Source organism: Lepisma saccharinum, chromosome 6 (genome assembly GCF_977018435.1).
Source record: "Lepisma saccharinum chromosome 6, izLepSacc3.1, whole genome shotgun sequence".
Taxonomy (NCBI): Eukaryota; Metazoa; Arthropoda; class Insecta; order Zygentoma; family Lepismatidae; genus Lepisma; species Lepisma saccharinum.
Genome location: NC_139234.1, coordinates 44296230 through 44432898, shown reverse-complemented (window position 1 = coordinate 44432898; position 136669 = coordinate 44296230). Strand labels below are relative to the sequence as shown.

The following is a 136669-nucleotide window of genomic DNA, read 5'->3' as shown; positions in this document are numbered from 1 at the left end:
CAGGATGTCACATTTTCAAAATTTAATATTGATGAAAGTCATGTCTTCCCTATTTGTATCGATATTCATTCCAACATACAAACTAACAACCTGACCACGCCCAACGAAATGTTTTGATTTTAGTCCCTCGCCTTGTTTTACGATTGCCATAATAGCAAACGCAGGAGTTTTGTTTACAGCCACGCCCAAAAGATGGAGACACGTATTCGCATAATAATGGTGCAATTGTTGTTGACAGCACAATTCTCCCGTGTATTCTGTGCAGGCCTTCGTCAATAAATTCCGAACGATTAGGAATTCACTGCTTCCTTCTTCATCATTATCACCTACTGAATATTTGCTTTGAAATTTTTACGACGGAAACAGAATTTTATTATTATTTCATCAAGGACAGATACACAGAAGCGTACACATGTGTATATCTACTTATGAAATATTGTTTTAAAAAAATGTATAGGATCGGGTCAAAAATCAAAGAATGTAAATATTTCCTACAGTTTCATTCAAATTTAAAATAATCGTGAATATGTTAATAAAGCTATACTTTAACTATAATTTCCAGTAATTAATAATTTGTTAACTTCTCTTATTCTTTTACCCGTAGCATTTAGACTTCAACTCTCCATGACCCTATTCACCCTTAAGAGTTGGAGTGAATCGTGACATGTAAGGGTGAATCGGGTCAGTTACCTAATGTTGAATTATGTATTATTATCTATAATTTCCATTACAAACCTTATGTTCAAAGTGTAGGACCTTATATTTTGCTCGAACATTTTCCACAAATAAACTTTATTCTCCCTTGTGCAGTCACACATTTCCCGTGATCAGGGCCGGATTAAGACGAAATTGGGCCTGATGCTGTCACGTCAAAACCTAACAATGAAATACCATCGTTTTTTTCTGTACAACTAACTTTCAAGGTGAAAAATTTTCTACGTCCAACTTACCGAAAAATAATAAAGTGGCAACAATAGCCAACATATCTTGGAAAAAACGCAGCTAAATTACTAAGTAAACTGTTTAACGTAAGATTGATAGCATTAACTTGAAATCTTCGGTGAACAATAAACACAACGACGTTATAGTTACGTCACAGAATAATAGTAACTGTATAATAAGTAACGCTGTGTCCAGGCGGCCGTAATTGGGACTCCAAATTTCATTCTAAGATTTATTTTCAGGTTAATATAGCAAAAGAAAACTGTTGAGCTTTCGAAAAATTCTCGTGTGTTCTCATCTAGGCCTATTTCAGGAATGGGTCTAATGCTGCAGCATCAATAGCACCCACCTTAATCCGTCACTGCCCATGATAACCAAAATAATTTATATCGAACTGCGTTTCACATGTCACTGGATGCCGTGACAACAAGTTGTTCGATATGTTTTGCTGAAGAGTAAACACATTAACAGAGACACAGTCAACACTGTACTAAGTGAGCTGATGCGAAATCTATGGCCGAAGGTCGCAAAAGTAAACTAAACGATAAAAGAAAGGAGAAGTTAAAATAGCGAAAACGATACCCAATTTCCTGAATTGCAAATAACAAGCCTCGTGTCAAGTTCTGCATGAATTTCGTGCAAGACGTCTCGTTCTACATTTGCAACAAAGAACGGTTCTTTAACAGGCCTTTGTGCGTGGTATATAGTTATCTTTTCGTCCACAGATGTCGTTGCGAATTAATGTGACACGATTGGTGGAACCCTATTGCAATGTGTCTCGACTTGATTGTTTCTACGGTCGGAAACGAAACTGACATTACAATATACGAAGGAACACAAGAGATTAAAATAAAGAAAGAAAGAAAAGGAGAGAGAGAGAGAGGGGGAATGGATTGAAAGTAAAACAGTAAGAGAGAAAGAAGTTATAAAGATAGATAAAGAGTAAGAGAGAAAAAGAGATAGAAGAATGCAACGAATGAAAGTAAGAGGGAGATGGGGGGAGAAGAGAAGGAAAAATAGTAAAAGAGATATAAACAGAAACAAGGAAAATAGAAAGAGGGAAAGAAAGGTTCAAAGAAGAAGAGAGAAAGACATTCTAGTCATGACCACCTAAGCAGAGCCCATCAGAAAATATTTTTTCCGCCCTTGAGCTCACCCAAAGAACTTTCTCTGTCGACGCCACTAGATCAATTTAAGGACGGTCAATTGATAATAACGGCAGAAATCGTTGACACTTTTAGAGAATATACTTGACACAGTTGATGTATTTCAATTACAACCATTTTTAACGATTATGGAAAGGAGAAAAGCCTTGCTGATATTCATCAGTGGACTCACAGTGTTCGCCTAGGTGTATAATGCTAACATTGAAAAATAAATAGTTTGTAGGGATACAAATGTAAAATTTCTAAACATGGGCTCCCGCAGAAAATTATTCAAAATCGATAAGTTGTGCCATTGTGCGGGATGTATTGACGTCATGTTTTACGTGCCATCAGAAGAAAATATATTATATTAAAGGAAAGAGAGAGAAGATACGAAGGGTAGAGAATAAGAGAAACAAAATGGAATACAAGACGCGAGACAAGCAGAGAGGAGACAGAGAACAACGGCACGAAACGGAGAGAGAAAGAAGGGAATAAGAAGAGAAATAAAGAAGAAGTAGATGGAAGAAGGAAAACAGAAAGATAATGAGGTAAGGTAAAGTTTCCTGTGGTCAATGATTGTGGGCACATGGCTAAGGTCTCATTTTTTTTGTACGTAATGTGATCAGCACCACGCTCTGATCCCAGAACCAGGGATACAGTTGGAGAAATTTCTATCACACCCCGGATATCGAACCCGGGTTTTCGAGTTGCAGACAGACGCCCTACGGAATATTTAAAAATTAATAAACTCGTTTCGTATCGTTTCATCTTCTTGTTTTCTTGCATTCCTACTTACTATATTAGTTTTCGTACACAAACAGGATTAACCAGGATTCAAATTCGGGACCCTCGCCTCGTAGCGCTGACCACGGAGGTCGCCACTGGAACACAGCGGCTCCAAGGAAGAAGAGAAATATAAAAAAGAGAAAGTAGAAAATATGGTGTAGATACGAAAAGAAAATTATAGAAAAAGGAAATATCACACAGGGGAATCTGATTTATTGGAATTTAAAAAGAACACACTTGTTCAATTCTTTTGGTAACCTAGGGTGACCAGATATTTGTTGACCAAAAATAGTATAGTCTATAGGTTGAAGAGGCGCATGCACAAAACATAAAAAGAAAACGAAAATAAGGGTGGCTATTTGTTATTACTTCAATTATAAATTGAGTAAATACCTCAGTTTTTTGACATCTTCAAAAAAAACCTAAGTGACCATGTTTCTAAGTATTTTACCACTTCACAATAAAACCTATTTGAAACAGAGTATGCATATTCCTCCTTCATACTCCCTTCTTTTACAAGTTTCATAAGTAAACTTTTTGCTGAGTATGGGAAAAAGTTCTGTTCTACGCGTATTCTGGAGTTGAAAATATTAAACAGAAACTACAATTACTGTTATATCACACCTTTCAAATTTTAAAATAGTATCATTAAACAGGAGTAGCTGCGCATGCAGAAAATATAGCCTTAGTTCACTTGTATCATCTTGAAAAAAATTGACAATAGCAATTGGGGCATTTTCCTCACTCAAAAAATAGACCTTTATCGCTTCATACTGACGTATAATTAAAGTAAAAAATTAAACTCTCATAATGGCACCCAATAAATTCACAGAATCTTTTCAAATTTTCTGTTCTCACAGTAAAAATACTAAAATGATTGTATATTTTGAAAACCAAGTTCTCAACATCTATGGGTATTATTTTCGCACAAAGTACACAAATTTCATTACGTAGAATATGAGCCCCACAACCAATAGGCAAAATATGTTTTTCTAATCTGCACTCCAACTCTCTGTGCACATTTTTATTTCCTGATGTTGTCTTGTTTATGCTACCAAAATTTAATGGTGCATTATCGGCTACAAATCCAACAACCTTAGTTTCCAAACCATATTGACTTACTGTATCCATCAATACACTTGAAGAAACTATCCAACTTACGTGTCTCAGAAACCGATGAACATTCTGTGTGTGACTTCGATTTGATATGTTGTTCAATATCATATTTACCTTTGTTTTTATGGAAAAGAGTATATTTGGGGATTTTTGCAAATTGAAAAGAGTATAGAGTATATGAACCTCTAAAAGAGTATAATACTCTTAAAAAGAGTATGTCTGGTCACCCTAGGTAACCGTAAACAACAAAATCGATATTCTTTACTACAATTGGTAATATTTGATCAAATTTCTTTTGCAACTCTGAAGAAAACTAACATTTATTTGTTGCCTTTGTCTAAACAAATATTTGGTTAGCAGAAACTATTATTTGGTTATTCAAAACCTTTTCCGTCTGTGCAAGAAGAGAGGACCGAGAAAAGACGAAATGACAGGAGAGAAGGGAAGAATGATTGATTGATTGACTCGGTTTATTTTATTTCGCTTTTCTGCCAATTTTGTCTAGTCGCGAAGAGGAGGATGGAGTGATGGCGATGAAATTGATGAAGGGACATCCACAAAGAACACCCAGAGAAAAGGGAAGAATAAGAGGATCTTGCAATCATGTGGTCCCGGGTTCGATACCCGGTGGAGGTACATGGCACAGTGGTTCGGATCTCTCTCTCTCTCTCGTTAAACTGTAGGTCTAGTCCCGATTAGCCTTTTGTGCATAAAGTACATAGACGTAGTTAGATAGGGGCTGGGGCTAAGCCCCCCAGACCCAGCCATTAGCCCCCCCCCTCCCAAACGCATGTGACATATGCATAAAATAATTAAGGAAAGAGAAACTGCACACAGAAATTAGAAAATTCTCATGAAACTTTTATGTACGAGTACTCTTGTGGTGTGGCAGTTACAGATAAGGAAAGAATTTCAAATTATGTCTTCATGTAGAATACAATGAAAGTTGAAGTGTATGTGTCTCTTTACATATGTTCCGAAACAAGATTTCAAAGAAAAGATATCATCGTTATTTCTTTTGATCTTCCACCTTGGAGCGCTAGGTAAACATTGTTACACTCAAACAATAGTGGCGTTGCAACCAGTGTTGTTTACATAAATGTAGCATTTCAGCAATGAGTTCATACAATTTTATTTTTTCTCACATGAAGAAGAAAAGCCATCATTGTAGAGACAAACAGAATAGCAGTTTTTATAGGGAAAAAGCATCAGTTCAAAGAAGTTGAGTTAGTTGTGGATTTGTATTGCGTGGGTGACATTTAAAGATGTACGCCTAAATGTCGTGTGAACGTGTCACGATCCTGTAGAAGTGATTCAATCGTGCATAATTGTTTTATTAAGTGGTGACCACTACAGTTCATTGACGAAATCACCCTTTTGCAAGTATTTTGTGTGCATTGCACCGCGTCACCAATATGTGTGCAGATGTGCCAGGTTTATTTTCATTTTTCATTGCAAGAAGGCGGTGCAGTTGAAGGCTGTTATTCAACTCTCCTGGTGACGGGTGAATCTTGTGGATCACTTCTAAGGATGCTGCTCTAGGAATCTCAGGTATCTCTTGGTGTCTCGGGATAGATTCATTCTTCCGGAGGTAAGAAGAAGCTTATTTGTTGTTTCAAGTAACCCACAGGAAGATTATCGTGGAAGGACGCGTGCTTATGCTGGTTGAATAACAGCAAGAAATCTTAATCATCTTTTTCAGATTGGAAATTATCGGAAATTCATTCTTTGATGTTGTGCATATGCTCTTTGTGAAATTAAAGCACAGATGACAGAATAATCACTCCTTTTAATAGAGAGTTTATTAGTAGTAAAAGTCAGCCGTCGAGCAAACAAGACTATTGAATTTCAGAAATAGGGTGACCAGACATACTCTTTTTAAGAGTATTATACTCTTTTAGAGGTTCATATACTCTATACTCTTTTCAATTTGCAAAAATTCCGAAATATACTCTTTTCCTTGATATTTAATTTCAATCATTATTTTACGCGTAAAAATGCCTTAAAATCCACAGAACGGAAAACGTCAAGATGTCAACAAACTGAAGTATTTACTCCTTGACTCAAGAATTTCCTATGAACAATTTCAAGTGTCATTTTCATATTCCATCAACAAGCAAAACATATTTCAAATTCATTGGAATTTAATGATAATGATTAGGGCTGAGCCGGTACCACTTCGAACCGATACCGATATTCTTACCGATTCCCACCGATACCGATACTTGAAAATTGCAATAATTAAAATTTGTTCAAAATATTGATCAATATTGGTGTGTAAATATTCTCCTCCAATTATATGCATCAACATACCAAGAAATTTGCTTTAGAATATTCAAGAATTGCATCAGAATATTAAAATAGATATTATGTAGTCACAAAATATAGTTTTTTGTGCAAAATTAGTGTAAAATAAAAAGGAAGTTTTAATTTTGCATAATTTCCAGGATAATTATATTGTCAAGAAGTCGCGCGGGAATTTTGCGGACCCCGTGAAAGAGCAAAATGCATGCGCACCTTCAACCTATAGACTATACTCTTTTTGGTCAACAAATATCTGGTCACCCTATTCAGAAAGTGATCATATAAAACCTGCTTGGAATGTCATAAACGGTTTTCTTTTGAAGTCACCTGGCTAGGGTTATATTAAAGTTATTTGGTCGACGATCCTCATTTAAAAGCCTAGTTTTCAGAATAATATATTTCGTTCGGCTATAGATACATCCGTCATGCCATCATTTATTAGTGCATGTTTTTCTTTATATATTTTCTTTCATTCAGACCTTGTTTTCAAGCACAAATGGTAATTATTTTAACAAAAAAAATGAATTTATCCTTAAACCTACATAGAGACCAAAAATAGCGCACCTTTAGCGATAATTCAGTAAATTGCGAGGTTCTCAATTTCGTAATAGTCCTTAATTCTTAGTTTCTTTAATCCACTTCTTCAATAGACATTTCTTAAGATCCGAAAACGTCATAATAGTTATAGTGTTCCTGTTTAGTGCACTTAATTTCAGAGTCCCCAGTGGCGGCGATTAGGGGGGGGCGAGGGGGGCAGTTGACCCTAGTTTTCGCCTCTTTTGCCCCCGCACTATGCTAAATCTTATCTACGAAGGGAAATGCACTATCTTTGTCCCCCAGTTTTTGCACCTTGCCCCCCCCCACCCCGGTTTTGGGACCCACTGGCCGCCACTAGCCTACATATAAAAATACACATTATTTTGTTAAGCATTTTTTTTAATACGTCGCTGCTCATTAAATGTTGGCAAAACTTATACGTTGCTGTTCATTCTCATTTGGTTTCTGTTTTGCCAATAGGCGGCACTGGACTATAATCTGAATTGACGAAACTTAGAATGGCATTGGTTTCTGTTCGATTACATATTAAGCACAAAGTCACCCGCAGAGGAAGTGGAGATATCTGGAAAGACTTCATGCAATTCAAATTTGGAAAACATGGACGAGGGGTGCGGTGAAAGACAGCAGATTAAGCCTATGCAAGTTATCCTGCTATATGAGAATTCTCTAAACTGGGGAAAAGCATCACCCCACCTTTCCTCCACTTTAATTACTGCTGCCTCCCCCCCTGCTGTGAAAAAATCTTGCGGGTGGCCTTGATTAAGCAAATAACGTCCAATTGTAAGCATGCATTGTATATTGGTAAAAAAGATGATCTGCATGTGAAGTTTAAATGAATGGAAACTAATTACAGCCTACTAGTAAACAGTATTCTGGGGCGCTCTTTGCAAACATTTATGATTATTATAAGATGGCACCAACTGAGTTGACGAGCTGTATCTCTGCGGGTGACCTTGACCAATTGGCGCAGATACATGTCCGTAGATGCTACCTACTCGCCGTTGAGTGGTCGACAGCTCTTACAAAGTTAGAGGAGAATGACACCCATTGGCTAAGGCAGCCGGTAGCTCCTCCCTTTGCTACTGCGCAGCCAGTCTTGGTCAAGGTTCACCCGCAAAGATACAACTCGTTCACTCTAAGTTCATCTTAAAGTTTTCTTTACGAATCTAGTCGCAAGTCGTTCTCAGTTGTAGTAAAATTAGGAAAATGCGAAGTTTCGTTGTATAGAAATGAAGGAAATTTAAATTTTTACTATGCATTACCTATGTAGATTGTGCTTTTAAATGACTTGCAGCATTATAATTAGCTCAGTATACCATGAACACAGGATTACCCATTAATATTACCACATATTAAAATTATACCTTCTTTATTCTAAAGAAGAAATGTGTTCTTTAATAAATTTACAGTCATCTATAATAGCGTATATATTCCGTTGAACAATTCCATTTCTTTTGGATAAGATGATATGGGGATCACCTGTCTCCCAAAGAGAATACCTGTCATGATTATTGTAATGGATAAGCATGAATAACATTAGCCCCAGCTAGCCCACCCTCCCCCCGCCCAAGCGGATGGGCAAACCTACGCCTATGATAAAGTAGATTAAAAGCAAAAATTCAATCAATAAGGGGATCAAATGACCCCCCTCCTTTCGACCCTCTCACCCATGATCATCACTGTTGACACTGCAATAGTTTCCGAACCAAACAATATCACAGATTTTTTGGAGCTGTTTTAATTTTCAGTTCCAAGTTGGTCACATGCTTTGTTTCTAGCTTATGTAATTTCCCCAAGTGATTTCTCCCTTCCTCAATATTGCATAACCTCAACAATAACATCACGTAACCATGATTCGTGCACATACCTCTATTGTTGCATCGATTTGAGGCCAACGGAAATATTTTTTTTCCTTATAAGACCAGATACAAGATTCTTTTTATTCCAAATGACAGCATGAGATTATTTCCTTATAGGAAGAAGCACTTCGTCCGTCCAAATTATTTTCTTATCATTTCCGCCCTTCTCAAACGTCATGCCAGTTTTTCATTCGTCATCTCACTCCATTGCCCGGAAAGGTAGAAGATATTGCAGCATGTAGGCCGTACAGGATATTAGTAGAGGAAACGAACGGGAAAAAATGGACTAAGCCAGAAATAATTGCAACACAAATGTTTTTTTTATGCCAGATTGTGCGGAATGTTATAGTGAATAACATATTAAAAATCCGCCATCCAAATGTTTGGGGAAAATCCGCCATCTTGGAAAATGGCGGCAAAAATTCAACTTAAAAATTAAAAAGAATTAATATCTCAAAAACGGTGCATTGTACACAAAAAGTGAAGATAACCATAATGAAAGAATAAATAAATTGTTGGCCTGCTCAATTCAGAAATAGACTCTAATGTAAGTTCAAGCTCTAAGGTGCTGAAAAATCTCCATCTACATTTGGTTCAACTCTGAAAGATAACAGGATACTGCTGTAATGTGGCTGCAATACATTAGGATGCTCGATATTCGTCGGAATTTCATTAAAGCCGAGCGTATTGGGAAGTGGGGTTTAAATCTTCAATCAGTTACGCAAATGTTCTCCTTTTGCTGCAACAGGGGCAACACCTGTGCTACAAGTGCACGTCTGTAATGGACTCTAAGGCAAAGTGACCGTTTAGAGCCGTATTTTACTATATCATATTAGTTCAATGTATTGACAGTGGCTGCGATTATGGATGGGTAGCAGTCCCCCCCCACACACACACACCTATACACACTTTTTGTCCCCGTACTATGGTCTCTTAATGATAAGCCTTGTCTACCAGTGGATTTGACCGAAAATCATCTGCCCGAATTCGATTTTCAATACGCTTCTCTCTAGCTGCAGTCAATAGAAAGTAAACTATCCTCACCCCCTCCCCCCCTGCACAGTTAAGACACCTAATCGCCGCCACTGTGTGCCTACATTCTTAAACAACAAAAACAACATGTAAGTAACAAACGCCACGTAAACGAAACACTGCATAAAACAATGTATTACGTTCCCACCAATATCATAATCGCGCTACGACGCCAGGGGTCTCTGATTCGAATCCCGGCCTGGACATGGATGTTTGTGACTGTCCATTCATCAATTTCATCTATCATCACTCATTCCCATTTTCGCAAATTAGCCAAAAGTGGCACAAAAGTGAAATAAAAGAAATCAAATCAATCAATCAATCAACCAATGTCATAGGAAATGGAACACGTAAATTTAGGGAAACGCATGACTGCATTTAACTACATATCTCCTCAACCCCTGACTCTAAAGGCACGAAACAAAAACCAATCTTTAGAGGAAATTATAAGCTATGAATTTGGTTCAGTGACTTTAGGACGTAAATTACATAGTTTCTTACATATTTACTGTTTTTTGTGTCAGAAACCAACTTTATGAAATATTATTAACAACAAACCATTAAATTTAAAAGAACAAGTATTATCGGTATCCGCTAATTTTAAAAATTAAGGAAAATATTTGAATCCTTCTAATTCAATTAAGATTTATGGTAGCTCTATCAAACAAAAATCATAATTTATGAATTTTTTTGTTCTTTCATTTTGGTTAGTTTCACTTTTTGTGTACAATGCACCGTTTTCGAGATATTAATCCTTTTTAGTTTTCAAGTTGAATTTTTGCCGCCATTTTCCAAGATGGCGGATTTTCCCCAAACATTTGGATGGCGGATTTTTAATATGTTATTCACTATAACATTCCGCACAATCTGGTACAAAGAAACATATGTGTTGCAATTATTTCCGGGTGAAACCGTATATTTTCTATACTATATTGTAACGTCTGATTCATTATATTTTTGCGGAATCGGAAACGCAGTTTCTTAAGAAGTAGCTATAGTTTTTATGTGGTAAAATGCAGAAAATATTTTGGTAACTGATATGCTGAAATTATTATAGATATTTTTCTCAACTGCAGGCCCACGGCCCGTTACCGGGTCCTGAGACATGACCACATGATATATACCGTGCTACGAGAGTTCCAATAGATCCAGTGGGTGACAACTAATTTAAGCCTAATTTTATGAATTTCGAGGGTACGTGTTAATTAATGTAAATTTTTTTAAAAAAAAAATATTTACGAGTAAACTTGTTGGAATCAGGGGATCGAAGAAAAATAAAAAAACGGCCCGCGGTCTCATGAAAGTCTATAGCAGGGGTGGAATTCAACCTCGAGAGAAAGCTAGATCATCCTATGTTTGCGATACCGCGTTAAAGGTTGAGGGAGGGGGGGGGGGGGCATTTTGAGAACGAACAATTATGGATAGTTGAACTTCTCCTTTAAAAGAAAATGAGTTAACCGTGTAGAAAATGTATTCAAAATTGTAGTTAGTGACTCCAGTTAAGATATATCTTAGAAGACAGGTTAATCAATTCAAAATGAAGAGCCACAGTTTATTTAAGAAATGCATGTGCCTTCGAGTACAAAGGTAAAAATGTTACATAAAGTACCAAGAATGGGTCATTTCATTTTGACCCAGGCACTATTTTTTAAAAAAATACATTTAGTTGGATGCAGTGAGTTATAATTGGGATGTACAGTGGGATCCATGAGTATTACCCTGCAAATTGTCCATCACCATGTTCGTGCATTTTATTTGACCCAATAAGAGCTTCAAAAATTAAAAGAAAACTCAAAACAAGCTGCAGGCAACTTTTGCACCAGCATACATAAAAATCTATCGCTTAGAAACGCATAGGATGCAAGATAAAAATTAATAAAAATTGTCGTGGACAATTTGCACAGTAATACTCATGGATGCCACTGTACAATAAACAGGACAATGTACATGATTGTATCATGTATTACAATACATGTTATACGTACATATAATACAATAATATGTATTGTATATATGAAAGTAAATAAGCACGTGACACAAGAGATGCAATTTTTAATGTACTCTATTAATAGCAGTTTTCATTCAAACAATACTTGAAATATAATCATTCAAAGTTAAAAGTATAAACATGCAAATAAGATGTCTCTTTTAGAAGAAACTGGCATCACATATTCGATTCTGATTACAGTTGACAGTCCTTGCAGAGCGGTTCGCTGATATAGTGTGCTTTGCATACAAACTTATTTATTGGTATTTTATATACCAACTTTAGTGAAAAGATGTACAAAAGTAAAAACGCATGTTGAATGAGGAATACCTATAATATTATGCCACTATGGCTCTTACAAAATGTCATCTGGGTCAAATTAACCCAGCCTTTGTACTCGAAGGATTAAGCCGCCAACCCAGAGTTATTGTTACTTATTGAGAAGAAGGAACAGGGGCAAGAAATTTTGAAACATATGTCCTGGAATTGGGCTAAAATGTACAATCTCAGCATTTGCGATCTCTCACTGGACTGTAACGAAGAGAGTGGAATGCAGAGCATGGTGTGGATTGATTCGTTGGTTACTACTGTGCGGTAAGTTGATCTAAGTAAAGCGTTTGATAGGGTGAACTTTGTTCTTACCAGAAATGTAGGCCAACCACTCCAGAAGAGAAGGACGAGGTGGTTATCGGTTAAAGGGGAGCTGTTGTGTATTGTGAAGGGAATGGACCAGCTTTCCACAGTTGCGTGTCCAGGAGGGAAAGGGTGATGGGGGATTGTGTCCCCCAAGTTATTTGAAATTAAAAAAGAAATAATCTTCAACTGCGCTGAAAGGATGCATAAATAAGCACGGAGACAGACAGACACATACCTTTTCTTCCCAGGAAGCCTCTTTGCAGATGTAAGGCTGGGCATGAATCTCCTACCTTTAAATCTTAGCCTACCGGGGCGAGAAAGAGACGGGCCATTAGGTTTAGAAAGGAGAACGAGAACGAGAACGAGAACGAGAACGAGAACGAGAACGAGAAGCATTTGAAAATCGAGAGGAGATCGAGGAACAGGACACCCTTCCTCACATTCAATAGATGAAAGTTTACAAAGTTTTATCTCGTTTTGTCTTCTTTCCTACCGCTAGAGTACACAGAATATTTTTCGGAGGGGGTGAAATTACATAACTACGTGTTAAAATACAGCGTGCCCACCGTGAGAGTCCAACATTTTGAAAGTTTATTTATTTTTTAATTCAGATCATACTGTTGCGATTCCAATAGGTGCAGAAGCAGAAACTCAAAAGCATTAGCCTACGCGGTGATGATGTAGTTCGCGCTAGGACCACAATGGCGCTAAAACATTAAATTGTTTCTAAAATGGCGATTCCAAACGAGTGTGCACAGGTTATGTAGTGGTATGCAGAAATAAAATCCATTACTGAAGTGCAACGAAACTTTTGTCGTTGTGTACAATAAGGACACCCTCCGACATTCAAGATTATAAAGTGGTGGGAACAGTTTATGGCAACCGGCAGTGTTGTGAAAGGACACGGTGGCGGAAATTATCATTTTGTGGAGTCTGCGAAAGACCAAAATAACACCAAAAGCGCCCATGTGCAAGTGCACTGAACTGATTTTTGTGAGTCTTGTGAGTTACACTGAGAACTTTGTGAGTTACATTATCATTTCCATGTATAGTAATGATGGTATACAAATTTTCATTTCCACTATATTTGTTTAAAATGTTGGAGTCTCACGGTGGATACCCTATATTTCGTAATTATTATTTTAACCTTCGTTTTAAAAGTTGTTCAAAAACGAAGATGGAAATCGGGGGTCATTTTAAGCGGGGTTTGCATTTACAACTTTTCTCTTTCCCGAGTTTTTAACTTCTTTAATTTGAAAAAAAATATTTTCTAAAAATTTCGGAAGGGATGCAGCCCCATCAGCTCACCCTAAGTAAGCCAATGCCTTCCACTCAAATTTTGGGCTCCAGCGCAATGGAGGCTCCAGTCTTTCTGGTGTGGAATGATTGCAAAAGAATTTAATAGGCACAAATCTTCAAGTCAAAATATTTAGAGAGTGGCCCATCCTGGCACCCCCTTGGTGTCGCTTCTGCTCCAGCTGACCCACTACACTTGTGCAACACGGACAATTCAGTCTCGACCAAGGATCAAACCTGAGAAACATGAAGACTCAAATTACTCGAACTCTTGAAGAAAGTGTAAATTAGTCATTCTCGCCTACCATGAACATTTTGCCTCTGAATTCCCAGCAAAAGACGCAGTACTGTGTGGCCTTGATGGTGATATATGGACCGAAACGTCATATCGGGGCAACATTTGGGTCAATTGGATACTCAGCGACGATGTAAATAATTCTCATGGAAGGTAACGGGAGGAACATAAATTATTCCTCAGGGTTTGTCATTCAAACCTCAGTAACCGGAGGCGAGGGAATCAATCACCAGATTAGCAACCTCTCACCAGAAGATATGAAAGTGATCACAGAGCCTTCTCTTTATTAATTCGTTTGGGATTATTGATAAAAAATGGGGCCTACAGATTGAAAAAAATGAATGTCAAAGTGACATGTCATCAGGGTGCGAAATCCTGGGGGGACGGGGGAATTTCCCCCACCAACAATCTTGCCCTCAAAAATCCCTCCACCAAAAATTCCCGGGGGGGAGAGATTTTTTTGTTATAACAAACAAAAGATAAGCAATTACTTTTAATTTCAAATATACTTTACTAACAATAATACACAAATTAGTGTAGTTGTGAGTATTGGATGCTTTCTCTCTCAAGAGATTATTAACAAATCTACATCAATACGCACAATAAAAGTAAAACAATAATAACTATGAAATCTATTTGATTTATATCCACCAACCCGCCACTTGGGCACGCCACTGAGCTAGGGTCTGACTGAGTCTAGAAATAAAATAACGTGTGTCGGATCAATGTATGACAAACTTCCTTCTTTCTGTTTGGATTTTGCAATTAAATTTTCTTTGGAACAGGAAAGATATAGTGTAAGGAAGACAGCATCGGAAGTAACACGTTCGCGCCTACGCAAGGAAGCTCCTTCAAGGTCATATCGCAACCTCTTTTCTTTTTCTTTCCTTCGAGTTGGAAATGAAGACGGGAAAGAGAGAGAGGGCGCACTGCGCATCTTCAGCGACGCACGGTCCCCTCCCGAAGACGCGAGCCTTTGCCGCGTTTGTCGATCATGACGCCGTGTTCCGCTGTTGGGGATGTCTAGTGGTCAGTTTACTCGCCACGATCACCGTAGTATCGCGGACTGATTCGCGGGAGCTTCGCTACTTGGCACTCGGAGGACGCAACAGGTTGCGATGGGGTAGCTTTGGTGCATACGTGTTGTTCCAGTGTTAAAGTGCTATCACGAACTTTAAACCTGTTGATATTTGAGATCTAGATAAGATGTGCGCTATATCGGCCGTCACTGTGTACTGACATCGACTGTCAATACAGGACATTTCGGTGTTGTGGACAAGACAGCAATGAGGTGTCCAAAAGCTTCCAAAGATAGTGACCGGTAAAACTTAGTGTTCGCGTTCCGGAAAACCCGCACCAAAAAATGTTCTCCAACGAGAGCCTTTTCCTGAACGAAACTCCAGGAGGTAACATATCGAGCGTGCCGGTTCCTGGTGCGTACCACAGACAGTCCGCGCTCTACGGTGTCCTGTACGTGACCTACCTGGTGGGCGTCGTCGGAAATATCGTGGCGCTGTACATACTAGCGCAGAACGAGACGCTCAGGAACAAAAAACAGACTTTGATGTTGAAATGCCTCATGTGGAACGATCTCATAGCCCTCCTGGGTATGTTTGTCCAGATGATGGTCCGCCTTCATCTCCCGCCGGCCCTCATGAGTGCCCAGTGGTCCTGCGTTTTCCGGGTTCTCTGGAGGATCTTTGGACTCGGGTCGGGTGTCGTGGCCATAGTCATGGCAGTGGAAAGATGGTTGGCACTTACACATCCATTCGTTTACCAAAAGGTAGGATAACAAATTCAGTTTTATATAATATAAAGGTGTATCTTGACCAACTCTTATGTCAAAGCTATTTTCTTTTTTTCAAGTCCACCTCATGCTCAGACATGGTATTCGCAGTGATGTGACCGGGGGGGGGGGGGGGGTTGGTGAGGGTCATAACCCAGTATTCCTTAAAAAAATAACGTCAAAGATGGCAAAATGAGGGCTGACTACTGAAAAAAAATACACTAATCCTTCCCTTTGGAAAGTCCTTGGCACGCCACTGGGTACTCGGGACCCTATATTATTTAGGGATTGTAACGAGATGAGACAAATCACAGTCTTGTCGATAAGTTGTGACAATCAAGATAAGAAAGAGACCAGATCTTTCTTGACTTGCCGACACGAGAAATAAGATAAACCTCCGTACAAGCGAGACGAGACTGACTTTTTGCCACATATTTTGTTTATAGTAATTGCTAAGTCAACCCATTATCGGCAATTGTGAGACTGTGCTGCGTGGTTGCATACCTTCAGGTATAAAATTCCCGTTTTTCTCGAGGGTTGGTTTCGTGGAGACGAGCTGTCAAACACGAAACTTCATTTAAGAAAAGTTATTTACCTTAATGACCTTCACGCGCCGTGAAAGTGTGTGCTGTAGCACGCATACATTACGATATCGAGACCTGAGACAAGCCCGAAAACTTGTCCTTGGAGAACAAGACGGATGTTTATAAGTTTATAAATCGAGATGAGACCGAGACATTGCCAAATCTCAACTTATCTCGATATAATTACCAAGACAAGACGAGACGCATCTCATTGTCGGTCAGACTATCAGAATAAGCCAGGAACTCGATTGTTTGTTTCCGAGATATTGTTTGTTGACACGAACAGACTGACAGATAGCCGGACGAACACGATCGATCGTTTCGTAAGGGTACCTTTTCTGCTCTTTCTGATTAGTGCCCTAAAATGGATCGTGGTTTCAACAAATACAGTGGAACCCCGATTTTACGTTCCCGGATTTTACATTTTCCCGCATGTTTTCTCACCTTAGTTCCCTGAAGAATTTAAAATTGAGGTTCCACTGTATACGTACACTGAATAGTTTTGTTACTATTGTCACTTTAAGGGTTTATCGAGCATTTTCCATCTGGGGGTGAAAGTTCGTATTTAGGGGATGTAAGAGAAAATTTAGAGACACATATTACTATAAGTTTTTGTAAAATATTTTAGGGGGTGTTGAGGAAATTTTGGAGATGAAGGTATTATGGAGTGTAGGTGAATGTGTTGAAAATATTTATGAAGTTCCTTTTATTCAATTCGCAAATTGGCTGAAGAAGTAAACAATGGAAGAACGACAGGCACGTATAGAGAAAAATATTTCGTGAGGGTTCCGAACCACATGTCTCACATATAATAATAATAATAATAATAATAATAATAATAATAATAATAATAATAATAATAATAATAATAATAATAATAATAATAATAATAATAATGTTTGTAATTTTTACCACGTCAATATAATTAACAGCCTATTCAGAATAATAATTAATAACTATTTAAATAATTGATTTAATTGTTATTGTTATTATTACATAAATAGATAAAAAGACCATGTAAGGATAGAGATATAACAGCACGTATTCATTATATACCTTATATGGATTTAAGATGGCAAACATTTGTATAAAAGCAATTGTCTTGGCAAGAAAATTAATGTAAAAAACTGAAAGGCTAATATTTATTGAATAAAGAAAGGATGTTAAGTCCATTTGATGAAAATTAAAGTTCCTGTTTATTATTTACGCGTATCAGTGTCAATCAAAGCTGTATGATCCCAACCTAATCCGTGCCTTCGTGCAAGTTCAGCGGAAATTAATAACCCTCGAGTAGATTCACAACAGATGCTAAACATGCATATTTTCATGATTTCATTATAGTAATTACTTGTAAAGCCTTTAGTGGGTGGAGGGAGGTCCTCCCCCTCTCAATACGTCCTTGAATAACGATGCCATACTTAGGATCCGAATCTCCTACGCAAATACCCCATCTGGTTGGTTCCTACTGCTCAGAAGATGTGCTTTCGAAAAACAACGCACTTAAACCAATGTAATTCTGAAAGCCACAACAACATTCCCTCAGGGAGGAAGTCCGAAGAAGTCAATTAGTAACCTTGCGTCTTAAGATTCCTTTCTCACGCACCATCCTCGTGCGTAATTGCGTTATTAAAAGTCGGCCGTTCAAAGGGACGAATGGAAAGAACATGTTTCACGTCATGTTAAGATTTCTGTTCCAGAAGGTTTCTCTGAAATATATTTTCGTGGGCCCAAAACACGGTTAGGATTCCTTTCAGATCCTTAAACAGGTTTTGTTTTGATAGGCTGTTTTTTTTTAAGAAACAGAATTCTCAGGCCTGTTTTTTGTTTTGTTTACGTGTTTCTTGGTTACCTACAACTGGCTGACAGTGTAGAAGAAACGCCAATAAACAGAAGCTGAAGTTTATCTTGCTTTGCGGTTCATATGATTCATGGAAGCTAAACCATATGTTTCGAATGAGCTTTAAATGCATTACCATAAATATGAGCCATAAATCACTGCTGTCTGATGTAGCGATCGATCATGTAATATCAGTTTCCCTTTCACATGGAGCAGATGAGGTAATTTTATATCCACAGACTAGTAATTGTTAGGTCTTTTGGTCCTAAACTACCCGCTTAAAACTAAACTGTGGAATATATCGATTCATAATTTCGTAAATATCATAAATACGTATATCATTAGGCCTATGTTGATATCGAAGATGTCATTGTTGTCGATATCTGCAATACCAATAAACATCAATGTCGATATTTCTTATACTACAAGACTTGATATCGAATCCAACGTTATGGAACTTTAATATGGAGAATCGATTTCACACCAGCTCAAGGCTGGTCAAACTATTTCAGGTGTGCTTTTGCATACTAAGATTCTATCTCGTCCTCTTTCTTTTCAATTTCCTTTCTTTCTCTCCCGTCCTATTTTTCTATTTTCTTTCTTTCTCTCTCCATTCCATACTTCTTCTGTTTACTTTTGCCTTCTCATGCTTTTTATTTCTCTAGCTGCCTCCTTCCATCTTTCTTCCTCACTCTTTCTGTTCCATTATCTATTTCACACAAAGAGTGTGTCTCCTTCTTTCTACTTTCTAGAAACAAAGAGAGAGAGACGAGAAACATAAAAAACAGAAGAAAGAAAGTGAGAAAGGAAGTAGAAAGAGTTAAGTGGGTAGAGAGACACAAATAGGAAAGAAAAGAGACAAAGGAACAGAAGAACAAAGAAAGAGTGGAAGGAAGTAGAAAGATTGAAGTGGATAGAGAGAAAAAGAGAAAGGAAAAGACACAAAGAAGCAGGAGAAAGAAAGAGAGATTGGAAGTAGAAAGAGTCAAGAGAATAGAGAGAAACAGAGAGAGGAGGAAAGACATAAAGGAAAGGGAGAAGAAAGGAAGACGAGAAGGAAATGGGAAGAGTTAAGTGAGTAGACAAAAAGACATGTAATAAGCGATTTGCGAGACAAATCTCTCTTAAAGTTCCCTTGAGGCATGGAATCATTCAAAACAGCAAGCGCAGAAAGTACGAATAAAATAACGGTCTTGTCTAGAAACACGCCCAATATCAGCCACAAGTTGGCCAGCCTCGCCAAAAGAAACATTTTCGCGATCAGCAAGATAACGAAAACAAAGAAAGTTTATTAACTCACAAGGAGTAACTTAGTACCAGGTAGCAGGTCCCTTATCGCTGGCAGCCAACAGCTGTGTTTCCAAACGCGCTTGATTTGTTAGTTTCCAGTATCTCAAAGTTCGCTGAAGTGAGACGAAATATTCAGCTGATGTTTTACTTGGAAAAGCACTTGTGAAAAACTTCCTCAGAATTCCAGAAATTTCTTGAGCATATAAAATATGTATCAAAGAACCGAATTCCGAAAAGAATATCAAGAAAAAAGGAGACAGAGATGATTGGATAGTGTTCAGATTTGGAAGATAATGCAGATAAGAAACTGGAGATAAGAAGGAAAATATATAAACTGGAGTCTGTGGAGGAGACCAATGTACAGTGCGTCCATCGGAAATCGAACCCGAGACATCTTGCTTACAAGACGAGGTTACAAGGTTACTCTACGCTTCGGCGAGGGCATGTATGCTAGAGGGAAAGAGGGTGTGTACGGTAAGGTAAAGTTTCCCGTGCATATGACACCGTGCTATCAGGAGCGTATATTCAAGGCTAGCTAGGCTATCTGCGAAGCCTGAAATCTATAAAATAAAATACAGGAGAGATGTGAGATATCAGTGAGATGATGACGCTGATTCTGGAGTTGGCAACCTGATTTCTTAAGAGTTGGCAACCTGATTTCTTAAGAGTTGGCAACCTGATTTCCTATGAGTTGGCAACCTGATTTCCTATGAGTTGGCAACCTGATTTCTTATGAGTTGGCAACCTGATTTCTTAGGAGTTGGTAAATTTATTTCTATTCATAGCCTAGGACCACGTGACATAGTGAGATGGCCCAGATCTTGGACTCAGTATACGCCACAGCGTGCCATGAAGGCACATTTAGGGGATGTGGGGGGGGGGGGGTAGGGCCTCATGTATCAGGACCACGATCCTGCCGCCTTCACCCCCCCCCCCCCAGGTATCCCATTGATTTGTGGCTGGGTAAGTTCCAGAGCCGCTTTAGGCGGGGACAAGGCCGGGAATCGAACTCAGGTCTCACAACTTTTCAGTTGTCACTGTTACTACCGTGTTCACTGAATGATGTCTGTTAGGCATCAATTGCATTTGATTTTGACACTTAATGTTAGGCACCGAGAATCGGCAAAGCGTAACCACTTTTTGGACATAGGGAATTGAAATTCAATAGAAGGCAATCTGAAACAGTTATTTACTTCTCCAATATTTCGCTGTGAATGTGCAAGAAATTGTTTGGTCGTCTTATAACTAAATTTGAATAAAATTATGCGCAGTAGCACAAACTTCACACAAACATTAAAGGGAAGCAAGATTATCAGAGAATTTCGAGGCAAAATCGAGACTTGTCTCGTCACAGTACTATCCCCAATCAATGCCTTAATGTGCCTTATCATTTGGATAGGGATTAGCCTATGTGAATAAAGTGGACTTAAAGCAAAAACTCAATTTGTGTTTACTAAAATTAGATTCCTTGAACGGTAGTCTCATGCTCAACTTGGACGAAACGATCGGCTATAATTAGGCTGAGGACCGACAGGCACTAAACATTCTTAAAATAGACAGGCAAAAGAACACTCTAAATGATAAAATAGGTACTAAAAATGTATGTGCATCAATAGATTTCATCATTTTCCCCGTTCGAGACACTCCAAGGTAGTAATCTGCCTATGAAACAAAGAAACAAACAAAAAGGCATTTCAGTGGACTTCACTAAATACAGCCAGTAACACTTTTCAATCATTTCTCTGATCAATGAAGGGACAGAGCGGAGCTCTTTCCGTCAGTGAATATATAGACATGTGCGCATTCTGACTGGTTGTGACAGATGCATTTTTCTTCACCGTGGTGCATTCTGATTCCAGATACTTCATCACCTTCGAAATAGGCACTTATAAGCACTATGAGACTCGTATTTTGATTTTAGAAGGCTTGAAACGGATTTTAAACTTAAAGAAAGAAAATGAAATTTTAGGGCAAGTCCTCAACCTTGATGCGCCACAGGTTGACACACGTTGACCACTTATTAGAGCGCCCCTTTAAAGGCCAGAAGAAGAGTAACAGGAAGGCTGCTCAAGTGGGGGGTGCCTCAACGCAACACAAGCCATTTTCGCAACTTGCTTTCGAAGCACCGCGACGCTGCGAACTGCTTTTGTTTTCATTCGAACCTAGGAGAGGGGCTTAGGGTTTGGAAACCGCTGTTGATGAATAGAGCAACTTGAAAACGCCAGACGCGGAGCACCCGGAGATGTCGACGCCCTCTGAGAGGATGTTGGAGAAGTGAGGTGATTTACCTCAAGAAAAATCCCTGAATGCAATCGCGAGAGGATGTAGGTCAATGGGAACGGAAGGAAAAGTAGATCATGTGAACAAAGCTCCCGGAAAATTTTCAAACATTTTCTTTAGACAAACAACACATTTGCATGGAACGTCGAACCACACATGTAGGTCAATCCAAATGAATGAGAAATCTTCAAAGAAAATTTTAAAAAATTGACAGGACTATTACGTAGTCCTTTATGATAGACCTGGAGGCACGCCAGAGAACCCACCGTGCATTGAAAAAGAAAGAGATAATGCTCTAGAAAGACAAACATTTAGAAAATTGAGATAAAGGTAGGAAAAAGGAGAGAGATAGATAGAAGCAAATAGATAGAGAAAGAGAGAGAGAAGAAAGAAAAAGAGAACAAGATAGACAAAAACATAAAAAAGGGAGAGAAATAGACGGAGAAAGGGAAAAGAAGTAGAACGAAAAAGAATGAGAGACAGAGAGATATAGATAGACAGTGTTTGTGTGTGTGTGTCTGTGTTTGTGTGAGAGAGAGAGAGAGAGGGAGGAAAGAGAACAAGAAAGACAAACATATTTGAAGGAAGAGAAAGAGAGAGAAAGGTATAAGGAATAGAAGAACGAGAAAAAGAAGGAGAGGGAGAGGAAACGGCGATCGAGAGAGATAGAAAGAAACAGAGGGAACGAGAAATACATTGAGGGAAAGAAAGAAAATAGAGATAGCGAGAGCAGAATACCAGATCATTACAAGCAAAAACATATTTTCCAAAATGATAGAAGAAATATTGTTAGGCTGTGAAATTTTCTCAAATCATTAGAATAATAACAGAATGACAAGGAAAGTATAAGTAAAAATTAGAGAACGTAATTCTTTTGGAAAAATATATAAATATATTATGCGTCTAAAGAAAATTATTAAAAGACAGCACATATTTAGATGTGTAAAAGCATAACAATTACAATGGACAAATCATGTAAAGAATGTTGTAGAGGACCTGATGGCCAATAGAATATGAAGATAAATCCTAGCCGAAAGAATAAATAATTCAAGACCGAGATTTTCGACCTCACGAAAATAATGACCATAATTCACACTTAGTTCATGTTGGGGTCATATCCAACCCCAATTATGTTTTCATTGGAAATACCTTTAATGATTGAATTTTCTTCATACCACCAGACCACTTTGTTGAACTCAACATTATTGGAGAAAATTCACACAATTTTTGTTTACAATTCACTAGCATATATTAAATTCACGGGACAGAAAACTGCCCGTATATAAGACTGCTGCCTGGATTCAGATCTGACCCCACTAACGAACAAAATGCAGGTCCTGATTCAGTTTAGATTAAAATTAGAGACCAATATACAAATCTCATTTAGCATTTTAATGTCAGCGATGAAGAGAAATGAACTTTGAAGGCGAGGCACTCGTCGTAGAAACCAAGTGCTAAAATCGCAAAAACATTCTGGTATGACTGAATCTTTAATCGTAATTAGCCTCTCTTCATGGAGAATTAACAGAATTATAGACACTGCGTTCTCCGATCGTTTATCCCTTTGCCAAGCTTTGGAGTTATATACTAGATCTTACGAAGGAAATTTCGCTGCGTTTGTTCTTCGTTCTGGGGTTGGGAACTGTTATCTCGAACCATGTTTTTTTTTCTTTTTCTAGCAGGTCTGTAGTTTCAACAATTGCTTAGACGAAATTGAGTAATATTTACAGAGCAGTGTTGGAGACACAGCGAAATTTCCTTCTAGATCATAACCGCTGTGTAGTATATCTTAAACTGGGTCATGCCTTTAATTCTCCTGCAGTTGATAATTCAGCAGATTTTGTCCATCTACAGTTCAATATTCTTCATTTATGCCAGTCAAGTTCAGAACATTGATAAAATCGAATCTTCAAACGTTACAAAAAAGCTACTTCGAATTTTAAAGCCACTTATCTAGTGTTGCCCACGAGACGAGACTTTGGCCTGTCTCGTCTCGTGGAAATGCTGTGAAATGCTGTCTCGTCTTGAAAATATTCGTTTGTCTCGAGACACATGATCAATCTCGTCTCGTCTCGAATTTTTAAAAGCCTGTCCCGTCTCGTCCCGTGGGCAACACTACACTTATCCTCTTATTGGGTCAATCAGTCAGCTGCGCACAGTGGCGTACCCAGAATTTGGATTTGGGAGAGGCTGAACATGGAGACATCTTCGCCCTCCTAGGTGTTGATTAAAAAAAATCCGTTGTCTAATTTTCTCATCAATTTTTGAATAGCCTACGGGATTTTGACGACACACTTCCTTCTCCACATGTATTCCGAAATGACCTTTGATTGTTTAAATGCACCTAGAAGGGGCTATAGCCCCGCCAGCTCTTCCCCTTCAACGTCCTTGGTTGAGCATAATATTATGCATATTCATACTGAAACAGCTTCTGTCACACAGATAGAACTCGTTGTAAAATTATGAAATTTGCGCCTCAGCCATGGGTTGATTTTCCATGCCAATGTTCTACCAACCGAGAAATTTATTTTTCTCCTCGGTTTAATCGTGACGCTGAAGACAAGAACGAGATGATGGGACAACACTATCCATGCCCTTCTCCTGAATTAGATCCTAGAACCCCTGACTCGTAGCACAGTACAGCAACAGGCGCAAACATTTAAAACCTGACCTACCAGATTGGAGTTTTCAGTAGTTCATTGACGAAGAGGGTGTGTATTTCAAAGAAGCATGATCTTCCACAACAAAAGCCAAATTGCCCTCAACTCTGCCTACACACGAGCTCGTGCATAGGCGCGGAAAATCTCCAACCAGTATATATAGTTATAAATATAGATTCTTTCAGTTGGACTTAATGGAAACCAAATGGCGTGGAAAACTACCACGTCCTTCAGACAACCTCCTTGCTTCATTTTGCATCTTAATGGTGGTCCTTTCCTTAACCTCAATGCAATTTGGTGCAAGAGGGAGCCTAATGCATGCAACAAATCTCTCTTCCACAGACTGTTTCTTCGGATCTGATGTTATCTTCTTTAAAGCCTTCTTTCCCTCTCAAGATTGATTTCGTGGGGTGCCCGCCATGTAATCCTGTTATTCTTGTCCTTTACGCTGAACTCTGACCGTGGGTCGTGGACCTTTGCACGTGTTTATCCGTACCCTAAGCCTTCAGACAAAAAAGCATCGGCAGAGAAAGAAACGATGCAGATGTAACTATCTTATTGACTGTTAATGAAGTTGTGCTTAATGTAATTTCGATTATCTTTATATTACGTTCATTTTGTAGTTCGTTTCGCGTCTAGGTTAATCAGAATGATGGTAAGATGGGATTCGATCTCGGAACCCTACCTTACAGAAACCAATTATTTTGATTTCATCGCACTTACGTTTTAATTATTTCCTTTTACAAGTGTGTAATGTTATATACATTTTGAGTTCATTTTTTTATTATCCTTATCTTTCCTTTTCTATCTTTTAGGATAATCTCAACGATGAGTATTAGTGATGAATGATGTGATTATGGGAAAACACACAATGCCTTACCCAAGATACGTATCTGAATCTCCAACTTCATAATGTGTTACACTGATCATTGCATCAAGGAGTCTGGCATTTATGTTCATGCTGTTACTTTCCAATTGCGCCGGCCTCCGTGGCACAGCACGCTACGACGTCAGGGGTGCCGGATTCGAATCCCGGCCTGGGCATGGGTGTTCTTTGTGAGTATCCCCTCATCATATCATCACTCATCCTCATCTTCGCGATTAGACAAAAGTTGCAGAAATGCGGAGTAAAATTAAATCAAATCAATCAATCACTTTCCTATTGCCGCTCTCTCATATATTTGTTGTGTTATACATTTTTCAAATTGTATGATATCAATTTTCTGTATTTAACTTTATATTATTTTAGTTTTCGTAAACGTCCAATTATTCATTTTAATAAATAAAATAAATAAATGCGGTAAATAAATAAATATTCATTTTTGAATTGCGTTACCGAAGGTTACATCATCTAAGAGTCACTGTTAATTTATCGGTACACATGAGCTACGTTTATTTATACATACAGCCCTATCTATTTGTTTACTTGTCTTCAACAGAGAAATATGTCCACTAACAGAGGCAAGAAGCACAACATAAAGTAAACATTAAGCACAGTAATTGCCGACCTCCGTGGCGGAGTGGTTAGCATAGTGCGCTACGACGCCAGGGGTCCCGGGTAGGAACCCCGTCCAGAGCATTGAGTGTCCCTTCAGCAATTTAATTGAATCATCACTCATCATCATCTTCGCGATTAGGCAAAAGTGGCAGAAAAGCGAAGTAAAATAAACCAAGTCAAACCAAACCAAGTACAGTAGGCACACATGTACGTTACTACATAGTTGTTACATACCTAAACATAGACAAGTAAATAGGACCTCCCGGATGCTGTAATGGTAAATATGTCACCTTTTAAGTCAAGAGGTCCCAGGCTTGGTTCTCGTCCTGTCCCAATTAGCCTATATATAAGCATAAAATAGACTTAAAATCTCTGATTTTGACGAGAATGAATGATGATTAGACGAAATTGACGAAGGAACAGTCATGCCCAGAATGCGAGTCGAACCCAGAACGTGGGCTTCCGCCATGGTGTAGTGTTAACACTATCGCTTTATAATAGATGGGGTTCCAGGTTCGATACTCGGTGGAAACACAGAGTGGTTTAAACTGTAGCTCCAGTCCTAATTAGCCTATCTGTGCATAAAGTGGTCTTAAAAACAAAATCAATCAATATTAAATGTGAAACACCTGCATTCAAATGAATTGGTTCAAGTAAAATTAACCAAAGCAGCAATGTAATACAACGAGAAGAATTAATATAAAATAGACGTCTGAACAAACACAAATAAATATTTGCCCATGATTTGAGCCCAGGACCTTTGTTCTTTATTTTAATTAAAGGGGATAGTCCTATACGTAACAAGTGTCTACAGCTTTAATGAAGCTTGTGCAACGAAGTGATTCACCCTCGCGGCAGCTTTTTAGCGGCGACCAGAACGTTTCTGTCCTCTCATCAATCCGTTAAAGTGCAACCGACAGGCTATAAATCCTACAATGTGAATGGTCGGTCACATAACCAACGGCACGCGCTACTTTCATTTGGCGAGTGTGCTAGAGGTTATTTACAATGTGAGGTTATGAGCTGTGGAATGTCTTGAAAATGTAGTTCAGCCATGCGATTGGATTCTGTGCTAAGGGGTGTCTGTGCAGACATGTTTAGGCCAATGTTAAGCCAGTGTTGCCACCCTTATGTGGGTGCAAAGTTTCTAGGAATAGTATCGGAACCGAGACGGCATTGGAAAAATCGAGACAAGAACGAGAATGTTGATGCCGACACGTTTAGGCCAATGTTTTGACAGTGTTGTCACCCTTATATAGGTGCAAGATTTCTAGAAATGTTACCGGGGCGGTGGCGGCCTTGTATAAATCGAGACTAGAACGAGACTTAGTGTTCGAGACTCTCTCGTCTTTTTCGAGACTTTGATACGATATGGAAAAAATTACCTAAATTAAATTTACTTTATTATGTGAGTGCGCCATTCATACCAAGTGGATATCTACCTCATTTGTAGATAAGACATATATTCTTTAAACGGATTAAAAAGTCAACCCATTATTGACAATTCTGAACCTTTGCTGTAGGATCGCATACGCATATATAGGATTATTCAGGACATAGGTGTACGCATTGGAGGCCAAGAGGTGGCTGTTGTTCCCTAATATTTTCACTAAATATCTTAGTGTAGAGTGATCGTATAGCTGTTAATCTAATGAGACACTATCACGCTGATGAAAGTTCCAAGCGATTCCAAGTTATTGAACTCATAGGCGTGCGCGGACTAATTTATTTGGGGGTGCCTTGAGGGAGTTTCAAATGGCCTATTGGGACAATGTTAGCTTAATTATTGTAACTTCATGTTACTTTTTCACAGACAGTATTAGGCACATGAAGACGAAATTTTAACATTACAGTCTCTGAGCATTCGTTGTCACTTTAGCACAGGTTTTCATATCATTGTGACGACATTTATATTATTTTAAATAATGACAGTAAACAATTGAAAATCAAAATAACCAAATCTAACCAAAGGAAAAAAATACAAGGCATTATCTCCACAGATAATATCAGCTGAATCCTTCTCATCAAATCTCATAAATCTGTAGGTTCAGTCTTTCTACGTTTTCTAATGTGCATTATTTCATAAAATATAATGTTGTATCTTTTGTAATTGATAGTTAATACCATGTGTTATACGTACATTATTGTAAACGGTAGAGTTCCAGCTTTCAGATGCCACCAATATCTAAAAATTGACATTTTTAAAATATATTTTTGCACACACACACACACACACACACACACACACACACACACACACACACACATATATTATATCATCTACGTATCGGCATGGAGATTCCGATGCGAAAAAAATAGCTCCATCACGACAATCAGTTCGAGCGGAGACCTCTAGGATACGAGTCCATTATCGTGACAAGTTGTTTTGTGCAAATTTGAAGTGCGTTGCAGGGGAATTTGTAAACCAGAACTTCCACCATAACAGCTCTAACTTTAAATAAACAAAAATTCAGGGCTAGCTTCAAAACAGTCTTTCACAAAGCACTGTTTTATTTGATGTTGTCTAAAGGTCATATCGACAATTGTTTGGGGTATGATAAACAGTTATCTCATCCACAGCATTCTAGTAGCTTTGAGGATACTGTTCTGATTCGAGATTTCTTAAGAAGATCATGAGTAGAGGGTAGACCTATTAAACAGTAGTGAGTGCACTGTAAAAAAGACCTTAATTTTACTGTGAAGTCACTGTAAAAAACACTCACTGAAGAAACAACAAACGACACCATAAGCACAGGGAAACAATACCTCAGCGCTTTTCGCCTTTCATTTGTTTGACATGTGGTGCCCTTTAGTGGTAGTAGTGTAAACCCGTTGTTACTCGAATGTCAACTTTAATGTACTCTTGCCTAAATAATTTAACATTTTAGTATCAATCTGCACTCCTCACGATAACAATAAAAGTTTTACAAGAGTTGAACAATGTAATGTTAAAGAAACAGTGGCGCAATAGCCCGTGAGGGCCAGGGCATAACTACCGCTGCCTTGCTAAGGTGGGAGGTCATCCAACCAGTTACGGGGTGACGTGTGGTCAGCACGACAAACCCTAGTCGAGTTTAAAAATATATTTTAAATTACTTATTGTTAAATACGGTATTCTAGATAAGCTATTACTCGTAGAATGGGTTACACGTCCATCACTGTTTTTAAGTTTGTCATATTTACAGTGACAATACTGAGAAATAAACTTACGGTGAACCATCAGTAGAGTTGACGTTGTCCACCAAAAAGTAACGGAGAGTTTTCACTGTGTAGCGGTGGTCAATAGTATTTTTGCCCCCTCGGTCGCGTGCTAAAAATGAGACTATATTTTTTTCCAACTTGTGTTTAGTTTGGAAAAAATTGGAAAAATAATTTTGCACTAGTTAAATGAACATGGACTCAAGTTTCGATACCAGCAAGAAGTACGTGGCAGAAAGATCCATGTGCAGATAAGAATGGCAGCCACGTCTCCGCAAATCAACTGTTGAAACAATAAACCCCGCGTACCCCGATGGGAAGGGGGCAGAGAGCAGCCTAATTTTAAATCTCTTCTTTTCCATCTGCAACTACATTCCATGGATGCAAGGGCTCCGATCCAGGGGGGGGGGGGGGCAGGTGGAGCTTGAGCCTCCTAGGTAAAAAGGTGGAGGTGGGGAAAAAATTCGAGACAACGCGGTGGTCTAGTGGGTAGGGCGTCTGAATGTCACGCGGAGACTCGGGTTCGATTTCCGTGGTTGGTGACCTAAGGTCGGAATTTTTCCCGGCCTTATCCCCGCAAAAAGCGACTCCCGGGCTCACCCAGCCTAAAATGAATGAGTACCTGGGGGCAACCCTGCGGGGGAGGGTAAATGCGGGCGGAGCATGGTGCTGATCACATCACCTCCAAAATGTCCGAGATCAAAAATGGTTGGGCCCTACCCCCACATCCCTTAAATTTGCCTACATGGCACGGGTTAAAAAACAATCACATGTGAACATAAGAATGAATGGTGTTCAGGGACGTCGGAAGAGGGGGGCGGGCGACTCATCATCGAGGGGGAGCAATATAGTCTTTTTGCCCCCGCCCCCACGGTCGCATGCTAAAAATGAGACTATACTTTTTCGAACTTATCTCTGGTTTTGAAAAAAAAATGGAAAAAATATTTTGCGCTAGTTGGATCACGTAGCCTCAAGTATTCGCTACCAGCAAGATTTACGTGACACAAAGATTGACGGGTAGATTAGAATTGCAGCCACGTCTCCAGGTTTCCATTGGATCTACCAGGTTTTTTACGTACAGGCAGGTCGGTGTGAAACCAAAAACCCAATGTATCCCGGTGGGAAAGGAGTGGGAGACGAGGGGTCAGAGGACAGCTTAATTTTAAGTCTCTTCTTTTCCATCTACGATAAGACGAGACTAGATCCTCCAAGACTTGTCGAAACTAGACCAAGAACGAGACAAACCTCTGTAAAAATCTAGAAGGAGAAGCGAACAGAACGGGTATTTCACTTCAAGATGAGACCCAGTACAAGTACAAGGCATTTATTTACAAGTGGACGCAAGACCGAGAACATGAACCTCTCCTTCCTTTATAATGCAATTCATAATCGGTCCAGTGTTCACACTATTTACATGGATTTCTCCAAAGCTTTTGATAAATTAAATCACGATGTATTACTACGTAAACTTGCAAACTTTGGTTTAACGAGTGACATGTTATCTCTTATTATTTCGTATCTTCACAATAGGAAACAATATGTGACTTACAAACAGTCAGATTCGCATCAATATATTGTAAATTCTGGAGTCCCCCAAGGTTCGAACCTTGGACCACTTCTGTTTATTATATTTATAAACGATTTGCCACATAAACTTCAGCACTCCAAACTTCTAATGTGCGCAGACGACGTTAAACTGTATAAAGAAATTAATTGTACTCAAGATATGTTAGATCTTCAGAATGATATAAATGTACTCTATGATTGGAGTATGGATAACGATCTAAGGTTCAATATTAATAAAATATAGCTTTATGGTATTTTCGATGAATAAACATCCATATGAGTATTCATACAGAATTAGTAATGAAAAGCTGGAAAAAGTGTACTGTGTCAAAGATCTTGGTGGTGTTGTTGATTGTAATTTATCCTTTGAGGAACATATTTGGAATATTGTTAAGGATGCATATAGACGACTAGGATTTCTCATAAGAAGCTCAAAGAGTCTAAATAATTTAAATGTCATTATGCTCTTGTATAACAGTATGATAAGAAGTAAACTCGAATATGCGTCGGTTGTATGGTCTCCTGGGTAAATATCTTATAAAAATAGAATAGAGCAGATTCAAAAAAGATTTCTACGGTACTTATACTACAAGAAGAATCAAGTATCTGCTTACGAAATGAAATTATCTTATAAGTATTTATTGAAAGAGTTTTGTTATGTAAGCCTTAGTAGTAGGAGAGAATTAACACAACAAATATTTCTTTACAAAACAGTAAATGGAATTCTGGGTAATAGTAACTCTCTTCATCAGTTTAAATTTAATTCTAGAAAATCTAATCTTCGGATGGGAAAACTTTTCCTCTGTGATATCCCGAGAACAGGAAAATACAAATCATCACCTATATTCAGACTCTGTTCTGCATATAATAATATTTCTACAACGCATGAAAAAGACTATATGTGAATCCATTCTACTGTGCATTATTTTCTATTTTCTACTGTACTGTGCATTATTTTCCTTTATTCTGAAAGTATTTTACCTTCTATGCTATTTTTTCATTTTTTTTATTATTTTTTGCCGTTCAATACTATATAAAGGCTATGTTTTGAACTATGAATATATGTGTATATGGTTGGATATATGTCTTGTAGTACTTCACTTATTATCTTATGTGTTTAAATGCGTTTGTGTGTGTATGTGTTTATATGTAATCTACACTTTTATATGTTTATTATTTGAATTTATGTAAGCTTTCCTGTAATTGGAGATTCTCTCTGTAGGAAGCAAACTAATAAATAAATAAATAAAGACGAGAGACTGACAAGTACCGTCTCGATCACATCGGTGCTGTTCCCTCAGTGGCGGAATAACAACTTTACGGCGCCCCCTTCCCAACATAACAGAAAAATATATTTCTGCTGTCCTCAATTATCTCTACCATTTGCCTAAAGTTCTTTCCAGTGTTTAGATCTTTCGCCCTCCAATTGCTATTCACAAAATTCAGCAACTATGCCCCTTAACTACAGACCTGCCATGCTTGTCGTAAAATGTCACAGTATTTTCTATTATTCAATCTACTAGCTGTGCAAATTATTTATCAATATCAGAAAAATTTGAATTAGCCGCCCCCTGTGAATGAGATCCACGCAAGCACACACATACACAAGATCCTCAGATGAAAGTTGACACCCCACAGCCTGCCCCAATCTGCGCTCTTGCAGCAATTTTGGCAATAACTTCTCTCGAAATTTCTTATCTTTCAGCGCTCGGGGCCACAGTCGTAGTCAAGCGAGGGTTCCCTGGAACAAAGCTTTTTTCAAAGTTATTGTTATTGAAATTGTGATCGATGCATTGAGGATATTTTTAATGCGTCCTTGTATGTGTCTTAAAAGGTTATAACGTTGCATTTCATTCCCCGTGCGTATAGACGTGCCATGTAGGCACATTTAGGGGATCCCTGCCATTTTGGAGTTGCTGTAATCAGCACCACGTTCCGGTCGGCTTTACCCCCCCCCCTCCCGCAGGGTTGTCCCTAGGTACACATTGATTTGAGGTTGGGCGAGCCCCGGAGCAGCTTTTTGCGGAAACAAGGCCACCATAGGAATCGAACTCGGGTCTCCTGCGCGGCAGTCAGACTAGACCACCGCGGCTCCGGGAAGTTGGCATTTCATTCCAACTGTGCAAATTATTTTTCAAAATATGAGAAAAATGAAATTAGGCTCTCGGCGGGAGATGCTCACGACGCCGCCTCAACTAGCTTCAGAGGGAAGGGGTTCGTCTATTTTGAAGCATGCAGCAATGAGAAAGTAAATATCGCAACTTTTTTTTTTTTAATCGTGTTCAGTTTCTTGACATAAACCAACATTCCAAGCTGAAGCAAGAGACGACGTAGGTCACTTTGCCAACACAGTAGCCAAGGACTCGTTCAGGAGCAGAGCGGTTTTGGATCAAGATCCATTTGCAAATATCCTGACCGCTACTTTGGTCTTTGTGGAAATAATTCCTCGTTAGGAACCCCCGCAGTCAAGAAGGTCATCGGCAGTGCGAGAAAAAGTACCCGCCTCAGACATAGTACATTGCATATTCTTGAGAATTCCAGTCCCTTCCCCCCTTCCTTTTTGGTCAGGTGGTACACTTATTGTCCAGAAAACAGGTTCATTTTGAATGGCCGAAAGTACAGGAAAAGTCACGTCGGAAGATCACTGTACTGAAGTCAGTCCCCTGTTATAGAAGCAATAGAGTGGTAAGTTGTACTTCTCTCCTTGAATTTTATTGACTAATTTGTTTACTGTGTTGAAGGACAGATAAGGACGAGACGAAGTACCGTCTCAATATATCATCCCTTCTTCGCGCTCTCGGTTTTTAGTGCTGCTAACTTTGAAGGGTATACTTTGTTGTTTTTATTCCAACCTATAGTAATGAGAATAGAAAATTGATATATGAAAACATCTTGTCATTCATTTTTATTTTACTAAAGACAACATACCAAGCACTTGTGACGTGGGAAGGAAAGAGCGGATGACCTTTTATTTATTTTTTAGTTCTGTTAGTTTTGAACGTCGTGTCTAAACGTGGCTGACTGATCGCTTAGTTTTAGAAGTATCGTAATTTATTCTTAAGTTCACGGGTTATTTCATTTTACTTCGAGAGAGTGATTTTGTTTTAGATGTCGACAAAGCATGATCTCCTTCATTAACATCTCAGTTGGGGGGGGGGGGGGGATCGCTCCCTCCGCCTTCCATATAATTCTCATGAAAAATTTATTTCAAATCTGAAACATCTGACTGAAGAGTTATTGATTTGTGAAGGCTTGTGAGGTTGAGACGGATGAAAAACAACACCTTCCGGTGCAATTTATTTTTTCTCACTAAACAATGTGTTTGATAGCTAAAATATTAACAATATTATATATTATTTTGTGTGGATAAATTGGAGATGACCTATGAAAGCGAAATGTGACTGGGAATAGTGCATACTACAGAGGAAGTTCTACCAGAGATAGTTCAAAATACACGGAGTTTGATAGCGATTAATTTCATACATTTAGATCGTTATCATGGCAGATTCACGACGACGACGACCGATTTTTGAGTGCATATATTTTCATATTTACGCGTATAGTATTAAAATCTTTATATGCTCAGCATTTTCATTTGTGGAGAAACACGACTGTCACTCCGTAACTGTTCGTTATGAAAATCTACCCCATAGATTGACCCCCTGTGTAAAATGTTGACTTCGAATGAAATTTGAGCCACTTATTAATTTTTTATAACACTACCACACACAATATTTGCCTACGTTTTTTGGTTTTCTTTAATAGGACAGTTGAGATCTTCACACACTTAGTGATAAAAAGAATTGATTCATTGATTAATTTAGTTTATTTTACTTCGCTTTTTTGCCACTTTTGGCTAATCGCGAAGATGAGAGTGAGTGATGGCACGATGAAATTGATGAAAGGACATTCAAAAATAACACCCATACCTAGGCCGGGATTCGAACCCGGGACCCCAGGCTTTTTTTTTTTTTAAAGGAAATACCCCTACACGGAGGTATCCCCCACCATTCACTCTTTTACTCACTTTTACACTTTTCAATTTTTACATTTTCTTTCTTTCTTATCAACTGGACGAACACAAATACCCATGCCTTACCCGGGACTCGAACCCAGAACCCCTGGCGTTGTAGCGCGCTCTGCTAACCACTCCGCCACGGAGGTCGGCATGACGAAAAGAAGTAAGATGTCTTAGCGGCGGATGAAATTTCTTCCTCTACAGTCTACCCCTTGCTACGAAAATGTATAATCAACATGGACACTTTCTTGACACAGTTATAGTACCTGCGCAAGGAGAGATTTATTTATCCTCCCCTCTTCTCCCCGTTTATCTAAAATGAACGACATTAAAAAAATCAACAGAGCATTGAATAGTGGGTTAATTTATTTATCGTGGTTTTTCAGAAACGCATACCTAATAAATAGCTAATAAAAATAAATGACAATATAATATGTAATAATTATATATATATATATATATATATATATATATATATATATATATATATATATATATATATATGGGGAAAAGAGATTGTAAAAATCTGTTGGTAAATTGAAAAACCTCCCCCCCCCACTCTTGAATAAGTTCCGACGTCCTTGTGGTCAATTGAGCATACATGGTTATGAAAAGTGAAGTATTTAATAATTGGGGGGGGGGGATTGTTACAACAACAAAATATATCCAATTAGTTTTAACTTAAAATATAGATTGAGGATAATATTAAAAACACACACAATGTAGCGTGATTGTGAGTGTTGAATGATTTCTTCCTCTCTCTTTCAAAAGATAATAAATTAACAGATCAACGCCATTAACAATATACGCAGCACAATAAAAGTAAAACAAGAATACAAGACAAATATAACAATGAAATTTAATTGATTTATATTAATAGAAAGCAAAAACTGAACAAAAACTTAAACATGATAAAACTATTTTAACTATTTCATTCTTTTTAAACATCTTTAAACAGTTAGTAAAAGAATTTAGTTTGCTACTTATAAATATCTGATATGTTAAAAGTAACAAATTAATTCCTTTATATATATTTAATAATAATGTATTTTTAAATATTTAGTAATTTTTCTTTTACATTGAATTGTTGGTTTTCAAGTCCACTTTATGCATAGAAAGGCTAATCGGTACTGGACCTACAATCCAAAGTGGAATCCGAACCACTATGTGCCTCCACCGGGTATCGAACCTTGGACCCCTTGATTACAAAGCGGCGACGCTACCACTCCGCCATCGGGGAGGCCCACATGTCAATACGTAGATGATATAATATGTGTGTGTGTGTATTAAGATCCCCCTCCCCAGTCTTCAATGATTTCGCACCCTGAACATATTGCTCTGAAATGAACTATACCACTTTCCAGTGTGGGTGGAGGTGGGCGTACCGGTTCGACCAACTTTCCGACGCTCATCTTTTTGTGAGAGATGTTTTTATGGCAACATTGTATAGCAAAAGAACCAATCAGATTAAAAAAACACCATCGAGTCACACGGTATACCTACACATAGAAACAATCGCACACCGGACAGTCGGAGCATCAACCAATAAGCATCAGGAATTGTCCTTGTAGCTCCCGTATATGGTTCACCTCGTGTGAAACAAATTAAGGAAGAGACGAGTCTTGCACAATGATGCCGACGATCATTATCCACTGTCGGGGCCATTAATTGGACTTGCCACTTAATATCTTACTGTTTATTTACGAGCTCGTGCCACGATGGCGTTCCGCTTCGTCGATGCTCGGCGTCCATTGTGATTGGTTCATCAGCTATTCGAGGACACGTGCTTGTTTTACGATTTGCTTCTTCGAACAAAGCTCGCCAATACTTTTCTGTGCACGTCCCGATGGAAGAAGTACCGATTCCAAACTGTCTTTGTACGGGACAGTGCCCTCCGCCATGGACATGTTGCATACTTTGATAGGGTGCCATTTAATGGGGAGGGCACAATCCTGCCAGGTAGCCGCGTAACTTGAGGCCTAACCTTTAGGAGGACCAGAACATGAATCTCAGGGCCAAGCACCTCAACAAAAATACTCTTAACTTGTAAATTTTAATAAACCTTAGAATTTGGAGAGGGTGAGTGACCCCTTGCCGCATCAAATTACGCCTATGTTACTAGGGACGGATGATATTATTCCTCCCCTTAAATAATACTCACATATGCAACAAATATAGCGACAGCTAGTAGATGGCACCACAGTTGTGAAACTGACAGTATCTACGTAGATCATTATCAAGAAATGCTTAGCAAAAAATAATTTAGTAGCCTAACATATTAACAAACGTAATGTGAAATTTACAAGACAGGAAAAACTACACTATTCCGCCATTTCAACATCACATTCTCTGCAATAAGGAAAGAGTTTAAAAACATTTGAATAAAGCAAAAATACACAATATAATACAGAGGTTCTCTACTACAATGCATAACTCAGTACACCGACTTATATTTGTTCTAATACTCCAAAGCTGTGTGGTAGAACCGAAATTAATGTGCGCCTTGTGCGGAATAGTACCTCATCTCCTTACTAATACTAAAGATTTTGTTAACTTCAGTTTAAAGCATATCCCCAGTTCACACTTTGCATCTCGAAATATGTTACCCGAAAAGATCTTCTGGGGGATTCTTTGTGCACTGTTCTGAGTCTTACAAGAAAGTACATTCAAGGAACAAAGCCATCATTACTATTCAATGCACATATGAAATACCATTTGTGCTTGTCACGTGTTCGGCGTTCCATAACATGCCAGGCTAGCTGAATTTTCTTAAGAACAAATGTAAATATTGACCAGAATGTCCTTCGGTTAAGTCATCTCAAATTTCTCTTCGGAGATACTTCCTTGAGCAGACCAATAGGACATCACACAAAATCTATGGTGGTGAACATGATGGAGGAATTGGTCAGAAAAGTACAACTGCAGTACTGTTTCCGCCTTTTGCTAGTGGATTCGTAGGGATGTGAATGAAAATCATGAATACATAAACAATGAATAATATAACTTAAAACTAAACTTTCTCATATAAAAAATACATTGTGTTTAGGATATTATTTCCAGGCCGAAATTTGTGTTCACGCACAGAGAAAATTTTTTATTTGGATTAACCAAAAAAATGGTAGTGCTGAACAAATCATTTGTTTAAATAGGCATCAACCAAACAATTGTTTACCAGTACCAAAAGATTTGGTGAAGTTCTATTTGTTTGTTGTTAACAATTTTTTGGTTACCAAAACCAAATATTATTTTGGTAAATCTAACAAAATGTAGCCCATTTGTTTAGGAAAAGCAAATAATTTAGTCAAAATTACCCAACGCCAACGAACGATTTGTTAAATTATTTATAATCAGGCTAATTTTAGCTAGGGTGGATAGTTTGTACAAACTAACTGATCTCAAAATACACATTCAGAATAGAAAGTTCACATGAACTAACCGTCTTTGGAGCGTGTTTGCTTTTCCTCGCCACACTTAGCTCCTAGTTATATAGTCTGGAATCAAAAAGATTGCTCATGGGAGATTCACTTTTATTTAGTGCAGTACATTTTCTTCTTTAATTTGTAGCTTTAATGTTCACACATCTTTCGAAGAGTGTTAAAGCAAAATTTTTCACTATGATAACTAGAGCCCGGAAGTTCAGGCATTTATTTTCGTTAAAATAGGCAGGCAAAAAGGCATTTATAATGTGGAAAATAGGCACTAAAAATGAAAAAAAAAAGGCAAAATAAACAAAAAAAGGCACATTTGGAAGTCGCTTACTTTTATCTATAATTTCTGGCAAAATGTTAAAATCTACATTGCGAAGAGCATTTCAATTTTCACCAAATTCACGCACGTAACCATGTAACTTACTACTTAATGGCACACTAAATTTCGGCATGATGACAAATACACGATCGTTTCCCTCCAAAATGCAGAACTAAACTAAAGATAGAGCTTGATTTTGGAATCCAGGCAAAGGCCCTTGGGCATTAGTGCTGTTTCTTGTCAATAACGTCCTGACACGGACGCTGGACGTGATGACGTAATTGTGCAGATGTTCTCCAACAGGTTTTCAGTAGTCAATCATGCACAAGGAAATGTTAACCGAAAGCCAATATCCTAACTCAGCATGAAATACTTTTCTCTCACACTTTTCTCCTTCAGCAATGTTGAAACATGCGTGAGTTCAATATTACTTAAATAAAGCGAAAATTATTCACATAATAAACGGAAGAAAAATAAATGCCAACAACGGTTTTTGGGAGAAAAATAATTTATATATACACTTTTTTTTAAAAAATTGTCCAATTTCATTGAAAAAGGCAAAAAAAGGCATTATAATTAAAATAGGCAGTGGGGTCCCAAATAGGCAAAATAGGCAAAATGAAAAGGCTTCTAAAACATTCGAAACAACATAAAAAACGTATATCCGGAAAAATTGGATTGATTTGTTGTTTTAAGTCCACTTTATGCACAGTAAGGCTAATCGGGACTGGACCTACAGTTTAAAGTGGGATCCGAACCACTTGTGCCTCCACCGGGTATCGAACCCGGGACCCCTAGATTACAAGGCGATGACGCTACCACGGAAAAATTTTATCAATATATCCAGTAGATAAAAAGAGGCATTTTGCCAAACTTCCGGGCTCTAATGATAACAATGAAACGTACCATTATTTGTTGTACAAAAACGTATGTTTCTTCTACACATTTTAGCAGAATCATCTAGCGGCCGGTGTAGGAAGCTCAGTATAAAGTATATATATTCTGAGCATTTTTTTCAGAATATTAGGTTACACAACAACAATAAGACTCGCTTCGAGTAATTATCTATCTACATGAGTTTCAATTTTCGACAAAGGACTTTCATACTACACTCGACGAAACTAGACAATCGTTATTTCAAATTCGAAAGCACGCTCACGCACATATAGTAAATTTAACCAAACGTTTTGTTTCTCATTACTTACATATGTATTATTTTGTTTATAAGTACCATATTTCGTCTGACCAATTTTTTTGGTATTCTTAAACAAAATGCTTTAGTAATTACAAGCAACATTTGGTTATCGGAAACAAAAAGCATAACCAAACAGCTCGACCAAACATTTTTGGTAATTCCAAACAAACCAGTTTTTTCTGTGCGTGCGTGCTTATTTTTGTGCTTGTTAGCCTAGAGGTAGAGAAATGCCATAAAATAACTACGATAAATACTATTACTCTGCACACCAAGTTAAGACCCTCCTACTAGTATTTGGATACGAATATTCAGTTTATAAAATGCATAATTACTATTAGTCTATCGATATCCTTAATTTCCTTAAAATACCAACAGGGACACCGTTAGGAAACTCTATACCTTAAACAAACTGTACCAGAGAGGCCCTTATAGTTTGAAAAGTATTAAATACACTTTGATTTCTCGTAAAAATTTACACCAACATAGTCACTAGAATTGTTTCTATTATTTAAAAAATTAGTAGCTAAGAGTAATTAAAAGTGATTTCTTACGTCTTCATTCACATTCATTTTTTCACTTCTACTTTGCAATCAATCTATGTGAGAAATACACCACAAAATGTAACAATAGAAAAGAAACTGAACATTAAAGACACAGTTAAAACAAAATAGATGCATATATTTAATTGCAAAATACAGGAGTAGGTAAGTAACACTTTTTTCACCATAATTTTCATTTTCTTTTTTTCCTGTTTCCAGTATTTCCATGTCATAGACCATCACTAAACACACCTTTCGTTGCCTTCAAACATCAACAGTGTTGCCACTGTACCTCATAATTATTTTAAAACACCCATATGACCGGTACGCCTTTACGAGGCATTTCAGGATTGGCTATACGCGAAAACGATCGGTTTTCTTCTCTGAACTATAGATGGCGAAATAGTCCACCTACCCAAGGTGGAAATTGACGTCCAAATTTCCGTACGAATGTTTGACATGCAATTTTCCATGCTTTGTGGAAAAATAAATTTACACTTTCACTTACATTTGGCAACACTGCACCCCGTTTGTTGTTTCTATGTTTAAAAATATCTACTTGGACAGGGCTAACATTTGGTGTATGATGTATGTATGTACAGGTTTCGGTTACAAAGTAACGCCACTCTTAATTCCCAGTTGCGCCGTTCGTGGGACACCCTGTAGTTCGCTTGATTCAAGGTTGCTGCAAGCGTACAGAATGCAGAATGCAAGCTATTGACAAAGATGGACACTCACTTATCCGTAACAAGAAATTCAACTGTGTTACGCCAAAAATGTTATTTTCAGGACATTACATAGTATTTTTAGTGATAATGTGCATTTGGTTGTTGCCATGCCTTGCGGCTACCGTTTGAAAAATCGGTTTTCTTCATAGTACTGTGCTCATTTCAAATGCAGCTGTATTGGATTATTTTCTATTCTTCCCATACATTATATATATATCATTATATATATATATATATATATATATATATATATATATATATATATGTGTGTGTGTGTGTGTGTGGGGGGGGGGGGGTGTAAAGAATAAAGTATCATATTTCGCAAATATAATAAGCCTGTGCTGGCAAGAGAGCTGGGATTGAGATTATGAAGGTGTTTAGGTGCCCTGGATTTATTTGTTTCTGGTATTAAATATTTGTTGTTCCTAGTACACCCAACGGCGAAAGAAACAGTAGGCGAATTGTCCACCACCATTTTCATTCGGTCTGAATTTCACAATGGATTGAAATAAGGACGTCAATAAGCAGAGAACAACGCCTGCCTCGAACCAAAATGGTTTCATTGCTTAAAACAACACAGGATGTAGAATTAAAAAAGTAATGAAAATAGCGGTGGACAATTTGCTTACCGTTATCTTTGCCGTTGACTGTACAATAAGGATCTTATTACTAATTATTTGGTGAAATTAACCTAAGTGTGGGATACTCTGCCGAAGGTAAAAGACCTTTAAAGAACCTTCATTTCGGTGGAATCGGAAAACCCCAAACATAACTCTTCATTAAGTCATCCTGAGTTCGATTCATGGTGAAAGTACATTTCTGTATTTCGAATCCGAGGCTGCTATATCTTCAAATAATAGACCTTATGGACCAATAGGTCAGTGAACTTCACAGCATTCATACACGTTGTAAATTTAATAGTAGCCTTGCAGTAACCAAACTCTAAAGATGTCTGACAGTTCAATGACTGCTGTAAAACAAGATCAAATTCCACCCTCTATATTTGTCACTTTTTTGTGTACCTGAAATGTTCATGCACTTCTCCACCATCGTTTGTCGTTCGTCACTACTACATTCGCGTTCTATAAACACAGTCAGCAGAGTGGTCTTCGAAAATGTAAAACGGATGAGAAGGAAGAAACTTGACACACTTCCACCCTCGTCTTCCACTCAGAATGTTTTCTGAAATAGAAGCGTTATGATATGTTGTGTCAAGTTCGAGTCCTGTTATGCCCTAATTCCATAGAAATGCGGAAAAGGGAGGATTCGAAAGGAACGCGGCTTTCTGGAGTTCATGTACGATGCAGCACATCTCCGATTCTCTCATATCTCCCTTTCTCTTTACTTCCCTCTATTTCTAGCGATTTTTCTGTTTTCCTGTCTCCTTCTTTCGCTTCTCTCCTCTCTCTCTCTCTCTCTCTCTCTCTCTCTCTCTCTCTGTGTGTGTTTCCGTTAGTCTCACTTTCTTCTTCCTCCCTCTTCGTTTCTTTATTCTTTCACTCTCCTTACATATTATGTGTGTGTGTCTCTCTATGTCCTTATCTCCTTATGTTTCTGTTTTATTTCTCTCTCTCTTTCTGGCTGGTTCTATTTCTCTCTGCCGCTTTCTGTCTGGTTCTTTTCTCTCTTACCTTGTCTCTCTTTCTTGCCCCATTTCGCTATCTTTGTGTATCTTTGTATCTCTGTTCCCTTCACTTCTCATCCTCTCAGTGTAGCCTCCACGATAGCGTGGAGGAAATGTCTTCATCTTGTACTCAAGGGGTCCTGGGATCGACACCCGATGGAGAGACATAGTAGTTCAGATCCCATTTTAAACTGTAAGTCCGGTCGCAATTAGCCTTCTGTGCATAAAGTGGACTTATAAACGAGAACCTAGACTCTGTCGCTCTACAGTTGTGTGTGTGTGTGTGTGTGAGAGAGAGAGAGAGAGAGAGAGAGAGAGAGAGAGAGAATGTAGGAGAGAGGAAAACATTGTTTGCTCAGAGATCCACTTCCCATTTCGCATCAATTTAATCTTAATGCAATTTTGATAAAAATTACAAGGAACAACGTTTCTTCTGGAACTAAATAGACATACAATGCGGTCAATGAAGGCGTCCGTTTTTCTCAACACCTCCCATGTGATTAGCTGCACTATATACTAGCTTCACATAAGAAACGGGCTTGGTCAATAACAATCAAAATATTACGAACTCAACGACCGATTCTTGCCCAGATCTGTTCTATTCACTGTGTTTAATTTTCGTCAACCAATGTCAATATCGTTAGATCCATCCGTGCAGAAAACTCATCCCTGATCTCCAAATATTATCCTCGTTGTCTACAAAATGATCCAACAAAGATACTTCTCAGGTTATTGACCTGGGTTTCTTTCCTGTTTCTTGTTCGGACGAAAAATAAACGAGGGGAACATTAAAGAAGGCTGAACTTTTGTGGGTGGGGATGGGGGGTTAAGAAAACAAGTATAAAAATGTTGAAAAAGAAGTTCAGTTTACAAACTTTAACTTGGTTTTTATGAGAAACAAATAAAATTGGCTAAAACAGCGCACTCTGTTTTCATTTGCTATGTGAGGTATGTGAACGTTATGCCCATGTCAAAAACTGGCAAATTACGTGTATTTTTTTTTCTCGTTAAAGTTGTGTCCTATTTATATACAGATCGGAGCTAAACCTAAGATTTAAATTGGAATCCGAACCACTATGTGCCTCCACTGGGTATCGAATGGTTTAGAGGGGGTACCGTACCAAAATTTGGGAGGTACACTGTCTGTACGCCATTGTTGTTGCACCACCGATTCAGCAGGGAACGAATTTATATGTAAATACATATCTTCACATGATACTAAAATCAAATATTTTGTGAATTGTGGTATGTACACTCGAGAAGAACTGTTTTTATTTCTATAATTTTACGTATATTAGCTTTTAGCACATATTGGAAATATATTTACATATAATATCCAGATTTTCAAACACTGTCTGACATAAATTTCATATTCATGCTATTGCTATGATACATTTTCCCTTCTTGTGTTACATGCCGCGCCCAATATCGGAAGGACCAGCAATGGATTTCACAGCGAAAGCTTGAGCTTGAATTCTTTGTTGTTGAGAATACTAGAATATCAGATGGATTGTTCATTGCCAATATTTAAAATAAACAGAGAGTTCAAAACTAATAGAATACTGATGCCTCCACCGGGTATAATGGGGTATGGCCTACATTATGGTGCTGGACAACTTAGTTGTATCGTGCTCTTGTAAAACCTTTAGAGGCGGCAAAACATAATTGAAATTGAGTGCAAGATGATAAAACATGCTGAAGTTTAAGGTCGGGAAAGACATTTCGAAACTTTCATTTGTAACTTTGAACATTTTTTTTAAGTGTAGGTTCAAAGGTTATATTAAAAAACAGGATGTTACGAGTAATGGTTTATCTACATGTAGAATTTCCCATGTGGGGGTGTAAGTTCGTATTTAGAGTGGTTTTAAAGGTAAACTTAGAGCCAAAATGACCATAAATTGGGCCTTTGTGAAAAATGTATGGGGTTGTTATGTCACTGGTTACGGGGAGCAACCATGTGTTGTTGGGCAAACTCGAATTGCGCACAAAACCTGACTCGAGATGGATGTTGATAAGGGTTCTCTAATCTCCGAGCACGAATTGCGCACAGAGCGTCACATGATGGGAGCAGGCCCAGGTGCGCTGGCAGGTGGATGTGAATTACGAATTGCGAACAGAGCAGTGAAGTGAAAGTGCTCGTGATAGATTTCAGCCAATAACGTTCGACCTAATGTGAAATCTGTTAAATTGTGAAGCCATTCTTTCATTTGCAATTGTGACATTAATTTGAACTCGTTGGAGTGAGAGAGGAAACGCACTTCTCGTTTACTTAAAACATACGTTTCGAGAAGGGAAGATATTGAAACCTACGGGTGAAGAACGCTGGAGGTGTACCAGTAAATCATGTAAGGCCATACTTTACACACTCGGGGATGGAACTACATTCTCACAGATGGAAAAAGAGCACAATCATGATGCCCTCCAAGAACAGGTTTTTAGGAGAAAATCCCTGAGCAACATCATCAAGAGAAAAGGAGATGAGATTGAGGAAAGACTTTCTAAGTTAATACACATAGTGTTACAGGAGCAGCGGAACATTGTGGAAACCTTAACCCGAAAGGACATGAAGCTCGTCAGGAACAACAACAATTATGCTCGGTTGAAAGTACATCCTAAATTACCCAAAACTTCGGATGAAGTTCAGTTGACGCTGGATGAAATAGAAGTGAAGACCATTCGTGATGAGAACTTTTTGTTAAAAAATGACAAAGAAAAATAAATCGTGATTTTTTCTTGCGGCTCAAATCTTAGTACTTGTGCGAGAATCAAGTAATTCTAAAGGACGGGACATTTGAGTATGCAGCGTGTCACTTCCTAGAGTTGTTCAGCATACACGTGTATTCGAACGGATCGTACTATCGACTGGTATTCTGCCTACTTAAAGACAAGAAGCAGACGTACACCGATGTTTTGAGGATCTTGAAAGACGAATGTAAGAAGAGGCAACTTCGATTGCAACCGAAGAACGTTGTGGTCAATTTAAAAGCAATCTATTCATGAGAGCATCATATCTGTTTTTCCACGCACCAATCTAGTGGGCTGTCGATTTTATTTGGCGCAGGCATGGTAAGTGGAAACAAACTAATTTTCTATTTGATTACGATAATTGCATTGATATTTTTCAATATGTATTCATATTCTAATCATAACAAAAATCACAAATGTAGCTATATAATGTTTAGTGTATTAATGTATATAATTATAAATATATTATTTTTTGTATGTGGAGGAAACTTCAGAGGCTCGGTTTGTCTGCAACATAAAAGGACAAGGACTCCGAGAAAGGGCAGTGGCTCCACTACTGCTTCGGTCTAACGTTCTTAAAACCCGAAGATGTTGAGGGCGCATTCCGCGATTTAATTGGGATACAACCACCGGATGGTTTTGCGGACTATCTTGTAGAAAATTATATTGACCAAGACGAGCACGCTACTTTCCCACCACGCATTTGGGCAGCCGATTCAGCAGCTTTGTGGAGGACCCATAGGCGGAGTTCTGGAGGAGCCAGGGAGGGCCTGCCCCCCCCCCCCCCCCAACTTGAAAAAGACTTAAAAAATAACACATGATTAAGTTCAGTTACTACATTTTTGTTATGAAGCCATACCGCAAAATTGACGTTCTAAAAAGCCTGAAGCCAAAGTCCTGATTTCAGCTATAAAATCGTTGGATTTCATTGTATGTTTATCAGTATTTTCTGAATATCTCCCCCTCATAAATGTTTTATCCCAGTCCCTTCAGAAAACTGATACCTCAATAGCTCAAAGTTCTAGTGTAGCCAACGGAGTGATTAAGGAGCTTGAGTCCCAGCTAAAAGAAAAAGAAATTGGGACAGAAAATGGAATGGAATAAAGGGTGTTGACGAAGAATTAGGTCTAAACATTTTTGAAGGAGGAGGTGAGATGAAAGAAGGCACAAACCCAGAATGGCCTAGACTGATATCAAACAAATTAGATGTTTATCTGGTTTGTTCTTCAGTTGGCCAGAGAACCAGAGAAGAGTCATCTGCTGGAACACTTTCTACATTTCAAAGTGAAGAAAACTGGAAGTGTGATTTTTTTATCCATTGCTGGATATTTTGATTGGCTAACTGAAAAGAAGATTTAGTGGTGAAACTTTGGAAGTTGCTGAACCCAGTGAACGATTTATTCGTCTGGATGAAGAAGAAGCTGCATTGAGATTTACTCCATTCCTGGTATTGACACAACAATGTTGATGGCAGAAATGACCATTTTAAGAAATGCAATGGAAATTTCAGGTTTGAGTTTGATAAGTGCGCCTTTGAAGAATGTTGTTCTAAAGAAAGTGGACACAGTTTTGAGCAAACATACAGAAACACACACGAATTTTAGTATTCTTCTGAAAATTGCTCGTACCCTGCCATCAAATAGTGCCACTTGTGAGAGGACATTTTCTGCTATGAGGTGAATCCACAACTGATTGCGTTGCACAATGGGTCAAGAGAGACTGAAGAATTTAATGATCTTATACTCTGAATCAGATGTTGTAAAAAATTAACTTAGACGATTTGATTGATGTGTACAGTTTGAAGAAAGAAAAACGTGGAATGAGTTTGTGTTGAATCAACAGTTATTGTTGAGGCATCAAAAGAACTTTTCAATTTAATTTTTCTAAAATTTCTGAAGCTTACTATTGTACCATAACTTTTTAAAAGTAATTCGAGTATTGTATCAATAAAAAATTAATGAAATATAAATTGCAGTAATCGTACTGTTTTGCTTCTTTTAAAACTGACAACCAATGTACTAATTAATATTTGTTTACTTAAGCGAGGAAATTTAACATTTTCAAATCTAAAAGGCATAAAAATCAGTGCTTTTAAGTTGCTTTTTTTTTTAAAAAAAAATAATTCCGTGGGAAGGCCTCCGGACCCCTTATCAACTAGGGGATATTCAATAACCCTCCGGTACATCATATGTTTCTCCCAGAGTCTGCCCCCCTCAAAGCAAAAGCTCAAACTCCGTCCATGAGGACGACAAATGCATGCGAGAGCTCTCACTCCAGATTCAATGCTTCGTGCAATTCTCCGCACTTCTTGAGGAGCTAGAAGTCAGCCCAAACAGACACTTACGTCCTTGTTAATATTGTGCGAGAAGAAAATGTTCCACAGACTGACAAAAAACAAAGCAAAAGCAGGCATTCATCGAAAATAAATTAGCACAGCTTAGAAATAATAATATTGACCGTTTGAGTTTTGTGAAATGTGTATCTTACAAGGTATCTTGTTAACTAGAAGTGAGAGGTTTAATCATAATAAATTTGTTAATGTCTATATTAAAATGTAATTTGGTATATGATTACTGACAATTTTGCACAAATCTGAAATAAAATTCTTATTCTTATTCTTAGTTTCATTAATTGTTACATGCTTTGAATTTCTGTATGTATTTCCAAAAACTTCCGCTTGGTGCGCAGTTCGTGCTCTGTGGAAGGGGGCGATCTTCGGTCCGGTGCGCAATTCGGGTTCGGTGAGACACCTGCACCACAGTACATGCGCAATTCGTGCAAGCCCGTGTTGTTCAGCCACAGAATGACTCATGAGTCATGAAGTACAACCGCCCCCCCCCCACACACAAATATATGTGTACACAGAAAAAATGTTTCTTGGGAATAACTAAAAACTAGTGTCTGGTCATCGAAACCAAATATATTTTTTTAAAAAAATAGGTAGGGGACAAACAAATGATTGTTCAGTAGAACCAAATTCTTTAGTAATCGTGAATATTTGCTTAGAGTTACCAAAAATCTACTCAAAATTACCAAATGTAGTAAAAGCTATCAAACTTTTTGTTTGCGGTTACCATGAAGCTTAACGAAACACATTTTGTTAATTGTAACAAGTACGTTTTTTCTGTGTTGTGTGTGTGTGTGAAAGGTGAAATTTCACCCTCAAATCAGACGTTTCTTGCACCACTGCTGATTAGTGTCCTAGTACGACTTAAAAGGGTTACTTCTTTTGGCAGCTTGCGATAAGCGTACTATAAATAGCCATTCTTGCCGGGAGAGAAAGAGATAGGGTGTGACAATTGATTAACTTTTCCTTGAAGGAAACAACTTTGCATTCCTTTTGCAAACTCCCGGAAAAATATTTACGCATGTCACTTCCAAGTTCTACATCCACACCCGTTTCCTGGAGTAATGGGGAACCCCTTCTTCTTGCCTTCACACGTGACATCCAAACGCACGCTTTGTCAATTTGGCAATCTCTCCTATAGCTGTCCACGCACGAAACAATCTGCAGAAAGCTTTTATGACTGAAGAAACATTAAAAAAAATATTAAGATTATTGGTTGATATTTTTATGAATGTAATAATATCAATTTGCTAGACACAGAGATAAAATATAAAATGGGTTAATCTTTTAGCAAGACTGCAACTACATGTTTCATCAATATCTCTACAGCGCCAAGTGGATTTTCCAAAGTTTTGTAGGGTTTAGAATGTGCTATCTTGAAACTCGATGACTAATTTCGTTAAAACGAAATAAAAGCCTATAGTGCAATCAATCAAAATAGGAAAAAGGAGCTAACTCATAACAAGCTGAAATTTGGTACACAACTTCTTTCACAACAGTAAAAGAAATATTGCAAAATATTACCTTATCACTAAATAAACCATATTGGAAAAAATGAGCGGCAAATGAAAGTTTTCACGAAATAACAATATTAATTGCAATAGTTTGGATTTTGACAAATAGAAGTATATATTTCCTTAACACTATTAACACCAATAACAAGAGCCGGCCCCTGTGGCGGAGTGGTTAGCACATTGCGCTACGACGCCAGGGGTACCGGGTTCGAATCCTGGCCTGGGCATGAATATTTGTGAGTATCCATTCATCAATTTCATCATATCATCACTCATCCCCATCTTCGCAAATTAGCCAAAAGTGGCACAAAAAGCGAAGTAAAATAAAGCAAATCAAATCACAAACCAATAACAACATATTAAATGTTTTGCTAAACATAATATATATATATATATCAAAATTCAAGTTAATGTTAATTAATATTGTTTTTTCTCGTGAAAAAATCAATGGAATTGTCTTCCAATTTTTTCAATATGGCTGACTTAGCAACAATCCTATCCACTTTATGTACAAATAGGTTAATCGAGTTTGAGCCTACAGTGGGATCCACAGCCACCGGCCATAAAAATGTGAAACCTAGATCCTGAAATACTCGCTTCCCTTCAAGGCGTTATGTGTGTTGTCTATCAATGCCGGTAACAGTACACCTCCACCAGGTATCGACCCCGGAACTCCTTGATTATAAGGCAAAACAAAAACGATAGTAAGATTGAAAGCGGCACACAAACACACACACACACACACACACGAAATAATTATGTTGACCAATTTTCTTCAATAAACATAAGTCCAATTTGTGGTACTTACCTCCGTAGCCACTCCCTTTTCGACAAGCGTAGGATTGTGCATGATTGTTGTGAATTTTTAATTTTGGAAATATTAGACGTACAGTACTGCTCTATGATTAAATTACTTTTCGTTAGTATTCTTGCTAGAATTGTGTGAATGCATAATCAGGACAGTTCTAACACTTTTCTAACAAATTTTGATGATGATGAATTGTTTGGGCTTTCAATCACTATTTTTGTTTCAAATATATGCACAGCAAAGTTTCATAGTTCCGTTAAAAGGAAAAAAAATTAAATCCTATTTCAGTTCCAAAATCTACCAGAGCATGTGATATGCTAGTGCAATTTCTAAAGCAGTACTCTTGTGGTTAAGGGATCTCGCTTCGATCCCCACTGGAGGCCCATTTCACAGTGCTTCAGACCCCACTTTAACTGTATATCCAGTCCCGATTAGCAGATATGAGCATCAGTTAGACTTACAAAGAAGTTCGGCACAGAAAAGTACTGGATACTACTGAAAACCTGACACGCACCTTCTGCCTTTTAGGGCTTTATGTCAGTCCGGTTACAACCCTTTTATCGGACTTCTCAATGGCTTCTAAGGGTTAGTAGGACCAAGCCCTTGCGTGGTCTGTGGTGCAGGATTTATTTTTAATTATCACCTATGCAAGGTTGAAATGAAAGATCCTTGAGATCCTTTACTCGAAGATTTATTTAACTTCCGATGTTATACAAACACTTTTTCAAACAGACAATTCACCCGGTATAACTTGTAGGCCTGGACCTATTAGATATACCGAAGTTTATAACCCTGGTCTTTTGATGATGCAGGAGAACACCTTATTCAGAGTTGGGTTTGTGAATATCCGCCAAATATGGAGTACAAGTACACCAACCAATCCGAAGATTGAAGCAAGATATTCCCCAACGTCCCCTGAATCATCAACCTTTCGGCAACCAGGAGAATGTCCCCCAGACTCGCAAAAGTCTAGCTCTTTTATATCATATTGTTGTTTACAATTTACCATGGTTATTACATAGTTGTTTAACATTTCTATAGTTTCAACATTTTTTAAGTTAAACAATTCATTACTCATTGTAACATTAACAATAACACATTTTTTTAAGAAAAGATTTCAACATAGATTAATATAATACAGATTGAATAGTTTAGTGCCTGAAAAAGCATGTGTTGACAGGGGCGACACATAGCGTTCCCCAACAAGAAAAACAAAAAGAAATACAAGTTTACGTTATTTATTTTTGTTTTTTAAACATCTTCTTTACCATGGCTATGGTTTCCATAATCTCAGTAGTTCCGATTTCCTCTCAGGAGTGCAATTTATCTTTTTTAAATTTTGGAAATTTTCCTTCCCCGAATCTTCTTGAGTCCATGGGTTTAGCAATTCCGCGGCATTGTTTCTGATCTCTTTCACTATAAATGGTCCAGTAAAACATTCGAAAAATTTGGAAATAACATTATCTTTAGCGGAACTCAGCTTGTGTGACTTTTTTAGCACCAAGTCCCCTTTAAGTAACTCATAGGCCCTAGGATTGCTCTTTTGTAGTCTTTGTTCCTTTCTTCGAAGATTATTAGCCTGAGCATGGAAAAGTTTATCCTTCCACGGTAGATCTTGAAAACCATCGTTTTGTGGCCAATTTATTTGTTTCAAAATACTAATCTGCACCGGTTTATTGTAGAAAAGCTCTAAGGGAGCATACCCAGTTTCTCCTGACACAGAGCAATTCAATATCCAACAGATTTTTGATATAAATTTGTGCCAATCCTGATGGGAATTATGACAAAAGGTCCTAATTAACCTAACTATCTCCTGATTCGTTCTTTCCACAATGTTGCCCGCAGGGTGATAAGGAGTGGTGTGAACTGCTACAAGCGAGTGTTTTTTTGCAAACTCATACCATTTCTTCGAGGTGAATTGACTTCCTCGATCTGACAGTATATACTCTGGCTTAGGACAATGAAGTAAGTATCCGTTTTCTAATTTACTTATTATTTCCCTGGTGCTAGCTGTACGTAGTGGATATGCCATCATGAACCTACTTCCGACATCTATCATAGTGAGCAGATAGTAATAGTAAGAGGATTTTGGTAGTTTCCCGATCAAATCAATGGATAATACTTCATGAGGCTTTCGATTTGTGGTGGTTAATTTTTGTTTGGATAGGCCTTTTTTATCCGGTTTGTTTTTAGAACAAGTTAAGCATTCTCGTATATACTGGGCTATTTCCATTTTCATGTTTTCCCAAAAGAACCTATCTTTAATCTTCTTGTAAGTTTTGTTGAAACCAAAATGTCCAGTATCATCATGTTCGGACCTTAGTACTTCTCCTTTTAGCTGGGCAGGCACTACTAATCTTTTAAACTTCCGTCCACTCTTTCCTTGGAAGAACAGTAAGTCGTAATGTAAGTTATACTTGGTTGAGCTTCCATTGTTACTTCGGACCTCCTCTAGCTTAAGTTTACAAAATGGATCTTCCTGTTGTTCCCTTTTCCATTTGTCTAGTTCTAGTTCCTCCAAAGGTTTTATAAGACTCCATACATTATAAGTCTGGCCCTCTCGAGTTAGTTCGGTAGGCTGATCTTCAGGAACAGGATATCGGCTAAGAACATCTGCTATCCCATTGTTTTGCCCCTGGATGTAGATTATCTCATATTCATATTGTTGCAATTTTAAAGCCCACCGTGTTAATCGAGCATTCCAATTTCTACTGTTCTCTAGCCATACCAGATTTTTGTGGTCAGAATAGATCCTAAACTTTGTGCCGTAAAGGTATACTTTAAAATGTTCAATCCCAAATATGATGGCTAGGCATTCTATCTCTTGGGTTGTGTAATTTTTCTCTGCTGGTTTTAACTTTCTGCTGGCATATTGAATTATACTAATATCTTCTAAGTTTCCCTTTTGTTCCGTTTGTTCTTGGAACAATATTGAACCTAGCCCAATGCCAGAGGCATCGCACATCAGCTGGAATGGCTGTTGGAAGTCTGGTTGAGCTAATGCAGGAAGTTTTACTAACTCATGCTTTAGTGACTGAAAAGCTCTTTCTTTTAGGTTGTCCCATTCCCATTGGCTACCCTTTTCTAGTAGTTCTTCTAGAACGGCAGTTTTTGATGCTAGGTCTCTTACAAACCTACGTCGCCAGTTAACTAAACCTAGAAATTGTTGCAGATGTTTCCTCGTTTTTGGACGTGGAAATTTTAAGATGGCTTCATCCCTTTTGGGATCTATCCTGATGCACTTTCCTGACACAAGATGGCCTAAGTATTTTATCTCTGGTTTGATAAATTCACATTTTTTTAACTTTATAGTGAATCCTTCACTCTGCAACTTTTCTAATACGAATTGTATGTGCTGAAAATGTTCTTCTAGAGTTGCGTCAAAAATGAGAAGATCGTCTATATAGACAGTGAGAAAGTCTTCTGTCCAAGGCTCAAAAAGGCTATGCATCGTGTGCATAAAAATGGCTACAGCGTTCGATAATCCGAATGGCATCCTGGTAAAACACCACGCTCGACCTTTGTAGGAGAAGGCGGTGAACTTCTGGTGCTCTGGTTTAATAGGAACTTGAAGGTAACCTGAAGCCAGGTCAAAGCACGAAAAATATTTTTTACCCTGAAACTTTTGTAGAGCTTCTTGAAGTCGCGGCACCGTACTTTTAGGAACTATAATTGTTTTATTTAATTTCCTGAAGTCAATGCAGGGTCTTACTGATCCGTCGGGTTTGTCCACCACTAGCATTGGATTCATGTAAGGAGAGTTACAATTTCGAATTACTCCCCATTCATTCCATTTTTTTAACTCTTCTTCTAATTTTTCACGTTTCGACATCGGAATAGGATAAGGTAAGGAAAACACTGGTTGGTTGGTGCTTAACAAAATTTCGCAGGTATGGTTTTTTGCAAGTCCTGGTTTGTCAGAGAATATAGGGCGATACCCAGTTAATATTCGAAATAGCTTCTCCTTCTCCTTTTGATTTAACAATTCTGGAGCAAATGCTTTCTTCTTTATATCTTCCTCGGATGCGGACCACTTGTTTAACTGAGATTCCTTCTCCGTCACTAATAGTTTTACATACGAAGTCTTATCATCCATTGCTTCAACACTATTTCCATGACTACCTGGAATCAAAGTTTCTTCCACGACTTGTCCCTTTACCGTTAGATATAATTTGTTTGCACCTGCATCTAAATTGACTTTGTATCTTTTGAAGAAAGGATATCCGAATAACAAATCGGCCTCTAAATTCTTTACCACATAGACTTGGTCTTCAAAAGTGTGCCCTGCAATCTCAAAAAGAATGGTTCGGTATCCCACAATTCGGGACCTCTCATGTCCAACAAAATCCTTTAACCTTATTCCTGGGCATCTTTGCAATTTCAAGCCTGGTAATCTCTCTCGGAGCCTTTCCCAAACATTATAATTCATGACAGTGCACTCGCTTCCCGTATCCAAGGTACATCTTATTTCTAATCCTAAAACTTCTATTAGAATTTCCGGCTTCTTGCTGCAATTTCCAGTTACTTCGAAAACATTAAACAAATTATCTTCTTCAGAATTTGGACAAGAATTTACATCTAGGTATAAAACATCTAATTTTTCATTAGTCATTAGCTTGTTTTCTTCGCTCTCACAAACATCAAGATTGTGTCGCGTTGTAGAAGGGAGAGCTTCATCTACAACGGCCTCTGGTTTAAATTTGCTCGACTGGTAGAGGGAATATCCCAAGAAGGAGCTTTAATAGCGGAGGGAATTTCCCATACAGGTGCTCTAGGGTTCAAAGCACAGTCTTCTGGAATTTCGTCAGTCTGTATTCCACATTCTTTCTTACGAGACTGGTTCCAGTTTCTTTGATTCTGGTCCTTGTTCCAGAATGTCCTTCTATTGGAATCCTTCCTTTGGAATCTGAGATTACCATTAAACCTTTGGTTGATCGGTGTGGGCCTCTTATCTTCTTCTCCATTCCTCCGGGATAGCTCTAGATTCCTTATACGAGGTTGAGGATTTCGTCGTTCATCAGTTCGTTGGTGATCGGCTTTCCATCCTTCCATTTGTTCAGACGCTTCGAACTTTCCCAGGAAATTCGTGAGTTGGTCTATGTTGGCGGGATCTCGAGTTAGTACCAGTTGTCGCACTCGTGAAGGTAATTGGCCAATGATTAAGTTCAGCACTTCTGATTGGTTGATGGTTTCTGTCAGATTGCAGTATGCTGCATATACCTCCCAGCAATATTCTTCCAATGATAACCCTGCACCTTTGCTATAATGTTTATTCCTCAGGGTATTCATTTCCCTCTGTTTTGCTTCAGGCGATGCATATTGCTTCTTAAATGCAGAGCGGAAATGTTCAAAGGTTTTCCATCTTTTTTCGTTTGCCATAAACCAAGCCTTAGCTTTACCCACCATTAGCGATGGAAGGACCTTTAGTCGGTACATCATGGGCATTTTCATTAAATCCATATAAGTATTTATTTCTTCCAGGTACCTCTCAGCAGATACTGAATTTATTTCTCCATTAAACTTGGTGAGGGAATTGACGTCAGACATTCGGAGAATCCGATTGGATGAATGGTTTAAGTAGGAATTATCTTCTACCATTTTTTCCGTAGCGTAATCTCTAGTTCGTCTCATTCCGCCACTCCTTTTTCGTTTCTTTCTTTGGCATGGTTCAGAATGTTCGGGAGGTTCGGAACTGGAAGAACGTGAGGAGCAAGAGGTTCTTACACATATCTTCTTTGGCAGAGTTTCCATCTCTTCATTCCTATTCTCCTTGCCTAGTTGTAAGGTTTCCAACTTTGAGGTTAACGTTTTTATAATTTCAACTTGTTGTGTTTGGACCTCTTTCGTTTTTCTTATTTCACCTTCCAAATTTACGGACATTTCCTTTTGACTTTCCTTCAGCTCAGTTATTTCTTGGTTCAAGCCTTCTTGTAGCTGTTTAAAACGGTCATCATCTATCTGCCGATCTTCTCTCCTTCTTTCCACTAGTTCTTCATATTTTTCGTCTCTCTCTTTTCTGATTTCAGCTATCGCTTCGGATATTTCTTTTCCTAGATTTACTTTAAAATCTTCAAACATCTCCTTACTCATTTCTCGTTCCCTTTCTCTTTCTGCTTTCTGTTCAGTATCTCTTTCACCCAAGGTTTCAATCAAACGTGCAAACTTTTGGTCACTCATTTCTCGTTCTCTTTCTCTTTCTGCTTTTTGTTCAGCATCTCTTTCACCCAAGGTTTCAATCAAACGTGCGAACTTTTGGTCATTTTCTTCCTTGTCCTTTAATCTTTGCTCTTTTTCTTCTTCCTTTTCTTTTAATCTTTGCTCTCTCTCTGCTTCTTTCTCTATTTGTCTTCGCATACCCTGTTCAGCTTCACGTTCTTCTAGCTTCTCGATCAAACGTGCGAATTTCTGATCATCTTCTTTCTTGTCTTTTAATCTTTGCTCTTTTTCTTCTTCCTTTTCTTTTAATCTCTGCTCTTTTTCTGCTTCCCTTTCTTTTAATCTTTGCTCTTTTTCTGCTTCTTTCTCTTTTAATCTTTGCTCTTTTTCTGCTTCTTTTTCTTTTAATCTTTGCTCTTTTTCTGCTTCTTTCTCTTTCTTAAAATCAGTCATAAAGGAGATCATCATTTCCCTCCAACTATCATCTGTTGGGGTTGGCGTAACTTGTTTTTCCACGCACTGTCTACATTTAACTTCTACCTCCGCTGCTACGTCAGATCCTGGGGTTTTATGTGCGCAGCTTTCATGAACGTATCTGTTGCAGCCGGAGCATGGTAATAAGGTTTCCTCCTTCTTTTCTTCGCTCGTACAGCAAACGAGCCTCTCCTTTTGTTGCCTGGTCAAAGGTCTCTGGGAACCTATCATCTTTGCTTCTTCTGTTTCTGGAATAGGCTTCTGCTTCCGTTTCTGGAACAGGCTTCTGCTTCCGTTTCTGGAACAGGCTTCTGCTTCCGTTTCTGGAACAGGCTTCTTCTTCTGTTTCTGGAACAGGCTTCTGCTTCAGTTTCTGGAACAGGCTTCTTCTTCTTCTGCTGGGCCACGAAGATCCACAGGTGGTTGCTTCGATGGTCCTGGTCACGGTCGCCAAAAATCACTGACACGCACCTTCTGCCTTTTAGGGCTTTATGTCAGTCCGGTTACAACCCTTTTATCGGACTTCTCAATGGCTTCTAAGGGTTAGTAGGACCAAGCCCTTGCGTGGTCTGTGGTGCAGGATTTATTTTTAATTATCACCTATGCAAGGTTGAAATGAAAGATCCTTGAGATCCTTTACTCGAAGATTTATTTAACTTCCGATGTTATACAAACACTTTTTCAAACAGACAATTCACCCGGTATAACTTGTAGGCCTGGACCTATTAGATATACCGAAGTTTATAACCCTGGTCTTTTGATGATGCAGGAGAACACCTTATTCAGAGTTGGGTTTGTGAATATCCGCCAAATATGGAGTACAAGTACACCAACCAATCCGAAGATTGAAGCAAGATATTCCCCAACGTCCCCTGAATCATCAACCTTTCGGCAACCAGGAGAATGTCCCCCAGACTCGCAAAAGTCTAGCTCTTTTATATCATATTGTTGTTTACAATTTACCATGGTTATTACATAGTTGTTTAACATTTCTATAGTTTCAACATTTTTTAAGTTAAACAATTCATTACTCATTGTAACATTAACAATAACACATTTTTTTAAGAAAAGATTTCAACATAGATTAATATAATACAGATTGAATAGTTTAGTGCCTGAAAAAGCATGTGTTGACAGGGGCGACACAAACCTTATTCTTGCATGGCAGGAGGTTTTGAAAAACTGAAGCCCACCAAAGTAAACGTCTTGGGAGATCTGGACGATGGGTTTAAAGACCTCTGTCGCTCTAAAAAACAAACCAATTTCTTCCGGACGACCTAGGTCACGAGAAAAAGAAGTGGACAAAACCACGGATAACTCAGAAAATCGCCATCTCTGTGGCCATAAACAGCGTCGTTATCGCAAAATGTGCGACTCAGGTAGATCGTGGGAAGCAGACCGAATACGAAAATGCCAATTTCTATCTCGGAGTCTTTTTTTATCACCAGTTTAAGATCCAATTGGTGCTCAACAAGAGGCGGAAATACGTGACAAAACCGTTCTTGTCTAATGGTTCAATCGCAGTGTTGTCTACGGGAGAAAAAAGATTGGTTAATTGTCATAAAAGAGGTCAGTAATGTAATAGATAGAAAAACAATGATATGTTTTTGTCTGTCGGTACTAGATGTCCGTGATTTTGGAATACAGTACGTTATGCAATCCATTTTTACTCTGGAAGTAGTTTGAAAACAGTGAAATATCTTAGTTTTGGTTTTAGCTAATAAAGTTTATATCTTGTTTTAGTAAGCTTGCTTGTCGACTATGAATAGCACCGGAAGTTGGCAGAGAAAGATACATTTTTTACTATACACTACTGCTTAGGGAATGTGCGTCTGTTAATTTAAAAGAAAAAAATATCTTTCTGTAATATAATATCATTACTAGTTTGCATAAAATGCATTGAGATATTTAAATATGAAAGCAGTACACAGAAATTATTAGATAGTACAAATATTTCGATTGAATCACGGACATTTTGTACAATTTGATAATTGAATTAGCCCGGAGCAATTATTTTTGATAACATTTTAGGTAATACTATTATGCGCTATGCATTAATTTTAAAAAGTGATTAAACGTTTCGAAATGTTCTGCAACTAATAACAGAACAAGAAAACGTCTTTGCCAATATTCCAATATTGGCCCGGAAGTGTGTCACTTCCGATCTACAGGCGAATGGAATTGCAAAGAACACATGGCGACATGCGATATGGAAGAACGCAGAAAATATATTAAGGGTAAAAGTGGCGAACCCAGTAAATGCTCATGGAATAATAAATGAGAAATATCCTGTTCTTAGCCTTTATTTTATGGATCTTAGTGTCTTCACAATTTTAATAGATTATTTCTTCACGACTGCATTCTCCTTAACATGCAACTCCAAAAGCACACACTTCACAGACCGAACATCATCGAAAAGTGCAACCAGATCTTTTTTGTTCACCCTGTATGGCGTGCGCACACACACGATGCAAGAATGGACTCTCTTATCTATATAGAAGTTCATATCTGCATACTCTCGAGTGAGTAGCTTAAGTGGAGTCTAGCCACTTAGGGTTTAACTTTCACTGTAAAATGAGCAGTATTTTTAGCTTGTTTTCTTGCGGAATTCAAAATTAATCTAGATTCGATCGCCTTTCAGCTGCTCTTTTTTTTTTTTTTCAAAAATCTTTCAAACTTACTTCACAAACGGCCCATTTTAGGAACACGCGTCATATTATGATACCGCAGAGTGGGTAGCTGAAAACCAAGATTTAAAAATCACCTTAAAAAAGCTCGAGGCTTAATCTGCAGATCTGACACGAAGGTGTCGCCTCCTAGCGTCCACATCACGTACTATATCAGTCAACAAAACTCTATGGACTCGTGCCATTATACGCTTCCTCGCTTCCACGTGCACACTTAACGTAAACTAAGTGCACGGTATCTTATGCATTTAAATTTCAGGCTGTATATAAAAAAAGAAGATAGATACACGTGTTGGCAGTTTTCCAGTATCTTGCAGGAGGATTACATGAGTGACGTGAAATTGGGGGTGTGGAGCTAGAGGTCACTAGCATCGCTGGATGAATAGTCTTAATCAACCAACAAAGATGGATCCACAATTTGGTGACGAAGACACCATATTTCATAGTGGATGCTTTCACGTCACGAAATCAACTCGATTCTCGCAGCTAAAAGAAGAAAAAATCACCGAAGTCCAGAAGTTTTGCGTAACCCCTGTAAATTGTTTGGACAAGCTTTCTTGACTCTTCCGATACGCCGTAACACTTCGAATCGAAAAGCCGCCTGATAAGCCGCTCTTGTTACGAAACGGCTATCTAAAATCCTAGAGAGAAAAAGAGAACATCGGAAAGCGTGGAAAAAGAGGGAATGCAAGTCCTAAGTTTCGTGCATCTCGATGTTCAATTTTTCTGTCTGAGAGCAATTTTTTTTTTTTTTTTTTTTTTTTTGCAATTTCCCATGCCTTTGCGTCACAAACCTTTGAAAAATAAAATATTTGCTCGATTACTTTCCTCCCAGGGTGTATTTTTATTCGCTCTATTCTAAACAGACATATTTCACAATAGTGAAATACATTTAAAATAAACATCATTTCTTTGGAGATTGCACTCAATATTTGGCACAGCAGTGGGTAACTTATATGAAGATATGTTTGTAAAACTTGAGCAAACAGACTCCCAGAAATGTATACTTCTATTCTTCACAGACCTTTGAAAGCCGATATACTTTTATAAAATTAAATTTAGTGTTGCAAACAAGTTCCTACAACTATTCATTTTTGTAAAATGATAGTAAATTGAATAAATATTTAATCTGTTATCTAGTGTGACATCTGTACTTATATAGGCTATGATGAACTTACTGTAGAATGCTGGCTAAGATTAAGTCTGTAGTTTCATTATTTTATTTGCAGCATGTGCCTCGTTCTTTGAAGAGTTTTCACTGGTACAGATCACTTAGTCATTTCATTTGAGTGAAAAATACGCATATTGACCTGTATATTAATATGTAACACAAAAACCAGTCCGTGTGCTACAGTCCTTTCATGAACAAAAATCTAACAGGATTTTATTTTGTCCTACTGATTGAAATGAGGAACGAGCTAAAAATCAACCTCATTACGACACGCAGAACCGAGTTTAAATGGCCACTAATAAAACATGACGTCTGTGTTTATATTAAAGCAACTACTGACTTAGAAACGAAACACAGCGAATCTGAATTTCAAACCCAAAGCATCATAATTTTGCATTTGTATTTCTCGTCCTTTAGTAACATGGCCGTAGGCAGGAAAAAATTTCGGGGGGGTTCATTCATAATTGTTCCCAGGGCATCGCCAGAAATTTGAATAATAGAAATAATAATAATAATTGTACAATAATAATTAAAATTTCATAATAATAAAACAATTTTATTCCATAATAATAATACTAATAATAATTATTATTATATTATTGTTATATCCTTGAGGGGGCTTATTCAATCCAGCAGATGAGATCCAGCATAGTTTTCTTTTTGGTCTTTTTTACGTTTCATACAATGTGTACTGAAATGCACAATTATTTTACCTCGTCATTAAACTTTAGATACCTTCAAGAAAAAACTTTAAAAGTTAGATGGAAATTTTAGTCATAAAGGTGTTGTTGTTTGACTTTAAAATTAAATTTTTGGAATTTTGAAAAGTGTGGAACCAGTTATTCTCTTTAAAAGCTTAGCCTGGTGCATGGATTGTAACCTCAATCGCGAACGTAAGGCGCTACGAAACTGGAGGTACTAGGTTTTGACTCCTATCAAGGGGGATTTATTTTCGACTCTATCGGACGGGGAATTTAGAAGCTGGAAAGGGAATTTTGGGACAATCATAAGGGAATCTTCAGTCTATATTCCTTGTGACGCAGGAACAAAACTGGAAAGATGACAGCAGAAGTGATGATGGAGGGGTCGCCGGTGGGCTGTGATTCCGAGAATAAATCCTGTTTCACTCAACTTTCAGAATTCCAAATGTATGAAAATTCTAGCTCGATCGTTTCAACATTGTCTCCTTGTATTTTTGTGATGCTTCGAAAAAAAAATGAAAATTTGTTACAGATTTTAGTTTCTGAACATCCATTAATCCAACATGTCAGAAGTTTCGGGGGGGGTTGAACTCTAGAAACCCCCCCCCCTCTAAGTACGGCCATGTTTAGTAATTGTTTAGCTACTCTAACGATTTTAACGAAATTATATTTTTAAAAAATAAAAAAAAGTGCTGAAAACAAGAAACTTGATTTTTAGGTGATTTCCTGGGAGACATTTCATAAAGTACTCTTAAAGTTGTCTGCGTTTGTCTTAATGTGCGGTTTGACTGGAGAATATGGAAGAAGCGTATTGTAGAGTGTTGAGAATACATCAAACCTATTTGTTACTAAAAAAAGGCAATCTCTCTATATGTGTTTTTTGGTTTTTGCCAAGATTCAGGTTAACAGTTGTTTGTGCATTTTTGTATGTCGGTTGTAAAGGTTACGCCAAAGTGCATCATATGATGCAAGTGAGTATTTCTTTGTACATGGAGCTGTACTTTAATGCGTAAATTCATTCATTTTTGATGCACCTTCCTGCATCTTACCGGTTGATGCATTTAAACATTTGGTCTGAGCTACAATTTTATGCATTTTTTGTTTCATTTGATGCACTTACTTTTATGTGTGTAGATGTGAACGATTTTTAAGACAATCTGAAACTTTGAATTTACCCTACCCGTGACCATGCAAGATACCATATCACACACGATGTGATATTTGAAATTTTTTCACTAGAGGGGAAATTTCAGTGACCTTTCGAAGCATCATGGTATTATACGTACATGAAATATCCCCTCCAAGGGCTAAAGAATTTCCATTCATCCCTAATACAAATATCACCATTAAAATTACCTTAGTTGCGATCTCAAAAACTTGGACATTATATTTCTCTGGGGAAAAAAACATGCAGTTCGAAAAGGTACAGAAATGAACGACAAGAATAACCACTGCAACACGCGCATGACAAGCAATTGGCAAACTTTCTAAATGCATTTCACCACTTTCTCTCGACAGGAATTAATGAACAACTACACTTGACAAGATAATAACTTGCACACAGTGCCACTTTCATTTCCAATCTTACATGTGCAACAAATACGTATATGTCTCGATTATCGTCTACTGAACGTACGTATCATTAGATTTGTGTGGGAAGCTGTTCTGCAGCCAATGTCCTTTCAATTCACGACCTAGCAATGCTATAAAATGGTCATTTAGTGCACTTAACGACAATTGCCTCCGCCAAGCTGCCGTATTTTCTGGAGAAGTGCTGTTATCAGCGAGTGTTATGAGAGCGCGAGTCACGTTTCCCATGTGGGCGTGTTTACGGACGAAAAGAAAACCAGCGCTTTATTGAAGACCTTGGACATATTAAAACAGACTTCACTGCACTCTCCTAGTACGAATCTCTACCTAAGTTAGCAACAATATTTGGAATCCGAGCAACAGATTGCTAATTAAATTGAAACCACACCAAGCACGGATAGGCAAGTCGGGACTATACCCACGGTTCAAAGGGATTGGCATCGTTAGCGCAAGAACGAGTTTGACTTAGGAGTCATTTAGTTCACTTTTAGAATCTGTAAGGGAGCTTTCAGACCGAAGCTACACACTGTATGCCACTTAGGAACAAACCAATCAGCCAGCGTTTAACATCGTAGCAGCATGACAAGCTGCACAAATCTGCATTACATTGGTGAAGTCGTTTGCCGCTTCGGTGTCAAATCTTCCTTACAGTCTACAGACACACACGCACATAGTACATGCATACATGTGTGTAGAGATAAGAGAGAGAGAGAGAGAGAGAGAGAGAGAGAGAGAGAGAGAGAGAGAGAGAGAGAGAGAGAGAGAAAGAGAGAGAGAGAAGGGGGGAAGCAAAATCACTAGACGATTTAATATGAGCTCTGAACGAGCTCTTTGGACATTTTATATAACTTTTATTTTTATAGACATTTTTATTTTTCACGTTTTCATTTTTAATATTTGTAATTTTTTATACCTCGTGCACGAAAATAACTGTGTTGAAAATACGCCATAAACTCCGAAAAAAATAGGCTATGTGAATAATTTTATGGTGAAAAGAAATGTCTTAACATATTACTTCAATCCACTTCTACCATCCGTAAATTTAAGTTATTTAAATATATTATGTAAATATATATAATAGAATAGAATAGTCTTTTCATTTTCTGCTCAGCGAGGTATGTATGTATATATATATATATATATATATATATATATATGTGTGTGTGTGTGTGTGTAAATGAAAGTGCATTAACCGAAAGGAGAGGCCTAGATCCAGGGCCGGCGCTAGTAATTTTGCCGCCCTGGGCGGTGGCGGCAGATGCCGCTCCCTTTCGAACCCCCCCTCTCCGTCATTATGCAGCAACAGGAAATTGAAAAACAATGTATTCCTAAGTAAAACATCAAACTATAAAATAAAGAGACTTGTTCCGCTATTTCAATACTATTAAGCACAAAAGGATATCTCGCTCGGCCACAGTTAAACTTTAAAAAATGCAACACTAATTTTATATTATTATTATATTTTTGAAACTCTCATTCTCTCTCTCTCTCTCTCTCTCTCTCTCTCTCTCTCTCTCTCTTAAACGTATCTTAAATGTAACAAGTATTAGGAAAGAAATGAAGGCTTGACTTCATATGTTTACCGTTCTCACCGGACCTTTGTACATGACCTATGTTTTGACACTTAGTCCGGAGACCGAAGTCCCCTTCCTAGGTGCCGGGCCCAGCTAAACGGTTTGATTCCAGGGTACGTGTGACCGGATCGGTTTTTACCCCCGACGAATAGCCGACTCGTGCATAAAGTGATGTTGAATAATAATAATAATAATCAATAATAATAATAATAATGTAGATAATAATACTAATTGATGTTAGCCAGCAGAAGTGCTTTGCTGACTTAACGTTGAACTAAAATATAAATACCAATAGTTATGAGGATTAGTATACTATTTGTATGAACACAAATCATAGTCAAATCATAGATAACAAAAATGTATATTATATAACCACAAAAAATAGACACATTACACAACCCCTCACTATCATTCAAGCATTCACACACTCTCTCATACCGCAGGGGAAAAATTACATTAAGATAAATACATTGGCCCTTTTTTAGACACCATGCAATATTTAGTTTTTCTTATGAATATTAAACTGCGCCCGAAGACGTTTAATTTGCTTAGAATTAAAGATACTAAACTTTCATCTGCGCGTGCTCATTACATTCTGACAACGGGCATGACACGTAAACTTTTTATTCTTGCAATTTATTTAGACATTTAAATAATTGTTGTAGAATTATCCTAATGCGCCTTGGAACTTCAATAACATTAGGCTTAGATATCAACTGCAAGGCATACATGTTTACAGAATTAAAAAAAAATGAAGGCACTGACGTATGAATACATTAAAAATAGCACGAAGTTAATTTACTTCCTCACTTAGCAAACTTGAGAGGTGATCTCTGCAAGAGATACACGATTTATGCCGTTTTAAACAAATATTTACCGAGTAAAGCATATAAGGTGACATAAATAAACATTATTACTCAACAGTTCGGCGCAGAGCGTGGAAAAACAACAGTATGCTGTGAATATCTCTTCCGAATTAGCAATTGTGAAATTTAGATGATGTTGGCAAGAAATAATTTAATCAATACCTTTGCGACTTTTAACTTTAAATACAGGTATCTTTTCGTCCGACGGCCGATCTTTGGAGGCTTGGGTAGATGATCACTCACACATATAGAAAATTAACAGTAGTATACTATACCATCTCGGCGTTATAGACGTTTCAGCGACGTTTACCGTAGTCCTCTAAACGGCGGCGGGACGTCAATGCGCGGTCCTCTTTGCAACACTAACACTTCCCCACGCTACTTTTTTGTAGCGGCACTTCGCAATCTTCTTGGACACACCTTCCTTCTAAGCTTCTACACCACGGCGATAATCTTGTCGGCCTCGTAATGGAGCGATTAATTGCTTCGCATCGTCTCTCTCTCTCTTTCTGGGGGGACGGCGAAAACGGGCGAAGTTTCTTTACCGGGGGTACTCGTGGATTCTCGCTGCTAATCTCACGCGGGACGTCGGCGTCGTCTCAAGACGCAGTAGGTGTCGCTTCATTATCTCAATCTTCTCTTCTAGACGGTAGATCTAAGTGTGGGCTGGTGTCGCTTCATCTTCCAGTTTCTCTCTCTCTCTCTTTCTCTCTCCGTAGAATTCTCGTCGGGCGTCGGTGTCGGCGTCAAAGTACTCTCGGAATGCTGTTTCGACTGGCGGCTTTCGGCGGTATCATTTCATGGCTTCTAATCGGGCTGTGGGCGTCATTTGTGGCGATGCGGCGTTTTAGTGGTGTGGCGTCGCGACGCTGAGCGATGATCTGCTGCGTTGTCGGCTTCATGCAGGCTAGGAAGACCCAAGGCCCTCCTTCTCTCGTGATTAGCCCGCCATTGTGGTATTAATGTTCCTCGTCACAAAACGAATAACTCGAATCCAGTGCACAGGTCACCAATTAACACTGCGTATTCGTACAACTAGTCACTGTCACTCACTCACGCAGGATAAAATACACGGCGCGGTAGAAAAAGACAAAGTCCCAAATCTTTACTCCGACTGTCGCAGAGGTGTTGTCGGTTCAAAAACTGGCGGTAGACTGTACGTGTTTGTTCGATCTGCCACTATTTAAAGACGACTTGAAATTTCGAATACAACTGACTGACTTTTAGGCGCGGGAATCTGAAGTTACGACGTTGGTGGTCAAGCGTCGCTTTTTGCTTGGTCCAGCTTCTTCAAGCACACGTGTTGCGTTAAAATGGGGTGAAAAGAAAAGTTCTACCCTCATCCGGTACGTAACATGTTCCTTCAGTAATTGGCCTCCCAAGTTGACTTTCCGTCGCCAAATGCACAAAAGTCGCTCAAAAACAGTGAAAGATTTATCACAGCACATTGTTGGTTCCGAGCTCCTACGACCGAAAGGGGGAAAAGTCGACAAAAGCAGAGAAACACAAAAGGTTCAGAAACGTGGTGTTTTTCTACCGAAGCTTCACGAGGATACGAAGGTTACAGAAAAATATAAAATAACGAAAACGTAGGTGACAAAAACTGATCGTCATACCGTTGATATATGATTGGATTTTTAAAAGAATTAACGTTACATGTAATATTCCCGGATCTCCCGCGTGGGTGGTCTAAGCTCTAAATTCTTTCCTGCGTTGTCCCCGCATAAAGCGGCTCTGGGGTTCACCCAGCCTCAAATTCATGGGTACCTGGGGCAACCCTGGGATATAAAGGCGGTCAGAGTGGTGCTGATCACATCACCTCCAAAATGGCCGAGATCGAGAATGTGTGTGGCCCTACCCCCACATCCCCTAAATGTGCCTTCATGGCATGGTGCTATATGCACGGGGAACTTTACCTTTGCATGTAATATTCTTTTTCGTATAATGCATAAAATGGAAACAAGCGTGTTTCAGACATGATTGGCCGAGGATAGTATTTTTATTAGCCTTAATTTAAAAAAAAAAAACTTTGTCCGCCACTTGCCACGGTTACCGATAAAGTTAATAAATTCGAAGTTCTACACTCACATGAGGTGCAAAATCATGACCCTTTATCAGTTTAAGGTCTTCTTTGATGTAATTGTTTTATTATAGCCGAAAGCACTTTTAGTTCATATTTTAATTCAGTAGCCTTCTTGTGTTAACATTTCGGCAAGTTTTCTACACTTTTCAGACAAAAGATCAGATGGCATGTCTTTATGCTTAATAATATCATGAAAGAAATTAAAAAATCCACTATGATCTTTAGCTGCTCAAATCTTTCTCTTAGAGCTAAGATAATCCTCTAGGACCTGGTAATAAAAATCAACTTTGTACCGTTTTTGTGGATCTTCAACAGTTTCATCATACTGAAACTTCTTCTTCTTTCGATTTCGACCCTGTACAGTGTTGCCTATCTTTGGATCATCTATATCTAAATTCGATGTCAATTCTTTCTCATCAACCGGGACTCCCAGGTCGCCGTCCCCCGACGCCTCCACGAGTGGAGGGAGGGAGGCCCTGCCAGGCTGCCAAGTGGCGTCTAAGAAACTTTGAAATTTTTCATCACTCCTGCTTTTTTCAAAGCGCTGATATGTTTGCAAGAAATAATCTAACAGCATCTAACACATCGTAGATTTATGTTTTGAAGACATTTGCTCATTACATTACGTGGAGTAAAAGTCATACCAGATAACTAGTGAGCAAAGCCACACAACTGTTTTGGAATACACTGAGCCTCATGTGCGACCATTTGGACAATTTTATTGTCGCCAATTATTTAAAGGAGCGCATCATAGACCTCTTCCACTTGATATCTGAACGGAGTTAAGGCATCGAATCTGCTTTCCCATCTTGTGGCACTCACATCAGTGGTTTTAAAGTGAGACTACTGGTATGTTCCTTCAAAACGGTGGGTTGGGTTAACTTCCAAGTTATATAATATAATATCATATTATATCTTTTAAGTTTTCAATAGGATTATTTTTTCTTCTCTTCAAATTTTGCCGCCCTGAAAATTTGCCGCTCTGGGCGGTGGCACGGCTCCCCCCCCCCCCGCCCTTTCCGCTGGCCCTGCCTAGATCGATGAGTACAAATCCATACGTCCCTAGATCCTGGCCTACACCCAAATCTGGCCCTTGCTGTATGTGAGAGGAAATAATGAAAATGTTGCCGAATAATTTGCCTGGTAATATTTGTGCATCCCTCTGAACGTTACAGTGTTAGTTTTCTTATAAAAAAATCCTCTTCCTGACAAGGGCGCCGACTTTCCAAAATTTCTGTGGGTGCATATCAATGGCGGCTAGATCTGTAATTATCAAGTATTGTATACTTTAAACAACTTACATGCACAATGATTGCAAGAGGCAATGGTATTATCAACACGTTACTAAAAGAAAATACCACATTCATACAAATTAAAATGAAAAAATCTGCATAAATGCAAATAATTTTAATTGTATAGTAGAAATAACGATGCAAGGATTATGTTGTGAACAGAAACTACAAAATGACTAACTTCATGTACCAAATAATAATAATAATAATCATGACATGTTAACTTTCAATATAAAACACATTCCTTTTTACGTCATTTGCACTTATGAATTTGTTTGCAATTTTGGTAATGTCAATATTTTTAGTCATTTCTTTATGAACATGCAAAATTGCCAAATCATTCAATCTTTTTTGGGTCACTGTTGACCGCAAAATCGTTTTCAATCGTCTAAGTGCTGAAAATGACCGCTCAGAGGTACAAGATGTAACAAGTATAGTTAAAATCACCCGTACAAACTTCACAAATTCTGTGAGCATTTCACGCATGGGACCACTGTTTTCTCTACTTAAAATATTTGTAATGTCTGACAAGTTGGCCACTTTTTCTTTGTTCGTTCTGCACACATCTAGAAACATGTCCCTGTGCAATGTTAGCTTGTCTTTATCAAAGTCTGTCCCATCTCAATGTTTTAATTGCTTATTATTTTTTGATAATGGCAAGTGAGAAATATTTATTTTATTTTGTTTTTATCAAAGTAAAAATCTTGTGGGTGCGGCGCACCCACAAGATTATTTATGTGGGTGCTCGAGCCCCGGAGCACCCACGTAGTCGGCGCGCATGCTTCCTGATCTATAAACAAAATTATTTATTCATGATACGTATGCTTGATTTTTTTCTGAAGAATGCAATCGAGAAATTGTTTGCTTACCTTACGAAACGTTGCCATTTCGTACTCCATGAACAACTGTATGGCCACCAACAGAACAACATTGACTTACTTCCAACGAATCTCTTATCTAATTTAATATTATACTTTAACTAATACGTGAAGCACAAAAGAAATAATGTGGTTAAGAAGCAGTAATCCGCACTACTGCCTGGTGAAAACACAACAGACATGCACGACATCAATCACACTACACGAAGAATTAAAAACCCTATTTCCGTCTCCCTCCCACGCGCGTGGCAAGTCTCAACTTGCATGGAAACAAGGTGAATACATACAGGTGGGGTAAATCATTGATAGAGAAAGAACATTGGTTAATAAAAAATTACGTTTATTTTGAGAATGTGGCAAGTTGTGGAGTATATTCAATGATTCCATAACCTTATGGTGACATTGAATCCGGTTTCGGCCGAACATTCACTCCACCGTGTTCGAATGACGGACTGGCGATGTGATGGTTACATTGCATCAGTTTTGCTGTAAATAATGCATTGAAATACTCATGTTAATGATGAAAAAACACTTTATTGAAAACGAATATTGGGGAGCCTTAACAGAGAGGGTTAATGAGATTTTTCGGGTTTAAGAAGGCTAGAGAGTTAGTTAGTTTGTTTTAAAAAACGAAGCCATCTAGTTAGTGCTTTGTAATTCAACTGAAATAGTTTCCTGATTGTTGATTGATTTGTGTGTTAAGATGGTTTACTTTCGTAAACTAGTTTCATGTAGTGAAACTACATTTCATTGGTTTAGATCCTACTACAGAGTTGGTCCAGATTAACATATCTGTGCATGAAGTAGACTTTCGTGATTAATTTTTCAGTCTCCATATTTTTCTTTCCATGCAAGAAAATATCTCAAATTAACAGGGTTTCCAATTATTGTATGTGCCATTTCGAGAGTCAATGGAATTCGAGAGTAGATTGAAACGAAATCGGGAACAAGGAAGACCGTTACAAGTGTTGCCTCGTATCGGTACCAACTAACCTATTTTAGTTATTGAGCATGTCTATTATCGCAAGGTGCCCTAGTGACGAAAATTCGTCCCTTTTATTTTACTTCCACTTCAGTCTTGTGTCCATTGAAGCTTGCAAGTCCGAAATTACATCACAGGACAAAAGCGGTAGATGTGTGGATACGTAGCTGCTGGAGTTGATGGAGGGAACAGAAAAGAAACAAACGGGAAGAAATGAAAGAGAAGAAATAGAGTGTTCTCATTTTCATGCACTCAAACTGATTAAGCCTAGATTGAATTGAGATCCAGATGTTTCCTGAAATTGATTCCCACTTCCACCAACATGTTTGTCAACAAAATTCTACAATAATGAATTTTCTCCTGTGACTGTCTCTACAGCACCGTACTGTAGGTTTTTGGGCCTTCGAGTCAGATTATTCTGATTGCACGTGTGGCAATTAGATTGATTGATTTTTATAATTATGGGTACGTTGGCACATTGGCTATTTCTACCCGTCACATGATATGAGGATAAGCCCCTTAACTAAAGTAAAATTGAGGGCAGGACTTCAACTCACTCATTTTCTAAAACATACGTCACATCGACTCCTTAACAACAAACTAAGACCATACAGTCATCCGAGGATAAAATCTCCATACCCTAGTTAAAAGCTGAAGCTGTAATGGAACACTCAGCACACGTAAGAACATAACTAGAGTCCAAGTCCAGATATTGACCTAAATGGCTAATTTGTTCCTGGAAACAGATTCTTATATAGGATAAAGGGGGACAGATGGCGCACATTTTCAGTCAACGCAAAAAAGCTGTTTATTTATATTTTTTATTTATTTTCAATATATTTTACATCATTTTTCAGTTCTTGAGAAACAATAAAAATGTAAGATGGCTAAGTTCTGTATCACCATGTAGCGACAGTATGCACGCAAAAAATAGTAGCTTTTAGGTGGGACAGATGGCGCAGTGGGCTTGGCACCCCGTAGTTCCATTTTTTTCACTCTTTCACACACAGAACACATATCAGGATAAACAGAACGAGTTTCATGGAACTAGCTTTGTACATTTGATGCATTGTATCCAGTCTGCTGTGGACGTTAACTCTTGGTACAGTTGTAGGCATTCATTCATTTTCATTGTCGGTAATAGATTCGTTGCTGTCACAGAACATAAGCGAAGATGAGCTCAATACCGGGTGGAGGCACAAGTGGTTCGGATACCACTTTATACTGTAGGTCCAGTCTCAATTAGCCTCCCGGTCCATAACGTGGACGCCTAAAACCAAAACTCAAACTCAATTAGCGAAGGTGAACATGAGCCGGTAGCCTTATATCCGGCAATTCCATCAGTTCTTGGGAAGAACTCGCCTTCACAGGTAGACTCTGGTTTGTGGAATTGTCGACTCGCTTCCCACACTTTCATCTTCTCTTTAATCATACACTGTGCAGCTTTCTGGTGTCTTCCTTTGTCCAAGATGCTCGTTCCGTTATTCTCTGGCGCGTTCTTGTCATATATCTGTAAAAAAGTGGAAAGAGTAAAGGCTGAGGTAATGAAGCGAGTAGAACATTTGGTTTATGAGATATAAAATGATAGTATCAGACTCCGTAGCAGATTACTGATCTTGTATTTTTTTTGTAAATAAAAAAGGAGGCGCCATCTGTCCCATACAACATTGCGTCATCTTACCCCACAACGTAGAGATGAATGTTTTTACAAAACCTCACCAGATGACAACACTGACCTTTATATACAAAACAATTATGGAAGTGCAAGAGACAAGCTTCCCGAAAATGCGTTTAAAAATTTCTTAATTGCTTTCCATGTGAGATCTATTGTGCTTACAAAATAAATATTTTATCGTTTCACTTACCATCTATGTCCTGATGACGTAAAAGCCTTGTAATATCTCTGCTGCTCTCTGATTTATCGGGGGAACACAACGCTCACTTGTTCGTCCAGTTGTCTCTTCTTCAAAACTGTGGAAGAGTGGCGCCAACGGCCCGCTCCTTCTCTGATAGTCACGAGATACGCCATCTGTCCCCCTACGCCATCTGCCCGCCCTTTACCTTACTTTCAGTATGTTAGTAGGTTTCAGGGTAATTCAATCATTACACGTAAATTCTATAGTGCTTGTAATTGCCTATTTCGACTGTTAGTATCTATTTCGGTTATTAGTACCTACAAGTGCCTAAAATGGTTCAAAAGAGGGACATAATAATGTTTCAACTGCGAAACGTGTGATTTTGTGCCTTTTGTTTGTTTGGGTTTCCCCCACAGGCAAGGAGCAAAGCTCCTGATTTCCTATTTTCGTCCACTAAAAATTGGTGTATGTGTGTGTGTGTGTGTGTAGATGATGTGAACCTAACTAATGTATCGGTACCTTGGATGCATAAACAGAGAAATAAAACCATTCTCTATTTAACCCTTTATTTGGCACTCTTGGAAATTAATGTTGAAAAAAATTTTTCACTATAGAAATGATTTAATTTTGACTTTCTAATAATAAGTTTGGACATTTGAAATACAATATTGTATTTTTATAAGAAATACAGCATGTTGATTGTAAGCAACATTGCCAGTAACATGTGTACCTATTATCTATACAATTCTTTACATCTAAACAAATATGTATTATTTTTATTCATTGAAATACAATTTTCTCTTAAACCTTTTATTGTAACATGGTTAGTGTAGTTTTCCAAAGAATTTTACATGAAGTTAAAATAAAGTACGAGTGAAAATTTAAATTTTTTTAACATTTACAATAGTATTATGAATTTGTTTCTGTCGTGGTGCAATTATTGTGACAAAACCACTTTATAATCCACAATAAAATTATTACAACAGAAATTCACAATATTCCAGAAACAAATCTTTTGATAGAATATAATAATATATAAATACTACTAAGCAATGCAGTAAATTTTCCAGTATAAATGTATGTTATGTCCAGCATCTTATTCTTTCATGTGGAAAGCTTGGAAACAGTTTCGTTTGGGGACAAAGCAAAGAACTAAATTGCATTTGGAACACTTCACAGTTGAATAACCACTGGGACAATATCTGCATCGGCCTTTGGGTCCAAATTCAGGCCAGTGATCCAAACGGTCATACCTTGCATCTTGTACTGGAACAGGTATTTTTACCTTCCTCTTTTGAGGTGGTGAATTCGAATCCAAGGATGGCCTACCTACTTTTCTTTTACCTGCAGTCATAAGGCCATTCGCAATGTGTGCCCTGAAATGTTTTAGACTCATCTTCTTGTCTGGAGTTTCTCTTCGATACAAAAGCCAGCCATTGACAACACACAAGTCCAAAACATATCCAAATAATCGCAAATACCATCTGCGTGATTTCAATGGAACTCTGTATAGTTCGATTAGCATCGCAGCTAAATCAACTCCACCCATGTGTTTGTTGTATTGCTGCACAATATTGGGACAGGGCACGTCTGTTTTTCTTTTCTCTGCTTTATTCCATCTTTTAACAGTTGAGATTGGTTCTATGCCACAGAAGGAACTTGCAAGACACACTACTTTATTATCTACCCACCTCACAACTATGAGCCCTGATGAAGTGTCCATTCTGAAATCATAACTGCCTCGCCCACGCGACTGAAGATCTTTTTCACTTTCAAGGGGGCAATTTTTTAGTCGATTCTTTCTCAGTGTCCCTAAAGAATCAATATTCAACTCTTTCAGGTAAAAGATCAACTCCATTGTACAAAAAAGTTGTCAAATACTATTCATACCAACAGGTAAAGTCTTACACAGAGTGATGACAATTTGGCCTCCAAGTCCAAATGACTTTTCTTCTTCAGAGAGATCGGTCAGCATTCCTTTCCCTGTGTACGGAAGGAAATCATAAATGACTCCTGATACACCTGCACGGACGAAAATCTTGAACCCCCACTTGTGTGGTTTGTTCTGAATATATTAACGCAGATTTCCTGCCCTTGTGCCCTTGTAAGGCACCATCATCTCGTCAATTGAATGCTCGGATTCCTGTTGTTGTTTCCTAAAGTTCCTTACAATGACATCCAAAACAGGCCTAATCTTGAACAATTTGTCATTTGAATCTGGAGCATTTTCATTATTGTTGAAATGCACTAACCTTCGTAACTTTTGGAAACGTTTCAAACTAAATATATTTGTGATTTTTTCACAGCTGGTGTCATGGGCCCAATAATCAATATAAGATGGCATACTAGCAATTCCCATATATATAAGGACCCCCACAAATTGCTCCATTTCACTGACATTAGTATTTATTGAGACACCAGATTTCTGAACAGAGTAAAGATTTGTTTCACCCACAATTTTTTCTACGAGTTCAGAATCGAAAAATCGTCTAAAGTATTCCAATGGAGTGTTGTCATGAGTGTCAAATTGGAGAGACTGATTGGTTGTACTCAAATCAATGTCCTGTCTAACCCATCTGTAAACCCTGAGATCTCTTTGCCGCTGATGGGTACGGTTTCTGCCAGTAGTAGGCTGTATGACCACATACATGGTGTACAATGGAGTGGAGCATTAGAAGTGACAGCTTCTTCAATATTATTATCTGAATCAGAATCAGATTCTGGTATTATCAATAGACCATTTCTAGTAGAAATTTCTGGTGTATATTCAGGATCATTATCGCTATCATCCGCGAAAATTTCTGGTTCTGACATGTCAGATTCATCCCCATCTGATAGTGAAGGATTTGATGGTGGAAGCACAACACCTGCAGGCCTTCGTTTACCATAAAATTTCCTTGGATCCATGACAAATCAGCACCTGTAAATCGAAATACCATCCTTTAGTTCATTCAAGAATGTGAAGATCAACAGCAGGTTACATTGTAAGGAATACCTCAAGTACGGGCAATGTTGCCTACAGGAAACATGCTTTTTAGCAAGGAATATAGAGATTAGGTAAAGCCATCCGAAGATTGCCGATCTTGCACGAACGCGTGACGTCACCGGAGAAGCAGTGAGCTCGGCTGAAGCAGACGGCCCCTAGCATTTATATGGGAGATTCAGAGAGCGAAAGTATATTATTACTTTTAGGAGGGGGAAAATAATAATTGTCATCCTCCAAGATGGTATTGAGGCATCCTTTTAATGATTAGTAACATAATTGAAAACGCGCTACTTTTAAAAGGGGGCAAAGTACATGTGAAAAAATTTATTTTGAAAATCCATATTCCTGAAACTTTCTGACCGATGCGCTACAAAGAAATTTGCGTGTTCTCCTTTAGAATTTCGTCGTTTTATAAATCGTAATATAATTTTAACAAAAACGTTGCATGCTAAAGAAGAATTAAAGAGTTTAAAAAAATAATTGATTAATAGACTTGGTTTATTTTACTTCGCTTATCTGTCACCTAATCGTAAAGATGAGGATGCGTGATGATATGATGAAATTGATGAAAGGAAAGTAGACCCATGCCCGGGCGGGGATTCGAACTTGGGGGCCCTTGGCATCGTAAAGCGTTGTGCTAACCACTTCGCCACGGAGGTCAGCATTACAAGGAAATAAACAGAAATTGGCAACTATGTTTTAATATGCGAGAAACATTTGCGAGGAGGTTATTGAAGTAACAAATAGTTATTACAAGACGTTGTGATGAAAATTATTAATATATCTGAAATATCGAGAGTTGACCTTGCAGTCTCTAAATGTACTTTTAGGATTACGCAAAACCTTTACTCAAAATTGCTAGTGTAAATTTATAAGCTATTAAAATTTAAAACTTATTCCTGTTCGAAAAAAGAAACTGCCAAGTCAAATTAATATTTCGTAGAAATACATATATTTGTCTTTCATGAGGCCAAGAGAGTATTTGGAGGGGACGCTGGCTTGGGAAGGCTATAGCCCCGGATCTCGATCTGCAAAGGGGCTTCCAGTGGGAAAACATACCTATGAAATAGTCCAGAAGAAGGGGCGAAATGATTTTTTTAAATGGCTCAATAATACAAAGATATAAGTGGATATTTGACAAGCTTAGTCTAAAACTTACAACTGAAGTCGTACGTGTGTGTGTGTGTGGGGGGGGGGGTGGCTACGTGAGGTAACACAGTGGAATATGATTCACAATACTAAAATTAAAATAAACATGTGGGAACAATAGAAATCAAAATATGTTGTAGCTAGTGACAGCGCAATAGTAAAGATGGAGGGGTCAATCATATTTTCCCGGGGCAATCATTTTTATTATTCCGTCGTTTTACTGGGGGCAGATAAGAGAGAGAGAGAAATTGTCGAACGAGAATTTGGGGGCGTTCATGCCCCCCCCCCCCCCCCCGTAGTGTGGTCACTGCCTATGGCTATGCTGGAGAAGAATGCACCAATTAATACGCTATTAAGTAAAATAGATACTTTTAAAACTTTTAATCAAATTATTTGTGAACTATGATTTAAATTTAGAGAGAGCACATACCTGTTTAATTTAATTTGGATGAGTTAACTTCTGAAGCCTGCCATTTCCGAGCCTTCTTCCGGTGTAACTACACTGCCCTTTGAGCCGTAGCTGCTGCGTTCAGGTGGCGGAACGAGCAGAATACTAATTAAAACAAATATGTGACAAATATATATATATAAAAAAACAACGTGTTGAAGCTATTGACGGCGCCAAAGAAAAGACAGAAGAAGAAGAACGTGGAGAGTGCAGTGATATTTTACGGGAAGCAGCAGGCACGTATCCAGGAATTCCTTTCGGGGCGGCGGCTGAACACCATTTTTTAAAGGGGTATCACAATTGTATGTTTAAGGCCAGTGGTGGCAATTGGGTTCCAAAATGTGGGGGCGAGGGTGGACAAGGAGACAAGCATTAAGAGGCCATAGTGTGGAGGCAAAAGAATGGGGAGCAACTATCTCCTAAATCGTCGCCACTGTTTAAGGCTGACTTTGTTTGTTTGTTTGATTTGTTTTATTTTACTTCGCGTTTTGTGCCTCTTGGCTAAGTTGCGAAGATGGGGATGAGGGATGAAATTATGAAATTGATGAATGGACATTTACAAACAACCATGCCCGAGCGGGATTCGAACCCGGGACCCCCAGCATCGTAGCGCGATGTGCTAACCACTCGGCCACGGGGTGCGGCGTTTAAGGCTGTCATTTTAATCAGAACGTGAAATCGGGACATTTTCTACCACTCAACTCCTCTGTTTCCATGCATTAATATTGTGTGCCGGAACCATCTCAATATGTGTGTTTGTCCATTTCTTCTCATCAGGCATCAAAACATCTATGTACCAGAAGTGTTTTTACGAAGGTGTTACTCATGCACGGAATGCACAATCCACTTCGCAACGCAAGATTCAAACTGTGTGCTGGGAACTGGAATCAGACAGTTCACGAATATTTCTCTCTCATTCGAGCCTGAACACCACTAATGTGTTTTGTCCTCCCATGTTTGCAGTTCTTATAAAAGCCGAAACCCACCAAATTGTTCATATTCATGCCTAAGCACTCGCAAGTGTCCAAAATTGCCTGTTGACTTTGTGTCGAACCCAGTAGCCTTAAACAAAAGTATTTTTTTATGCCATGAAATTCTCGGACTGCATACACAAAATTTGGTCCTGGTACAACCAAATCATCACTCAAAACTTTGATTTTCAGTTGATCTGTGCAGCTTATTTCTTTTTTAATAAATCGCTCCAATGCCCAGCCCGATACTGCCGACACATTCACTTTAGAGAGAGAGACCTTCGATCTCTACGTCTTTCGACCCGAACTACTCGTAGCACTACTCGAAGTTCCGCTGTCGTCAATGTCTTTAGCTTTGGGATCGAACTGGAACTAGTGGTAGACTTCGTTACTTTACGGTATTTAGTCCATTTCATTTTCGAATCACTAGATCTTATAAAGCAACCAATGGACACTGACTGATCACTAATCGACTGTATGAATTGTCATACTTACCTCTGAAGTCTCCACCTATTCTGTTGTACAGATCAACCGGGAAATTGAAGCCGCGTATTAATACCCTCATTATATTCTAGAACGTATCGCAGATATCACGATTCGTAAATATTGCCAGTAGTTCGACTCCTCTTTTTCAAGAACGTTCCCTCTCGCGCTTTCCAGAGATTAAAAAATTACAATGAATCCGAATCGCCCTACCTGTGGCGCTACCTTTGTTGTGCAGCTTCCAAATGCTGACAAGTCTCTTCTACATAGTGTTCAAGCTCGCTACGACAACACCGAAAGCGTAAGAAAAGTTTACATGCAATATTATCAACAACAGGGTTATAGAACATTCTCCGTCTAGCCTTGATAAGTATTTCTCTCCTAAAATTATCGTCACATTATTCAAGAAGACAAAAACCTAATTTTATCTAGTGTAAAATGAAAACTTTCCTGGTGGGGGGAGTCCACGAGTTACGATCCCCACCTTGGATACGCGCTATAAACAATAACAGGGTCCGTAGAACATTCTCCGTCTTGCCTCGATAATTATTTATCTCCTTAAATTATCGTCACATTATTGAAGAAGACAAAAACCTAATTTTATCTCGTGTAAACTGAAAAATTTCCTGGGGGAGGGGGCTCGAGACACCTGATGCCCACCTTGGATACGCACTATTAACAATAACAGGGTTATAGAACATTCTCCGTCTTGTTTCGATAATTATTCCTCTCCTTAAATTATCGTCACATTGTTCAAGAAGTCAAAAACCTAATTTTATCAGTGTAAACTGAAAAATTTCCTTGTGGAGCGGGGGGGGGGGGGGCCTCGAACCACCTGATCCCTACCTTGGATACACGCTATTAACAATAACAGGCTTATAGAACATTCTCCGTCTTGCCTAGATAATTATCTCTCTCAAATTATCACCATATTATTCAAGAAGCCAAAAACCTAATTTTATCTAGCGTAAACTGAAAATTTTCTGAAGGGGGGCTTGAGCCCCCTGATTCCCACCTTGGATGCGAGCTGTTACCAATAACAGGGTTATAGAATATTCTCCGTCTTGCCTCGATAATTATTTCTCTCCTTAAATTAACGTCACATTATTTTATTTGACACCCCAAGAAACAAAAAAATCTCATTTTATCTAGTGTAAACCGAAAACGTTCGGGGGGGCTTGAGCCCCCTACGCCCCCCTGGATACGTGCCTGGGAAGCAGTCACGTTTATTACACCCTTACATTTACATACAATATTATAAAGTTCTGCTTTTAGATCTCGCACAATGCCTTTTTCACAAAAATGGGCAATCTCGCATTTTTTATATCATTCAAGCTGTGATATTTTAGATTTCTTCCGTTAGTTTTCTGATAATAGTTTTCACAGCTTTCCATAGCATTTACTGATGATTTCAGTTGACAAGAACAAAATAATATTATTTCAAAACATAGAGCAAAGAGAAATTCAACGCGCTTAAGTTAAAACTCCCTTACATTGGAAGCCTGGAGAGAACAACACAGGGGTTCCTTCGTAACACGATTTCTTGAAAACCATTTTACACATTTGAATCAACTTTGTGATAAATTGATTAGAAAGGATGAATCTTAACAGAAAAAGTTGTAACTTTTCCCTTGCTACTATATTTTAGAAGATATTCGTTGTCAAATTTCTCAATATTTGCATAAGGAACCAGCCTTTTCCGTGCCGAGTGTTTCGATGGTGACGTCATGCATCCACGGACAACTGCGCACACGATCTGCGCCGCCGAACGAGCACCCCCTGCTTTTTAGTACTAAATATTTTGTACTAAAGACAATTGACAAAAGTACATAATACGTGCAACCTTACCTTTGAATCTTTCTTGAGGCGAAACAATTATGTTTACTTGAAGAATCGTTGCTAAACACAATGGAACTATATAAACAAAAGAACACGATCCAACCCGCCAAACAATGCTCCTGCAGCACTGATTACGCCTCTCCCCTACTGGAAGATTTCCGAACAAAGTTGACAAATGAATGGTAATATGCGCTTATACAAGTTGCTGGAAAGCAACAATGCCAACAGAACGGTCACTGTGGCTTTCCTGTCTGCATAATGCTTAGTAGAAAAACATGTTGCTTGTGAGCAACACAGCCAAATAAAGGGTTAAAAGCATGTAATTGCAGACCTCTGTTAATAATAATAATAATAATAAAATCGCCTTTATTGGAGCGGGCGTGTTTCGGCCTCTAGGGCCGTTCTTACAACAGACCCTTGTCTGGAAGATTAGTACAATGGAATAAAGAGTACATTGAGAAAAAAATACATTCAGAAAAAAAATAAAAATATAAACATGAAAAGGATTACATATCAGTACAAATAAGAATAATTAAATATATAGGTATATACGCTTAGGATATATGTATAGATAATGAAAAAGAAAAACAGATTTACCTATAAATTGTTGAACATAGGTATCTTTTTTTTTCTTTTTTTTTTTTCTTTTGTTTTAGTACACATTCATATATATTCAGTAATCTGGAAAAATAGAAAATATAATAGTAATAATGAAGTGAAATAAAATTATGAAATTATAAGATTTATGTGCACACAGTTGCCAAATGTTACAATGCGTATTTTTATGAATGAAAAGTTGCTCGTGATTAGGTATTTCGCTGCCTTGCCAGTAGATACTGTTTTAGATTCTTTTTAAATAGCTTATGGCTGTTGATGGATGTTAGGGAGGTTGGGAGGGAATTCCATTCTTTAGTGGCAGTTACAGTAAATGATTTTCCATAGGTGGTCGTATTATGTACTGGGACTGACAATAATTTCTTTCGTCGTGTTACATGTTCATGTCTGCTCGAATTTGTGTTCAGTTTTTCAAAGAGGTATGCAGGCTGTTTGTTGCCTAGTACTTTATGTGTTAAAGTTAATAATTGGTATTTCGCGAGATTATTGGTGTTAAGCCAATTCAAATTGAATAAGTATTTTGAAATGTGGTCCCTTTTTTTCAGCTTGTAAATGAATCTTATGCATGCATTTTGTAGCTTTTGTAGCTTATTAGTTATGGAGCTGCTTGCATTGTAAGCAACCGTGGCTCCGTAGATTAATCGTGATAAAACTAGACTCTCGCACAATTTTTTTTTAACCTCAATGCCTACAATATTTTTCAAGTGATGTAATGCTCGAAGAGATTTGTTGGCTTTTTTCATCTGCTCTGAAATATGACCTGACCATTCTATGTGGGAATCCATGACAACGCCAAGGTTATTTACAGTATTTTCTAAGTTTAACGGATGGCTATTCAATTTGGGGAGAATCATGTTATCTGTGTTTTGGCTAAGCTTTTTTACCAGAAATTTCGTTCCCATTATGACAAATTTTGACTTGGTTGGGTTCAATTTTAGGAAGTTAGTTTGTGCCCATTCACTTATGGCGTTCAGGTCTTTCTGTAGTTGAGATGCTGCATTTGAGAACTCTTCTATCCTTGTATGCATGTATATCTGAGTATCATCAGCATATTGGTGATACTGCGCATGCGAGAGGTTCTTATGTAAGTCCATTACATAAATGGAGAAAAGGAGAGGTCCAAGAATGCTTCCTTGGGGAACTCCATTTCGAATGTTTAACCACCCAGAGGAACAGTTATTTTTGCCTCTGATTTGTACACGCTGCTTCCTGCCAGAAAGGTACGATGCAAACCAATCAAGGGTTATGCCGTTTACCCCAATGCTGTGTAATTTAGCGAGTAGAACTTCATGGTTCACGCAATCGAATGCTTTCGAGAAATCAAGGCATACAAGTAAGGTGATTTTGCTTTCATCGATAGCTTTTTGTACATCGTCAGCAACTTTCAGAATGGCTGTTGTGGTGCTGTGATTTGGCCGAAAACCAGATTGATGCTTTGGAAAACTAGATGTAGCTGTTACGTGTGTGAATAGCTGCTCGTGTACAATACGCTCTAAAATTTTCGACATTATGGGCAGTATACTTATTGGGCGCAGGTCATTCACATTTTTAACAGGCTTGCATTTTGCGAGCGGTAAAACGATTGCCTTTTTCCACGCTTCTGGGAAGATACCCTTCTTTAGCAGAGAATAATCAAGCAGCACTTACTGGTTGTACAAGGACCTTAGTTATGGCCGACCTCTTCTCTCTACTTGCTCGGTTCTGGCCGGTGATTTCTGTAATGTGCCAATACATTTAGCTTTTTAAGAAATTGAATTCACACATTACCAGCACAAATTGTTGAGGTTGTGTCATCCAAGATGTACAGCTCGGTTGTTTCGCTTTCAAGGTCATCAGATTCAAGTATTTGCTTTTCGTATGTCATCACAACATTGGCTCAAGTGCATTTCCTTGAGTAAATTGTTATTGTCTGTCGCTGCGATTGACCAAGCTTCATTCCCCAGTAACAGATATCTAAACTGTTATTCTCTGTATGTCTGAATTCACATTCAGAAGAACTGGGAATATCACTTGATCATGCCATCATTGATGTAGGTGATTGATTATGTCTTACTTCTTTTTTTAAAAAAGAGAGTTATTGCTGTTGTTGAAAGAATGTTCATATACCGTTAAAGAAGATAAAACATGGATTTAGTTGTTGACGTCTTTAGTTTACCTTCATCATAAGAGGCGTAATTGTTTTGTATACCGGTACTAATATGTGTATGAAATTAACGACTTACTTGTAACGACTTACAAATTACGTTAAGTGAAACTAGTTTCATAGTTACTCTTCGAAATAAGTATTACCTGTAATGTGTCAGTTATTTTTTCAGGTAACGAATAACGAAATCATGATATTTTACATGATTTTTCCTGTTTCAAGAGTAACGTATAAAATTGTGGTTTGCTAAAATTGAAAAAAATAATCTTCATATGTGAGCAAGTCTTTTGTGCCCCTTAACTATTCCAAAGGCATACCTTGATTTTCCTTACCTCATATATTCGTAATTAATTAAAGGTATGTGTTTCATTATAAATTAATGAAAATTGTAAATTTTAGAGTATCATCAGTGTACGAGTTATAGATAATCAAGAAATAAAAAACCTATAAATATCGTTAACTGCAACTGAGTTACATTTTAAAAAGATTAACTTTTTCAACTGGGTACTTTCGAAACATCTGTTTCCCCTTGAACATTTTTAATGCAAACAACAGTATGCATAGTTCAGAAACATCTTATGTCGGGAAACTGAATCAATCAACTTAGCTGCAGACAATGCAGAGGCTTCTAATCAAGTGACGTCCCAACTACTTCAAAGGTTAGTGAACTGTGAAGAGGACAACGTGAATTTCCAACGCGGAGCGACGGTGCGGAGAAAGAAACAGATTTGGCGACGTCAACAAAATTCGCATTCCGCCTCTCAGACTTCATCAAACGACCTTGGTTCGAGATTTGCGTGGAAGCGATTATTCGAACAGAATAGTCCCCTGATGAAGCTCAAAATGTCCCATCAAGCCTGTTGCTTTCTTTCTATCAATAACAACTAGGGCTAGGTAGTTGATGAAATATCATTTTTTTTTCGGTACGCTGAAGACTATGCTAAACCAGATAGTAGTCTGTTTTCCTTCAGTTAGAACCAGAAAACGTTTTTTTTTTGCATTTTCTGGCCTTTTTGGCTTTTAGGTCATTTTTCAGTATAATTTGTTGTTATTGATTGATTGATTTGCTTTATTTTACTTCGGTTTTTGTGCTACTTTTGGCTAATTTGCGAAGATGGGGATGAGTGATGATATGATGAAATTGATGAATGGACACACAAACATCCATGCCCAGGCCGGGATTCGAACCCGGGACCCCTGGCATCGTAGCGCGATGTTTGTTGTTATTGTTGTATTTTTAATCATCTTGCTATGGTTTTTAGTCACGACATAAAATTATAATCTGATCACGCGAAACAAAACTACATTTTCAGACAGACTACTGTATCGTGCCAAACCCACATAGTGGGGGAGCATGTAGTTTCCCGTGGGGTTTTTGTGGTACAATAATGGGAGTTAGTTTTTCTGAAAGGTATTGGCACAGGGAAAACGAATATGGATGTTGCCAGTCCCAAAAATTGTGCAGGGGGGTGGGAGGGGGATTCAAAATGGTGGCAACTCGTTTCACCGAAACAGCAATATCTTCATCATTTATACGACTACAACAAATTTTCAAAGCTTTAAATACTTCTTGATGCAGTTTCTACGATTATTAGGAATAATATGAATTGTGTAAAAACTAGCGGTAATGCTACATATTTATTTAAAAAAAAGCTTTAACAAGCTCATGTTATGCATAATTAAATACAAAAAAAAATATTTTTCAGTGGATCTCAGTGAACCAGAAACGAGGCTAAAAATGGAAATCAACTATGCACTCTGTATAATATGTCAACAGAAATTAACCGAAGGACTAATCACAAACCCCACCACACATGAAAAGGTTTTACAAAGTGTGCAAGAGAATGCTGAATACGAAAACGTGAAGTATGTATCATCTAATATTCGTCTACTTTGAATGACTGCTGCCATGCTGGCAGACAACAGGGGATCATGGCACCGAAGTTCTTATCAAGATGTCACTCACAAGGGAAAATTGGAGCGTATGAAAAAGCGCTATGAAAGCCAACATCAGCAAACACCAACTGTGGCGGAAAGCAGCACACCAAGACTAACACGTTCGCATTGCATTCCATTCAACAAAGATGAATGCTTCTTCTGTAATGGTGGTCAGATACGTGCAAATTCCCTCAGGAAGCTGTCGGTTGATCATGCTCAAAAAAAGCCTGAGTGATGCTATTGCTAAAAGTGGAAATGAAGCCCTCCAGATAAAGCTCAATACAGCAATCAACCCTGAAGATGGTCATGCTATCGACATTAGATACAATTTGCCGTGCTGGGCAAATAATGTGACACATGTACTACGATGTCCTGATACCAGTGCACCCAATATCTCTACAGCCCCTGAAGCTGCATCAGAGATTGAATTCATCTGTATCATTCAAGAGTGTTTAAAGACTGGTTCCTTGAGTATGGTTGATGTGCAAACCACTTATGAAAACATTCGTGTTATGCAGTGGCGTCTCGTGGCCTCAAATTTGGCCGGGGCTTATTTTTTAAAGAATTTAAAATATAATGACAATTCAAATGAATTACAAAAAATAGGTATTTTCCTTCTTCTAGACTACAAAACTGGACTTATTTTTTTAAAAAAAATATTTAAAAGGTAATAACAATTCATATGAATTACAAAATACATGCATTTATCTTCTTCTAAACTACAAAATTGGACTTATTTTTTTAAAGAATTTAAAATATAATGACCATTCACATGAATTACAAAAGAAACAGGTATTGCTGTGAAACGTACCTTTCTACGAACGTTGGTTCTCATTTAAACAAGAACTGTGCTCTCCTGTTCTTCTGCTCAGCAAATTTTGTAATTATTTTTTCATTGAAGCCCTCTATGTTTGCAATGTATTCTTTCTCTATTGTAAGCACTGCCATGGCATTGAGTCTGTCTTGTCCCATTGCATTTCTTAAGCAGGTTTTAATACGCTTCAATGTGCTGAAACATCGTTCAGATTCAGCTGTTGCCACTGGAGTTGTTAAAACTATGTTTGTCATTTTTACTGTTTCTGAAAAGGTATCCTCTAAATCATTTTCAATGAAAAACGAATGCAATGTACTGATAGAGTTTATGTTTTTAAACTCTTCACTACAATAAAGAACACGAGGTTCACTCTTTAGTTTTCCCTCTTCTATGAAGGGATAATATTTGGCACAATTCTTACACGAATCATCGAGAAAATCAGACTTCCTCCAGTCATTGAATTTTGCAGGGTCAACTAAATTGAAACACTCCAAATGTTCAGTTGCCCCAAATCTCTCTTCGGCTTGATGATTAATTATATCGCAGCACTCAATAGCGCATGCTGTTTTGTTAACACAACTCATTTTGTATCACGGCTGATGTGTATTTATTTACTTTGGATGCCTCTAAATGTTCATGCAAACTGTTATCTAGCTTAGCAATCTCATTTACTAAATCTAGGAAGATGCCTCTGTTTAAAGATTGTTCTCTTTCGTTATGTCCTCATAGAGCAAGTTCAGATCAACCACAGAATTTTAAGCAATCGATAATTCTATTTAATATATGCCTATTTGTGTTTTTGTATTAATGTAACACTCGGATGGTCAGGACCAAATTGTTTAACAACAAGTTTTTCTTGGTCACTCAATGTCTGAAATGGTGTTGCCAACAAGAAATCCACTGATAACTGACATCAATGCCGCTAGGAGCCCTGTCATATCCATTGCTGCTGACGATGAACTTAGGTCGGTAAAAATCGTCTTTTAAAAGATTGTATGATAGTTATGTACGAGGGTGATTGAAAATGACGTCATTACGTCCGTTTTTCTTTAGGGGCTAAGCCCCGGAAGCCCCAAGGGACGAGACGCCACTGGTGTTATGAATAATGTCGCTTATCCATCTATAACAAGGAAAAAAATTAAGAAATTGCTGCAGAAAAATGTTACAGATATTGAATTTCACCGTCCATCACAAAGAAATCAACCTGAAATGTTTGTATGAAGCATGCACGAGATATTGCTATGACATCACAGAATGATGATGAAGATTTGGACTTGACTATGAGGAATTTGTATGATGCTGCTAGTTATCTTCGTAAGTCTATAATAAACACTAAGAAGTGGGAATTCACAGGATCATTAGAAGCAACAGAAGAACATGTGCCACGAGAAGTGTATTCTTTTCTCAGATGGCTTATTTGTGGTACTGTTGAACATATGTCTTCAGAACTCAAGCAATCAAGTGTTAACAAGGCTGTCATGAGCATATCACAAACTGCAATATCCATGACATATAATGAGAGACAAGTGAAATGTACAACAACTACAAATATTCAGTCTACACGTGTAATGCCTCAGCAAGTAGATGTAGGATTATCAGTTCACCAATCTGTAAGGAACAAGAAGGTCATTGAGCTTTTGCATGGCTGTGGTCTGTCAATTGGATACGATCGACTTCGACGATGTGAAACACAAATAGCTGAGACGATAATAGATGATATCAGAAATAACCAGGGAGTGAATGCGCCGGCAGATATATTTTCTTCGCAGTGGATAACGTGGATTTCATGGAGGATACACTAGATGGGAAGAATACCACACATGCAACTGCCCTTGCCGTTTATCAACAGAAAGGATCAGATGATAATTCACCAGCTATACACTTCATCAAATCATCAAACAATAGAGCCCTAACAGAAATTCCAGCCAGCGTGACATTATTGAAATAATGCAGTATGCCAACAAAACCAACCCCAAAATCTCCAACATATACTAATTTTTCATCAATGAAAGACAATCTAGGTGTTAAGGAAATGAAGTCATGGCTCATAGCAAAGATATTACATGCTGCAACAGAAGATATTGCTAGCGAAGAAGACATTAATAGTGTCAGTCGTATTTTGCAAGCTTTTGCAAACTTGGGATTGGATGCAACACCATCTAATGGTATTTTTGATGCGTTAGAACGTTTTGTTTGTAAACTTTACATGCCAAACTCTGCAAAATCGGATGTTGGAGCTGTCCAGTTTACCTTGTTTCAAAAGAAAATTGCCGAATGAGAGAAAATGCCACCAACACAGTCAGCTCTTCGCTGTGCTATATTGAGAGCACATTATCAAGCCATGGTATGAAGATATGATGTTGTTGCGAATCCAAAGATTCCACAGCCAGATGCTGGTTATGGATGGGAAAGCAAAACGGTACATTTGTACCCCAGATGACCACGATGCAACCCGTCCCACAGGCCATTCTGGAGCTAGTGAAATGTTCATGCAAAAAGAGTAGATGTTCAACACTTGTATGTAAATGCAGACGTCATGCCTTTCCATGCACCGACATGTGTGAATGTGTGGACCCGACAATGATGTAAATAACTGTTTTAACCGGAATGGGGATAATAGTTCATATGAAGACAGTGAAACTGATTAATAAGTGTAATTATTATTTTACATTATTTTTATTTGGATGACCTCCTGTTTTCAAACATTTTGTAGTAATGATCTTCTGAAACAGATTATTATTATAATATTTAATTCATTTCATTGTGTTTTCGGTAACAAACAAATACATCAATATGATGCCATGGAGTTTTTCTGTTCTTGTATCTAAAATTTATGATGATGGCGTAATTAAATAAAATAAAATTATGAAAGCTACACAATGAATATTTTGTTTCATTCCAAAATATTTTTTATACTCTGTAACAGAAAGTAAACCTTCAATGGAAACCAGAAGAGCTGTATTAAGCAATCCGTAAGAGGCTAACAGGTTCATTTATATTATTCACATTATTTTAGTAATTGTATAAACTGCATCAAGAAGTATTTAAAGCTTTGAAAATTTGTTCTAGTCGTATAAATGATGAAGATATTGCTGTTTCGGTGAAACGAGTTGTCGGCCATTTTGAATCCCCCCTCCCACCCCCCTGCACAATTTTTGGGATTGGCAACATCCATATTCGTTTTCCTTGTGCCAATACCTTTCAGAAAAACTAACTCCCATTATTGTACCACAAAAATCCCACGGAAGGCAAATATATTACCATTTGCCTCCCCACTAACACTGAAAATGAGGTGATTTACGTAGATAGAAAAACCTTGCGATATATTTTATATAACCTTGAAGTAAAAATAAAAAGACTACATTAGCACTTAATTGATTTTTCCCCTGGCTTCGTTAGGTACGTTTTGTCGCTGGTACGTTTTGTCAATGGTACGTTTTGTCGGTGGTATGTTTTGTCAATGGTACGTTTTGTCGCTGGTATGTTTTGTCAATGGTACATTTTGTAGCGTAATTTATGAAAAATCAAGCTTTCATTTTAAGATCGAAAATTATTTTAGGCCATTCTATGGGTATTTTCTTTTCTTTTTTCTTTTTTTTAGATTTTTTAGGTCATCATCTTCCGAGCCCTAATAATAACTCTTCCACGAATCAACCGCCCCAAGGTAACTGTAGTTTTGTTACGGTAGGTCATAAGTTCGCTGTATTTAATCGCTTTACTGATCTTCAGAGTAGTGCTTCAAACTGTTTGGTTTAATTTGAGGGCAATTGGTGTTTTGTTAGAACATTAGTTACTTACCACTCCACTTTTACCATCCGATCATCCATTTTTAAAAATCCATTACCAAAATATCGATTAACTCGCACTCTAAAATTCCTGAAACATATGCTAAAATTATGTACATATATATCGTTAATCAGTACATTTTGAACGGCACGTACATTCGTAACCTACTACTTGAGATCATTGTATAAAATACGATTCGGGGCTGCTTGCCAGAAGTTTGTGAAAGTTTGTATTAAATCGACTTTGGATCAGAAAAGCTAATCGAGACTGGAACTACAGTTCAAAGTGGAATACAACGAACTGTGAAATGTGCCTCCAACAAGATCAAACCCGTAAACTTTTCATTACAAGGCAACATTACCATTAACATCATATCACAATTAGCTTGCAAGTCTTACACGTAGAGCCTCCCCGATTGCGTAGTGGTAGCGACGTCGCCTTGTAATTAGGGGTCCCGTGTTCGATACCTGGTGGAGGCACATAGTGGTTTGGATCCCGCTATAAACTGTAGGTCCAACCCCCATTAGTCTAGACACTCACAAGATAACCATGCAAAGGCCGGGACTCTAATCCGGGAACTTTGTTAATGAGATAGAAAGTCACCCAATCAACGTGCTCGGTCAACGAGCCAGCACGTCATTCTAATCAAACAATGCATATCATATGAGGTGTTCGTACTTTCAGAAGATATTAATAGCGACATACACTCACATAAGACCGTGGGATGTAACATAAAACCCTGTTTTATTTCCTGGAAGCGATATTACTAGGCTAAACATGAAAGCCTTTCAGATGAACACGACTCATCCAACATCCCTCGTCTTTCATGGACTTATTTTTCAGAGCATTATCTCGTAACGCCCACGATAGGTCTATTTATGTGTTGGTAATTAATGGTGGCTGCCGGAGTGATCGTCAGTTGTCATTTAATTCGTCGCGCGACAGAGGAAGGCGCCACTATCGACCGAGGCTGTCCTTTGAGTACTGGGCCACTCTTGTCAGCTACTCTTGCCGCCGACCGCCCAGCAGATTTAATAACAAAGAGTGGCTAACCGTGTACTCCAGATCTGATTAACCACAGAATCAAGGTCCTGACACTGGACATCACACACGCTCTGCGAAAGCTCCAATCAGATAAGGTCAAGTGCGGCAATAAGAGAGCAGTCAGTCAGTCTGACAGTTCGTAATGGATCTTGAACAAAACACCTGTTGATGACATTTTTGACCATACGTATCTGAACACATTGTCTGAACAAAAGTGTTACAAGTTACACGTTGGGAACGTTGGGCACGTTTTTTAGTTGAGCTTTGGAATACAATCTGCACAATTGTTGAAGACTGTTCATTTTTCTAGGGTGTAAGGTCGTTTATTTCTAGCTTAGATATCTCCGACAAGAACGAAGAGAGAACAAAAATGGAATTAAGGAAAGGAAAGAAACGGCAGCGGCCTATGCCAAATGTACTATCCCAGCATTACAGTGGCTAATGAAGATGATAGATCTGGACCGACCTTGCCTAGATAGACAGCTTCTGTGCCCTAACCGGTATACATTTCTCATAATTCGTGATAGAATATTGGAAATATATTATATTCAACTTGACGTCATCACACAGTGCACTCTGGTAAGAAACAGCAAGAAGTCGGGCAAACAGATACGCACGTGTTAAGGAAAGCGTATGAGAAGCTTTCTTACAGCTAGAAATTTGCGATATTTTATACGTACGAGTACACATTCCTCATATGGTCATAATAATCATACCTTGAATCACTTCGGCAAAGATTATACACACAATGCTTACCCGGTATGTTTTCATCGCAAATTTTGATCTTTTTTCCCGAAATATAGCGGCGAAACGTGATTTCGCGCAATGAATTGCGGCGGATTGTTCGCTGAAATTATTATGAAGCCTCTGGATTGACTGACTATGGAGGTACAGTTCAGCAATTTGGTTTATACTCTAAGCTATACGATGGTTTCTAATTAAACACTTACTAAACTTCTCTCTTAAACTTAATTTTCCACACGATTGATTAGCTGTCTTTCCCATTTCATTGTCAGCACGGCTTTAACAATTCTCTAAAGTTTTGCAATGTTTGCCATTTTCCCCTTGTTCCTCAGCAGCAAATTTGCTACCATTATTGCACAAGGTGATGGATGCTTGGAAGTTTGAATTTTAACCAGCGTGTCTTGCTGTTTGAAACACACGAGTGTCCAAGGTTAATTTGCCATGTTTACGAGTTCTCGAAGGAACGGGGGGTGTGGTTTCAATGTTTCCACTGACAAATAACACAGAAGGTTCGTTGAACCCACAACCATTCGAAATGGCTAGACAGCTTTTAAACAGAAGCGACAAGCGAGACGGGGTTTCACACCGAAGCGACAATTGACATGTGCATCTCCATCACTCGCGACCAACAGACCAAGCCGATACGATAAACGGTATTAAGAAAACGGTCCAGTCCGTACAACACACAGACGACACAAGCAGCTTGTCTTATCACGTCCGTACCAAAGGTTTCATTATTTCTAAAGGTTCGTTTCGAAATGGCATGTGTCATTTGTCACCTGTAACTTCCGTAAATTTACATATCCATGTATGTACAGTCACCGACAATAAAAATGGGACACCTATACCGCGTTTGTTACAACATGTCCCGTTTCCCGCGCTAGCGATCGCTCAACAGTTTCGGTGCCAATGAGAAACGAGGAAAAAATCGTCTGCTGGGCAGCGAGGAGCGAATGGGAGCCACAAGAGAGGCGCTTACGTAGACGCTGTTGCGACGTTGCGTATTTTAATTGGCTGCCTGGCTTTGACTTTCCCCAGCACGGAGAAAAGCCAGCGACCAGCTAGCGCGGGAACCGGGACAGGTTGTAACAAACGCGGTATAGATCCTGAAATAATCACTTCACTGCAATGTGTTATGTGTGTTGCCTAACTCTACGGCGGTACAGAAGTTGCCATTGAAAATTTCCTATTTAAATCCACTTTCAGGAAATAGATGTCCCATTTTTATTGCAAAAATGAAAATATTGATCACCCAAATGTACTTCCCTCGTAATTTTGAGAGACAGCAAGGAGTACCAAGTATCGTAAGTTTCAGGTTCGAGTCCTAACCTGGGTATGATTGTTTCTTTGCGAGTATCACTTCATCAGTTTCAACTAATCATCATTCATCTTCATCGTAGCAATTAGCCAAGAGCGGCAGATATCTACCAAGCAGACATCTACCTGATTATTTATAGATCAGTCATATGTTTTGTTCATAGTAATTGCAAAGTCAACCCGTTAGTGGCAATTGTGAGCTTGCGCTGTGTGGTTGCATATACTCAGGATAAATTACATTTCATTGAGAGCTCGTAGCGTCCAAACAAGGCGTCCAACAGAAACAAAAGCTAATGAAGAAAAGTTGTACGCAGTGAAAGTGTGTGCAATGAAGCTCCCTATTTCTTGTTTGTAATGCTTCGAGGCGAGACCGAGAAGTAGACGGGCATTTATATCTCAAGACGAGATTAAGACACTACCAAGTTTCATCTCGATGGAAAAAAAAAGAAGGTGTAACCGTAATATTTTTAATTATATTTTTACCAAAATAATGTACCGAAGCCTTTCCCTTACAGATATTTACTTTATTACTTTGCATTGCCTCATGAATTATTTGTAAGTTCCTTCTGGCTTGGTATTGTTGCTTACGAACTAAACAGCTGATGTACGTACATACAACGTTCAGCAAGTTTCCATCAACTTTCAAGGATTACTACCACTGGTACCATTAAGGAATGCTGCAAGAGCAATGCTTCATCTCAGAAACTATCAATCATCGTACAAAACGCACTTCCACGCAACAGGCTTTTGGCTCTTTGGAATGTGTCGGCAGCTGAGACATTGCAGATGCAGACGTAGATTAAGAATCTGTTGATAGAACGCAACTGAGTCAGTCGATCCATTACAAATTCAGGTCATCGTGGGTAAGCGAATGCCGAAAAGGGAATTTGGAGAAAGATTTAAGACTAGCGATGGCGCGTGGGTTCAAGAAAGGATCAGATCAATCGTCCTGTGACTCTGTTGGGTAACCTTCGGCTGGTGCCACGAAGGATTACATTTTGAACTAATAAAGAGGCGCTACGTACTCAGCGCACGCAAGGACATTCCACTGGTATTGTCCGTCTCCCTCCCTGATCGCATCCCATTTCGCCTAATAGCTTATGAGCCCTCGCCAATCAGATCTGACAGCTGTCCACCATTTTAGACGAAATGGGATATCTCGTTTCGCCTAAACCTGTTGGAAGGGAAATATTGCAAGTGAGGGAAATTTTGGCGGTCTCTGATGTATCTAACGCTGGGTCATGGGCGGAGTTTGAGCCATTGCTTTGGAGGGGCCAGACTCTGTTAGAAGCATATGATGTACCTCAGGGTGATTGAATATCCCCTAGTTTATAAGGGGTCCGGAGGCCTTCCTCCGGAAATTAAATTAAATTAAAAAAAAAAAAAAAGTTAAAAACACTGAATTGTAGGCCTTTTAGATTTGAAAATGTAAAATTTCCTCGCTTAAGTAAACACATATTAATTAGTATATTGGTTGTCAGTTTTAAAGGATGCAAAACAGTACGATTATTGCATTTTGCATTTTTTTTGATACAATACTCGTATTACTTTAAAAAAGTTACGGTACAATAGTAAGCTTCAGAAATTTTAGAAAACTTAAATTGAAAAGTTCTTTTGATGCCTCAACAGTAACTGTTGACTCAACACAAAGTCAGTTTACGTTATTCTTACTTCAAACTGTACACATCAATCAAATCGTCTAAGTTAATTTTTTTACAACATCTGATTCAGAGTATAAGACCATTAAATTGTTCAATCTCTCTTGACCCATTGTGCAACGCAACCAGTTGTTGATTCGCCTCATAGCAGAAATTGTCCTCTCACAAGTGGTACTATTTAATAGCAGGGTCAGAGCAATTTTCAGAAGAGTGCTAAAATTTTTGTATGTTTCTGCATGTTTACTCAAAACTTTGTCCACTATCTTTAGAACAATATTGTTCAAAGGCGCACTTATCAAACTCAAACCTGAACTTTCCATTACATTTCTTAAAATGGTCATATCTGCCTTCAACATTGTTGTGTGAATACCAGGAATGGAGTAAATCTCAATGAAACGTGCAGTTCCTTCTTCATCCAGGCGAATAAATCTTTCACTGAATTCAGCAACTTCCGAAGTTTCACCACTAAATCTTCTTTTCAGTTAGCCAATCAAAATATCCAGCAATGCATAAATAAATCAAATCACACTTGTATTTTTTCTTCCAGATTTCTTCACTTTGAAATGTAGAAAGTGTTTCAGCAGATGTCTCTTCTCTGGTTCTCTGACCAACTGAAGAACAAACCAGATAAGCATCTAATTTGTTTGATATCAGTCTAGGCCTTTTTGGATTTGTACCTTTTTTCATCTCACCTCCACCTTCAAAAATGTTTAGACCTAATTCTTTGTCAACACCCTTTATTCCATTCCATTTTCTGTCCCAAGTGTTTTCTTTTCGCTGGGACTGAAGCTCCTTAATCGCTCCGTTGACTACACTGGAACTTTGAGCTATTGAGGTATCAGCTTTCTGAAAGGACTGGGATGAAACATTTATGAGGGGGAGATATTCAGAAAATACTGATAAACATACAATGAAATCCAACGATTTTATAGCTGAAAGCAGGCTTTTGGCTTCAGGGTTTTTAGAATGTCTTAAATCAGACGCTGTCGCAATGACGCTGGATAATTGTAACTAACTGCAGACTGCACTGACAGCGTGGGTAGGAATTCGGACAAGTCTATTTTAAGAGAAATAGGGGAGGATGCTAGTGAGTTGAGTGTTACATCAGAGCCAGTATTTCCAATCCCACTTGTAAAACTAACCGCTATTGCGGCACAATTGCTGCACATGCCATCATGCCAAACGTCAAGATTTGCGGTATGGCTTCATAACAAAAAATGTAGTAACTGAACTTAATCATGTGTTATTTTATTAGTCTTTTTTAAGTTGGGGGGCCAGGCCCCCCTGGCCTCTCCAGAACTCCGCCTATGCGCTCGGTGATCAACGTAAGCACCAAACAATTCAGAACACGTGTCGATGCTAATTACGAACAGTCACACGAGCCAAATAGTCAGGTGTGTCAGTCACATGAGCCCAATAGTCAGCAATATAACAGCCAATAATCTTAGTCGTATGCTAAGAGCTAATTAAGGTAAGGTTAGGTTATTGTTATATTATTAGCCTAACCTTAAGCGCTAATTAAGATGAATTAACATAAAACAGAGCACGAATCTCCTTGCTGACAGACAACTAAATTTCTGTCATTTGAAATATTTCCCTTTCAACCTGTTTAGGCGAAACGAGATATCCCATTTTGTCTAAAATGGTGGACAGCTGTCAGATCTGGCGGAAGGGGATATCCCGTATCCCTTAAAATGGTGGCCAGGTAATAAATCACATTATCTTGTGCTGATAAGCAATTAGGTGAAAGGGGATTAGGCGAAACAGGACTGTACGCCCTCCCTCAATTAGAACATCTTTCTGAACAGTTTGATCGCGGAAGTAATGATGAATGATGTGATGAAATAGAGATTAGACAAAGACAAGGACGTATCTATGCCTCACCCTCTCTCTCCGTGTTCTTCCTGAGGTTTTGCCTTCTCGTCGTCATTGAGATTAGACCAAAACAGTTTAATCCAATGCAGGAACTTCAGAGACACATCTGGAACAAACCGGGAGGAAAATCGAAGCTCCCTGAGCTCGTTTCATGTAATTAAAGGGGTGTTTCTCAATCCCATGTTAACTTTCGCGACAAATACGGGACTCGGAATCGTGTCAATAACCTCCCTTCTCACCCACTATTAACTCCTACTAAAGTTTCAGCATTCCTACAAATACGTCAGATGGTAGACCCAAATACAATTGTATTTATTTATTGGGAACACGACAGTGCATGTTCAATTACAGCGTTTAATACTGTAAATACTCGTACACTATCACACACACAGAAAGAACAATAATTATGACAATTACATGAACCACGTTTGAAGCACTTTACACTAGGAGTACGCCATTTCGATCTACAATTTACAATCAGTATCAACAGATCCCAAACAACAAAGGCATGCTGAAGTTTAGATCTGTCGAGTGCAAAGTACATAATAGAAAGGATTATTTTTTCTAAATTAATTGTCCATTATCAATATAAATCCTAAACTTCTATAAGCTTCGATGAAACGCGGTTAATGTGTGCTTGAAAAGTTAGTGTTTAGGCAAGTGACACCAAGATCATTGACGGTATTCTCTCTTAGCACTGACTGATTGATTGATCGGTTTCGTTTATTTTACTTCGCATTCCTGCCACTTTTAGCTAATCGTGAAGATGAGGATGAGTGATCAAACTGATGAAGGGACACTTACGAAGAACACCGGTGCCCAAGCCGGGATTCGAACCCAGGGCCCCAATCGTCGTGGCGCGCTGTGCTAACCCCTCCGCTACGGAGACCAGTACTTAGCACTTCAACATTAGAAATAGTGTACGAATACTGAATATAACGTCTGCTTTGGTTAATTATACAAGTTTAAATTTGTTTATGTTCAATCTAACTTTATTAATTTCACACCTAGAATATTAAAATAGTAATTTACTACTTCAGATATAAAATAAGATCCGTTAAATTTCGTCAAAATATTATAATCATTAGAGAAGTTATTTTTCAAATCCATTCACATTTAGAAAACTAAAGGCCAGATCATAATTGGAATAATAAAGTCTATTTTATATTGTATGTACGTACACTCGCCTCAATTAGTACTCCGGCAATTTGTTTCTTTATACAGGGTGGGTCAAAAGTCGCAATACACCTAAATAAAAGAAGCCACTGTGGGGAAAGGTGTCAGTGAGTGTTGGATATGCGTGTTGGGGGTGGGGGAAAACTTTATGATGAGGTTGATCTTGACGGCCGCCATCTTGGATTCAACTTCATTCTTTTAAATGGGAAGGGGGTCGTGTGACACATAATTTTAGGCTAGAATTTTGTCAGGAATTAAATGTTGTTGTCCATTTTGACGTATCTTTATTCGTGTAGGAGTTACAAAGGTTTCTTTTTTCTAGTTTTGAAAAGTGGCACACTTTACATGATGTGTTCGATGTGGCCTCCTTCATGCTGGACAGTCATTTCCATTCTCTTCTGCCACTCCGTATGCACACGTAATAGGACATCTGGTGTAATAGCCGCACATGCATCAATGATCCGCTGTTCCAGGTGGCGAAGATCATTGATTTTGACCGCATACACCATGGCTTTGAGGTGGCCCCATAGGTAAAAGTCCAGGGGAGTGAGATCGGGGGATCTTGCAGGCCACTCCACTGGACCTCGACGGCCAATACAGCGCTGTGGAAACTGTTCGTTGAGTAATCCACGTACCTGCAGACCGTAGTGAGTTGGTGCCCCGTCGTGCTGAAACCATAAGGGGAAGTCACCATCCTTTGTAGCTGTCGGCATTCAAATTGTTGTTGATGAACACAGGACCAATGACCCGTGTTCCCCAGATCCCGCACCACACCATGACTTTGGTATGTCCAACCATCTTGGATGGATCAGTCCAATGTGGGTTACTGTCTGACCAATAACGCAGGTTCTGCTTGTTAACCTCCCCGTTAACGTAAAAGTTAGCTTCGTCCGTAAAGAGCACATTCTGGGCGAACTGTGGGTTATCTGCAAGCTGTGCTGTTGCCCATTCCGCAAACTGAAGCCGGCGGTCAGGGTCGTCTTCAGAAAGGTGGTGTAATAACTGCAGCTTGAATGGATGAAAATGATGTGTCTTCAAGATCCGGCGTATGGAGCATCTGCCAACACCAGTCACATGAGACATGCTACGCACACTCCTTGTGGGACTGAGGGCGAAGCTACCTAACACGGCGATGGTTGTCGCCTCATCTGTTGATGAACGTGGCCTCCCAGACCGTGGCGTATCTTTCACACTCCCTGTGGCAGTGAACCGGGACAGCAGCGATGCAACTGTGGCGTGGTAAATTGGATGTCGGTCTGGATGGCGAGCGTTGAAATCGGCTGCAATGGTGCGAGAACTTCTTTCCCCTGATATTAGGATGATCTCAACCCGTTCAGCGTCGCTTAGTTTCATGTTGTTCTGTCAACCTGCAACGAAGAGAAAACCTTTGTAACTCCTACACGAATAAAGATACGTCAAAATGGACAACACCATTTAATTCCTGACAAAATTCTAGCCTAAAATTGTGTGTCTCACGACCCCCTTCCCATTTAAAAAAATGAAGTTGAATCCAAGATGGCGGACTTCAAGATGGCGGCCGTCAAGATCAACCTCATCATAAAGTTTTCCCCCACCCCCAACACGCATATCCAACACTCACTGACACCTATCCCCACAGTGGCTTCTTTTATTTAGGTGTATTGCGACTTTTGACCCACCCTGTGATACAAGAAGATACAATTCAACATACAATTGTATCAATATACGCTGTATAAAACACAACTTATTACTAACTTCGTTGACCCTGTACATAGTATATAAGTTCTCTGTCTAACTTCGCTATGAAGAGAGGTAATCAAAGATATTAAATCATATTTTCTATAGCATTTTGTAGATTCGAGGGTTTTCCTTTCACAAAATCTAAGTTGGCGGAAAATATAAGCACATATTGAGAATAGAGATAGTTCGCAAATTGACGTAACCTCTAGTAGAACCATCCTTGCCCTCTATGCTTCGCCTCTTCTTCCGGAGTAGCAGCTACTCTTTAAGCTGAAGTCAATGACTGGATAAAAATAGAATGTATGATAATGGTATCTCCAGGCTTCACGTAGCCATTTTTTTTCATATATCTCTCTTCGTTTCTCACGTCTGTCCAGTATGGTGGATTTTTTCCAGGGAGGGAGATTCTAGTGAGAATTCTTACAAAGGTGTGTGTGTGTCTCAAAATCATTGGACGTACACATTTACGTATGGATTTATCGATAGTTTCATGATGCACTGTGTGTGTTTAACCTCAATTCTATATAGTACACGCCGATAACTGCAGTCTTGTAGGCCAACGAGGCACTGGCATCTGGACCTACGGGTAGCAGTGGCGCAACCACAGGGGGGGGGGGCAAACATTGACGGCCAAGTGTACCTGCCATTGCAATTATCGCCCACAACTTCAAAATTTTATGCAAATAAAAATAGTTTTCGTAAAATTTTCTTGCTCGCTTCGCTTGCATTCCCTCTTTTCTTAGTCTTACCATGTTCAGAATCGTAGCTAGTTAGGGTCGGCGGGAGTCGAATGATCTAAATGAAAATAAGTTGTAAGATTGATTTTTGGTTATAAGTCCACTTCACGCACAGAAAGGCTAATTGGAACTGTAGGTCCAGTTTAAATTGGTATCCGAACTACTGTGCCATGTGCCTCCACCGGGTATCGAACCCGGAACCACTTTATCACAAGGCGACGATTTTACCACTACACCATCGGGGAGGCACGAAAGTTGTAAAAGAGAGAACGCATTGGCGTCCCTTGAAATTATTTGCACCCTATTAAATCAATATAGATTACAGCCTTCAAAAAAATTGGATCCAAAAATTTTCTTGATCGCTTCGCTCGCAATTTATCATTCATTGTTTTCTGTAATGCATTCTAAATTTTCTGGCAGAGAAATAAGACTTGTCTTAATTGATTTTGTTTTAAATGTGTGAAAAATTGTTTTGAGGAAAGGGAACGTGCACATTTGAGGGACAATTGTGAGATGGATGAATTGGATGTGAACATATGTTGTATAATATATTCATTAAAGAAACTTTGAATACGTACACAATTTAGTGTCCACGTCGCTCCATGTTGCATATATGTGAAACATATATCATGCATGAAAGTTATACATGTTAATGTAAAAAATAATTATATTTGGAATCCATTTATCAAGCATTTTCTGTCTTTCGAAAATAGTTTGTGTGTTTGTTTTCCATTATTAATGTGAAATTGAACGTGTTGAAAAAATAATTCAAATCGTTTGTTCGAACACAAATGCTTTAGCACCAACTTCTATCCCCTTTTGTATAATTTACGAGGGTAATAACGTATTTTATACTACTACTACTACTACTACTACTACTACTACTACTAATAATAATAATAATAATAATGTTGGTTCCGGGTTCGAATCCCGGCTTGGGCATGGATGTTTGTGAGTGTCCATTCATCAATTTCATCATCATCACTCATCCCCATCTTCGCAATTTAGCCAAAAGGAGCACAAGAAGCGAAGTAAAAGAAAGCAAATCAATAATAACAACAATAATAATAATGATGTTATAACATTATTATTAAAATTATTACTATTATTATTATTAAAATTATTACTATTATTATTATCATCATCATTATTGGTACGTTTATCCTGGTATTTGCCCCCCCCCCCCCCGCTACCCAGACAAAAATTCGTGTTTCCGCCTCTGACGGGTAGTATAAATAATCTGTAGAGTAGTGTGTTGTCCATATATGTGCTGAGTGCCCCTGTACAGCTTCAGCTTTTAGCATGGGTAAGGAGATTCTTTCTGGTCCTCGCACACAGATGTTGTTTTTACCTAAGGTGCAAGGCACCCAAATTTCAACCAACCTCTCTTCCACGTATTTCGCCCTGGACTGCATTTTGCAGACTAGCGAGGCTGTGGCGTCTGGACTCACAGCTAGTATAATCCTCTGTAGAGCGGGTGTTTTGTGGTGTCTATGTGTGTTTGTGATTCTTCTGTCATCAATTTCATCTTATCACTCCTCAACTTCGCTATTAGCTAAAAGTGGGAAGGGGGTATGACCTCCACCAGTCCCGTTGGGCACACCACTCACACACATTATCCGTTTCACTCGGAGTTGTCTTCAAACGCACACGCATGCAAACACTACACCGAGATCCGTCCTTGTTGTAAACCAATCAACGTGGCTCCTCCATAATTTGCCCTGCTAAGTGTCCGCTGCTTGCCAGCCAACAAGGAAGGGCCTTGACACAGAACTCTTTTCAAACACCGAGGCCTTTGCACCCGCACAGCACGTGGCGTTTAGTAATCCGTTTACATTGTTCATTTTTATAATTTCTTAACACTTCAACGAACATTTTTGTACACTAATTTAACTTGTCAATTGACTGATTTCGTTTACTTCTCTTTTCTGCCAATTTTGGGTAATCAGAAAGATGAGGACGAGTGATGATATGATGAAAGAACACGCTCAAAAAGAGCACCCATGCAAAGGCCGGGATTCGAACCCCGGGACCCCTGGCGCCGTAGCGCGATATGGTCGACTGCTAATTTGAGAAAGAGTAGCAGATTTTGCAAATGTGAAACTCCAAAGTGTATAGAAGTAGACTGACGACATCTCACATTCTCACATTGGCGTAGTAGAGTCCCTTGATGTATGATTGAGTAGAGAGTACATCTGATTACGAGCACAAGCCGTGTGGTTTCAGCCGCTACACAGACACGCGTTCGAGTGGCACAAAACCAAATAAAGTCAAAGTGCATTTCGGGTGCTGAATTGTTTTGTGAATTGCTATTGTGTTTTGCATATAGCATTCTAGTTTCTAATATTTTTAATGATAATAACTCTAAATATTGGTCTGGCTTTTTAAATGAAGGTTATCTGAAGATAATAGGAAACATCAAAAGCAAACCGAATTTGCTTGTTAAAGGCGTCTAAGAATAACAGGAATAGATTAATATTTTTGAAAATGTTTTACTGTTAATGCCTGAAAATAACAGCAAGAATAGAAATGAATGAACTTTTCTAATGAAAGTGTCTCACCTTCAATAACACTCTGCCATATGATGAAACTGCTTGGAATATACTAACTAACTCTCTAGCCTTCTTACACCAGAAGGTTCATGGCTGCAGCAACATCTGTCCCTATCCTGAGCAAGATCTATATACTCTTTTCCGTCCCTACCGATTTCCTTTAGATCCATCTCAACGTTATCCCTCCATCTTCGTCTTGGCCTTCCTACAGGTGCTATCATCAGGTTTCCCAACAAGAATCCTGTAAACTCTTCCTTCCTCTCCCATTCGTGCCACATGGCTTGCTCACCTAAGTCTTCTTGATTTAATCATTCTAATAATATCTGGACATGAATACAAACTACAAGTACAAAATACAAAAGCATTAATATCTTGTTTAATGAAAATGACAAAATAAGAAAAAGATTGCCGGCAACTTGTTTTATTCATTGAAAATATCTAGGAACGGAAAAGGGTAGTGGCCTGAATGTGTTCTGGATTAACAGCTCCAGTATCATCATCTCTCCATCTTTTCCAGTGGTCGTTACTGGGAATGACACGAAAATATTCAGGGTCTACGTGACTAGAATGTCGTAGGCCCTTCTATAGACTTTTTCGGTCCACTGATTGTATTGACAAGGCACAGAATGTGCACGAAATCGGACACAGATCGTACGAAGGAACTCTGGCAAGGAATGACCAAATACAGGGTGGTCCATATTGATGGGACACATTTCATTTGGAATTTTAAGACAATAGGAATATTCTAACATTTTTCTAATGCAGTGCATTTTGGAAGCTAGAGCATGGGAGTTAATATTAATTCATTCTTCATTTTATTGTTCCACTGAATTATGGTGCTGTGGACTCCCGTTGAAATTGTTTATGTTGTGGAAGAGTCCCTCACTAGTGGATGTTTCATCATTACAGCACAAATGTAATTCCGACAACATTTCAAGAAGCGTCAAACACCATCTTGGAAGGCAATCCTGCGTGCTGTGAAAAACAACCATGAGACAGCTAATCCCGAAAAGAAACCTTCACCTGGGCGATCTCGAATGTCTCCTAGTGCAGAGAACATTGAACCCATGGCGAATACAGTTGAGTCACTGGTGAGTGCTACAAGGACATGTCAATCACGTTCTTCATTCCGTAAGTGAGGCGGCTCGGTCTCACAAAATGTGGATGAAACAAGATGGTGCCACTCGTTATACAGAATGAGTGCCAGTAAGAACCCTTTAATACCATTTCTCTGGTCGAATCATTTCCAGATTTAGTGGTATCAATTGGCTATTCGGTTCACCGGATCTAACTCAACAGGACTAATTTCTGTAGGGTTACCTAAAGGAAAGGACGTACACTACGAGACTCCAAACAATTGCTGAACTCAAGGGAAATATCCGGAAGGATATAGAGGCCATTCCGACCGATTTGCTACGACGCAGTATGACTTTGAGAACCCAAGAATGTTCTCCTCAACGTGATGCCCATCTACGGGATGTTAGATACAAACTATCAACAGTGCTGCAAACTCCGATAGTTTGATTATGTATTGCACATAGTGCTTAATAAATGTGCTTGTTCCATTCCTAGAAATGTGCATTTTAAATGTGCCCCATCAATATGGACCACCCTGTATAACAGTAACAATTAGGCTACATAGTAGACAAAGAATACATTCAAGAAAAAGAGCATGCGATTAAGAGGTATCGAAATATTCTTTATGATGCGAGAGGTTTGAAGATATGAACATATACACATTAACTTTGGAGGACACAGAACTTTCTCTCCCTCTCCCCCCCTCAATATAACCCGAGGGTTGTAAGGAATGGCCTTTTCTCAAGGCATTCGAATGTCAACGTACTACACCCTTGACAGCTTATTTGCAGACTAACAAGGCTCTAGCGACTGTATCTATAACAATATAATCCTCTGTGAGGTTTATGTTGTGTTCTGTCCACATGTATTTGTGACAGTCCTTTTATTATCTCTCATCCTCACCGCCGCGATTAGGCAAAAGTGACAGAAAAGCGTTGTAAAACAAAAAATAACAGTACTTTTTGACTTTCCAACATTAACTCGGTTGACATATTTAATTTGACTGTATATATGCTAATGCTATTTCGAAGTAAGTACATATTTTTTGCAAATATCGTGAAAATTAATATTCCCTTTTCATTTGATTTCAGCACGTGACGTATTGCGTGATCAAAGGCACCATCTTCGCGCTGTGGTTCGTGGTGCTAGTTCTGGTGTGTTTACCATTCCTTGGGTTTGGCCTGTACTTCCACAACAACAAATGCATACGATACAAGTTCGGCAGAGAGACCAAGGACCGGATATACGCCTATGTTTACTTTGCTTTTGGTAAGTACCCCCTCTTGTACTGTCTACATCAAAAATGACTCCGACAGATATAGAATGTTTTCACGGACTTCCCTGCTCGCTCTGATAGAAGTTATATCCTTCATGGTAAGCCACATACTCTTTGTTTGATGTAAGAATAAAGTCAATGTGAACAAATACACGTGGCTTGTGAGAAATTCTATTGGTTATTCCAGTGGCAGTTGTGTAGAAACCTTGCGCGTAGGAATATAGTGCATGTGATAAAGTCCCCACCACTCAACGTAGCTGTGGGATCTTATACACGTATTATGAGCTGTAAAGCAGCGACCAATGTATTTATGGCACGATATGCCCGGAACTACAGCGTCTTGCGGTACCGGAACTAACGTAGCTATAGGAAAGGGGCGGTTTCTCACAAATCACGTGGCATTTGTTTACATAAACTTCGTTCTTACGTTGGATGGAGAATAGGAAGCAGGCCTGGCTTCCCCCTGGTCGAACTCTACAGTGTTTCAAAAGCAACAGATCCCGTTGCGGTAGCAGAGACGATTCCACACAGGTAAAATAGCGGCAGCGAAGCCAGGCAGGCTCAGTAGACGTTGTGGTAGAGCAGTGGCACGGTATGCCAGAGACTCGTGTTCGAATCCTGGTCGAGCCTGCAGTTTTCGTTGAAAATTCTAAGTAGTACATCTCCTGTGTGTGCTTAATTTAATGAAGATCAATTACGTCTGTCAACTCAAGAAATTAGCACTAACAAAAAAAATATTATTTTTCTAAATTTTTGGGTCGTCTACCGAGAGGGGACAAATTTAGTACAAGAACTTTATCTTTTCCTCTTCATCTATTGTTTACAAGAATTAATGTGACAAAGGATGAACTTTTGTATAGTGTATTAAATAAATAAAATGGATGTCCAGTGTCACGCAGGAACTGAGCTCAGGCACCAAAATTATTTGTCGGAACGGCGTTCCGGTGCGTTCCTGCTTACTTCATATAGGGTGAGTTTAGTTCTTTCAAGTCCCAATATGCAATGAACTACCAACACGTCAAGTTCTGATTGGCATTCAAGAACACATCTTGGTCACGCAGTATAACCAACTTGTTTGGAACAGAACCCTCCTACGATTGGCTTATCTTGCCCCGTTCTGCAACCCTGATGGACTGTTCTATTGCTTTCCAGGGACTTTGCTGAGCATTTGCATAGTGTGTTGCAACCTGGCCGTGGTGCGTGTGCTGTGCTCCTTGGGCAGGAGACTGAGTGGCAGGAGGATTCGAAGGAGTTCCAGTCGCTGCAGCAACTCCACCACCTCAACATCCACCTACTCCACCAAGAGGATCCACTACAACAGCTCCACGCAGGAGGAACTGGCCTTCGCAAGGCTCATGGTCCTCCTATGCATCACTTTCGTCGTCTGCTGGACTCCCCAGGGGGTAAAGCTTTACCTTTCATTTACCATGCATGCACTATGCCTGTGTGTTTTATTGCTTTCATTGTGAGTGTAAGTTTGGAATCGAATTTGGCAGCGGTGGCTCTGAATTAATTAATAAGTTTGTGCAACTATTGATTTAATTTTCTCTACTACCAATTTCTCCCTACTATACCTTCGCCTAATTCAGAGCCACCAGCCGATTCAGGAATTTGCGTTTTGTCTTTTGGAAAGGGGTCGAATCTCCTGTACTGATAGTGTGTCCTGTTTTCAAGGGACATCACAGGGATGACGAGCATAGAATAAGCCAATCAACAATCGCTTGGGAGCTTCTGTTCCCATTAAACACCCTGACGTTTCGATCTCAATCAAAGACTCCCCGGTGATATCTTCAATTAAGAACCTGTGCGCTGAGATGCCGGCGCTTGCTGTTGAACTCGGCTTCCCTCTCCCATTGAGGACGTCAGGACACTCGTCTCTTCTGGCGCAAGTTTCCTCCAATAAACAAGAGAAAGCGTCATTGACGGTAGATCAATGGACACACATCCGCGGAAACATATCGTGGTCAAAAAATGAATCGGTTATAAGTACAAGTCACTTCATCTTCCTTTAATCAATTATCAAAAGTGTGTTGATTATATTTGGGTGGAGTATGAAAGAGAGGTAACTAAGTGATTAGGGAAACGAAAGAGCTTCAACTTTGCAATTTAGCTTCTTTCCTCTCTCTCTCTCTCTCTCTCTCTCTCTCTTTCTTCTCATTTCTTAGACACGATTTAGACAGAAGCATTTCCTTTAACATATTTGGTGGCATAAATGCTTAAGCAGCACCATTGATTTCCTCTAGATTGAATAGTTATCGGCTTAAATATGATTGATTTGTAATATTTTAAGTCCACTTTATGCACAGATCGGCTAATCGGGACTAGACCTACAGTGGGATCCAAACCACTGTGCCGTGTGCCTTCACCGGGTATCGAACCCGGGACCACTTGAATTACAAGGTGACGACGTTACCACTACGCCATCGGGGAGGCTTTTAAAAATGTGAAGTGATACATTGTTTACATCTCACTCGACCGCCATTACATCTGCACTCGTAACCTAGAGCTCGCATGTGATTCGTTATGTTACGCGAAATGCTAAGGAAATTAGTACCGATTCTATCTGTGAAATATCCCATGGCATTAAAAAGCTATAAGATTTCTTCATTTTACACGGTAGAATTCGATCGCAGCAGAAATATTAAGAAAAAATGCTAGGGAAAATGCTTTCGTCTAAAGTGGGCCTTGTCGTTCTTCTTTTCCCTCTTCATTTATCCTCAATATGAGACTAGTGAATTAGTGAAATTGTATTCAAATTGTTAACAGAACAGGTCTGTACAGTGCAGGTTGAGCATAATGCGCTTTAAAACCAGGTATAATAGGTTCGATTTTGATTTGATTTGACTTAGTTTATTTTACTTTGCTTTTCTGCCACTTTTAGGCTAATTGCGAAGATGAGGATGAGTAATGATATGATTAAATTGATTAATGGACACTCACAAACACCCATGCCCAGGCCGGGATTCATTCGAACCCGGGACCCCTGACGTCGTAGCGTGATGTGCTAACCACTCTACCACGGGGGCCGGCTATAATGTGTTCGAATCCTGAGCAAGCAAGTCATTAGTGTTTCTTCATGGTCGTCCTTTCCTATTTCATCAATTCATACTCATTATAGCTTTAAACGTTTTAAAAAAGGTAGAAAAGAGATATAAAATATTTAAGATACCATGTCCGCAGGATGTGCAAGAGAATATTGATCTCGGTAATATCCTTAACCGATGTTCGAAATAGAGATATATCCTTAGAAAGATAGGAATATGTATTATTGGCATACATAACAAGTTTTCACCCCGTCCCTTCCATGAATTAATCCCTTTCATGCTATACTTACTAATACATAAAATACAATTAAAAACTTCTCATGACTCCATATATTTAAATTCCTGGTTATGGCATCCCACAATGAAATAAAATAAAAATGCTGCACGAATTAGACTTTATACACAAAACGAACGTTGCTGCAAAGTTACTGTATATATTATTATTAAACACTTATATTACAGTTTAACGTTAGCAACGAATTCTAAAGAGGTCCTCACATTTTAATAATATTTCTAATGTTGAACACCTTATTTGAAAACATTATTTTCCTTTCAATGCATAATTAATGAAATCTACTCTTAAGAAACTAATAAAATTACTTGTTTTACAATTCAAGCAGATTAGTTTCAGAAATAAACCTTCTTTCAAAGTGGAAAGTCCCTAAGTCCTAATGCTAATGCTAATTCATTTTGTTGTCAAGAAAACTCATCCATTTTCACTAAAAATGTGAAAAACACAGAACGGGAATCCGAAGCATACTATAGGACTACAGAAAATGCAGAGATTCTCACAGCACAGATAACCGTGAAAATCTTGCCCAAGACAACTGTGTTGCAAGGGTTCAGTGACAGTTTTTTTTAGTCCACGAAAGCGTCCATTAATCAAAACGGTCATTGTTTAGATGACAGCTTGGCAAGGAAAGAAGGGATTTAGTGATGTGCGGTACGAAATCAATTTAAGACCAGGCTTGACAGTTTTTCTTTTCATTACTTTAGATGCAAAAAAGTAAGTGTAAAAATGTCGTCGTGATTCTAGATTTCCCTGCTTGGGACAATATGATGATGTTACAATTTCAGGTTTGTAGGTGTCAGAATATCCTACTACAACCACTGAAACATGTACCAAACAGCAAAAGAACATTAAATTTTCTTTCTCTTGCAACCGTTCTCTTCTCTCATCCTTGAACGTTATAATTTTTAAATTTTACATCTTAATAGAAGCATTTTTCTGAAAATTATTTGCCTAGTGTTTCAAGTCCAGTTAGTTGAAATGTGATCTTGGAATTGGGTTCGAAGACACAATGCTTAAATGGCATATCATCAAATGTTGCTCTTTTCTGTTATTTTCATGAAACAGGAGGTATTACAATTACAATCACTTCTACAATTGAAGCGGTCACCGAACAACGATATGTAAGCAACGAACATTAAACAGTACAACAATCAGCGATATTGCTTTTTCTTAGATGATGTTCTATCTGTCGTATTCCCGAAATTAGCAACAATTATGGACATCCGGAAGGGGCAAGTAAGGCCGTGTTCCCCCTTGAAAATGATTGATTGATTGAATTGTTGTTTTAAGCAGTGGTGCAACCAAAGGGGCATCGCCCCCCCCCCCCCACCAACCTTGAATGGAAGTCAGTTCTAAGGGGGGCAAACATTGACGGCCAAGGGCACCTGAAGGGGGCAATTGCCCGCCCTTGATTTCAAATTTTATGCAAATAAAAACACATTTCGTAAAAATTTCTTGCTCGCTTCGCTCGCAATTTCTGCTTTTCTTAGTCTCATCAAATTCAGAGCCGTAGCTAGAGCACGGCGGAAGTCGGCGAACGATGTAATTGATAAAAGTTGTAAAAGATAGAAAGCTATGGCGGCCAGTGAAATTATTTGCGCCCTATTTAATCAATATTGTTTTCAATTTACAAACAATTGGATATAAAATCTCGCTACTTGAGTTGCCGTGTTCGAATCCCGGACAGGGCGTTGGTGATCTTTCTGAGCATCCCTTCATCAGTTTCATCAACCATCACTCAATCTCATCGTCGCGATTACCAAAAGTGGCAGAAAAGCTACGTTTGTGTTTTCGTTTCAAGTTCACATTATGCACAGATACCGTACGTTAATTGAAAGTACACGTACAGTTTAAAGTGGGATTCGAACCACTATGTGCCTCCACCGGGCATCGAACCCGGGACCCCTTTATTACAAGGCGACGACGCTACCACTGTGCCATCGGGGGAGGCCCTTCCCTTGAAAATGATTTTGATTGCGTCGCTTTTCTTTCACCTTAGGCTAATCGCGACGATGAGGATGAGTGGTGAAGACACTCACAAAGAACACCCATGTCACGCCGGGATTCGAAGCCAAGACCTAGAAAATTAATGTCAAATTGTTAACCTAAAATCATATATTTCACACACATAATTTCATTTCACTCACAGCGATTTATGGAAATTATTATAAGGGTGTTGCAGGAACATAATTTCAAACTGAAGGAGTGTTTTTGAGGACGCAGCGCTATTATGGGAGAAAATATGCCTAGTCTCCCACCCCCCACGGAAAAATTCCTACATACATCCATGACAACAATGTTCATTCATTTTTATATATCTGCATCAGAAACGTTGGTTACAAAGTTATTTGTGTGACATTTGAATTACCCGCCCTCATTATGGATAATAAAACAGGAAAACGTTTTTATTTGCATTATAAAATGCTGCTAAGCATATGTTCTATCGCTTTCATTTTAGATATCCACATTGATTGCGCAGATGAACCCCAACATCAACCCTGGCAAGCCGGGATTGTTCTTCAAGTTGGCAGACATGCTTCTGGCAATACACTTCACTCTGGATCCCTACATTTATGTAATCCTGCGGTGCCAGCGTCGTCAATGCTTCCAGACGATGATCGTGAAGCTGCTCTGTCGCTCATGCAGCTTCAAGAATCCAAGCCGCGTGGGTTCTGCTGTAGGTTCTGTGACCCTGGAACCCTGTCGCAGCTCAGGTGAGAATCCTACAGTGGCTACCACAGCTGACGATTGCACAAGTTCCAACCTACTCGATTGATTTGTCCGTGCACGTTGTATATGTTTGATAAAGTGGTGTTATGTTTCTCTCAGAAGACATTGGCTTGTACTGTGTTGTCACTGTCTAGTCCCTCAGATTTGTTTTGGATCGCTGCATGACAGTAGGTGGTAATGGTATTGTAGAAATAGTATAGCTATCTTACTAGTTTACATACAACTACTTTTAACCATGAACATGAAATTTATACATCCCATTAGCAGTTTAGAAGCAACAGTTAATTTTACTTACATAAGAATGTATATACATTAATATCATTATAAACGAATACACAAAATTCAGAACATAGGGTATTGAACAGCACCGGAGATATTTACAAGTGCAAAAAGGATCCAGTAGACAACATGCTACCTTTTTTTATCACTGTGTCTGATCTGATACTACAGAACAAGAATGCATATAACACTCTCTATGGTGGACTAGCTGTGCTGAACATCAAACAAAAGTTGCTTAAATAATTATCAAAAATGTTTAGTGTGGATCTTCCCCAGGATTATATAATTCTGCCATTGCACCACTACTTGCTCTGCAAAAGTTTTCCAATATTTACACTTGCAAATTAAATTCTGACATGCACAATTCGCAGAAAAATTTAAACCGAAAAAAATGCATATCTGTACTAGCATTTTTTTTCAAATTCCATTAGTGGAAACATGATCTTATAATGGAATTAGAAGATACACTTGATTAGATGCTGTATTATCGAATCAATGTTGCATTTTTCAATAAACAAAAATTATTTTAACTACATTAGTTGTTCAAATATTCAAAGATTAATGATGTTCATTTTTTTCTCTTCGATAATTTAAAATTTCTTTGGGCCTCCCAATGGCTTAGTGGCAATGCTTTCGCCTTACAATCAATCAAGGGATCCCAGGTTCGATCCTTGCTTGAGCATTGTAGGTTGGATCACACTTCAAATAGTTGGTCCAGTACTGATTAGCCTATATGTGCATAAAGTGGACATAAAAATGAACTTTGACATATTGTAAAGAGAAGATTATCATCCCTGACAAAATGTTTGTGCTTATGTAATATATAAATGCTTTCAAATATATATTTTTATAATACTAATAATTTATAAACATAGTATATTCTATAATTTAATGAAAATTCTTTCAGTATTCTCAGAAATATTCATCTATTTTTACAACAGTACATTTGTATTTTTATGTATCAAGACTATTTTTATTTTGAAACCAAAATCAAATATAGTATAAAGGAATGTCACTAACAAATAGTACCACTTATTTACCAGTTACTCATACATTAAACAATTTATATGCATGGATATGCTACGTATAATAGCAGTATATTAGTCTTGTGGTTACATATAAGTGTGCTAACAATCATCAAGAACTAAGATTAAGTAACATGTTTATGTTTACATTTGAAGGGTTTGGGTGTAAAACATGGTAAGTGACATTTTGGTTATTTTTTAGTTACAAAGTAGAATGTGCCATCCTTCAATTTTCGAGTGAAATTGCCATGTCATACCATTTTCATTGGACTCAGTGAAGCCTTCTGAAATTGGTAAGCACAACACGAAAACAATTTATCTACAGTATAGCTTGTAATAACATTTTTCCTTATTGAACTCAGAAGCAACCAAAATGTCACTTACCAGGTTTTACCCCCTAGCCCTTCATTTATATTTAGTTTTCAATTTATAAATTTACATAACCAATAGCGAGATAACAATAAATACTTACTGCTAATTTTCTCGTTAAGTTGTAAGTTCATAATTAATTTTAGATTTTGATGTGTTCACAGCATGTACTTGTATTTTGAATTTGAATCGTAAAATATGTAAATGAAAATGGTTACCAGAATTGTTGAAAGTAAATGTCAAAATATCAGTGCAGGAATAATTTTATTTTTATTAGGAGAGTTAATTTCCAAAAGAAAAAGTAAGCTATTTCGTTGCTGGGTAATATCATCCAAATTTTCTTTCTTATAAATTCTGGGAATGTAAACTGTGAAAGTTTTCAAAATTTGTCTCTATTTCATCTCAAGAGTTTATTTCAATAATCATAGATATTTAATACGCCAGTGTTTCATTTTCTCTTAAAGTGATTACAATGTAGAAAATTATTTAATAAATAATCTTTTTACAATTAAGTGTAATACTACATCATTTTATTTCAAATGAACAACAACGCATTCTTGAAATTGTTAGAAGTTATCTTTTCTGTATATTACGGAATAACTACACTGTATAATATAATTACAGACTGTGTGTATATACACAGCACTTTTTTCTTTGAAGAAAGGTTCCGGTACTCTTCAAGTTGGTTTGTTACTATATTCATAAGAACTGCTAAAAATATTGTGGTATCTTCATAAATGGTCATGCATTTATGGAGTTGACACACACACACATACACATTTGTTTCATTACAATATAATATTTTTAGTGTTATTCTCATGCTGTTAAAGTGTACCATTGCATACCGCCAGTAAAAAAAAAAGTGTACATATACAGTGTGTTTCCGTGACCTTGAATCAAACTGGCATGGTGGATGGCGAATAACCCAAATGCCAATATGAGATATGGAACTCCGGTCTGGAAATGCATCACTACAGACATTACTACAGTGTATCGCAGCACTCTGCGATGAAAACATTACAGTAGGTAGTCACCATTGCAGCTCCCAGCATTGAAGGCATGACAGCATCACAAGAAGCTCCGTCACATCTGCTATAATATTCCTTGGATTTGTTCTGACGATATCACAGGAGCAAGGATTCTTGTCAGGAGAGGATGCTATCCTTGGGATAGCACCCAATCATCGGCCATTACTGCCAGTGCAACCTGAATATCTGTATTAAATCTACAAGCTGTATCTTTCAGTTGTCTTATTCTACTGTCATAGGCAGCACCAAATAGTTTTAATGATATGTTTCCGGACTGGGGTTCCTTATCTAATATTGGTACTTGGGTCAGTCTGTATCCAAGGTCACGGAAACATCCTGTGTACATGTATGAAAGACGGAACCTACATAATCTAATATACATATACATATATTTAGAATAAGAGAGATCTAAAATCATATTCACCACCGTCAATGTTTTTTGTAAGATGTTTGATGTGCATTATTTGTGCATGTTTGATTCCTGTTATGCATGATCTTGTATTAGCATGTCTGTACTTATTTAACTATGTAAAAATGGATAATAGACATTCCATCCAAAATTTAACTTGTACTGTCTGCACAAAGAGGATATTGTTGAAATGTTTCGTGCAGTAAAAAATCATGTCAGATTCGTCAATATTTACTAGTGAATGTTTGTTAATTATTATTTTGTGTCGATTACATCAGCATGTTTTCTATTGTGGTTTGTGATATTTTCATAATTCTTTAGAAATGTATGTTAGTTAACATTGCAATGCAATACTGCTGCATGTATGTATTAACATTTTGTTATTTTTCAAAATAAAATACACATTAGTATGAACAATAAATTTGTTATTCTGTTCTGACAAATCTAACTTGATACGTATGACTTCCGTTTGCTGAACTTTACTCAATATCTATTTATTGTATACCATTTCCAAGAAAATTCTCAAACTAGAAATCTAACAAGATATAGCATGGCCATGTAGTGTAGTATGGTGTTATGATGTAATATGCATATTTTTTCAATTCTAGCAGTTATATTTTAAGGTATGTACAATGTTTTATGCACTTTATTCTATATATTCTTTGCTTGTTATTAGCTACATACTTTGTCCTCTTGCAATAATTTCTTAGCCACCTGTGTCTATGTACGTAACTACAAAAATATATGTTGAGTTAATTATGTTGCAATTTAACTGAAGTTTTTTTTTATTACATGTTTTGTTTCTTCTACACTCACATTTAATTAAAATATTACATATGCATTATTCAATACTGTCATATAAAAAATTTAATTATTTGTAGATTTGTTGGTACTACACTCTTCCTTCAAAATAAGCATTCTCAGGTTAGTTCATAGAACCTGATATAGAAGTACACAATATATCCGTTTGTGGTGAGGTGAAAATTGAGTGTATTAAAATGTATAAAAAAACAATGGATGGATTACATTTGTTTGTTTGACATGCATAAGTTCAGACTTTGAAATGAGACAGTTCACTAACAGTAAGAAAACATATTGACATTAATACAAATTTTCCGGTGAACAAAATTATAATTACTACAATTAATAACGATAGTACAAAGAAAATATTTTCATACAGATGCAGCCAGTTTCAATAACACTGGTCAACAAAAAAAAATATATTTTTTCTGGCATGGACTTTTCCAACTGTTTTAGACTAATTTCAGTGTGCTGATTCTAAATCTGATCTCATATTTGCTCTATCACATCTCATTTGTATGCTATTGGCAAATCCCATTTTCATTGATTTTACCCGGAATTGACCGGTGGGCACTTATGATTACAAGTTGTTTCGAGTCAGTGAGTGCTTTAGTGATAAAAGTTGGCGTTGTATTTGTAGGATAGTGTGTTTATAATATGATTTTATGTAGACATCAACATTTATGTCATATTTTTTATCTGCATGTTGTGATCTAACGATGGCTACAACATTCGGAAGAAGGACTTGCCGTAATGATGCAGATATCTTCTGCTACATCTGTGGCACCTTCACTTTGAGGTATCAAAGGCACAACATCAATACCTTTCTCAAGAAGGTGTATCTTGCCTACATTAATGTACGACTGGGAGACCAAGACAAATATTTGGCTCCCCACAAAGTGTGCAAGACCTGTGTTGAAACTTTGCGATCATGGTCTAAAGGAAAGAATGCTAAGCTGAAGTTTGGTGTGACAATGGTTTGGAGAGAACCAACAAACCATTTGGATGACTGTTACTTCTGCCTTGTCAATGTAAAAGGTTTCAATAAGACGAGCAAACACCACTTACAATACCGAGACATCCCATCTGCCAGACGACCAGTTGAACACTGTGAGGAAATACCTGTGCCTGTATTTACTGAGGTACCAGATATTGATGTTGAAACCCTCACTTCACCTGCTTCTACAGACGATGAGGATGATGATCTGACCGAATATATGCAAACTGTTGCAGATTCTGATAAAATTTCTCTGTTTAGTCAGCCTGAATTAAATTATCTGGTAAGAGATTTGTATTTGCCAAAACAGTCTGCTGAAGTGTTGGCTTCCAGGCTGAAAGAGAAAGGACTACTCAGACCTGGCACTAGTGTCTCGTTTTATCGAAACAGAGAAGCAGCACTGCGAAAGTACTTCCATTCAGACGGTCAACTTTTTTATTGTAATGATGTTGAAGGGCTTCTTTAGAATATGGAACTGCTTACAATGATTCAAGTGAATGGAGACTTTTATTGACAGTAGTAAAAGGAGTTTGAAATGTGTGTTACTGCACAACATAAATGTATATGGTTCAATCCCAATAGGACTCTCTGTACGAAAGAAAGAAGAGTATGCACATATCAAAACAATTCTGGATAGATTGGAATATCATGTTCATGGATGGGTAATTTGTGTTGATTTGAAAATGGTTAATTTTCTGCTGGGGCAGCAAGGAGGTCACACCAAATACCCTTGTTTCCTCTGCTACTGGGACAGTAGGGCTACATTAGAACACTGGGTTAAAAGGACCTGGCCACCAAGAATCAGTTTGACGCCTGGTGACAAGAACATCAAGAATGAGCCTTTGGTTGATAGGAATAAAATTATATTTCCCCCACTGCACATAAAACTTGGATTAATGAAGCAATTCGTCAAAGATCTTGATCACACTGGAGACTGCTTCAGCTATATTTGTTCAACCTTTTCAAGTGTTAGTGCCGAGAAGAAAAAGGCAGGAATATTTGATGGCCCTCAGATAAGAACACTCATCAGGGATCCACACTTTGTTACAACATTGACTGCGACAGAGGCTAGGGGTTGGAATGCATTCTCTGATGTGGTGCGGAATTTCGTTGGGAACAGGAAAGCGGACAACTATGAAGAGATTGTGGAGGAGATGCTCTTGAGTTTCCAAGCACTTGGATGTAGGATGAGCATCAAGGTTCACTACTTACATAGTCACTTGGTCGACTTTCCAGAGAACTTGGGTCATTTGAGCGAAGAGCATTTATATGCAGTCACAACTGTGCTATGACTCATTAAATGTTTGTTTCGTTATTATTGTATATTGTATTTTATCTTATTCTCATTTGTATGTCTGTTTAGCTCTTCGTAAATGATCATAAATGTGCTGTTTTTATTGAAAATGCAATATTTGATATCTCAAAAACCTGATGTGATAGTGCCCACCGGTCAATTCCGGGTAAAATCAATGAAAATGGGATTTGCCAATAGCATACAAATGAGATGTGATAGAGCAAATCTGAGATCAGATTTGGAATCAGCACCCCAAAGTTACCTTAAAACCATTGGAAAACCTTATGGCAGAAAATGTGTGTTGACCAGTATAATTTAAACAGTTCATATTTAATTACCAATGTTTTAGTGATCGTTACGGTTTATGAACTATATTTGAACTTTTAAAATAATATAAAGTAAATAAAGGATACGGTTTATGAACTATATTTGAACTTTTAAAATAATATAAAGTAAATAAAGGATAGTGCCTTGATATTTTTATATGCAATAAAACATTCTGATAATCAGGTTTTGCGTAGACCCTACATACATTGAATTAAATAGTTGAAAGCATTAATATGCTCAATTAATAGAGAATAGGATATCTTAATGCAGCATTGTTCATGTTAATTCCAAAGTTCTGGGTCATATAATAAATGTAATATAAATAACCAAGCTTAAACCATAGTAAACCAAAACTCAAAGCAAGTTCAATCATCAATTCATAACATAACAACGAGAAATTTAAAATTACTTCTAAGTCTACAATGAAACTGAAAATTTTAAATACAAACATAATTTTGTTTAACATGTAATTATATACATTCTCTGTGAATTAAAAAACTTTTTGGAAGATAGTGGTGTATATTACATTCTTAAATCAGTATTATTAATTTGTGTCTCGTATATTGTTATACTGTTTAAGTTACTCAGTTATTGTTTGATTTGAACATTATGTTGTGTTTCGTAAAGTAAATAGTAAACTTATTAATGAAATTATGACCGGTCATAATGAAAGTTAACCTAAATATTTCTATGATTAATGCATTAGAAAATTAAATAGATTCATTCCTCTATTGTTAATATTTAACTTACGCAGCACGATAAAATTGAACATTCACTTACTAAATTCAAATTATTTATTTCAAGTGTTTGTGACAAATATTCAGTTTTCTTTAACTTTAGTTCTGTTAATATTTCCATTTAGTTCTTGTTTTACAATAAAAGAATATTGAAAAGATAATTTTTTAAAGGTTGAAATGATACTAAACTAACATTCATAAGAATTTATCACAGTGCATTTAATTCATTTATATAACAGTGAAGTAAATTATAAAAACTATGAATTACAATAAAAAATGTTTGCTTCGTGCAGGGTTAAAAAATATCATAAATAATATATTTAAATATATATATTTATAGTCTCTATCTGTTGCTGCATGCTGCTCTTTTAACTATTGCTTGCTTTAACATAATGTGTTTCTGTTTTTCAGCCGTCTAACGGGTGAAGGTGTAACCACTACTTTCCAATTTGTGCTGATCTAGGATACAAAACGAAGCTATCAACCAAAGATAATGCTCCAGGTGGCTGAAATTTGCGAAAAAGACAAACTTTCATTGCTACGTGAAGATATTTTTGTACTGACCACCATATATAGCACCTTCAGCTTCAATGTACATTTGTTTGTGAACATCCCAATGTCATCATCCATCGTGTATTATATGCGAGTGAACATTGTCAGTCAGATGTAAATAAGCCATTCGAGAAAAATATCATATATCAGCGATATTATAAAATGTAAGGCATCAAGGACTCCTGTATGTAAATATTCCAAGCCTAACTTTGAGAAAACCCAAACGTTTACATCACGGATTTCCATAATTTGTTTTTGAATTGTGAGCAAAATATAATTCTAAAAAAAATATGGGACAGCCATTACAGTTATGTCTCATATTTGGAGAAAATATATTTGTGCATTAACAATTCACTAGCAACAAAACGTTTGAGGTTTCGTGGTGTAACTAAACCTTGAATCTAGTCCAACTTTATGAGCTTTTATAATTACTGCATCTGCAAAGTATCTGTATATACACAAATAGTAAAAATTCATATTAGAAAGAACCATGTGCCTTCACCACACCGAAAATCACCTCTGTTTGCTCTTCGCCATTTTCTTACATTCCTTCTAGTTATATTCTGGCCATAACATTCAGAATCATGGGTTATTACAATATGGTGTACCCCTACAATTAAGGGCAACAGTAAAAGCATTTAATACATTTAAGATAATCACTCTCTGTGCTAATTAATGCTTGGCTGTACTAACACCCAAAGCTTTGACTTGCAGAAAACTAATGTAACTTAGCAGTTCCAGTATAAAACATTGCAACTTCAAAATTCCCTACTGATGATATTCAACTTGATTTCATCATGTATTCTGGGGGGAAAATCTGGTAAACAGATTCGTGTGCGTTAGGGAAAGCATATGAGAAGCCTTCTTACGGCAAGAAAATTTGCATTTCACCAGTTTTCACGGTTTCTGTAGGGCTTCGGAAAAGGTTAAAAGTACACATTCCTCATATGATCATCTCTTGAATCACTTCGGCAAACACAAACACAATGCCTATCCAGCACGCTTTTAAAAAGCAGGATCTGATCTGTTTGCTTGAAATATGGTGAAATGAATTGTGGGAGAAGTTGTTTACTGAATATCATCCATTCCATATATCAGCAACAGAGCAGTGAAAGTTTACACATGTCAACCAGTGGCGGCTCTTGGTTCAGAATGTTGGTGGTTGCAGCGAATATACATTCCTCCATCAATATATAATATATTTATATAACTTTAATTTGTATATATTTATAATGTAAATATATGTATTTATAATTTTATAAGAGTGAAATGTGACATTTTCGAGGGGTACAATTAATAACCATCATACAAAATTTGAAGTTTCCATTTATTCGGAAGCAATATTATGCAGAATTGTGTTTTTTGTGATTACATAGGAAGTACTTTTAATGTTCTGATTCAATTGTTAAATATTTTGACGGAAAACTCTGATGAATTGATGCTTGTAATTGGACTGGAAAACTCATCCAATAATATTAATCAGTATATTGAACAGTTTTTAATTGTTATAAATGGAGGTACATGGCACAGTGGTTCGGATCCCACTTTAAACTGTAGGTCCAGTCCCGATTAGTCTTTCTGTGCATAAAGTGGATTTAAAAAACAACAAATCAAATCAAATTGTTACAAGTTTCAAGCATTGGTATCGGTTTCACACATAATTTAAATTAGGTTAAGATTCTCCCCAAAAGAAAATATTTATCTTTGCCTAACATGGACATTTTGTCTGTTGCTCTACGACACAGGACAGTGAGAATTGAATCCCAGCATTTGTTGCTGGTCTGTCCTCTTCTTCCCTCATCCGCCGGGGGATCCGAAACTGCTTGCCTGACCTTGGTGTGCAACATTACAATAACCAAGTCGACTGAAGCAGGGGATTGGAAGAACAGCGTTGAACGTCGCTCCAATACTCCTCACTCTAGACTTCTAGAGATCAGGCCGTTGCTCCAGCTTTGCAACGCGTACCTGTGCGTCTACTCATACACTGTGAAATCTCGTAGGTTGCCTCCTTTTTTTAACGGATCGTAATGGAATTTGCTTTATGAAGCAATGAAGGGGAAAATTGTTTGTTTATGTTCAATATATTTAATAGGAAAACAAATTAAAAATATACTAACAAAAAGTATGAAATATCATTGTAAAATATCCGGTCATTGTGAAACACTGTAGCAATATCAGTAACCGCCCCCTGATGTCAACTAATAACTGATCCCAATAAATAGAAGTTTCCTTTCAGAAACATCAAATATGAAGAAATTTGCCATTTGTAGTTTCTTCTCATATGTAGAATCAAGATGGAAAAGTGGATGTCTTTCCAATATACAAGTATACATACTTTAGTAAGGTTTTCGCACTTGTACAATCTTCTCAGTTTTTGGTATTTTCCTCAGATTATGGAAATAGAAAGCATACACATTTGAATTTGATGTACGAAAATGAAACAGATGAACGAAACTTGAAATAACCTGGAATATATTATATTGAACATGTATTGCACATTATCCTTATTGTGTTGTAAACCTGCAGCCTGTAGTTTTGGGATAGTAAAAATCCACCTGGGTTCTCTTGGCATTCAGGTACTATAGTAAACTGTATATTGCTAGAAGCCTGCAACCACCTACCCACCACAGATAAACTGCAAAATCTTGCAATGGCATCAGATTTCTTACATTACTGAACTACACTATCATGTGATACTATACATTTAAGAGGAGACTTAGGAATATTGCAACTATTTATTCATGATATTTTTCTTTGCAAATGTTTGGTATCTATGCCAAGTTCCAACATTATCAACAGCCACAACTGACATAATTTGGAGCATAGACATCTACCACTAAGCAAGAAAAGTTGGTTACTCATAGCAAGAGTTGATACGAGAAGGAGATGAAGTTCATTTTTGAACCAACAGAAATCAGTAATGGAAACTCCAGTTTGCTGGAAAGAATCTAAATAGAATTAACTCTCTCCAGCTTCATATTTTGTGCATGAGGTTGACCAGTGTTGAAAGGAAATATCTTTCAGTCTAAAATTACATTTCTGTTAGGTTCTGAAACTGCAAGTCACATAATAAAACTAATTGTTTTGTTCATATTGTTATACAGAATAAAACACAAATGAGATATAAGTATGTACTGAAGGAGAATTTATATGACTTACAATTTAAACACATACAAAGATGGAAGAAATAATCAGTTATAGAAGCCACAACTTACACCACATACCATCATTTCACTAAGTAACTTAAGACCAGTTTTGGCATGTGTGTACGTATTTTACTCAAGCTTTCGTGGTTAAGACAAGAATAGTTAAAGTTTAAAACCTGGGAAGGTAAGTTGGGTTAAAAAGGTTAAAATTAAGGGAAAATAAAATGCAGAGTGGCCTGTCACTTCAATTACTTAGTGAAATGCTGGTATGTGGTGTAAGTTACGAATCAGTTGCCAGGCAGAGATGTAGCAGGAAGCAGTAAAAGGGCACCCTGCATAGTCTTTTACATTATTTTCAAACCTTTTTAACCCAACTTAACCTTCCCATGTTTTAAACGTCGACTATTCTTGTCTTAACTTGTCAAGAAGCCACATGATGTGCTGAAAGCTTGAGTAAAATAAGTAAGCACATGCCAAAACTGAACTTCAGTTACTTAGTTATTTTTTCTTCATCGTTTCTCTTTCTTCTCAATATCAAATTTAAACTAAATTTTTTGAAACAAATATTACTTTAAAAGCTAAAACCAGACTTAAAGTATTTTAATATTTACATTTATATTGTGGAGTTATGTAAAAAATAGTCTAGTTTTGCAAGTGTAAGAAACTCCACTTACATAAAAAAAAAAAAAACATGTTCCGTCAGTAATTGTCTTGGTCAAAAAAACACATTTGAAATATCATTTTTCCAATTAAACATAACCCAATGATATATGATCCTAATTTTATACCAACAGAAATAAGTGTTTGTTGGACCTGTTGAGTTATTTAAATTTTATATGCTTGGTAAGGGTCAGATGCAGAAGCACTTCAACTGTGTATAATCAAAAGTAAAACAAACTAGTTGGGAGTTTTTTCAATGTTTGATACATGTGCTGTCAAACCATCAGATAGTTGAAATCAATTTTGGACCTGAAAAGTGCATGTAGATAGCTAAGCTATAAATGACTTTTCCCAAAAATATATTAATTGATTTATTCCACGAGCACAAAGATATATCTTGTGATTTGTAATGCAGAAGGATGAAATAAATAATTCCATCCATAATTCATTGGTGGAAGAGGAAGGGAAAAACTTTCTAAAAAAAACATCTTAAAATTACTGTTTAATTTATGTACCTGAAACTTTGATATGAATATTGTAAATATATATATCATTTCTTGGTGTATTCTTTGTTGTTTTACTATATACCCCTAAAAAGTTTACTTTCTGCTTTTGAAAGTGTAAAAATACAACGATGTATTATAAAAAGGAATTGTGTATGGTTTCTATATTTTTGTTGACCACGTATGAAACTTTGAAATCTACCATACAGCAAATAACTACATAAGGGAAGTGATGGACATTTTTAAGAAGGGGGAGAGGTTCAATGCTAAAACTAATATTGAACATAAATATGAATACAAAAATTAAAAGACTTACAGAAAACATAAGTCTACAGGGAAGCATATATTCTAGACTATCTGCGAAGCCCTGGGCTCAGATGCTAAAATACAGAGAAAAATCTATCAGAAAATGGGCATAAAACTGTTCATTTCGATAAGAATATAAGAAGGTGGTGGTGCTTACTTTTTAGGAGTTGGCAACCTGGTTTCTTGCACACTTTTATTGATGAATTTGCGAGGCAAGGTAACGCACAGAATGACCATAAATGAACTATACCAATTTCCAGGAGAGTCGATCGACCCGTTCAACCGCCTCCCAGTGCCCATACTTGCTCTTCACTTTTAATATATTTCTTTTCATTGGTGCAAAGAAAGCATTCTTCCAGCACAGCCCAAACAGTCACTGACAACCATCTGAAGGCACGGTTTCCCTTTCCAAGAAACAAAATATTCCTTTAAAGCTTAACTTTATCTTGTCTAAAGAAGCCATGTCACGATAATTATTATTATTATTAGTAGTAATATTTCCATTAGTCCATGTTCGCATACACTGAGAATGATGCCTTTCTAATTTCACTTAAATTTTGCCTTTTCTGTTTTTTGCTTAAAATTCGATCCAAATTTTCTTGTGGAAAGGGAAAATTCTCTTCATGTACAACCCTGATCGACACTTGACTTCCCAATTGAGCATTGAAAAATCTATGAACTTATGCATACTTCCAGGAAAGAGATGCCCAAAAGCAAGCTTTCCTCATGATCATGACCAGGGAATGAATTTACATGTAAATACATATCTTCATACAATGCTAAAATCAATGTCATTGTGTATTATCTTTGTGAATCGTGGTATGTAGAGCCCGACGCAGCTATCTTTGCCGTTGCGCAGATACCAATTTTCATTTCGTCTCCCTCTCTCTTAGCATCATGTGTTCTACCCTGCTCGCCAACCTTCGCCATTGTTGCCATATTGTCTTTCCATTCCTGGACACACTCGCGCAAACATCATTGAAAACAATTGAATAGCGCTCCAGCTCGCCGTTCACACCATTCGGCAGGGGTGGTAATGTGGCAATATAGCATGGCGTAGTGGTTGCTTCTTTTATGCAGTGCATATTCATTGGCTAGCTAGTGACTGGTGTTGCCAAATGTAAATATGAAGCACTATTTCTGTTATGGAAGGAGAAAGGCAAAATTACGGTGAGTTTTGCTGCATTGTAACAACATATTTTTATTTTAAGTATTTAACTGGTTTGACATTGTGTGCGTGTATTGCGTATAAGTGAAAGTGCATGTGTTTGATTAGTGAACGTTAAATTCCATAATGCCTCCAGTACTATTGTTCATATTTCATCATTTTAGAATTGCTCAAAAGAAATAAATGATGTGGATGCATGAGCATTTCAACCCTCGGCTCCGGCACGTGTTCTTGTAGGAATTGTATGATGGAAGCTGTTATTTTTGCTGCTTAATGCGATGCATGTTGGAGTTTTTATTGTGTGTGTGTGTGTGTGTGTGTGTGTGTGTGTGTGTGTGTGTGTGTGTGTTAAAATTGGCATGTTTTGATGGGTGATAAGTTCATAACAAAAGAAAAAACAGGGTGGCTTATCGTCTGGTGGCAATATACGTTCTTCTTATTCTTGTTGTTGAAGCCAGCATCGTTTGTAAATGTACAACAAAGGCAGCCGACTGTCGGCCATCACAGAGAGGCAATAATACTGCTTAAGGAGGAGTGTTTGCGGTCCAATTGTCGCTGTTTAACACGTTCGCAAGTTACACTGTTCTACAAATTTTCACTTTTTACTGTTACAGTGCAATATGCCTCAAAAGGGTATCGAATTAGAGACCCTTTGAGAGAATAGGTATTTGTTTCTTTACTTTACTCCTCATATCTGATATTTCAGTTTACCGTGGCACTAGGAGGAATTATATTAATAATATACGATAACAACCATCTATTCCAGCCCTGGACCCCTATTTTGCAAAATAATAATCCAGTCTCTAGAACATGGAAGTCAGCTTGTTTACATAAAATAGATTTGCCTCCCCGATGGCGTGGTGGTAGCGTCGTCATCTTGTAATCAAGGGGTTCCGGAGTCGATACCCAGTGGAGGCATATAGTCATTTTAAAATGTAGGTCCAGTCCCGATTAGCCTATCTGTACACATGGACGTCCGCAGGATTTTTTCCAGGGAGGGGCAAGGAAGGTATTTTTTCCAGGGGGGGCAAACGAAGATAAATTTTTCCCAAAAATAGTGTTGTTCCTAAAAAACATTGCTTAAATTTGAATTTATGGCTTTCATGCAATAATTAACACATATTATTGTGGCTAAAATGAAATTATATGTGTGAAATACATTTTTTTTTTTTTTTTTTTTCTTTCTTTCATTTTCCAGGGGGGGCCACGGCAATTTTAAATTTTAAACCTGGGTAGATTGACACACTATAGATGCAACTATAAAAAAGTACTGTATATTTGAAAATTTGCAAATCAAAGTGCCTCATCCCTAGTAAATAGAAAGTTATAATTAATGGACAGTGTTTTTTAAATTTCTGAATATGTGGTTTCTCTTTCTAAGAGAAGTTGTGTCTTGTGTAGTATCGGTGGTGTGTATGTATGTGTCTTGTGTTGTAGTTGTGCTGTCTAATTTGTTTGTGTTTGTCTTGTGTAGTAGTTGTGGTGTGTTTGTGTTTATATTTTGTTATAGTTGTGATGTGTTTGTGTGTGTCTTGTGTAGTAGTTGTGCTGTCTAATGTGTTTGTGTTCGTCTTGTGTAGTAATTGTGCTGTCTAATGTGTTTGTGTTCGTCTTATGTAGTAGTTCCTCCATTCATATTGGGGGTTAGGCGTAGAGCTGACAACTCTGCACTGTAAAAACACATGTCAAGAAACAACAATATAAGGCCATGGATGTTCCCAAGGTAAAATATTCCGGAGGTAAAATAGTCCCCCGTTCGGATCTCCGGGTGGGGACTACTTTGGGAGGTCTCTGGACTAAGGATAAGATCTACATTAGGAATAAATATATTAAATTAGGCACCTGGAATGTTCTGAGCCTTTACCGGCCTGGGGCATTTCAGTGTACAGTTAATGAGATAGTTAAGTATAAATTAGATGTAGTAGCTGTCCAGGAAGTTAGGTGGCCAGGAGAAGGGAATTGTAAAACTAAAAATTATACTTTTTTCTATGGTGGTACTGAAAATCATAATTTTGGAACAGGCTTTTTCATAAATAATAGAATTATCTCAACTCTTAAAACAGTAGAATTTATTAATGATAGGATATCATATGCAGTTTTACAGGGTAGGTGGTGTAAAATTATTTTAATAAACATACATGCACCAACGGAAGATAAAGATGATAATACTAAAGATGATTTTTATACAGAGTTAGAACAGGTCTTTGATAAATTTTCTCAGTATGATATGAAAATTCTGTTAGGTGACTGTAATGCACAAATTGGCAAAGAAGAGACATTTAAACCCACAATTGGTAAAGAAAGTCTTCATGAATTAAGTAATGATAATGGTATAAGATTGATTACTTTTGCAACCTCAAAGAATTTAATTGTGAAAAGTACCACTTTTAAACATAAAGATATCCATAAATATACCTGGTCTTCTCCAGATGGTAAAACTCATAATCAGATAGATCATATTCTCATTGATAAGAGAAGGCATACTAGTATAATTGACGTTCGTACACATAGAGGTGCTGACTGTGCCAGTGACCATTATTTAGTAATTGCTAAATTACGAGAAAGACTCTCAGTGATAAATCATAAGCAACAAAATGTAAAAGTTCTAAAATTTGATACAGGAAAGTTTACTGATGAAAGAATTAAGAAAGATTACCAAATTAAACTGTCAAATAGATTTGATGTTTTGCAGGATTTAAATGATGATGAAAATATAAATGAAACAGACGTAAATAAGAATTGGGAGCACATACGTAATGCAATAGAATCAGCAGCTAAAGAAAGTATAGGATACCATAAACCGAGAAAAAGTAAGCCATGGTTTGATAATGAATGTCATAATCTAATAGAAATAAGAAATCAGGCTAGACTTAGGTGGTTAAATAACTCTGATGATAAAAATCTAAACAATTATAATAGAATAAAGCGAGAAGTTAACCGCACGTTTAGAAGTAAAAAAAGAGATTACTTGAAAAGCAAAATTAACGAAATTGAAACAAACAGCAAAAATAAAAATATCAGAGATTTATATAAAGGTGTAAATGAGTTTAGAAAGGGGTGGCAACCTAAAGTAAACTTGATAAAAGATAAAGACGGTGATTTTCTAGCTGACCCAAGTGATATTCTAAATAGATGGAAGAACTACTTTAATGACCTTTTAAATGTCCATGTAGGAGATAAATCAGAAGTGAATGAAGTCCACACAGCAGAACCTTTAGTTCCAGAACCTAACTTGACTGAAGTTAAAGATGCTATTAAAAGGCTAAAGAATAACAAAGCACCTGGCATTGATTTAATACCAGCTGAGTTAATTAAATATGGTGGAAATTCATTAATATGTCAAATTCATAAATTAATTTGTTTAATATGGAATAAAGAAGAAATCCCTCAACAGTGGAAAGAATCCATAATTGTTCCTGTGTTTAAAAAAGGTGATAAAATGAACTGCAATAATTACCGTGGAATTTCTCTACTCTCAACAACATATAAAATATTATCTAACATTCTTTTAACAAGACTAACCCCATATGCTAATGAAATTATAGGTGATTATCAATGTGGATTTAAACGTAACAGATCAACTACAGATCAAATTTTTCACATCAGACAGACACTTGAAAAAAAGTGGGAATATAATCAAAATGTCCATCAGCTATTCATTGATTTTAAAAAAGCATATGATTCAGTCAAAAGAGATAAACTATATAATATATTAGTAGAGTTTGGAATACCTAAGAAGCTTGTTAGTATGATAAAAGTATGCACCAGTGAAACAGAAAGTAAAATTCGTGTGGGTATTAATATGTCTGACAAATTTACAATTCATGATGGGTTAAAACAAGGAGATGCATTATCTCCATTGCTCTTTAATTTTGCCTTAGAATATGCTGTTAGGAAGGTAAAAGAAACTAAAGAAGGACTAAAATTAAATGGTGTGACTCAGTTGTTAGCATATGCAGATGATGTAGACTTACTGGGGGATGATGTGAATACAATTAAGAATAATGCTAAAATATTTTTCAAAACTGCTAAAGAGATAGGTTTGGAAGTTAACAAAGAGAAAACTAAATATATGCTTACAGGCCGAAACCAAGTGTTAGGTAATAATCAAAATCTAATTATTGATAACAACTCGTTTGAACCAGTTTCCAAATTCAAATACTTAGGAGTAATATTAACAAATGAAAATTATATTAAAGAGGAAATAAAAAGTAGGCTTAATTCAGGAAATGCATGTTACTTCTCTCTTCATAAACTTTTGTCTTCTCGTTTAATATCTAAGAAACTAAAAGTTAAAATATACAAAACCGTAATTTTGCCTGTAGTATTATATGGATGTGAAACTTGGTCCCTTACATTGAAAGAGGAACATAAATTGAGAGTATTTGAAAATAAGATCCTTAGGAAAATCTTTGGACCTAAAAGGGATGAGGAGACAGGTGAGTGGAGAAGGTTACATAATTTAGAACTACATAATTTGTATTCATGTCCAGATATTATCAGAATAATTAAATCAAGAAGACTTAGGTGGGCAGGCCATGTGGCACGAATGGGAGAGGAAAGAGGAGTTTACAGGATTCTTGTTGGGAAACCTGATGGTAAGAGACCTGTAGGAAGGCCAAGACGAAGATGGAGGGACAACGTTGAGATGGACCTAAGGGAAATTGGTAGGGATGGAAAAGAGTATATAGATCTTGCTCAAGATAGGGACAGATGGAAGGCCTGTGTTGCTGCAGCCATGAACCTTCGGGTTTAAGAAGGCTAGAGAGTTAGTTAGTTAGTTACTGTTACAGAAAGGAAAGTAGCTTTTTCTTACTGAAATTGACCTCCTGAACACGAATACGAATTTCATTTTCTAAGATTGGCTCTTAATTTGAGTTATGGCATAATTCATGTTACATAACAATTAATCATAATCAATGTGGGCATAACTTAATAAATATATTAAGAGTGCCGGCAAAAGGAGGCCAGGGGGGCACTTGGGAAGAATTAATACAATTCAAATTTTGAAATTAAAGCGTGAAAACATAGATGAGAGATGCCGTAAAAGACATATGGAAATTAACTTAATGCTGGTGATGCTTTATGATAATTCTCTTAACTGGGGGAAAGCATAACTCTGTTTCCTCCACTTTCGACACTTCTGTATTCACCATCCTCACATTAATAAATATTGGGTACTCTCATTTCTGTAACAAAACGTGTGTAGAACAGTGTTATTAGTTCTCAAACCAGTGGTAGTGTAAGTCGTGCATCACATGTCGTTGCAGTTCCAGTACCTGTGTGGACGGGCTTATTGTGAACAATTAAAATGCCACCAGGTTCATTAATGCAATGGAAAAATAATACCAGGTGTGCCGGTAAATAATTTTGAATTTCATCGCTAGATGGCACTGGAATCAAGGGTTGGTGCACAGTCTCAACTGTTACGTCAGTGTGTTGCCAGGACAGTACCTGTCAAAATGCCGTGGATGTGCAACCGAGTGCGAGTGATCGTGATATTGGGTTTGTGTGGGAAACATGTTGACCTTCAAACCAAATAAGGAGCATGTGCGGCACGACCTGCTCTTCTTGTTCAATCAAAAGAAAAACGCGAGTGAAAGCCATCGTATCCTTGTGGAAACGCACGGTGACAATGTCCTAATGCAAGACGCATGTGTGCATTGGTTTCGACGATTCAAAAGTGGTGATTTCGACTTGAAAGACAAGGATCACCGAGGCCAGCCGAAAAAATTTCAAGATGCTGAATTGCAAGCACTGTTGGACAAAGACGATATGCAAACGCAACAACAATTGGCAGAGAAGTTGCCAAACCATATCTGATCATCTTCATGCCATGGGAAAGATCCAGAAGGCAGGAAAATGGGTCCCACATCATCTGAACGACAGACAAATGGAAAAGCGAAGTGTTGCTTTCTCAGTATGAAAGAAAGTCTTTCTTGCATCGGATAGTGTCTGGGGACGAAAAATGGATCTACTTCGAGAACCCAAAACGTAAAAAGTCATGGTGTACCATGATGCTTCTGAAACCAGGTGAAACAGTAAATGCCATTCGCTACAGTCAACAACTCATCAATTTGAACCATGCATTGATCGAAAAGTGCCCAGATTGGGCGACAAGACACGGAAAAGTGATTTTGCAGCATGACAACACCTCAACACACACAGCGAAAGGCATCAGACACACCATTTCTGCACTTGGCTGGAAATTCTTGTCCCACCCGCCATACTCACCAGACTTAGCCCCTTCGGACTACCACTTGCTTCATCGATGTCTCACTCACTTTCCCAGCAACACTTCAACAATTACAAAGATGTCGAACAATGGCTTGCTGACTGAATCACCTCAAAATGTGAACGATATTTCTGGAAGGGCATCCACAATTTGACGGACAGATGGGCACAATGTATAGCTAACGATGGCACATACTTTGAATAAAGCATTTGTTACCTTTCTCCCCAGATACACTTGTTTTCTTTCGGATCAATTAAGAATTATTAACCGGCACACCTGGTATCTTGTTTAATTTTATTTGAAATCACTATGAAGAAGTCTTCTTTACATCATTTTGGGTAATTTTACACAAGGATTAGTCCATATGTATGTACATATAAAGCCACTTGTTAGCACATATAAAAGCCCAGCCCTGGTTATAATGCATGGTGTTTAAAACTCAACGTTAGATAGAGCTGAGTTCTATAATTTCTAGGGGTGTGCAGGATCCCGAGAAGTCGGGAAATACCGAATGGTCATTTAAAAAAGTCGTTAATTCTTGATGTTATCTCCATTGTAAGTTTCTGGAACTTATCTGAAATTGTTAGTTTTTATTCCAGAAATACAAAAACAACCACTTAAAGTGAAACTGACTTTGTCGAGAAGTTGCAAATTTTTCCCAACCCGAATGTTGAGATATAAAAAAATTCCCTTCCCAACCCAAAAAATTCTGTCCCACAACCCCCTACTAATTTCCTTGTTCTACGAACAGCTGTGCCTTGGCGCACTGTAGCGATTTTACTACTGAGCAGATTAGCAACACTGGTTCTCCCGTTCTACTGCACCGATCGTGGCAGAAACATCTGGGTTTGACTATAAGCTCCAAAAATGCTGTTTTTATTATCCATATTGTTACATATATTGGCTTCAAGCACATATTTTAGTTATTTTCCCATATAATGTCCATAGTTTCAAATATTTCCCAGCATATATTCCGTTTTCATGCCAATACTACATTTTCTTTCTTGTGTTAAATACCAAAGGTTTACAATTAATTTATATTTTGTTCGTTTTGTATTCTATTTTAATTTTTCACAAGAGACAATGCGTTTGTCATTGTTAACATTCTTGTCAACAACAGAGCCCTTCCCAAATGACCTATGACGAACTGGGTATAACATGGTAGAGCACCACGTGCCCATCACGGAACACAAAGAATGCAAATTCAAGCTTTCACATAGAATTCATTGCATATTTTAAAAAGACACCCATTGCTTAATGTAATATTGAATGCAGTTCAGTTAATATAAATATCTCTTCAGGGACAATAGGAGATTCACTATTCAGCACTTAGGAACGTTTGGCAAACCATTTTTTGTGTTCGAATTTTGCATTACAGTAAATGTCATGTAAGGCTAATATATTTTATTCACCTAGGTGTGCAGTTTGTTTAATGAAAGTTGGCATTTTTGACAATTGCCAAGTCCATATTTAATTCCATATTTTGATTAAAATAACTAAATATATATTTACATATCTTACACTTTTTTAATACAATAAATTCCGTTTCCTGATCATGACTAATCAGGTGATTAGCAGGGTGTACCAGATCAGTGATTTATCCATACACCCCCCCCCCCCGGACCCCCTTTAAATGTCCACAAAGGCCAAATTTATGGTCATTTTGGTTCTAAATTTACCCCTAAATGCAAACCTAAAACCCCAGATTGAAAATTTTGGATATAAGGTGAACTATGTTTCACTAGATGTATACAGATTGCTTATGGCATTATGTTCAGTACCTACGTGTCAAACCTAGGCTTTACTGAAGTGGTGGCATATCATCATTGAACGTGATGAGGAAGGACAATGTTGAAAAATGATAAAAAGGTTTCTTATACTGGTACATATTCAGGGTGGCTACAAACAAGCAGAAATAAAATTCTGTGACTTTTCCAGGTTTTCCAGGACAAAATTTACAATTTTCCCTGACAATTATAAACCAAATCCATGTTCTTGCAAATGGAAATTAAAAAGTCATACAGATCCAGGTATGTATTTTATTAAGTACTCATATTAGCTTCCAAGAAATTTACATCATTTCCCTATGATTTGCATTCAAACTGCAAATTGTGAATTTTGAAAATTATTACAATTCACAAGATAGGAAGATATCACGGGATTTTTTTATATGCAGCCAGTTTTCAATAAAATATTTGATTATTTTTAAAATTACGACTAAATGAGATTAGAGTAAAGTGTGATTGATGAAAAAAGAAATTTTGTAATTTATCAATCTTCTTAGCCTTTCTCGTTATTATTATATGTTGATATTTCCATTGAGGTTTGGAACCCTCTGCTTTCAAGAATTCACTTTTATCTATGAAGCAAACAACTTAACTCTTGCACATAAGTCAAACAATTGATTTGTACAAAACAAAGTATCATATTTCCTTCATTATCAATGGGATGTTTCCTTCAGTACAAACATTCACAGTATATCCACGTGAAACAGTGGCGTATGCAAGGGGGGGTTTACTGGGTTTAACCCCCCAATTGAGCTTTGAAATATTATGGAAAATGTTGTAGAAAAAAATAAAAATGGCTAATTTATCACAGTCAAACATCTGCGACAGTAATAATAATAATAATACTAATAATAATAATTTGAATTATTATTCCAACGCAGCAAGGAGAAAAACAACATTCCAAACACAATCTAAATGGCCACAAAGTTCAATTTTGCAATTCTCTCGCGAGAATTGTGAAAATTTCTTGCTTGGTCGCAGTGTGCCGAGGTTATGTTATTGCAAACGTTCTTCCCGGTACTGATTTTGCATCCCCTTGTGAACTCTCAAGTGATGCTGAGTCTACATCCACATCATTAAATAATGTTGAAGAAGTGCTTTGTGAATCACCTAGAAGTGATAAATGTGTTGGAATGTCTATAAAATTACTTTTAAACGAAAACATAGACTCAGTGGAATTTGGCAACATGTATTCTCGTGCCTCATCATCATCCTGGGTGAGTTCCATAGGTAAAGGTATTGTAAATTTCCCCGTGCATATAGCACCGTGCCATGAAGGCACATGTAGTGGTGTGCTGGGGCCCACACATTCTCGATCTCGCCCATTTTGCAGGGGATGTGATCAGCACCATGCTCTGGCAGCCTTTATCCCACAGGGTTGCTCTCAGATACACATTGATATGAGGCTGGGTGCGAAGACAAGGCTGGATAAATTCCAACCAATTCCTGGAATCGAACCCGGATCTCCCATGAGGTTGTCAGACTAGACCATCGCGGACCCTTGAATGAGTTTCATATTTTGATTATTTCAATAAATGTAATATATTTGCTTGTTTTTATGGATTTTCTTCACACTTAGAATGTCTCACCTATCATATACAAATAACAGTTGACTAGACAATTATTTCGTAACAAAGAAAAAAAAATGTAATTTTGTTCTATTGCTTTCATAAATATATTTATGTAGATCTCTGCTACTTAATAATAGTAGTGATATAAACAGCAGCTGCATTAGTAGTATTATTAGTAGTAATTAAACTAATTAATTAAATGTAAGTATTGTTAATTAATTATTATTATTATTAATTAAAGTATAATAAAACAATGGCAATGTGAATTTGTAGAAAGTTTTCGAAATAACCCCCCTTGATGAAATCCTGCGTACGCTACTGACGTGAAATTCTGTGTAACTGACTACACACAGTTATACCATTATATGTAGTTGGTGAAAAGGGTATATAGGGACGTATTAAAAATTTAATGCAAGCAATTTATAGAAGGAGAATCTACTTCATTGTACAGGTGCCTGATTTAGCTAATCAAATATTAAAACAGGAACATACTATTGATAACAGCTTCCAAAAGTTTATATATGAGGGGCATCCAGAAAAACTTTCAATGGCGTCTGTACACGACGCTAGTGGTTGGAGCGCGACACGTATATGTAGGCACGAAAAAGTGGCTGTAATCTGGTGCAGTCGCAGCACAACCATTTTAGGTTAAATATGACAACTCTCATACAGTCTCCCACAGACTGCGAGGTACATGTGGTAATCAGATTGTTGCAGGCTTAGAATCCAGCATATAGCCACCAGCAATTGTGTGCAATGTACAGGCCGGACATCGTGAGCCATAGTATGGTCAGACGATGGTGCAGACAATTCATGGAAGGCCAATTCAATGTGCACACGTTTTGTGCCTCTTGGCTAATTTGCGAAGATCGGGATGAGTGATGAAATTGATGAATGGACATTCACAAACAACCAAGGCCGAGCGGGATTCGAACACGGGACAAATACTAATGATGCGGCTCTGTGTTACAGTAGATTCACACTCGATCTCCTGTCAGAACTCCGCCATTTTGATCTGTGATGCAAATTGTTCTGAAAGAAGTTAAAAAAATCATGGGAAATATGTAATTTATTGTGGCTGTCGGAATTATTCCATGTATAACATGCATTATACTTTTCTCTTGGATAAAATGTTGGAAAACATGAACATTCTACATGCACAAACCAGGAAGATGAGGAGCCAGACTAAAATTTGTCCTACTGCTGCAAGGATGACAAAGAAAAATCGATGATATGTGGTAATCTTCCATCTATAAACCTAGTACACCTAACGCGAAAAGAAACAATAGACAAATTGTCCATCACAATTTTCATTCAGTTTGTTTTCCAAACCGTGCTGATAAGGAATTGAAATAAAAATGTCAACGAGCAGACACCAACACCTGTTTGAAATCGACAAAATTCCATTCCTCTAAACAAGACAGGATGTGGAATAAAAAAATAATGAAAATACTGATGGACAAAGTACCTAACCTATTATCCTTAGCCTATACATACAAATACAAGTCATAAATAGAATGACTCATTCATAATTGATTAATTCTAATGCCCTTTCCACTGCATAAGGAATTGACCTTTCAAATTTCTGTTAATTGGAATGAGAGTGTTTTCTCCACACAATACCATCCTCTTTACATGCACTCCTGCCCTCCCACTAACTAGACAGTCATGACAAGCTCAATGGGTCTAAAAAAATCTTACTGGTCAGAACACATACAAAATAGCAGTGATCATAATACTTCATTTTAAAAGTAGCTTCACTACAGCTACTCTTCCAAAATGTAGATTTGCTACAGCTACAGCTACATTTACAAATGTTACTATGTTACTTCTCTACTTTTGCGCCAGTTCTGAACGAAGCCCTTAGCATGATAGTTGTATTCAACTGAAAAATAGATTATGTGATTCACATCATGGGCATCATTCGATAATTTTGATAGCAGTATTACTTCCGTTACTTATTTTTACTATATTGTTTGAGAATAACGTACTTATGTAAGTGGCATAGCAATTCAAATTTGATGTATGATTATTGCAATTAGGATGTTACCGAAATTAATGATTGCAACTACACACAAATAAAATTTGGTAGTATTATCTACAGACTGCGCGGAAAGTATTGACGCCACACCAGTGAAAGCAAGAACCACAACAGATGTATACAACAAACAAACAACAAAATCAATGTTGTACTACTCACCTTGTAGTCAGTATTTTGTCGACCCTCCTTTATGCTTCCGGCCTTCTGTCAGTCGTTTTGGAACACTCAAAGCAAGGTTTTGGAGGAGATTATCTGGCAGATTGACCCAAATGTCCCTTATGGCAGCTTCTAGCTTAAGGAGTGTAGATGTGTCCCTGTTCCTTAAACGTCGCTTCATGATAGACCACAAGTTTTCAATTGGGTTGAGGTCGGGGCTTTGTCCTGGCCAATCATCAAAATAAGGGACACAAGCATCTTTGAGCCATGAAACCACACTTTTGGCTGTGTGACAAGGAGCCCCATCCTGCATAAAAAAAGATGCTCCACTTTTTTCAAAGGACACTTCCAAAACATCATTTAAGAGCTCAAAATAGGAGTACTGATTCATGGTCTGGTTTTTAGGAAGAATAACTAACTCTCCTACGCCACCATAACTAAAGGAACCCCAGACCATAATACTGGGAGGGTGTTTTATAGTTGGATGTGTGTACTGAGGAAGGGTGGGATCATCACCGGGAGAACGGTACACTCGCTTGGAACCACTACCAGTAACAAAGAAAGTGCTTCATCACTCCACAACACTTCTTTCCAGTCATGAACAGTCCAGGTACTGTATTTCTTACAGAAAT

The 136669-nt window shown here is 37.8% G+C and overlaps 2 protein-coding genes across 3 annotated transcripts in view; one reads left to right on the top strand and one right to left on the bottom strand.

Annotated features, from left to right (window-relative positions):
* The first annotated feature begins 15010 nt into the window (after window positions 1–15010).
* Window positions 15011–121737, top strand: LOC145988724 (prostaglandin E2 receptor EP3 subtype). 2 transcript variants are annotated; one of them, XM_083123838.1, is made up of 5 exons: window positions 15011–15742; window positions 104396–104573; window positions 105733–105983; window positions 110375–110630; window positions 118324–121737. In XM_083123838.1, exons 1-5 carry the CDS (start codon window positions 15323–15325, stop codon window positions 118329–118331), a joined length of 1113 nt encoding a protein of 370 aa, XP_082979964.1. In that variant the 5' UTR covers window positions 15011–15322; the 3' UTR covers window positions 118332–121737. The 2 variants fall into 2 exon arrangements, with proteins under 2 accessions (XP_082979964.1, XP_082979963.1); XM_083123837.1 differs by lacking the exon at window positions 118324–121737 and having other exon boundaries at window positions 110375–114094.
* A 14774-nt stretch (window positions 121738–136511) lies between these two features.
* The window catches only part of LOC145989062 (uncharacterized), a 564-nt gene continuing 406 nt past the window's right edge, over window positions 136512–136669 (bottom strand). Inside the window, exon 1 of the mRNA XM_083124359.1 lies at window positions 136512–136669. This exon is cut by the window's right edge and continues 406 nt beyond it. Coding sequence (XP_082980485.1) covers window positions 136512–136669 — 158 coding nt within the window.

What these genes read in the sequence shown, in the direction of transcription:
- LOC145988724 (XM_083123837.1), top strand. Translation starts at nt 15,323, where the DNA reads ATGTTCTCCAACGAGAGCCTTTTCCTGAACGAAACTCCAGGAGGTAAC. An exon ending in ATCCATTCGTTTACCAAAAG is followed by an intron (nt 15,743 to 104,395) that starts GTAGGATAACAA and finishes ATTTGATTTCAG; the next exon opens with CACGTGACGTATTGCGTGAT. An exon ending in TCTGCTGGACTCCCCAGGGG is followed by an intron (nt 105,984 to 110,374) that starts GTAAAGCTTTAC and finishes CTTTCATTTTAG; the next exon opens with ATATCCACATTGATTGCGCA.